Source organism: Ceratotherium simum, chromosome 14 (genome assembly GCF_057802395.1).
Source record: "Ceratotherium simum simum isolate JZ-2026a chromosome 14, ASM5780239v1, whole genome shotgun sequence".
Lineage (NCBI taxonomy): Eukaryota > Metazoa > Chordata > Mammalia > Perissodactyla > Rhinocerotidae > Ceratotherium > Ceratotherium simum.
In genome coordinates, this window is record NC_141913.1 from 8,297,460 (window position 1) to 8,441,638 (window position 144,179).

The 144,179-nt window shown below is 43.4% G+C and overlaps 1 protein-coding gene and 1 non-coding gene across 2 annotated transcripts; one reads left to right on the forward strand and one right to left on the reverse strand.

Moving 5' to 3' along the window:
* Nucleotides 1–3,570: 3,570 nt before the first annotated feature.
* SLC35D4 (solute carrier family 35 member D4) lies at nt 3,571–92,802 on the forward strand. The gene is given in 18 exon segments (XM_087438979.1): nt 3,571–3,713; nt 7,933–7,979; nt 13,995–14,072; nt 29,000–29,081; nt 44,601–44,678; nt 52,030–52,055; nt 55,239–55,290; nt 57,742–57,790; nt 58,556–58,601; nt 59,781–59,816; nt 64,086–64,120; nt 71,628–71,697; nt 74,671–74,764; nt 83,846–83,853; nt 84,841–84,855; nt 92,498–92,529; nt 92,532–92,762; nt 92,765–92,802. Coding segments are annotated over 18 exon segments (1,089 nt in total). The 5' UTR covers nt 3,571–3,641.
* Nucleotides 91,969–92,075, reverse strand: LOC147915254 (U6 spliceosomal RNA). The gene has a single exon (XR_015554354.1). It is a non-coding gene; the product is annotated as a U6 spliceosomal RNA (small nuclear RNA).
* Nucleotides 92,803–144,179: the final 51,377 nt, after the last annotated feature.

Genomic DNA, 144,179 nt, shown 5'->3' on the forward strand with positions numbered 1-144,179 from the left:
GTACGAGGTAGGGATCTACCTTCATTCTTTTGCATGTGGATATCCAGTTGTCCCAGCACCATTTGTTGAAAAGTGCTGTTCTTTGCTCATTGGATTGTCTTGGCATCCTTGTCAAAAATCATTTGGTTGTAAATGTGAGGGTTTACTTCTGGATCTCAATTCTATTCCGTTGATTTATATTTGTATCCTTATGTCAGTACGATACTGTCCTGACTACTGCAGCTTTGTAGTAATCTTTAAATAAGGAACTGTGAGTTCTTTAACTTTGTTCTTCTTTTTCAAGATTGTTTTGGCTATAATGGATCTCTTGAATTTCCATATGAATTTTAGGATCAGCTTGCTAGTTTCCGCAAAGAAAGCTGCTGTAATTTTGATGAGATTTTGCATTGAATTTGTAGATCAAATTGGGGAACATTGCCATCTTAACAACATTAAGTCTTCCAATCCATGAGCATGGGATGTCTTTCCATTTACAGGTATACCTTATTTTTTTTGCTTCACTTCATTGCACTTTGCAGATACTGTGTTTTTTATAAGACCCTCCACCTCCACAAAAAAGATTACGACTCATTGAAGGCTCAGATGATGGTTAGCATTTTTTAGCAATTAAGTATTTTAAAATTAAGGTGTGTACATTGTGTTTTTAGACATAGTGCTATTGCACACTTAATGGGCTACAGTATAGTGCAAACATAACTTTTATATGCACTGGAAAACCAAAATATTCATGTGAATCACTTTATTTCAATATTCACTTTTTTGCGGTGGTCTGGAACTGAATCCACAATATCTCTGAGGTATGCCGGTACTTTGATCTTCTTCGACATCCTTCAATAATTCGTTTTTCAGTGTATAAACTTTGTATTTATTTAGCTACATTTATTCCTAAGTATTTAATTCTTTTTGATGCCATCTTAAATGGAATTGTTTCCTTAATTTCATTTTCAGATTGTTCGTTGCAAGTGTACAGAAATACAATTGATTTTTGTGTATTGATCTTGTATCTTGCAACCTTGTTCAACTCACGTATTGGTTCTAACAGTATTTCTTTTTTTTTTTTTCTTTTTTTTATGAGGAAGATCAGCCCTGAGCTAACATCTGCCAATCCTCCTCTTTTTGCTGAGGAATACTGGCCATGGGCTAACATCCATGCCCATCTTCCTCCACTTTATATGGGACGCCTGCCAGAACATGGCCTGACAAGTGGTGCCTCGGTGTGCACCCGGGATCCGAACTGGTGAACCCTGGGCCGCCGCAGTGGAATGCATGCACTTAACCACTTGCGCCACGGGGCCGGCCCCCTAACAGTATTTCTTTAGTGGATTCTTTAGGATTTTGTATATTTAAAATCTTGTCATCTGTAATAGAGATAGTTGTACTTCTTTTGCAATAGATCTTGCCTTTTAGTTCCCTGCCTTATAGTCCTGGCTAGAACCTCCAATACAATGTTAAATAGAAGTGACAAGAGTGGTCATCATTGTCTTGTTCCTGATCTTAGGAAGGAAAGCATTGTCTTTCATCATTAAGTATGATGCTAGCTGCGTTTTTTGTTTTCTTCTGAGGAAGATTGGCCCTGAGCTAACATCTGTTGGCAATCTTCCTCTTTTTGCTTGAGGAAGATTCGCCCTGAGCTAACATCTGTGCCAATCTTCCTCTATTTTGTATGTGGGTCACTGCCACAACATGGCTGCTGATGAGTGGTGAGGTCCGTGCTGGTGAACTGAACCTGGGCTGCTGAAGCAGAGTACGCTGAACTTAACCACTAGGCCATGGGGGCTGGCCCCTGTGGGGTTTTTATGGATGTCTTTTATTATGTTGAGGAAGTTCCCTTCTATTCCTAGTTTTTTTTATCATGGAGGGGTGTTGAATTTTGTCAAATGCCTTATCTGTTTCTGTTGAGATGATCACGTGGTTTTTGTCCTTTAGTCTATTGATATGGTTTATTACATGAATTGATTTTTAGATGTTAAACCAATCTTGCCTTTTTGGGATAAATCACAGTTGGTCATAATGTATTATCCTTTTTTTTTGTTGCTGGATTCCATTTACTAGTGTTTTGTTTAGGATTTTTGCAACTATATTTATAAGAGTTATTGATATTCTGTCTGTTTTTTAAGGGGAATTTAGGGAGTTTCAAAAAGTATACTGCTGCTTCTGCTGTCTTTTGAGAATTCTCCATGTGTGCTGCCAAAAAAACCCATTATTAAAAAAGCTTTGTGTGTGGGAAACCCCACAGCCATCGTTTTATCCAAGCTCTTCTCTTTTTTTAATTCAACAAACATTTATTGAGCACTTATGGATCCATCATCAAAAAATAAATTAAAAACTATGATCTTTTGGTCTGAAAGATCTCAATTCAATCTCATGTTGTTTATCAATGTAAGACCTGATGATTTTATTTTTATTTGGTCTTAGTTCATTTCGTGGGATAGAATAATGCAGCTTTAGAAAAATCAATAGTTCTGGCAAGCTCCGTCAGCACTTTTGCTAGAAATGTCAACTTCTATTTGCATGGTTCTTTACTATTCTGGCTGTTCTTGTTTGTTCAACAAATTCTGTCAAAGAAAATAAGTTAAGCAATAACTAGGAAATAATAAGGCCTGAATTGAATTCGTTCATCTACTAAAAGAGCTCAGGGAAGCCTCAGGTAAATACCAACCACTGATTTCAAGTAAATTCTATTGGGCAAAAAATGTTCTTTGTAAGGACTGTTTAGCTCTGAAGTAGGTTTCCTAAAATAATGTCAAGGGAAAATAACTTTTTAGTTTGTCTTTTATGTAGAGACAATACATCCGGTGTTTGCTTGGATAACAAGTTTGATACGCAATTTTACAAAGAGTATACAAATAAAAGAGAGTGGAGGTTTCCTGGTGTGTGGGTATTTCAGAAAATCTGTACATTTTTACATGTGGGGAACACTCCCAACTCTAATTCCTGACGAAGTTCATCAATATGTTTTTGTGTATGTTTACTACTATTTGCCAGAAGCCTAACTAAGTCAATTTTCCACCCTAGAGACTAGGAATAGGGGCTGTGCTCAAAACTTTACTTTTGGAAGGATTTCTTATTTTGGAAATTTCAACGTGATCGATTTCTCTTAAAAAAAAAACCACTACACTCTAGTTCCTCCTCCCTCAGCCTTCCTTCTTTTAAAATAACGTTTATTGTTGTTAGCTTTTTTGTGTCGCTTGCAAAAATAATACACATTCAAAGAAGAGAATTGGGAAAATTCAGTAAAGCAGAGGCAACATTTTGGTCCCACCATTTAGGAATAACTATGAACATTTTTCTTTAAACGCTTATGGGGTGTTGCCAACTGTTTTGTCAACTGCTTTGTTTTCTCTTCTACCACTTGCTACTTTTTCACAACGACTACTCTCCGTTCTTTCCCCACAGGTCGTCGCAGCTCAGGCCCACCTTATTTCTCCCCCGCAGTCTCTCGGCCAGCTGAGTCCTGCCCCGCCCACCGCGAGGCTTCCGGGCCTGCGGAGGCGCGGCCCCTTTAAGAGGAAGGCCCGGGGCGGTCCCCGCGCCGATTGGCAGAGCTCAGAGCCACGTGGCTGTCCTGGCAGCGGCGGCCGGGCTCGGGCGGTGGCCGTGGGTCTCCGGAGGGGTCCCCGGGCAGGGGCGCCGGTTGTCAGATGTGCATGAGGAGGTGCCTGGTCGGCCTCACCTTTTGTACCTGCTACCTGGCTTCTTACCTCACGAACAAGGTGAGGGGGGCGGGCGCGGGGAGGCGATGGTGGCACGTGGGAGATTTGAGTCCCCTAATCGTACGTGGAACAAATGCAGCCTCCAGCTTTTTATCTGATTTTTTCCTGATGGTGATGGCGAAGAAACCGACTCTGCGTGGGATGCCCTTTTAGAAATAGGATTTGTTGGGCTGTACTGTCCCCGTTTTCCGTCCTGTAAAGCATCCTGTACATCTCCTGGGAGATCGGATTTTGGGACTGCCAAATTCCCTGGAACTTAATTTGGCGCTGTATGGACTGCTTTTAAGGGAAAGAAAGCAGCTGGCTCCTGTTCCCTCGGGGCAGGAAAAATAGAAGAAATTAGACAAATCCTGCCTTCTTTTCTGAAACACGCCCCTTCCTCAGAACCCCGCAAGGTTCCAGAAGCCTTTGAATAGAAGAGAGCAGTCCGTTTCCATCTCTCCGTCACACCACTGATTTCCAAACCTGTTTTTTATATGTCTCCATCCCAGGCACTTCCAGTATATTCAAGAGTTTTTCGTGGAGTTATTTTAAAAATTAAAATATAAACTTAATTTTGTTTAATGTCATGAAATCCTTTTTATGAAGAGGCAGGAAAGCAGTGGTACCATGCTTTTATTTTGTTGGAGGGGGAAGCTGGCCTTGGATTTGGTGCCATGCAGGGAAATGTTGGACTCTGTGGGCTAGGATGGGGCATCACTTCCTGTCCTGGACTCAGGGCTGGACACCAAGCCAAAGTGGTGATACCGAGCCCAGGACCACCTTCCCCCACTGTAGGGTCTGTACCCTCCTCCCCGCTCCCCAAAAACCTTCTTGCTCTCTGGAAACAACTATTAACAAATAGCATTTCCTTGTACTTTCTCTCTTAGTGTGAGTGGCTGTCTTCAGTATATCCAGAGGATACTCCCAAAGCCCCTTCCCCCTGTCCAGTTGATTTTTAGTTATGGTGATGGGCCTTTGAAGATCCATTAATACCACCTTGCTGGGAAGCAGTGATGGATTTGCATCCTGGCTCCATTTACTTGGTCTTTGGGACTTTAATTTCTCTAAACTTAAGGTTTTAAACCTTAAGATGGGATTAAAAAGTCCTCTTCAAAGAGTTGTGAGGATTATTCGAGATGATGTTTGTAAGGGGGTAAATGCTCCTTAAGGTAAGTGGTAGTGACTCTAGAAGAAAGGAAAGGAGGAAGGAAGGCAAGACAATCTTTTACTTACGGTATGACACAGTAATTGTTGGCTTTTAACAGATTTGTTTTCCTCATGGGACAGGTAGCTAAACTAAAAGATTTTTTTGTAGCACCTACTCAGGAATATGTGAATTTGTGAAATCCTGGCCTTTTCATTTAACTATTCTAATTTGTCTAGCTAATCTGATGGATATATTGATAATGTTTCATTTTAAAACAGAACCCCACAAGGAAATAAAAGGACCTTCCTTTTATTTCTGTGTAATCATCAGAAGGGGCAGAGTAACATGTCTTTCCTGGAAACCCACAAGCTGTGGCATTGGTTAAAAAAAAACACACACATCAAAGCAAAAAAATCCAGCAGGCACATAGCATTTAATTCACAGAAATTTATACCCGCCCTGGATGCACAGTTGTGTTTGTGGCATAATTTTTTTATTTATTGGAGCACCGCACTAGTTTATAATCGATGTAATAAAGACCTTCCATGTGCATCATGCCTCAAGGTGCTAGATAAAAATAAACCAAATTGTCATGTGCCCAGGAGTATCTAAGCTGAGTAATAGAAATCAGATTCCCAAGGGCCCTCTGAATTTAAACAATAAGCCAATGGCACCTGTCTGCATTTTCCACGATGGTTTGGAGTGCTTTGGTTCAGGGCTGTTGGGAAGTGTCAGTGCCACACAGAGAGTTGGAGGATAACAGCCGAAGGCAGAAGAGAAGGGGGAGGCAAGGAGATTTTATAAAGGGAAGGAGGAGGTGGAATCAAGAGTGGTGGAGAGGAGATTCGAGGCCCAGGTAGGGGAGGGAGAGGTGGTCATTCATAACAGAACTCTGGTAGGAACTTTGTAGCTCTTAGATTATGCCATTGTTTCAACCAGGGCCATCTTCCCAACCAGGACAGTCACACTTCCTTCCATCATCCAGGGCGGGTTGGCTTGGACCACACAGAGGCCAAATGGGAAAGGAGCTGTGCAGTGGGCACCCCGTATTCTCTTGCGTCTAGTCTCTGCCAAATGAATTTTCTTTTTGGTTAGGGAAGATTTTTTTGTGTCCGCAGTGGAGGATGCTCTCTTCCAGCTTTTAGAAGACTATGCTAGTTTCTTTATTTTCATATTTCTCAGTGTAGTTTACTCCTTGAACTGTTTCCCTCTCTATTTGTAGAAAGAAAATTCGTTAAAAAAAAAATGTTGTACATCTTAGTTTCACCCCTTCTATTGTTTAATAGAATGGGTGATTTTTGTTTGAAGTTTGAACAGCAAGTGTCCTGGCTTTCCTGGCCCGGCTGGCCCAGCCTGAGTAGTGTGTTCCTCCATCCAGTGGGAGGTTCCAGCAGTAACCGGGCCCAGGGCCCAGGCCACCACCTGTCCTTCCTCTCACAGCTGTTAAGCCTTCAGTGGGAGACAAAGAAAGTCTATGTCTGTTCTCCTTTCAAAGGCTCCCAGATTGCTCTTTCGTTTTCCTTGAGAATTGCCCACTGCTGTTCCACCAAATAGCATTTTGCTCTGAGCAACACTTTTCAGTGACGTGAAGAATTGCTGAGAGGAGACAAGTTTAGGTTCCATTTGTCAGAGGTTTCGTTTTTCACAGTTTTTCTCTATTCTTTAGCAAGGTGAGGTGAGAGCTTCAGCATTTTCTCTCTCCCCCCCGTATCTAGGACAAAGCTCAGCTCACAATAAACTAAATTAAATATTTATCTTCATAAAGGTTGTTAAGGGTAGTTCAAGACATGGCCCAGATTCTCACTTAATCCTTTCTCTGTCTCTATTTTAGAATGAAAATATCAGGGAAAAGTGGGGAGGAGCCTATCAAATTATGCAAGTAAATAGACTTCAGAGAAGAATGAAGGTCCATTTCTGATAAATATAGACCAGAGCACAGCCAGTTAGCTATAATTGTGGCATTTAGGAGCTCACACAGGGGAATTATGTGTAGGCTAATTCATGGGGGAAAATATAGATATGTAAACTTGCCCAACACCAGTCCACTCCTTTTTTTTTTTTTTTTTTTTTTTTTAGTGAAGAAGAGTGGCCCTGAGCTAACATCTGTGCCCATCTTCCTCTATTTTGTATGTGGGATGCCGCCACAGCATGGCTTGATGAGTAGTGTAGGTCCACGCCTGGGATCTGAACCCGTGAACACAGGCCGCTGAAGCAGAGTGCGCTGAACTTAACCACTATACCACTAGGCTGGCCCCTCCATTTTTTAGATTGTGTGAAGAATCAGTAGAGTCTTTGCCTAAAGCTATTTAATGTTTTTAGGCTTTTAAAAAATTCTTAAAGTGTTCAATAGTAGAAAAAATAGAAAAAGATACTCAGAAGGCCAAAATACAATTACCCCATTCACAAAGTGCTGTAAATTTGATTAGAAGACATAATAGAAATACAAGTCAACCTTAGCTAGTTGGCTTAAAAAAAATCCTTAAAAGAATGCTAAAGCACAGCAAAAAGTATAAGACACCTAAGCAGCATTAGTTAGAAGAACAATCCTTAGGATGCAAAAAGCAAAGAAAACCCTAAAAATGGAAGGAAAACAAAGGAAAGAAAGACTACGATGTAGTTCTTACTCGAAGACAACCAGAGAAAGGGGTTGGATTTTTAGATAAACTGGACAGTAGATAAAGTGGATACTCAGAGGAAACAGACTGCATCCAGGGGTTTGTCCAGTTTTCTCTGGAGTTGCTGCAGTTACAACGTGACATTTCTGGGGTCTGGGAGGATGCTGAGTGGTCGGGCATCCGCAGCATCAGACCCCGCTGCTGTGTGTTACACTTTACTCATGATGTCAGCTCCATTCCCCAACCAAGAGATGGTCAGGCTTCTGGTGACACGGGGGGAAAGCAGGCCCACTCTCTTTAGTATGACTTGGAATGTTTTTTTTTTTTTCACACAGTGTGATTTTTGGTGGGAGAATAAAGGCCTTTTTGAAAATTGAGTGTACTTGTGTTTCTTTGGTAGAGATTTCTTTGATTATATTGTCTATCAATTCTCTGTAATTTGAAAATGTCCATTAATCTGGTATTTGTTTTTCAGTATGTCCTGTCTGTCTTGAAATTTACCTACCCTACGTTATTCCAAGGGTGAGTATCTTTTATGCTCTTTATACACATTTGTAGGAAATGTCCAACCAGCATCATTAAATGTTCTTTAAAGTATTTGTAATGCCTGTGTAGATTTTTTATCAAATAGACATACTGTAATTTATTTAGCCATTCTATTAATGGGCATTTGAGTTGTGTCCCATTTTGAGGGTATAAACACAACAATGTTATCACACATTTTTTGTATTCAAATCTGCCAAATTTCCAACTGTCTTTGGAATAGATTCCTACATAAGAAATTTGGGTTAAAGAATATGAACTTCTCTAGTATTCTTCTTGAATATTAACAAATTCTTTTCCAGAAATGTTTTACCAATTTACGTTGTCACCCAGCCTCTATATGAAAGTTTCTATAATATTATATTCAAACCATGACTGCTGTTTTTTCCCTCTCTGCTGATTTCATGAGCCAAATATGGTATCACATTGTTTTGTCTTATCATTTCGTAGCTTAGTCATAAAGTTGGATGGTTTTCTTATGTTTATTATCTACTTGTATCTCTTTTTTTCAGTGACTTGTCTATTAGTGCCTTTTATCCTTTTATTTTTACTGAGGTTTTAGCGTTTTTCTTATCAATTTAATGAATCCTTCATATTTTAAGGATGCTAACCACTTGTCTACCATGTTTATTGGAATTTTTTTTTTTTGCAATTTGTTCTTTGCCTTTTCATTTTGTTTATAATTATTTTGATTATTTAAATGTTTTTTTAAGTGACATCATAGAGAATTTATTGTTTGAACGTAGGAATGAAGCAATAGAGACAACCACAAATGAATCCAATGTGTGGTCTTGTGACTGCCAGGTGCTATTATTAGAAAGAAAATAGAAGGAAAGAATGGTCTAGGGCCAGGTCAATAGTCTGGATATTGTAGAAGCAGCATGGGGTGCTCTGGCACTCATTTCCCTTTTTCACCTCCCTCCCCTCGCCAGGTTTTTTTTTTAAGTGTTTTATTTTTATGTGGGCAAACATATTGATTGTTTCTTTTGTGATTGCTACTATTGCTTTTATGTTTATTCTTCTCTATCACAAGATCATGTAGATATTCACCTGTATTTCATTAAAGCTTTATTCAATTCTTTTTTTTTTTTTAATTAATTAATTTTTTCCCCAAAGCCCCAGTAGATAGTTGTATGTCATAGCTGCACATCCTTCTAGTTGCTGTATATGGGATGTGGCCTCAGCATGGCTGGACAAGCAGTGTGTTGGTGCGTGCCCGGGATCTGAACCCGGGCCGCCAGCAGCGGAGCGCGCGCACTTAACCGCTAAGCCATGGGGCCGGCCCGCTTTATTCAATTCTTAATCATTGTCTGTTTATTTTAGTTTATGGTGCAATCCCCTAATAGGTTCATTTACACTACCCCGATTTATTATATTTTGTTGTATAATCCTTCTGTTGCCTTTGGGTTGTTAATATGGTATATAAAGTTATTTTTCTAGGATCTGTTTTTGAGTACTTATTTGTCAGTTTTTATGGAAAGGGGCTAGTGCTAAATTCTTTTAATTATTATAACATTTACGTATGTGATAGAGCTCATTGTGCCAGCGCTGGTGGTCTAGTGGTTAAGATTCGGTGCTTTCACCACCACAGCCTGGGTTCATTTCCTGGTGAGGGAACCACACCACCCGTCTATCGGTTGTCACACTGTGGTGGCTGCTTCTTGCTGTGAAGCTGAAAGCTGTCACCAGTGTTTCAAATACCAGCAGGGTCACCGGTGGTGGACAGGATTCAGCGGAGCTTCCAGACTAAGACAGACTAGGAAGAAGGACCTTGGCCACCCAATTCTGAAAAAATTGGCCATGAAAACCCTGTGAATAGCAGTGGAGCGTTGTCTGATACAGTGCCGGAAAGTGAGACGATGACCCAAAAGGACTGGGCAGGGCTCTGCTCTGCTGTGCACAGGGTCAGTAGGCGTCGGAATCCGCTCAAGGACACTAACAACAAAGAGCTCATCATCTTTCATTCCTCCTTTTTTTTTTATGTTGCACAAATGCAAACAGAAAAGCAGGGGTCGTGATCTTAATGTCAGACAAGGTTGAATTCAGGACAAAAAGCATTACACAAGTGAAGAAAGATGTGTTATAATGCTAAAGCATGAAGTTCAAAATGAAAATAAATTGGTGAATATTTATACCAACAAAACAACAGGGCATGATCATCTGTCAAACAAAAGCTGCAGGAATACCAGGGATAAATAGACATATACTAGTAATAGGAGACAAATTTATTACTATTTTTTCCATGACAGTTCAATTGGATAAACAAAAAACTAGTGTGTGTGTGTATGCTAAATAATGCAATTAATAGATAAATATCAAACACTATATCTTGAAAATAGAGATTATGCTCTCTTCTCAAATGCATACGGAGTATTCGCCATGAATAAAACAGCAGTAATTTCCCCAAATTAGCAATTATACAATCCCAGTGCGCTAAAACTAGAGCTTAATATCGAAGACAAAATCCCTACCTACAAATGGCTCTTGAACATATAAAAAGATATTCTTCACTCATAAGAAAAATATAACAAAACAATATTGAGATATCATATTTTACCCATAAGATTTGCAAAATAAAATTTGATAATTCAATAACAGCCTTGATGAGGATGTAGAAAGCAGGAGTTTTCGTCATTGGTCTTGGGATGGCACGTTGGGACAATGTCTGTGAGTGGCACTTTGGCGTATATAACAATTTTTAAATCCTTCAATCTGGCAGTTCTACTTCCAGGAATTTACCTGAGAGGTTTACTTGCGTTTATGTAAATGAAATATATACAAAGATAGACATGTGAAAAAAATTGCACCTCCATTTGTGACAGGAAGCATTTTTAAACAATCTAATTTTCATCTATGCAGAACCAGTTAAATAAATTATATTATATCCCTAATGGAATACTATTCAAACATTAAAAAATGTAAGGAAACTCTCATGTATTGATATGGAAAGGTTTTCAAGATGCATTTAATGGGGAACAAAAGCAGGTCCGTGACAGTATAGTACACTACTGTCGTGTGGAAATGTGAGTATATATGTTTTCCTTATTTAAAAAAAGATAAGGAAGAAACTAGTAAGAGTGGTTACCTATAGGAAAAGTGCAGATAGTGGACAGGGAAGGTCAGAAGACTTTTCACCCTTCCTTTTTTATACTTTCGGATTTTTATTCTTTGTATTATCACCAATATGTTATTTCAGGTGAACTGTAGAATTACTTTGTCAAATTTCTCCCTAATATTTCATAGCAAAACTTTAAAAATATTGTCTATGATTATGTGTCTTTCAGTCAGTGAAGCTGGGATAGTGTTTTCTCTTTGGTGGGAGGGAATCGTGTTTTGGTCTGATGTCCTTTTCACTTCTCTCCAGGTGGAGGGACTTAGGGAACTTACGTGGGAAAGGATGATGTTTTCCCCTGAATTGCCTTTTCCCCTCCATCTCTGTAGATGGATCCGACTGAATGCACCTCCTCTAATAGAATGTAAAGTCTACAAATACAGGAATTAAAAAAAAAAGTCTATTTTGTGACTGGAGTATCCCCAATGCCTAGAACAATGCCTGGCACATAGGAGACACGTAGTAGGGCAGAGTAGCTCATCCTACAATATTTATTGGGTGCATACTGTGTGCCAGTCACTGTTCTAGACACTTAGGATACATCAGTGAAGAAAACAAAGATCTCTGCCTTGTGGAAGCTGGCTTTTCTCTGCTGCCTGTCTCTTAAATTTACCTGCAGTGAACAGTACCCTCTGTCCAGTTGCCTGGCTCAGAAACCTGGGTTATTCTTGATTCTTTTGTCTTCTTCATCCTCGACATCTAATTAACAACCAGGACCTCTAGTCCTCTGTCTTCATTCGGATTGCCTCTTCCCGGGCCGCTGTCATCTCTCAAATTACTTTAACAACTCCTAACTTGCTTCCTGGCCCCTGATCTTGCTTCTCTCAAAAACATTCTCTCCCTTGTAAAGAGAGGGAGCTTTCCTGAATGTAAGTGTAATAGCATCGCTCTTGTGCTTCACACCCTTCGGTGGGTCCCCAGTTTGAAGCTCCAGCTCCTTAACGTGGTTGACATGGCTTTTCATGACCAGCCCCTTCTCTCCAGTGTCAGCTCGTCACCCCCGCTTCGAATGCTCAAATGCTGTAAGGTCCAGGCCAATCGAACTTCTCTGAGAAGCCTTTGAATGAGCCGTCGTCTCTTTCACTTCTGGACCTTTGTCCATTCTGGGCCTCTTGTTTTGAATACACTTAGGTTTTTGCTCACATTTTCTTCCCCTAGGAAGACTTACCCAACTCACTAGACTAGATGAACCGCCCCTGCTAGGTTGGCTTGTAGTACCTGGTACTCTTCCTTTTAGGGTTTTGTCATACTTTATTGTAATTATTGGTTAATTAGCTTACTTCCCAGTAGACCAGGGTTTCTCAACCTTGGCACTGTTGACATTTTGAGCTGGATGATTTTTGTTGTGGGGGCTGTCTTGCACATTGCAGGATGTTTAGCAGCATCTCTGCCTTCTACTTACTAGATGCCAATAGCACACCCTCCCCTTCCTCACTCCCAGTTGTGACAACCAAAAATGTCTCCAGATACTGCCAAACGTCCCCTGGGGGAAAAAACCACATGGCTGAGAACCAGTGCTCTAGACCATGATGTTGGAGGGCATGACCCATATCTGTCTCTTCTGCCTGGCTGGGTCAGTGAAGGCTTCACAAAGGAGACAAAACCAGCATCTTATAGGATGAGCAGGTGTTCATCAACACATAAGGAGATGGGAAGAACTTTATGGGTCAAGAGGACAGTGTGTGCAAACTCTTAGAAGTGTGAAATGGCCTGGCACATTCCCAAGGCTGTGGGCTGTGCAGTATGGCTGGAATGTGGTTGCCCACAGCAGACACACAGGAGCTGATCCTGGAGAGGGGTGGGTGCAATTTTCAGTAGGCTTGTGTGTCACACACAAGTGACTTTATCCTGTAGGCCAGGGGTTCTCAACTGTAGTGTTGCAGCACGTCAGTGTGTTGTAATCGCTTCTGAGATGAAGTGTCTCAAGTCATAACTAAAAATAAAGTTTTGAAATTTGTGAGTGATTCACCTAAAATAAAAAAGCAATTAGAGTGAAACAGGTTAAGGTTATACCTATAGTACCCCTTTCATTTCGTATTTTGCTGTGCTTTCTGCAGTGGGAAAGGGAGGGGTGTCTATTTTACAACCTGTGCTCCCCCTAAACTCTGCATGCTGAGGAAGCTTGTCTCATGTGAGCTTCATGACCCCAAGTGTGTTGTGGTGGAAAAGAGTCTGAGAGCCACTGTCTGCGGCACTGGGAAGAATCACCATTTTTAAAAGAAGCAAGTAGCACAGTTAAGTTTGCATTTTAGAACAAACCCTTAGGCTGCAAGGTAGAGAATGGATGGTGTGGGACAACCGTGGAGAGAGAGGGACCATTGAGGGCACTAATGCTGTGCTCTAGGTGTGAGATGGTGAGTGTCTGAATCAGGCAGGAGGGATGGAGAGGGGAAGTCTTTGGAGTTGAGACCTGCTATGGGGTGGCAAGTAGATGAGGGAGGTGACAGCGGAAGGAGGGCTAGGATGACCTCTGGGTTTCTGGTTTGGTAGGGAAGTTCGAGATAATGTTTTAGGCATGTTATCATTGGGAGCTTGTGGGGTATCAGGGTGGTGGTATCTGGGAGAGTACAGGGATTTGGGAATCATCAGTGCAGAAGCAATGGGAGAAGTGGTGGCTCTGGGTGAGATTGTTCAGGAAAAATCTAGAATAAGAAGAGAAGAATATCAATGTCAGCACTGAATGTTACAGCTGGGCTAAAGGGAATAGCAGAGGTTGGGAAGGACGGGTCTGAGAATTGGGATGATAATTAGGGGAGAGGGGGAGAAAGTTGTCAGAAGGATTGGATGTGTATATTTGTGTCAGTTGACAGATCTGCTGGGGCTGGGTGGTGTTTGAGACCATGGCACTCTATTAAATTCACATTGGCCCTTGTCCTTTTCAGGTGGCAGACATTAATTGGTGGACTTTTGCTTCACGTGTCATGGAAACTGGGCTGGGTGGAGATCAACAGCAGTTCAAGGTAGAACAACGTCTTCTGTGCTTGATTCATGATTCATACTCTGCTTCCTTTTTACATTATTTAATTTGTTATGGTGCTACATTGGATGTTTATTTGAGTTCTTTGATCTCTTAGTTTCCTTCTAATCTTAAGATCCAATGATTTTGTAATCAACTGGATCTCAATTAGTGTTTTCCTGGTTAATAATGCCACTAATGTAATTTTAAAATTGATCGAGATATACAATGTATAATACCATATTAATTTGGCTTTGTTGTGCGTCATACAACCACTATGAATGAGTTATTAAATCAGCTTTAAAATTTCTTTGGGAATTTTTTATTTTCAAATTATTTCCTGCTTACAGAAAAGTTAGAAATTGTACAAAGAGGGCTGGCCCCATGGCTTAGCAGTTAAGTGTGCATGCTCCGCTGCTGGCGGCCCGGGTTCGGATCCTGGGCGCGCACCGACGCACTGCTTCTCCGGCCATGCTGAGGCCGTGTCCCACATACAGCAACTAGAAGGACATGCAGCTATGACATACAACTATCTACTGGGGCTTTGGAGGAAAAAAAAAATAAATTAAAAAAAAAAAAAGAAATTGTACAAAGAATTCCCATATTCTTTACTCATATTCCCCAATTGTTATTTTACCTTGCTTCTCCTATCATTGTCTCTCATTTATACCTATATATTTAATTTTTTTTCTTAACTATTTGAGAGTAAGTTGCAGATTTGAGAGTAAGATGCCCCTTTTCTTTACTTCTAAATTCTTCAGTATGTATTTCCTGAGAGCAAGGACATTCTCATATGACTACAGTAGTTATCAAAATCAGGAAATTAACATTGATACAATACTATGATCTCATTTACAAACCATATTCATATTTTGCCAATTTTCTCAATAATATTTTTTATAATCCTCTCCCTCACCCTAGTTCTGATCCAGGGTCCAATTTAGATCACACATGACATTAGTTGTTAGAATTCTATTAAGACAGCTTTTCAAATAGGTTTAAAAGAAATCTCAAAGACCATGACATTTTTCAGCCAAAATTGTAATCTGAATTGGCCATCCACTCCTGCCTCACCTATGTAAATCCTCATGATTCTTTGAAAACATCATGCCTTGCCTGAAAATGAGGCACAAAATGAAAAGACAATAAAGTCAAGGTTTATATGAATAAGGTAAACATCCCAACTGAATGACCAGGCCAAGTCATTTGCCTTTTGGTTCAAGTTCTCTGCCTAACTTCTCCATTCATCAGATTAACTGCTTAATTACTAAGTCACCCCTTTGCTTGGCACTCTGGAGAAGCTTTGAGAATGTGTCCAGTATAAATATTAATAATTAGTTCAGGCTTCTCCTGAAAATATAAAACTGGAGAGCAAAAAAGTGGTATTAAGAGGTTTTACAAAGGAGAGGCCCTGGGAACGTAGGTGTGGATTAATTTCCCTGACCCGATTCCATTGTAGTCCATATTCTGAAAGAATATTTCACACAAGATGCTTAACTAATCCAAAGGAGTAGTTCATTAAGTCATAATTTTGCATTTCCATGGTATAGTATCCTCAACTTGATAAAATAAAGCTACTTTTGGGATTTTATATGTGGTATTAAGCACACGTCTTACTTTGTACTCCATTATCTTGGTGAATAGTTCAGTAAAAACTGGGTCTTCATTTAAACAAATATGGGCCCTGACTTCATAAGGTCTGTGATAGTGCTAATATTTAGTTAAATAATGAAGCATCCTGACTCCAAATGGTTGAATTTTTTCCTCCACAGAAGCAAGAGATTGGACTAGAATGAGGGAATTGACTGTCAGATTTTGGACTGGAGTCCACTGCTGCTGACCACCATGGGTCTTCCACTCTTACGGTGTTCCTGACTATAATTATCTTATAATTTATAATGTAAATTACTTATTAAGAATAGTCTTTTAAACATTATCTTAGGCATGTTTCCCTAAAAGCAATGCCATTGTTCATACTTAAAATTTTTTTCTGTGTAAAATATACATATCATAAAATTTACCATTTATTAACAATTTTTAAGTGCATAATTCAGTGGCACTAGTACATTCACAATGTTTTGCAACTGTTACCACCATCCATTTCCAGAACTTTTTCATCATCCCAAACAGAAATTCTGTACCCATTAAACAGTAACTCCCCATTCTCCCTTCCCCCAGCTCTTGGTAAACCACTATTTTACTTTCCGTCTGTATGAATTTACATATTCTAGGTGCCTCACTTAAGTGGAATCATACAGTATTTGTCCTTTTGCGACCAGCTTATTTCGCTTAGCGTAATGTCTCCAAGATTCCTCCATGTTGTAGCATGTGTCAGAATTTCCTTCCTTTTTAAGGCTGAATAACATTCCATCGTATGTATATACCACATTTTGTATGTATACCACGTTGTGTTTATCCATTCATCTGTTGATGGAATTCTTCATACTTTTATTGCCTTTTTGGAGGGGGAAGGGGGAATGACTAGTAGAACTGGGTGAAGTCAAATATTCTCAAGATTCTTTCCCTGGAGGAAGTGGTCCTCCGGTAGTAGAAGCTTGAGACCCACTAGACACTGTTGTCCCCTTGAACTCGAGTGTTGCTAGGTTCCACCCATCTCAGAAGATCTGTGATCAAATCCCCTTTCAGTCCCCTTGCTAAACTTCTTAGAGGCCTTTTCACTTCTATCTGCTGGACTTCCTTAGAAGGTTTCACTGCCAAACACGTGATGTTAGCTCAGTTAAGCTTCTTGTCAAAGATCCCATTGTCTTAGTTCTGAGTGGCGCTTGTGGTTAATAACTGCTGGCACAGATCGGGGTTTCCAGTTACCATGGGCCCTTGGCAAAGGGGTGTTACCAGATGGCTAACAGCAAGGACCAGCACCAGTGTTCCTTTGTGTGTGCCCGTGCTGGGTTTGTGTTTGCTGTGGCCGATGTTTCCTCCTGAGCTTGGCTTTCCGATTATGTCATGAGAGAACCGACACCCAGCTTTGCCGCGTGACTGTGTACTTGTGCAGAGATAGCATAGGCTGGGCTCTACTGAGAATGGAAACAACAGCAGGAAGACAGTCTGGAGTCCCTGAGGTCATCGTGGAGTAGGGGTTATAATGGTGGGGCTGGAGAGTGGGCACCAAATTGGTACTAATAGCATATGCCACAGAGAGCTCATTTAGTCTGTCCTTATAGCCTGGAGCACAGCAGAATCCCAGATTCCTTCTCAAACAAGTGCAGAACTTGGCACCACATTTTTTACATTGTAAAGAAGCCATGTCTGCTGTGTCAGTCAGTCTCTGGCCATGTCACGTATTGACTCCACTGAGTGACCCGATGGAATCATTCTCCTCCCAGGGTGTTTGCCCGGCAACCGGTTGTTATCACCGAGTGTTGGACGATGCCCTGGAAGCCTTCTGTCTTGGGAAAGATAGCGCTGGTTTTCAGCCACAAGCTTGTCATTATATGGCAGCTGCTGCTGTTGCCAAGCCATTGCAGAATGCTGAAGTGATTTTTCTAGCAGATGTTGAAGTCCTGTGCTGAAGGCTTTCTGTATTTCTAAAACGTGATCCTAAAAGAACACTGTGACCTGTTTCATCTGACCGGACGTCTGGTAGCACAGCAAGACCACAGCGCTCTTTATTAGATTCTTGAACCATCGCTGAGGACAGACTCGGGTGTGATTTCATTGGAGACTTTAGACCCCATTCTCTGGTTCCTGTGCTACCAGGCACATGTTTAAATAAAAAACATTTTGAAAGTAATTTTTAACCTACTTACCACTTTTTGTCCACTATACATGAGAGCAAATTTTTAATTCTCAGGTTTTCAAGTATAAGAAGTTTTAAGTTAAAAATTCTATGCCACAATACCTTTGTGACCAGAGATTTCTAACAGATGAAGGAGAAACCCCACCCCTTAATTTTCCATTGAGAGCCTTTGCTGGAGAAGCATAACAAATATCTTTGATAAAACCTCCAAATTAACTCAGTCTTGTCCCTAAAAAATGAACAGTAAGCCAGTCAATTAGGGTCCAGATTGTACTTCTTTTTAATATTTGACTAATTATTTATTTATTTATTGCTGAGGAAGATTTGCTCTGAGCTAACATCAGGGCGAATCTTCCTCTATTTTTCTTTTTTTTTTGTATGTGGGTCATTGCCACAGGATGGCCGATGAGTGGTGTAGGTCCTCACCTGGGATCCGAAACTGCGAACCTGGGCCACCGAAGCGGAGCACGCCGAACTTAACCACCACACCATGGGGCCAGGCCTCTGTTTATTTGTTTTTAAGTGAGCTAGCCCACCTTCATCAAAGCTTACTGGTGGTTGGAATTTCCCAAATATGTTTTAATGTGTTGATATTTCATTTTGAGTGACTCATAGTTTTATAAAAATCATCTTTGCTCACAAAGGAAAGTTAGCACTCAAATTCATGTGTTTTTGATATTTTTCTCTGTTGTTTTCTCTTCAGAGGAATGCTTTACGTATATACATAGAAATTACTTTTGGGGGAGAATAAAACCAACTTTCAAAGCTTCCTCAGGAAACATACTGAGAGCCACTGAAGGGACCTAATATTGAATAAAATCTGATTGGAGTTGGTGTGGTGATGGTAGTTCCCAGGAGAAGAATCCATGAGACCAGGGATGGTAAAAGGACAGGATTGGTTTTTTTTTTAGCTTTTTTGAGTTATAGTTGACAAATAAAATTTTAAGATATTTGAAGGTACATTGTGGTGATTTGATATATGTAGACATTGTGGAAGGATTTCCTGGTTAATTAACACATCCATCACCTCACATATTTATCTTTTTTTTTTAAATGAGAACATTTAAGTTCTACTCTCGTAGCAAATTTCAACTATACAATACAGTGTTATCAGCTATAGTCACCCCGTTTTACATTAGATCCTCAGATCTTATTCATCCTGTAGCTGAAAGTTTGTACTCTACCAACCTCTCCCCATTTCCCCCACTCCACAGCCCCTGGCAACCACTTTTCTACTCTCTGTTTCTATGAGTTTGACTTTTTTTTTTTTTTCCAATTTCATGTGTAAGTGATACCATGCAGTACCTGCCTCTCTCAGGAAAGGATTTTTAGACCTTGGACCTTTATTAGTGCCTGCAGGTCATGCCTGTACCACGCAGTGCACAGGAATCTACTGAACTCACCCTTTATTGTGGACCACACCTTCCGTCGCTGTTACTCTGTTGTACGGCCCCTTTCTGGCCTCTTTACAAGCTAAGCCAACAGTATTAATTGTAAACCCCAAGACCTGAGATCAGGGGCATCATGTCTTGCACATTAGCTTGGATTTTCAGTCACTCGTGGTCTGTGTCCTGGCCAGAAAGGCCAGAAAGGGGTTGTAGGGGATTTCTTTCTTTCTCATACTTGTTAGAAACAAGGTATGTGTCTTCTAGCCTGCCTCATTTATTATTCGGGGACCTGGGTGACCTATATTTCTTTTTCTTTTTGGACTCTATTTCCTAGTATTAATGTCTCTTCTGTTCTGTGCTGTCTTACAGTCCACTTCCTAAGGCTCACGTAGCTGGATGTCCAGCTTTGGTCCTCCGAGGGGTGGAGTGAGGTGGCTGAGGGGCGGGGCGGGGTGACTGCTCTGACAGTGGAAGCTGCAGGTGGCACCCCAAAGACTGCAGCAGGGATGGAGAGTCGTGGTCCTTCAAACATGGCAGCGTGGGGCCTGGAAACTGGTTTCTGTGAGGCTCTCGTTGGCCTTCAGGGATTGTCAGAACCTCACTGAAGGTGACGAGATTTCCATTTCACCATGAACTGGGGTTACATGTTGAGAAACTTGGGCTGGTGAATGAAATGTGAAGTGGGAAGAAGTGATGATTCCACATGGGAAGAACCAGTTATGAAAGTGCCCTGAAAAATGGAGCTTTAAAGAAACCCAATGGTAACAGGGATGTTTGTGTCTAGTCAGGGGCACTGCCTCATGTCTGAAGCCTTGGGTACAACAGCTCTTAAGTTCCAGAGGTTGGGACCCAAGCTGCCTTATTCTAAATCAGGGGTCAGGAAACAAGAGCCCAAGAGTAGACGTTTTAGGCTTTGTGGGCCATACAGTCTCTGTGACAACTGCTCAACTCTGCCTTGTCACATGAAAGCAGCCATAGACTATGTAAATGGACAGGTATGGTTGTGTGCCTATAAAATGCTATTTTCCGAACAGGCAGCAGGTGGAATTTGGCCCGTGAGCTATAGTTTGCTGACTCCTGCTCTGAATTATGCTCTGTGAGAAACAGTATCATCACAGGGTTCTTGGGTTCAAGTAGGATTAGAGCTTAACCCTGTCAAGGGAATGTGACCCCATGTGAGTCAGAGGAAGAGTCAAGAGTGGAGAAAGGTCTAGGAAAAGTAGGAAGGAGGGAGAAAATGGAGTACGTCTCTTTGAAAACCATATTCACCAGTAATGGACCAAAAAAATGAAATCTAGCATCTTTAAGAAGTGAGTTAATATATGCAGAAGTCCTTGTAAACTGTAAAGCAAATACTGAGTTTACAATTGTAAGGTGTTAGTGTTTTAGGCAATGCCAGTAGTCAACACATGAACCCTGGTATCTTGGTTGCTTGTTATTTTCATGTTTGGAAACTGCTTTTAGGTCCACTAGGTGTCAGTATAACGCAGAGAATTTTCGAGAACTCAGCTCAAGGAGCCCTTCAGGCGCCCATAAACAAATAAACTTCTGAGTATTTTCAGGGAGCAGATGTTCCCTTAATAATGCTTGCTCTATTTAAAAACCAAGTGATTTAATTTAATTAGCCTTCATCTCAATAACAACAGTTTTGTAATTCATGCCAACAGACTATTGTTAGCTTCTTATAAAATGCTTTATTCATCAGGGTTCTTAGCGACAGTAGAATGTGTACAAACGAAAAAAAAAAAAACAAGCCCATGACTCAAACGAGATGCAATATTTGTGCTTATAAATCATGTAAGAAAAATTATGTATCACCACAATTTTCAAACCAGACCTTGTGGCAAATAGCCCTTCAACAGAGTATGGTCTGCAATCTCTCCCGATAGGAGTTGCTGTGAGACCCCTTCCTACACACACACACACACACACACACACACACTCACACACATTCTGTGGCTCAGCTGCTCCTCAGAGGCCCCCACACCCGAGATTCCGATTCTGCCAGGACCACCTCAGGATCTGATTCCATCTTGCCTCCTGTGTTGACACATAGGACAATGAAAGAATAAACCAGCACGGGAGGCTCAGATGGTGCCAACTGATGAATTAAAGGTGGAGAAAGGGTCCTTCCAGTACGTGCCTTATTTATTCCTAACCTGCAGGCCTTTGGCTATCTTGGAACCATACGGTGTTAGAGCCATAAAGGAAGGGGTCTTAGTCAGTTTGGGCTGCTATGACAAAAACACCATAGACTGGGCATCTTAAACAACAGAAATTTATTTCTCACAGTTCTGAAGGCTGGAAGTCTACGACCAGGGTACCACATGGTAGGGTTCTGGTGAAGCCTCCTACTGGTTTACAGATAGCTGCTTTCTTGTGTGTCCTCACGTGGAGGAGAGCAGAGTGAGGAAGCAGGCTCTCATGTCTCCTCTTATAAGGGCACTAATTGCATCATGAGGGCTCCACCCTCAAGACCTTATTACCTCCCAAAGGCCCCACCTCCAAATACCAGCACATCGGGGGTTAGAGTTTCAACATATGAATTTTGGGGGACACAAACCTCAATCTATAGCAAAGGATGAGTCAGTATAACCTCTCTGGAAGGCAGTTTTGTAAACAGTTACAGCCGTTAATGTGTGTATCTTTGAACAGCAATTCCACTTCAGACAGTTTATCCTGAATGGTGCTAAAATATCATGAATGTGAGAAGAGAATATATTCAAGCCTAATCATTACAGCATTAGAATAGTAAAAACCCAGGAGTAACTTAAATGTCTATCAGTAGCCTAGTATTCAATTATTAATAAATTGTGGATGATTTTGTGACAAGGAAAGATGTTAAGTTAGGCTGGTTATAAAACACCGTAGGATCCCATTTTTGTGGAAGTGTTCATATTTGTGTATGTGGGCACTGTTGGAAGGAGCTGTAGCAAGAGATGATCAGTGGTTATCTTTGGGTGCTGGGATTGTAATTGTAATGTTTTTCTTGATTATCTGTATTTTCAAAATTTTGTAGCATGGGTAGGTACTACTTTTTAATAAGACAGAGATAAATTACTATAGAAAATAAAGTAAGTTCCTCCACTCCAAGTTTCTAAGTTCATGTCTATTGACGAAAAACGTGTTTGTTTTTTAATTCAGTTAGTTTTTTATTGTCACAGTAATAGGTGAGAACACGGTTGTTAGAAATGTTTGTTGAATTTGAAATGGTTTGAATTCCCCATTAGGGCCATTTCAGAGAGGCAGATGGCAGGATGTAGGTATTATTTGCTCTCATCCCTGCCTTCAAATCCGAGTCGCTGTAAGCACCAGCAGTTCTGTTCAGAGTAAAGTCTCTGAAGGGCTTGAGAAAAGCAGAGGAAGAAATGTGAATTAGGGTCATGACTGGAGTTTCCTGATAGATTTTGTCACTGTTATTTTCCCTTTGTACCGATCTAGAGAGAGAAGGGAAAAATTTTTTTAAGTTACAAAATAATGCATGGTTCCTTCAGCAAATACTTGAGCGTCCACTGTATCTTCCAGGCATTGTTGGAGGTGTGGGGGGTGCACAATGACAGAACAGACAAAAATCCTTGCCCTCACGGAGTGGACATTCTGGTTGAGGTAGACAGACAAGAAACAAATGAAAAGGGAAGTGTGTGAGATGTCAGATGGCAATAAGTGTAGAGAAAAATAGAGCCAGGTAAGGGGATGGATGTGTATGTGAGTGTGCCTGAGTGTGTTCCAGTGGGTGGGGGGAGGGTTGTTATTTTATACAGGGTGGGTAAGCAGGCTTCACCAATAAGACGACTTTTGAACAGAGGTCTGAATACGTGAGAGTGGGCCTTGCAGGTGTCTGGAGGGAGAGGGTTCCAGGTGGAGGAAATAGTAGCAAGCCCTCAGGTGCTTGGCGTGTTTGGTGACCGACAGGGAGGCCAGAATGCAGTCTTATTCCACATGTAAGTGAACACATCGTTGTAGACACCTATAAGTGCCTCAAAGAGCGTGCGCATTTTTAAGGCTTTTGGTAAGTGTAGCCAAGTAGTACATACATACCCTCGAGAAAGATACCAGTTTATATCTCACAGCAGTATGTGAAAGCATTGATTTCATGACCCTCTATCTTAGATACTAACTTTAAAAAATCGCTAGTTTCTAACCTGGTATATCATTGTTTTTTGTGTTTTTTTTGTGAGGAAGATCAGCCCTGAGCTAACATCTGTTACCAATCCTCCTCTTTTTGGTGAGGAAGATTAACCCTGGGCTAACATCCGTGCCCATCTTCCTCTACTTTATATGGGATGCTGCCACAGCATGGCTTGACAAGTGGTGCGTCATTCTGCGCCCGGGATCCGAACCTGTGAACCCTGGGCTGCCGAAGCGGAGGGTGCGAATTTAACTACTATGCCACTGGGCTGGCCCATATATCATTGTTTTAATTTAAAGTTCTGTTATTATTAGAGAGGTTGAATAGCTTTTCATATGTTTATTGGCCATTTGTATTTTGTGTGTGTGTATGAGAGAGAGAGAGAGACGTGCATACACACACACTCACACACACACACACACACACACACACAGAAAGGAGAGAGAAAATTACCTGTTTTTGTCCACTGACTGTTTTGGGGAGTTGATTTTTTTCTTATTGATTTGTAAACGTTCATTATACATTAAAGATATTAAACTCCAGCCTGTTTTTATATGTTGCCAGTATCTTTTCCTAGTTTGTTCATCATCTCTTGATTTTCTTTATGGTGTTTTTGGCTAGTGCATTTTATGTAGGTTGATCTATCAGTCTTCCCTAATGGCTTCTGTCCTTGGAGTTATATGTAGAAAAGCCAGAAGGAGAACATTTATTGAGCATCGTTGTGCCATGCGTGCACTGCCCCAAGTACTGCATGTTCATTCTCTTAGCTAGTCTTCTCAGTAGCTTTCTGAGCATTATTATCCCATTTTATAAATGGAAAAACTGAGTTCTCCTTGCAAACTAGCTTTATTTTTTATTTTTTTAATTTTTTGTTTATTGCAGTAACATTGGTTTATAACATTGTATAAATTTCAGGTGTACATCATTATACTTCTATTTCTTAAGCTATCTTTAGAGTTGGGATATGAATCCAGGTTTGCCTGACCACCAAAGCACATTCTTTCCACTGCACAAACCCCCCTGCTCTGTACTTGTGCATCCTTCCTGCCCCCACCCCTAGATGACCTAGAGGACGCCCAGATGACCCCAGGCCTAGATGACCTGACCTAGAAGAAAACGCACAGCCCAGGGACATGTGTGAAGTTTGTCCATCCCTTAGAGCTATTGGCTAAAGTTAGTCAGCTAACTGCTGGAACATTCCTTAGAAATGAAGAGAGCTAATTATAATTTCCAAAGATTTGGGTAACCATGTGAATGTTATAAGATTATACTCTCCAGTGCCCAGAACCAGGTATGATTTCCATCACTTATTGCTATATTTCCATAGAAGTAATCCTCAGTTATAGCAGAGCTAACTAGGATTTTTTAATCATAGTTTCATCTCTTACTGAAGAAATAATTTTTAAAAAATATTTCAAGAGATGGCAAAAGCGCAAAGCAGCACCACCCTTGTAGCTCATGTCTTCACTGTCCCCACACTATCTGGGAAATTATGGAAGACCCAGTTGTCTTAGATTTTATCTGCCCCAGATAACTGTTGAAAGTTCTGACCCCTCGTGTTGTGATAGCACATGAATAGTCGTGGAAATCCTGTAAATCAGAGATCTGAAAATTCTAATTCCCGAAGCAGCACATGTAAACAATTCTTCCACTTATGTCAGTGCAGCTGTCCACTGTCTACACTCTTTGTGGCATGTTCTGTCTTGGAGGGAGACCCGAGTGTGCACCCCCACGACTGCTGCCGTCTGTTTGCTGACCTTCTCTCCCACTAGCATGTAAATTTTGTGAGATCAGTGTTGCCTAGAACTTAAGAATAAATAATTAATGAAGGATAAGTTTGTGCCAAAGTCTTAAGACTCTTATTGTTGTGAATAATGGACCAAGGAGGGAAATTTTGTTGAAGAAAATGTATTTGAATTTAATGCTTAAAACTGAGAGATGAGGGCATACAGGAAAATCCAACGTAAGACGTATTTAATAGTGCGTTCTTGCTCCCTAGAGAACAGGTGACGGTCCCCAGACCCATATATCCAGGTCCCTACTTGACATTTCTGGTTGGGTGTTCCAAAAGCATCTTAAGTTCATAATTTTCAAGACTGAGTTTGTGATTCTCCCAATCAAACTTCTTCCAGTTTGTTGTATCTTAGTACACCACCATCCATCCCACTATTCAAATTGGAAACCTGGGAGTCATCCTTGGTGTCTTCTATCCCTCACCTCTCCAGTAGAAATTATCACGAAGTCTTATTGCTTTCTCAAATTGTTCCATTCTCTCCATTTCCATCATCTCTTGTCTGGATGGACCACTGCAATGTTCACATAACTGATCTCCTGCCCGCACATCCCTAACCCCATTCCAGTCTAGTCTTCATACTGTAGCCAGAGCAATCTTTTCAAAATGCAAATCAGATCATATTACACCCTCTCTACCTCTGGGTACTCTCCATCTAGCTACACTTGCCTTCCTCTAATTTCCTCCTGCCACAGGACCTTTGCATATGCTGTATTTGTGTCTGGAATGTTATGTCCCTTCTACTTCTCTACCCCACCCCCTGTACCCAGTTTAACTTTCAGTTTTATCTCAAACATCACTTATTTGAGGAAGGTTTCCCTGTAGATGCTCTTATGATATAGCATAGTCTTTTAATTTCCTTTGTAACATTTATCAATGTAATATTTTACATTTATTTATCTGAGCAAAATACACATGGCTCTCACCTGTATGAAAGTTACAGTTTATTTGAGGGGTGGGGGATACATTAATAATATATGCAGAAGTTCCCTTATATGACTCTATTAGACAGTGAGTTAATTGAAATTCAGATAGATCAAAGAGTCATTTTTTGATGAAACAATCTATTTTTTGTGTGTGTGAGGAAGATCAGCCCTGAGCTAACATCCGTGCTAATCCTCCTCTTTTTTTTTGCTGAGGAAGACTGGCTCTGAGCTAACATCTATTGCCAATCCTCCTCCTTGTTTTTTTACCCCCAAAGCCCCAGTAGATAGTTGTATGTCATAGTTGCACATCCTTCTAGTTGCTGTATGTGGGACGCGGCCTCAGCATGGCTGGAGAAGCAGTGTGTCGGTGCGCGCCCAGGATCCGAACCCGGGCCGCCAGTAGCGGAGCGCACGCACTCAACCGCTAAGCCACGGGGCCGGCCTGAAACAATCTATTTTAAGTTAAGGTGTATAAATATGCATTCATTTGCTAATCTTTTGGTAAGGCTTTTCCTTTGCATTTGGATTGTCAACTAGTGTTCCCTCAAGCCTTTTCTTGCATAAACACTTAACATATACTCTGTGCAGTAGAATGAGAACTTGGCTGCTTTGAAACAATATGAATGGAGAACCCTTCTGGATTTTTAATGATTTTTCCTTTTCCCCCATCATTTCACACTTGCCTTGCCCACACCTGTTTTGGCAGCAGTTTTTCCAGTGGTTCGTATTTACTACTCTTACTAGCAGCTGCAGCTTCATGTTGGTGTGTGGGGGAGGAGGGCAGCTGTCTCACGGGTAGGAGGTTGGGGGGCCAAGAGAGGGCTCTGCAACCAGCCCTTCCGCCGGCGTCCACAGTTCCGCCATCAGTGCGTGTTGCTTGGCTGCATCCACCTTGAAGGTGGGTGCTGAGTGAGGTGACTGTGGAGGACACAAGCACCGGCGCCACTGTGCCTGGGTCACGGTCCCATGTGTGGAACCAAATGCGTGCACAGCTGCCCTGTAACATTTCCCAGAAGTCTCTTTGGTCCAACCAGACCTGTGTATATTTTTTCTAGTTGAAGTTACTTCTTTGTATTTTAGGGTAGAAGGGTTAAAATACAAGATGTTCCCTAGCCATGTTTTGTTTTTCATGTCCGTGGCCACTCAGATGTCCTGATGTCTCGTGGAGTGTGTGACCCGGCGGTTTTCTTTGTGTAGGAGGGAATGTCTGGGGCCTCTCTGACCTGACATTCCAAAGTTCCACCCAGCGCTCTCCTTCCTCCTCAGTGCTCCGACAGTGTGTGCTCTGGGCTTCCCTCTGGTGCCCAGCAGGCCATGGGCCTGGATCCTGCCTCCCTTGACCCTTACTGTCTAACGGGAAAGCCTTTTCCTGGAAGAGTAGCAGTGGGCTGACGTTACGCCTGACGCATGAGGATGGAGGATGGCATCTTCCTTTCTCTGTTCACCTTTTGGTTGGAAGTGCAGACATCTATTATTGCAGCAAGACTAGTAATAACAGAGAATATTCCTCAGATCATTAGCTGCTTGGTCTGCTACCAGAGCAAAATCCTGTTGTGTTTGCAGCTTATCTATTTATATGTGAGTGTCTCCCATTAGATTGTGAGGTCCTTGAGGGTAAAGTATGAGAGGGAGGTTAAAAACTAGGCTTTAGAGTCAGACAGACTTGAATTCAAATTCTGGCTTTGCCATTACCAGCTCTTCTGACCACAGGCAAATTACTTAAACTCTTTGTGCTTCAGTTTCCTCATATGCACAATGGGGATAATAATATTTTCCTCATAAGATTGTCATGCAGATTTTTAAAAGATTCAGCATAGAAAACATTTAGCACAGTGCATGGCTTGTAGCAAGTACTCAACAAATGTCACCTGAGATGCCGCTGTTAATACTGACTCTGGTGCTGTCAGTACCGTGCACATTGCTATAAGTATTTGCTGAGTGAATGTATATAGGAAGTAGGTTTTGAGGGCCTTATTAGAGACTGGAAACATTTTAATGCCAGGTTCCCTGGGAAGTTGTACAAAAGCAGGTCTGATCATGGGTAGAGTGCCTGTCCATGCTAATAACATTAACAAAGATCATTTCTTGAGCAGGCACTGTCCTAGGAGAGCAGTTCATGGAGTTAGTTGGGATTATTATGTTATATTCTGCTGGAATGGTTTTGTTTATTTATAGCTATTGTTAGAATTACTCTGGGAACTTTAATTAGTGGGCCAGTGCATTTGTAACTGATGGGGAAAGCAGGTTGCAACCTTACTGATATGCACTCTATGTAAAAACTGGGATTTTGCTTTTCTTGGGGAGAGCGAGATTCTAAACTGTAATGAGAAAGCAGTTCTTGGTGTGGCCACAATTGAATCACAGAAATGCGCCCTTCCAAGTCCCGAGAGATTCCCTGAACCGGCCTTCCAGGTTCATGGTTGAGGAAGTCGCACATGGCCACCCAGCTCAAGTTCTAGCACTCTTTTATTTTTAAATTCTGTCCTTTGACACTGTGGTTCCCTTTGTTGTGATTCCATGGAGCTGTTTGATAAATTGCCTCGATAAATAGCCTTTTAAAATTCTTAATAATTTGGCATAGGTTCAAAGCCTTTGGTTACTTAAAATCCAAAGAATAATGTTCACTGCTCCTTAAAAAAAATCAAGTCTGTTCTCTCTGCCAACCTGCAGGAAGGGTTTTTCTCTCTCCAGCTTGTCTCTGCCCCGTTGTGGGGTCAGTAATGCTGGGTAGTTGGCAGAGTGACAGGCTGTAGGCAGATGGCTTTGTCAGCCTCCATCACTCTCAACGGATACAGACCACGTCACACTTCACAAATCACTCAGAGATGTTTAGACAGCCACTATCGCTGTGTTTGGTGCATCAGAAGGGTCATACCTTCCAGCTAGGTCTTTTGGACATAAAGTGACAGAACTATTGTGGTGTCTTTCCCTCTTTCCAGATCTGATGTTTTGACGTGGCTTCCTGCTTCAGTGCTGTTTGTGGGTATAATCTATGCTGGTTCCAGAGCATTGTCCAGACTGGTAAGTGTTAGAGGTTTTGGGGGGACAGTCCCTCTCTCCTCTTCCCCTCTGCCTTTTAACTTATTGTGCCTCAGATCAATAGGGGACAAAGCATCAGCTTTAATGCTGGTACAGCTACGTTGGAGAATAAGTCTTGGACCTGAGGCCAACATGGAGCCTTTCCCCCCACTCCCTGAGCTGAAGATAACCCGATAACAAGGAAGGGCCAACTTGTTTTATAAGATGGAGAGGCCCAGACGGAGACACAGGGAGACAGAGTGGTGACATGTATGGAGCCAGCCGCACACAGGGCCAGCCTGCTCTGCGTGATCACAGCCCATCCTTGGGAGAAAGGAGGGAGGGCTCAGTCTGCTCCTTGCTTCCGGGGAGCCAAAATCCTGCCCACCAGTAACATGGCCTGGGCCATGCTGGGCTTAGTCATGGATGTACATGCTTGGCACAGAGTTGATACCCAGTACACGGGGCCCTAGGAAAACAAGTGTCCATTCCGTCCCCCGCCCTCTCCCCCCAGGACTGAGCTCCTCAAAGGAGGGCACTGTGAAGAACAAACTTCATCCAGTTACGTTATATATGGAACTCCAAAAATTTATTTTGCCGTCAAAAGAGAATCCATTAATACCACCATTGACCAGAGACTCAGAACGTGGCTTAAAAATCAGGACCGGTAATAATGACTCTTCCCGTTTTGTACGCTAATTGCTAACTGTTTTTATCTATCAGAAAATGATTGTGTTCTGACTTTTGGAAAAATGTGAAATTTGCAAACAATCTAGTGTTTTTCTGTAAAGTTTGTTGTTATGTCGGTCCCTTAGATCTCGGATATGAAAACAGTAAAAACAAACAAACAAAATCTGCCTCACCGGATGATAATATTATTGTTAGGACCACTCCAAAGTTGCAGAATAGTGGTTGGGAATGAATAGCGGTAATTTCTAAATTAAATCATCATTTTTCTTTCATGATTCGTAAGCTTGAGTAGATGGGATGATGTGTGCAATGGGGGAGAAACATCCTGGGTGGGCCTAAGAAATGACCCTCAGTGCAGGTTGGTGCTCAGCCCAGAACAGGAGGCCAGCACTGGCTTCCGGCTGCCTCTCGGTTCTGTCAGGCTCCTGGGAGTCTGCTGCCTCACCTTACACCCTCTGGCTGCAGAGGGAGCATCCTCTCCTATAGCAGAGTGTAGGACTTGATGAAAAAACAATGTGGTGTTGTTCAAAGGCTTTTACAGATTTTATAGGATCTGGAGAGTTACGGATGCCAGAATTTGGAAGTTTGAATAAGTAAGGTGTTGTACTACTACTACTACTACTGCCTTTTGTTTGTACAGTGCTTTTTCACACATTTCCCCAGTGACTTCCTCTGTATCTTGTTGTTTGATTCTCACAGTCACCTGACAGGTGATGGGTGAGGCAGATGTTAATCACCTGACAGAGGAAGGAACTCAGCTGTGGAAAGTGGGGGAACCTGCCTCTAGTCCCAGACTGTAGCAACTCTTCTGACTCCCCACATTTTGCCTTCTCAGATTTGTCTCTTTAGGACGAATATGTATGGGTTTTAGAATGAGCCCAGGGTATAGTAGTCGTGCATAACTTCAGACTCTTTTGGTTGCAAGTGGTAGAAAGCTCACAAGCTGCTCTAAACAAAAGGGAAATCTACTGATTCGCGTTAGTGAAAAGTTATAAAGTAGAAGTCTGCTTCAGGCGTGGCTTGATCCAGAAGTTCCAATGACATACTCAGAATCCAGTTTCTGTCTCTCTGTCTCTCAGTTCTGGTGTCTTGTCTTTGCTCCATTTCACAGCCAGGCTCTCCCTTCATGGTTGTTGACTCCCGGATCATATCCTCACAACTTTAAGTCTAGTGGAAAGAGACTGTCTTCCTTGTAGCTCCTGCAAGAGTCCCAGGATTCATTCTGATTGCATCAGTCAGGGCCACTGCCCATCCCAAGTCTGAAAGCTAACCAGGAGGGTGGAATTATGCTGATTGGCCAGCCCTGGATCATGGCCTCCCTGAACCATTCACAGAACACTGTTTGGCCTGCCCCAGTCATACAGGATCCCCACCTGGATCCCATAGACTGAGAGAGGGTGTGGCAGATCCTCATATTGGAGTGATTTACCAAAAGAAGGGGCAAGGATACTAGGTGGCCAGAACATCCTCCAAAGTCCATCGTAAATGTCAGTCTAGTATGTGTCAGGCAGATGAGGAGTTCTGTAACCTAGAACAGTGCTTCTCGAAGTGTGATGCACAGGCGGTGCCAGTCTCTGAGCTCTTTGTTACCTGTCTATAAGGAGATTGTACCAGAATGTACATCAGCTTCAGCACTAAACACCCTGTTTAGTTGAGCTGACATTTTTTTTATAGCAAGACTTTCTGAAGAAGGAAGCAATGCACTAATTTACATTCTGGTGCGAGCTCCTTGTCTTCTCGAGGCCCAGCACGCGGAGTGGTGTTGGCCCGAGCACGGTCTTCTTTAAGGGGGAAGAAGAAGCTGCTGCAATTGACTCTTTGAGCAAAGGGAAGCCACCAAAACCCAAATATACCCAATTAGAGTGGGCAGAGGACAGAAAGGAGACACTTATTGTTTTTTAGTGAAGTAATGCAACCCAGCATCTTTTCTTTGTTTTCTGGGTTTTTTTGTTTTTACATAATTGTTTAAAAATTTATAGAGTGGATTTACATGAGGCACTTGTACAGCTTGTGTTAGAGAGAAAACAGGCATCAATATGCTGGTGCCGAGCTGTCAGTTTAATGAATCCACAAGGAATTGGGGGAAGAGTGCTCAGTTAAAATCTGTGGGTGTATTGTTATGCAAAACACTTTCGAGGTGGCTCTGCTCCATGAAGGCCTCCTTTATCTGACAAGACTGAAACTGTTCTGATGTGCAGCTCCTGAGAGGAGGCTGGTTTAGTGCTGCAGAGGCTCAGTAGGGACAGTTCTTTATGATTTTTCCACCTCAAACTCACAACTGAATGAAATACAGAGTTAGGGGAAGGAGATTATTCTCGTGGCCTTCCATTCAGCAAATATTTATGGGGAATCTATTATGTGTTGGGGGCTTGAAGACACATAAGACATGGTTCCTGACCTTGAGGAACTTCCAGGGGAGTCAGTGAGAGATACACAGCTCACCATGGGAACAGACAGTGTGGCTTTTCAGTGTTATAATGTGGCGGGCGCTTCCCATTGCCAGCCTTTGTGACCTACAAAGTCGGACTTAATTACTCCCATTTACAGATGAGGAAACTGAGATGCAAATTATTTAGCCAAGGTCAACCACTAGTAAATCTTAAAGCAAAGGTGCAAACCCAAGCCTTTCCAGCCATAACAGTTCTTTTCCAGATCTTACCCTGTTTCCTCCCTAAATCACAACAACCTGAGGAGATCAGCCCATCAGGATTGAGCGAGGAGCTGGGGAGAAGGAACCATGTGGTTGTTCTCTCTTCTGCTCGGGCTAACCCGGGACTGCTTCTCCAGCTTTCCTACACTGAATAAGGTCACAGTGATGATGGCTCTGATGGCACGAGCGTCAGTCTGTGGAGGGACAGTACAACTCTGACCAGTCGTTATTACTCTTGTTATAATTTCCCATTCAGAAGGCTTCTCAGCTAGACAGGATTGCCTCAAAGCCCGTGCTGGTGAGCGTTTAGAACAGATGTGCAAATTCATACATTAGTGAGCTTGCCGGGGAGAGGCCATCCCGGTGTTAGTGATTTGGCGGCTCAAACCATGCTGTTTTCTTTCTTAGGGGAAGCCAGGGTCAGCAGTTGAAGACTCTAGAAATCTAAATTAAGGCATCTTGACAGGACTGGACTTGGTTTCTTACCCGGCACTTTGATCTCGGTCCTTCCCTAACTGTTTGTTAGGGTTTCTGTCTTCCATGAACACAACATTCACTCAACACATTGGGAGGGAGATTGGATGGGGGTGTTGGTGAGGAAACACACATGGATAATTAGACCCATGTGGAGTAAGTTACTCAGTTAAGCAAACTGGAGCCCGTGGGTCTCCTCCCCCTCTGTTTGGCGCCAATATTATGTAAAGGGGCTTGGATCTACAAAGGAAAAGAATGTACATGTTGGTGTGGAATGGAGACTTTCCCCCTAATGTTCCCTGTTACTGCTGATCAGAGGCAGCTCTCCCCTCTTTCTCGTTGTTTTCTTGTCAGAGGTGATCAGAGTCTAGTTGCAAGGATTACTTAAGATGTGGGCTCCACGGCAAAGTAGTAACCCCCTCCTCTGGATTTTAGTTTTCTTGCTCCATCTAAAGATGTTCTCTATAACTCTTATAAAATGACTTATTAATACTGGGCTCCAAGGGGAAAACTTCACGACATTGGATTTGGCAGTGATTTCTTGGATATGACACCAAAGACACATCGAACAAAAGAAAAAATACACAAAATTGGACTTCATCAAAATGAAAAGCTTTGCTGCATCAAAGCACATTATCAACAGAGTAAAAACACAACCCACAGAATGGGAGAAAATATTTGCAAATCATTAATCTGATAAGGAATTAACATCCAAAATGTTTAGAAAACTCCGAAAACTCAACAACAAAAACCAGACAATCCAATTCAAAAATGGGCAAAGAACTTGAATAAACATTTCTCCAAAGGAGATATATGAATGACCAATAAGCCCATGAAAAGATACGCAACATCATTAATCATTAGGGAAATGCAAATCAAAATCATAATGAGATACCACTTCATGCCCATTAGGATGGTTATTATCAAAAAAACAGAAAAATACAACTGTTGGGGAGGATGTGGAGAAATTGGAACCCTCATGTACTGCTGTTGGGAATGTAAAATGGTACAGCTGCCGTGGAAAACAATATGGTGATTCCTCAAAAAGTTAAAAATAGAGTTACCATATGATCTAGCAATTCAACTTCTGGGTATACATCCAAAAAAATTGAAAGCAAGGACTTGAACAGATATTTATACCCTCATGTTCCTAGCAGCATTATTCACAATAGCCAAAAGGTGGAAGCAACCCAAGTGTCCATTGATGGATGAATGGATAAACAAAATGGTATATCAGCACAATGGAATGTTATTCGGCCTTAAAAAGGAAAGAAATTCTGACACATGCTACAACATAGATGAACCTTGAAGACATTATGTTAAATGAAATAAGCCAGTCACAAAAGAACAAAAAGTATATGATTCTACTCATATGAGGTGCTCAGAGTAGTCAAATTCACAGAGACAGAAAGTAGAAGGGTGGTTGCCAGGGGCTGGGGGAGGGGAGAATGTAGTTATTGTTTAATGAGTATAGAGTTTCAGTTTTGCAAGATGAAAAAGTTCTGTGGATGGATGGTGGTGATGGTTGCACAACATTGTGAATGTACTTAATGCCAGTGAATGGTACACTTAAAAATGGTTAAAATGGTAAATTTTCTATGTCTTTTTTTTAAGCATAGTGCTTTCTTTTTTTTTTTTTTTTCTGGGAAAGATTTGCTCTGAGCTAATATCTCTTTTATTTTTCCTGCCCAAAGCCCCAGTACATACTTGTATATTCTAGTTATAAGTCCTTCTAGTTCTTCTATGTGAGCCACTGCCACAGCATGGCTACTGACAGACAAGTAGTGTGGTTCTGTGCCCGGGAACCAAACCCAGGCTGCCAAAGCGGTGAGAGCACCGAACTTTAACTGCTAGGCCCTCAGGGCTGGCTTTTGTATGTCTATTTTACCACAATTAAAATATGTATTTATACAAACCCACCTTAACAAACAAGAAAAAGCCCAAATAAGCAACCTTAAAGTACACCTAACAGAACTAGAAAAAGAAGAACAAACAAAGCCCAAGGTGAGCACAAGGAGAGAAATAATAAAAATCAGAGCAGAAATAAATGAAATTGAGACCAAAAAAACAGTAGAAAGGATTAGTGAAACAAAGAGTTGGTTCTTTGAGAAGATAAACAAAATTGACAAACCCTTAGCCAGACTTACTAAGAAAAAAAGAAAAAAGGCTCAAATAAATAAAATTAGAAATGAAAGAGGAGAAATTACAGTGGGTACCACAGAAATACAAAAGATTATAAGAGAATACTATGAGAAATTATATGCCAACAAATTGGACAATCTAGAAGAAATGGATAAATTCTTAGACTCATACAACCTTCCAAAACTGAACCAAGAAGAAATGGAGAATCTGAATAGACCAATCACAGGTAAAGAGATTGAAATAGTAATCAAAAACCTCCCAAAAACAAAAGTCCAGGACCAGATGGCTTTTCCGGTGAATTTTACCAAACCTTCAAAAAAGATTTAATACCCATTCTTCTCAAACTATTCCAAAAAAGAGAGGAAGATGGAACGCTTCCTAACTCATTCTGCGAGGCCAACATCACCCTGATACCAAAGCCAGACAAAAAAACACAAAGAAGGAAAATTACAGGTCAATATCGCTGATGAACATTGATGCAAAAATCCTCAACAAAATATTGGCAAATCGAATACAGCAATACGTTAAAAAGATCATACACCATGATCAAGTGGGATTTATACCAGGGACACAGGGATGGTTCAACGTTCACAAATCAATCGACGTGATACACCACATCAACAAAACAAAGAATAAAAACCACATGGTCATCTCAATAGACACAGAGAAGGCATTTGACAAGATGCAACATTCATTTATGATAAAAACTCTCAACAAAAGGGTATAGAAGGAAAGTACCTCAACATAACAAAGGCTATTTATGACAAACCCACAGCCAACATCATACTCAACAGGGAAAGGCTGAAAGCCGTTCCTCTGAGAACAGGAACGAGACAAGGCTACCCACTCTCACCACTCTTATTCAACATAGTACTGGAGGTTTTGGCCAGAGCAACTAGGCAAGAAAAAGGAATAAAAGGAATCCAAATTGGCAACACAGAAGTGAAACTCTCACTGTTTGCAGATGACATGATTTTATATATAGAAAACCCTAAAGAATCCATTGGAAAACTATTAGAAATAATCAACAACTCCAGCAAAGTCGCAGGGTACAAAATCAATCTACAAAAATCAGTTGCATTTCTGTATGCTAATAACAAACTAACAGAAAGATAGCTCAAAAAGATAATACCATTTACAATTGCATCAAAAAGAATAAAATATCTAGGAATAAATCTTACCAAGGAGGTCAAAGACCTATACAATGAAAACTACAAGACATTATTGAAAGAAATCGATGATGACATAAAGAAATGGAAAGACATCTCATGCACATGGATTGGAAGAATAAACATAGTTAAAATGTCTATATCACCTAAAGCGATCTACAGATTCAACACAATTCCAATCAGAATCCCAATGACATTCTTCATGGAAATAGAAAAAAGAATACTAAAATTCATATGGGGCAACAAAAGACCCCCAATAGCTAAAGCAATCCTAAGAAAAAAGAACAAAGCTGGAGGCATCACAATCCCTAACTTCAAAACATACTACAAAGCAATAGTAATCAAAACGGCATGGTACTGGTACAAAGACAGACACACAGATCAATGGAACAGAATTGAAAGCCCAGAAATAAAACCACACATATACGGACAGCTAATTTTCGACAAAGGAGCTAAAAACATACAATGGAGAAAGGAAAGTCTCTTCAATAAATGGTGTTGGGAAAACTGGACAGCCACATGCAAAAGAATGAAAGTGGACCCTCTGCTTTCGCCATTCACAAAAATTAACTCAAAATGGATCAAAGACCTGAAGGTGAGACCTGAAACTATAAAACTCATAGAAGAAAATATAGGCAACACACTATTTGACATTGGTCATAAAGGAATCTTTTCGGATGACGTGCCTACTCAGACTAGGGAAACTAAAGAAAAAATAAGCAAGTGGGACTTTATTAGATTAAATAGCTTCTACAAGGCAAATGAAACCAGGATCAAAATTAATAGACAACCCACCAGCTGGGAGAAAATATTTGCGAAACATATATCTGACAAGGGGTTAATCTCCATAATATATAAAGAACTCACACAACTGAACAACAAAAAAACAAAGAACCTGGTCAAAAAATGGGCAGAGGAAATGAACAGACACTTCTCCAAAGAAGATATACAGATGGCCAATAGGCACATGAAAAGATGTTCAACATCACTAATCATCAGGGAAATGCAAATCACAACAACACTAAGATACCACCTCACGCCCATTAGAATAGCTATAATCACCAAGACAAAAAACAACAAATGTTGGAGAAACAGGAACCCTCATACACAGCTGGTGGGAATGCAAACTGGTGCAGCCTCTATGGAAAACGGTATGGAGATTCCCCAAAGAATTAAAAATAGAAATACCCTATGATCTAGCTATCCCACTACTAAGAATCTATCCAACAAACCTGAAATCAACAATCCAAAGAGGGTTATGCACCCCTATGTTCATCACAGCATTATTCACTATAGCCAAGAAGTGGAAGCAACCCAAGTGTCCCTCGACTGACGACTGGATCAAGAAAATGTGGTATATATATATACAATGGAATACTACTCAGCCATAAAAAAAAAGACAAAATCGTCCCATTTGCAACAACATGGATGGGCCTGGAGGGTATTATGTTAAGTGAAATAAGCCAGAAAGAGAAAGGCAAACACTGTATGATCTCACTCATATGTGGAATATAAACCAACACATGGACAGAGAAAACTGTATTGTGGTTACCAGGGGCAGTGGGGGTAGGGGATGGGCACAAGGGGTGAAGGGAGACATATATATGGTGAGGGACAAACAAAAATGTACAACCCAAAATTTCACAATGTTATAAACTATTAAAACATCAATAAAAACAAAACAAAACAAAATATGTATTTATAAAACCCTCTGGGCCTTGATAGAGGTTTTCTTGAGGATTATATGAAAAGGAGGGGGTGATATTATTTTTATTATTATTATTATTTTTTTTTTGTGAGGAAGATCAGCCCTGAGCTAACATCCATGCTAATCCTCCTCTTTTTGCTGAGGAAGACCGGCTCTGAGCTAACATCTATTGCCAATCCTCCTCCTTTTTTCCCGCAAAGCCCCAGTAGATAGTTGTATGTCATAGTTGCACATCCTTCTAGTTGCATGTGGGACACGGCCTCAGCATGGCCGGAGAAGCGGTGCGTCGGTGCGCGCCCGCAGAGCGCGCACACTTAACTGCTAAGCCACGGGGCCGGCCGCTAGGAGGGGATGATAATGTGCTCTCACTTGTCTCACTCAGAACTCCTTTGGGTGCTGTAGGATACACATATTTAGTTTAACTGAATTCATTTCTATGCACTTGGGTAAAAAGTGTGATAAAAATAGCAATTCCCTGAGAGCAGGCCAGGCTGTCCTTTGTTTTAGCCCCTGCATTTGTGCCCCCAAGCCAGCAAGCAGGAGGACGGGTGCCGCCCCTTAGCCCTTTTCCTATTCCTGTGCATCTCGTTAAGCAGGAGGACCTCCTGGTGTTTTAAGTGTCTGTTTTTCATACAAGGCCCCTTACACACAGGTCAGCTACTTAATGTGATGCACAAATGAAGGTCAGAGGTGGCCTCCAAGCGTGTACTGGAGATACCCTGGCAGAGGAGAGTCTGCTGCTCAGCCCTCCAGGAGTTTGCTATCTAATGACAGAATAATGAAATTAATGTAAATAAACACTTAAATTTAATTCATGCAAATCAACTTATGAATGTATTCATTTATACGTACACATGCATATTCAAGTATCTCACCATCTTCCATAAAGGTGTGTGATGACTTAAAAGGATAATTATGATTAAAATAAGATAAACATTTCTTATCAATAGCATTTTAAAAGAAATCCAGTCTAGCCTGCTTTATTTACTTTACAGACTGGTTAGGAGTAAAAGAAACTGCTTGATATTAAAAAAAAAAAAAAAGAAATCTAGCTTAAGGGTAGTAGAAGAGCTAGATAAGGTCACAGAGAAACTTAGCATGTAGAAATTTATGCTGTAGTATCTTACAAAATAAATACAGTTGGGCTTTGATTTCAGCTCTCAGCTTTCTGTAGCCAAATAAAAATGTTACACGACTCGCAGTGCTTGTAGGATAAGAGCAGGGCTATTGCTGAAGAAAACTGAAGCTATTCTTTGCTCTCAGGTCCTGAATCCTCATAAAGGGTCGACAGGGCCCCTCAGTGAGGCGAGGGCTTCAGTAACGTCCTTATAACAAACACAACGGTAACCCAGTTTCTAGGATTCTTAGTGCATTTTGAAGGCACGATGACATAGCACAGTTCAGTAGGAGCTGTTCTCTGGGGCTGACACCACTGCTCTCTGATTATGTGGCTACCTTCACGGTGGGCAGGCTGCCTTTAGGTGGTCCGCTAGGAACGTTATTTCTGGCATGCACGATTTTGATAAAAATTGGGCAGCCAACGGTTCAAAGTTACATTCTTTGGCGAGGGTCTGGAGTGCAGTTATTCTGTATTGTAGATTAAGGTCACACCCATATAGTTAAAAATCACCCAAAGAGAAGGTAGGATTGAGAATCTTTTACAAAAATTAAGAAGCCAAGGGGGCCAGCCCAGTGGCATAGCGGTTAAGTTCACGTGCTCCACTTTGGCAGCCCGGGTTCGCAGGTTCTGATCCTGGGCACGGACCTACTTACTGCTCATCAAACCATGCTGAGGCGGCATCCCACACAGAGGAACTAGAAAGACCTACAACTAGGATGTACAACTATGTACTGGGGCTTTGGGGAGAAAAAAGAAAAAGAGGAAGATTGGCCACAGATGTTAGCGCAGGGCCAATCTTCCTCAAAACAAAAAAAAACAACAAAAAAATTAAGAAGCTGACCCAAGACCTGCTTGAATAAGGGAGTCATTCACACCCCTGCGGAGTGACCCAAGACCGGGCCTGTGGGCAGGACGAGGATTTTCCATAGAAAACTGTTCTAAGTTCCAACACCTGAACAAATAACAATCGAGGCTTCAAAATTCCACTCTGGGAAGCATGGAAATAATAAAAAATTTTAAGTAATAGTTATGAATTTCTTTTCACAACCAGAGAAGAATTTCCGATGGTACATGGATGAAATGTTGAATTTTAAGCTAATGGACTCTAAGAATAAATTAGTTGCAAATTGTGCTCCTAAGTAACTAAATAAATCGGCCTGTAGTGTAGGTGAATTTGATCAATTGCATTTTGTGTCAAAAATGATGATTTGGGCTTTATGGCAGTTGATCTTGGGCCATTTTTCCTGATGAAAGATGGTGGGACCTTTTGTTGTTGAGGCCATTCCTAGAGTCTTGCCAATGTGGAAGAACGTGCTTATATTTCTGTTCTCTTCAGCAGCAAGCACATATCTAGATCATGTAATTATTAAGAGGCAGGTTATAAAAAAGAGACCCAGATTATACTCCTCTGTTTTCTCATCTGTATAATGGGGATGTTAATAGTATCTACTTCTTAGGGCTATTATGATGATTAAATATGTAAAAGCAGTTAGAACAGTGTCTGACACACAGTAAGCATTCACTATATCTTAACTATTATCACTATTGATATTATCATTTCACAGAACTTTTGTCTAATTTGACAAAAGTAAGTCCTGCTGAACCTCTCTTCATAAAGATAATAAAGGGCAGGTTTTCTCCAAGCTAATAGCGTAGTTCAGACCGGGACTTGTGCACAGAGTTAGAGGGCAAGGGAAAATCAGTAATTAAAGTTGCAGACTCCCATAATATTGTTTGTGATAGATCTCTAAGGCGGCTGATATAGTCAATTGTAGAATTACTGTTTCTAAAGCCTGCTAGCTTCTCAGTAGGAAAAATGGCTTGAGAAATTCAGATTTAAATTTTTTTTAAGTAGAAATGGAAGATATAAATCCCTTTTTTTTTTTTTTTTAAAACTTACCTACGTTCCAATAGCACATTGAGTTATCTTTTATTTTAAAGATTTTATTTATTTATTTTTTCCCCCCAAAGCCCCAGTAGATAGTTGTATGTCATAGCTGCACATCCTTCTAGTTGCTGTATGTGGGACGCGGCCTCAGCATGGCGGGAGAAGCGGCGCATCAGTGCGCGCCCGGGATCCGAACCCGGGCCGCCAGCAGCGGAGCGCGCGCACCCAACCGCTAAGCCACGGGGCCAGCCCTATAAATCCCTTTTAAAAAGGGCATAGAGTTTTCTTTGAGTTCAACCATTTTAGATCATTCCAGTTTTATTCCTGGAGGAAGCAAACGGGCAGGATTTGAAACACACCAGTCATGCTGGACTTTGGACGGTTGTAGATCCAGGAAGTCCACCCTGGGGCTGACGTGATTGGGTATTATAACATCGAGGCTGGGAGTGTGGGCTCAGTTAGACAGGCCTGGATTGGAGTTATGGCTCCGCCCTGAACTAGGTGAGTTGCCTGACCCAGCCAGTTGCCTGATGTTTTAAGCTTCGATTTCCTTGTCTATAAATTAAGGTAATAGCATCCACTAATAGAGTTGTTGGGAGGGGGTTTAAATAAGAGAATGCAATTGAAATGATTAGCACTGTGCTTAACACATTGTGGTAGCTGTTATTAGTGCACTTTAAAATCAGTTCTGTAGGGGCTGGCTCGTGGCTTCGTGGTTAAGTGCGCGTGCTCTGCTGCTGGTGGCCCGGGTTTGGATCCCGGGCGTGCACCAACGCACTGCTTGTCCCGCCATGCTGAGGCGGCGTCCCACATACAGCAACTAGAAGGATGTGCAACTATGACATACAACTATCTATTGGGGCCTTGGGGAGAAAAAGGGAAAAAAAAGGAGGAGGATTGGCAATAGATGTTAGCTCAGGGCCAGTCTTCCTCAGCAAAAAGAGGAGGATTGGCATGGATGTTAGGTCAGGGCTGATCTTCCTCACACACACACAAAAAAAATCAGTTCTGTATGTATAGATAGGTCCTTTTCCAGAGTCTGATCAGAGTAGGTTCTAGGGAGATTGAGAAACCTGTCTACAGTTTATAAAATAGAAAAAAGTCAGCCTCCTTGAGGTCTACAGTTAGCGTCTAGAGTTCTGTAATCTCAGTCCTAAGTCTGGTCTCCTTAGTGATTTTATAGTCAAGGAGGCAAAAGCATTTTAAATAAGGTCTTAATTTTAAATAAGTAAGATCTAGGTCACCCTTTCAGATTTACTTGCATGTACCACACGATTGACCTGTCCAAGATTTTCTTTACTATCTTTTCCTGCCAAGAACTAAAAGGCCAGGGCCCAAGTTTGCCAAACACGGGCCTAATGGATAAAGCCAGTTAAAAAAAAAACCTCTTTAATAATTTTAAAACACATACAAAATAATTCACAATATAAAATTTCAAGATGAATAAAAAGAAGTGCAAAAGACAAATGAAAAAGTAGAACATAAAGTATGATTTTAAAAGGGAAAAACTGTTGAGTAGGACTTTTTTTTTATTTTCTTCATCATTGCTTTAATAAGTTGAACTTTTTTGTGTGTGTGTGTGTGAGGAAGATCAGCCCTGAGCTAACATCCATGCCAATCTTCCTCTTTTTGCTGAGGAAGATTGGCCCTGGGCTAACATCCGTGCCCATCTTCCTCCACTTTATATGGGATGCCGCCACAGCATGGCTTGCCACGTGGTGCGTTGGTGTGCGCTCGGGATCCAAACCCGGGCCGCCAGCAGCGGCTCGTGTGCACTTAACCGCTACGCCACGGGGCCGGCCCCTAATGAGTTGAACTTTTAATGAAAGATAAAATAAGAGTAGAAAAAGTTAAAAAGGCAAGAAAACTGTAAGGCAAGAACTCAAAAGGAAATAAAGCAGTGCAAGCTCTAACAAAATACTAAAATAGGGAAGAGCTATGAAGTTATAAAAGTTTTAAAAACAAGGTAAAAATATATCTTCCAAAACGATGAAGAATTAATCCATCTGGAAGGAAGAGAGCAGGATGACCTTTAAGCAGGTCCACTAAGCTGGAGCAGCGCCCCAGCTGAGGGCCTCTGTCAGGGCCACTGAGGGTGGGCTACCAGTTACATGGACCACCTTCATGCAGTGCTCCTGCACCATTCATCTAGGTCTTTTACCTGCGTTGTTTCCCGCATTCCTCCCAATGGCTCCAGGTCTTAGGTATGGTTATCCCCATTCTACAGAGGAGCAAACTAAGGTTTGGATAAGCAGATGGTGGAGCTGGGCCTGAAGCCCAGGCTGGTGCCAAAACCCACGCATGTTCTTGATCTTTCTCTGCTTTGCAGGGAACATCAGCATCAACAAAATCTCACACTCCATTTTTTTTTTTTTTTTGGTGCGAAGTTGATCCCAGTTATTCAAATGTTTGCCTCAGTTCAGTCTCCTAAATATTTCCTTAATGTGGGCACTTTTCTCCGTCTTCACTGCCACTGCCAAGTTCAGGCCACCATCTTGTCATTCCGTGTATTAGTTTCCTGTGGCTGCTGTAATAAATTACCACATATTTGGGTGGCTTAAAACAACAGAAATTTATTCTTTCCCGGGTCTGGATGCCAGAAGTCCAAAATCAGTATTATAGGTCCAAAGTCAAGGTGTGTCGGCAGGGCCTGCTCCCTCCAGAGGCTCTGGGGGAGAATCTGTTCCTCGCCTCTTTCTGTTTCTGGCGGCTGCTGGCGTTCCTTGGCTTGTAGTCACAGCCTCTGTGTGTGTCAGATCTCTGCCTTTCTCTTATAAATACTATGTTTGCATTTAGGGCCTACTCAGATAGTTCGGGGTAAACTCCCCATCTCAAGATTCTCAACTTAGTCACGTTTGAAAAGACCCCTTTTTGCCGTGCAAGGTAACATTCACCGGTTCCAGGCAACAGGAGGTGGCTTTTTGGAGGACCAGTTTTCAGTCTACCATACCCCTAGACTTTTGCGACCGTCTCTGCCTCCTGTCCCCTACCGAGTGGCCCAAGTTCCCTTTAACGCGAAGATCAAATCATGTCGCTGTCTGCTTTAAAACCCTTCAGCGACTCTTATGGTGGTCCTGACTTCCTGATATGGTTCGTGATGACCTCTCCGCCTTCTTTTCCCCGACTTGTCCCTTCCACGTTATGTTCCAGCGTGCCTGACTTCCCCCAGTTCCCGGTGGAGCGGGGTCACTCTCATCTGCCTGGAGCACTCTCCGCCTCCTCTCTTTGTTTGGCTCCCTCTGGTTCATCATTCAGTTCTCTTTCAGGCCTTGGACTTCACTTCCTCCAAGAAGGCTTGCTCTCCCCACGCTGGGTAAGATGCGCCTTTCTGCACACTCCGTCAGAGCTCTTACCTCAATAGGGCTAGTCTCCCTGTCACGTGTCCACCTTGTTCACGGGATGTGTACCCTGCACCTGGCACAGTGCCTGACACATAGTAGGTGCTTAATAAATGTGTGTTGATGAGAATACTCGTAGCAGGGGAGCCTCTATGACCATCTTACCAAGAATAATACTACGAGAGAGAGCACTAATCCATGGAGAAGAGTTTTTGCTGCAGAGGATTATATATGCAAATACCAGCAGTTCCCCCAGGTCTTTATTTTTAAGCAGAAATCGAGAATTATGTAATTATGAGATCAAAGAAAATATTTTCATGCTTATTGTTCTGTTTTCTTTCAGGCCATTCCTGTGTTTCTCACTTTACATAATGTAGCTGAAGTCATTGTCTGTGGGCACCAGAAGTGTTTTCGGAAAGAGGTAAATGATAATGCAAAATGCTAGTTTCACTTCCCTTGCTTTAAATTTCAAAGACACACCTTTGTTTATGGCCCAAATTAGTTTCTACCTTTTCCTGCCATCTGTTTCCAGTCAAGACTACCCGACAGTGGTCACTAATTTCAGGGATCACAGTTTTTTTTTTTTTTTAAAGATTTTATTTATTTTATTTTTTCCCCCCAAAGCCCCAGTGGATAGTTGTGTGTCGTAGCTGCACATCCTTCTAGTTGCTGTATGTGGGACTCGGCCTCAGGATGAACGGAGAAGTGGTGCCTCGATGCGCACCCGGGATCCGAACCCGGGCCGCCAGCATCGCAGCGCGCGCACTTAACCACCAAGCCACAGGGCCGGCCCTCAGGGATCACAGTTTTGACGTCCCTTCAGTTCACCAGACATACGTGGGAACGCTTGTTGATCTGAAGGAACTCAGCTCCAGGCCAGTGCCCGGCCAGGGCGTCGGGATTCAAGGAAGCATTTGCTGTGCCTGGTGGGGGAGGCGTTCCCACCCACAGCTAATCCCAGCGCCTCATGGAAACATAAGGTAGAGCTTCACGTCGGGTGCTGGGAGCTTCAGCCCACCCTGAGGAAATTCCCTTTTAGCCCCAGCCCCAGCTCTGCCTCACACCAGCTACATCAAGTTCCTTCATCTTCTGTGCCTCCATCTGTCAAAACGGGTTAGTAACATCACCCAACTCATAGAGTTGTTGGGAGGGCATAGTGCGGCACACGTGTTAAGTGCTTCCAGCAGTTTCTGGCACATGTGGGCGCTCTGTACATGTTAGCTATGATTATTAACGTTATTAGTGGTGGGTTTAATTTGGTCCCTCTTTCAGACGTTCCTTTTTTCTAACATCTGCCCGTTTGAAATGATTTCATATCAAAATTTTGGAACTTTTAAACTAGAGAGAGGGTAATCAGCCATCTGGGCAGTGCACTTCTTACAGGTGTGCAGGGGAGAGAGGCGTCCTTCCCATGGCCAAGGCCACTGCGCACACCTGGGTGCCCTCCGTGACCCCCGCCTGCTCCTCGGAGGGGAGGCAGTTCCGTGGGTTACCCTCCTCTTTCCTGGATAGTTGACCTCTCTGCCTCTGCTGGCTTATTTCCCTTGGCCTGCAGACATGCCCAGTTTTCTCCATCCACCAGAAAAGGAGCAGGCCCTGGGAGACCCACTCACAGGAACCCAGCTCTGGAAGGCTGTGTTGATAAAACCAACACTCGACAGGAGAGCCAGCAGCTGCCTTCCTCGTGCTCGCCCTCCACCTCCGCTCACCTCATCCTTGCCCTTCCCGCCACAGCGCCTAAGAGAGGGTCCGGCTCGGTGCTGTCCACGCCCTCATGTCCTCGTGTCCTTGTGTCCCTCTCACCTTCAGCCTGCTCCTGCCCCCACCATTACCCTGAAGTCGCTCTGGCTGAAGTCACCGATGGCTTCATTTATGCAACTCTGTTGGCCTTTTACACCATCCGTCACCCCCTCCCTTTTCCTGAATCTCTTAGCCCCTTGACCTTCATTTCCCGCTCCCTGCTGCTTCTTATCCCAGAGTCTCTGGCTCTCCCTTCACAGCCACCTGTCTTCCTCTTTGTCCTTTGTCTCTCCTTCAGGGTCTCCTCGGGCTCTGTCTCAGGCGCCTTTTGTTCCCATGCAACACGCTTTCTGGACAATCGCATCCACACCCATGGCACCAGCCCCCCTCAGTTCACTGGGGACTCCAGCCCAGACCTCTCTCTTGAGCTCAGATCCCTATGGCCTGCAGGCCTCTGGTTCTCCGCCTGGCTGTTTCCCGGGTTTGTGAAATGCAGAGGGATCCAAATGGAACTGATCTGTTTCTTCAACCTGCTTCTCACTTAGTGATCCCAATCCTGGTCATCCTCTCCCAAGTCGGAAATGCAGGGGTCCCCTCAGACTCCTCGGTCTCCCTTCCCCCCACACCCAGTCTAGTTCTGAATCTGTCCCCTCCTCTCCATTCCTACTGCTGCTGCCGCCTTAGTTCAGGTCCTTATCTGTTTCTCAGGGCTGCCCAGCTAGGGGCTGAGAAATGAGATCTTGAGCCCTCAGGGCAGCCAGGTAGGGCCTGGAGTGAGCAGTCCCGGCCTAGATGGTTGTCGTTATCTGTGTGTGCCCTTGCCTGGTGAAGGCTGGTGGGCACCGAGCTGCCCGAGAGACGTGGGGTGGTGCCCTGGCTGGTTTCCCTGCCTCTGTCTCTCCCCACACTCACCTTCCTCCACACTGCACCAGAGTGATCTTTCTGAAACACAGATCCAATCGTGTCCCTCACGTACAGCCCTTTGGGGACTGCCCATGACCCACACGGAGGCGTGCAAAGCCCTTCTCCACCTGGGCGCCATCCACCTCTCAGGTTTTAGAAATTCCAACCACAAGCAAACTTCTCACTTTTCCTAGACCATATCATGATATTTCTTTCCTCTGATCTGTCAGCAAAAGTACCCCCTCATTCACTCTATGGATATTTCTTATATACCTGCGTACACTCCCATGGTGCCAGCCCCTGGGTCTACAGCAGTGAGCAAGAGCATGGTCGCTGCTTTGTGGAGCATCAGCCAAGCACAGGAGACAGACACTAAACAAATCATGAGCCCCACGTGCTGGATTGTGTGGCCAGAGTGGCCGCTCTGGGGACGTGACATTTAAACATGGACAGAGGCTGAGCAGGGGTTGGACAAGTAGAAGCGGAAGGAGGGAAGAGGAAGAGAAAGAGGAAGCAGCAGGCGCAGGGGGCCAGTCCCGCAAGAGGGACTTGGCGGAAGCCTGTGTGCGCCAGTGTGGCTGGAGGTTGATAAGAAAGAGAGGAGGCTGAGGACGAGGCTAGAGACAGGCGCCTTTGAGGCTGAGCTGGGAATTTATGCCGAGTGCAATGGGAGGTCACGGTTGGGTTTTGAAGCCCAGAGAGACGGATCAGATTCACCGTGTGAGCTGCTCATCCAGCCGTCTGTGGAGGAGAAAGGATTGCAGGAGGTGAGAGGGGACCCTGCGGTGCCTCCAGTGAGGCTCCCGGCACCTCAGGCTGATCCACGTGCAGTGGAGGCTTCCCTGACACCTCCAGGAGCAGGGGCACATTTCTCTGACATTCTGTTTATCGCACCATCTTGTGATTTCCATATGTCATCAATTCTCACATGTGCTCCTTTTTTTCACATTAAAAATTTTTCACTATCTGAAATCAGGATGCTTTTACAATCAATGGTGTGCCCTGGTCTAATTTTTTCTTTCTTAGTATATATAGTATAGATATATATATATTTTTCTTTCTTAGTAGTGTATAAAATAATAGGGAATTTTACAATCAGTGGCATCTTAGGTTCAGTGAAATGCAGTATGATTTTCCTTGTGTCTCCGCCTGCCTCCTCCAAGCCCTCTCATTGCAGGGCCCATGGAGCTGTTCTCTGTGTAGCCCCAGGGCGCAGCCCCAGAACTGGTGCCGAGTGAATATTCGCTGACTGGTCACTGAGGTTTCAGGTTCAGAAACCAAGAGCTGCTTAGGTTCTGGGAGGCTGACTCAAATTCCAAAAAGGCTTCTTATTCATGAAATGGATAGTGTTTTGTGAATTTAAAATGAAGATTCACCTGGTCTAGGTGCTGGATCCAGGCGTCTCCATAGAATATTGCTTCCTGATGAAAAAATTGGATCAGATAGATGATCTGATCGTCCCCCAACACGGGGCTGGAGGGTCCTCAGGGATGTTTCCATCAAGCAGAGACCAGGGGCCAGACTTCCAGGCTGAGAGGACCTGTCCTTGGAAGGAGTTGGATGAACACCAAGATATTTTGAATCTTTAATTCCATTTCATCACTAACACAAAACATCATTTCTTGTCAGGGCAAATATCTATTTAGTTATTTAAAAAAATCTTTCTTTCCTTTATGAATGTAATAAGAAATAATAAGTTGTAGTAAATGCAGAGGAAAAAAGCAGAAATCAACTGTGATCCTGCTTCCCAGAGGAAACCATCTATTCTTTCAGACTTTTTTTCTATGCACATGTATAGGTGTATTTACACAAATCATAAAATACGTCCTATTTTTCCATTGAACAATTTGTCAGGAACCTCTATGTGTGTCCTCATTCCACTCCACGGGAAACACAGTGTGTCGGCCAGCCCCTCTTTGTAGTAGTTTCTAGTTTCTGGTAGTTTAGCATTAAAATCTGCTCTGTGATGAAGATTGCCATGAGATGTTCTTGATATGATTTACATCCCTGATCACTCAGCCCTGAGCGGTGACGGATGACAGGATATCGTGAGGAACACAGCTTCGAGCCTCCTCTCAGACTTGACCTGTGACTCACAGCGAGGGCTCTATTGTCTGTTATGTGTCAGGTTTTACTAGAATCGACTTTGGAGAGTAAACTTGACCTCCTCATAACCTCATTCCCAGGTTATGAGAATAAACTGTATCTGGAGCTGTAGTTCGTTGTCACCATTCATAACTAGTTCTTTGTATACACACACTCATACACACACAGTGTTTGACTCTAAGGTAATGTGTGGCTTGTGGAATTAGTCTTACTACCTTGCAGATATATTCATCACAGTTTAACATTAGAATACTGCTTCTCACTCATTTGTTCGTTTGTTCAACATTTATATACATTACATATCGAACATCACGCTAGGCTACAGCTACAGAGACGTAGAGGACACGCTTATCACCTCACAGAACTCAGGTTGAATGGAGGAGCCGACATGTAAACATGACTGTGATGCCCATGCAGTGTCGTATGAGCCAGAAAAGGGGTGCAGGTGGACGAGGGGTAGCCACGGTAAGTCCTGCTTGGAAGGGTTGAATGGGGGTCTTCCCCAGGGGCTAGATTTGAACTCAGTCACACGGGATGGGTAGGAATTTCCCAGGTGGACAAGGAGAAAGCACTCCAGGCAGGCAGAGGAAGCGGCAAATGAAAGCTAGTGGCCGGAAAGGGCCAACAGGTGTCACTGTGGCAGAATAGCATTGTAATGGGTCAGGCTCTGGAGCGAGTCTCCTGGCCCCAAACCTGCGACCTTAGGCAGCTTACCTCATTTCTCGGTGCCTCAGTGTCCCCCTCTGTAGCTTATAACCCAAGGTTATTAATTAACCCATAACGAATGAGTCCATACTTGTAGAGCACCTAGAACAGCACCCAGCACAGAATAGCCTTCAGGGTAAGTCAGCTAACCAAGAGTAACGGGAGCTCCTTATTGTTAGTTTTGGCGGTGGAACTATTGAGGAGTTATCCTGCCCCATTCAGAATGCTGAGACGTCATTAGGACTTGTTGCTGGGGGAGTTTTGGACTGAAGGGCCTATAAAGGTGAACGCCCTGACATTAGCCCTTCACTTGTCTTCCGAGCCCTCGGGGAATAGAGCTCAGTAATGAATTTATTGCCTGTTTTTGCTCTTCATATTTCAGGTTCTGGGCTCCTTTAGACAGAGGAGTTTAGAATAAAAAAGCCTCTCTCCTCTGTGGAATGGGGGAACGCTTTCAGGCTCTGGGTTGGTTTGCTGCCCTGTAGTGGAAGCCCCCAGACAGTTGCTGGGCGAACATGTTCTCATGGAAGAGGTGGGGCATCCCCTTCGTCTCTGTCCTCTCCATTCCTGCTTCTCCACCGAACTGTTGAGATGTTGGTGATATTTAGCTCAGAATCTTTTAGTAATGCATTTTTCCCATGATGCAGGTGTTGTGAGCCAGGTCACCTTCGTGTGTGTCATCCTTTCTGTACTGAAGGGATAAGTCTCCCCACCAGGTGGCAGTGGGGTCAAGGTTGGCATTGCCTCTGTGCTCTGCTGAGGCAGGTTCCACAAAGATAGATTAAAGGATCTAAAGATGCAAGCCACTGCTTTGTTCACAGAGTCTGTTTATGAAAACGATGCAAACTGGATTGTTTAGTAATGCATGAAAACTTAACATAGTCTTCATAGCAAACGACATGTTTCTCTTGTCAGCACTTCACTTTTAAACAGTATGTTCATACTTCACACTATCTGAACTCGAGTCAAAAAATTGCAGTTTGGGGCTTGGCCCCGTGGCGTAGCAGTTAAGTTCTGGAGCTCCGGGGGCCCGGGGTTCTCAGGTTCGGATCCCAGGCGTGGATTGACGCACCGCTTATCAAGCCATGCTGTGGCAGTGTCCCATATAAAGAAGAGGAAGATGGGCACAGATGTGAGCCCAGGGCCAATCTTCCTCAGCAAAAAAGAGGAGGATTGGCAACAGATGTTAGCTCAGGGCTAATTTTCCTCAAAAAAAAAAAAAATTGCAGTTTAGGGGCCGGCCTAGTGGCATAGCGGTTAAGTTCGTGTGTTCCACTTTGGCGGCCCAGGGTTCCCGGGTTCAGATCCTGGGGGCCTACATACTCACCGCTCATCAAGCCATGCTGAGGCGGCACCCCACATAGAAGAACTAGAAGGACCTACAACTGGGATATACAACTATGTGCTGGGGCTTGGGGGAGAAAAAAGAAAAAGAGGAAGATTGACAACAGATGTTAGCTCAGGGTCACTCTTCCTCAAAAAAAAAAAAAATCCTCTGTGGTCTGCCTGTTCATCCCTCCTCCTACCCTTTAAAAAAATATATTAAAATTGCACTGTGTCCTCAACTAGCAAAATAAGCCTTCCGAAATGTTCGTAATTAATCTGTTATTTTACCTGACCATTTCCCCTATCAAATATAGAACAAGCTATGCTTCTCCCTGGCAGAACTTTCTTCCTGAGTGCAAAGGACTGATTCCCTTAAACTGACTAATAAAAAGGAGCCGATAAAGGTAGAGTCTGCATTGGAATTTCTTTATTTCAGGGAGCTTTACGTGCCAAGTTTAGATTTCCTCAATCTGCCCTTTTTTCCTTCTCTGTGAAGGTGGAGTCAAATGTCCCTTCTCCTGTTTCTTAATTTACACATCATTCCAGAGAATTTATAGCACTGCTCAGAGTCAGAGCTGGATTCATGGAAGGAAGATTTAAAGAGACAGACTGGAATAGAAGTTGAACAAGAGCTTAATTTCTTGTCTTGCACAGGTTACATTGATTTCTCTCTGTCCCCCTTGCGTGGTGTGTAAGCTATGGGAAGGCTTGGCCCCGGCATCACTTTTGTTTTTTTGTGAGTAAACAGGATTCGGATGGTGAGAGAGGTAACCGGCACATGCAGAGGGCCCTGCCCGAGTGACTCACCCCTGGGCCTCTGAGTCACCCTTCATTTTGTCCAAGAAGAAAAAGCCACAACAAGCCCTCAAGTGCAGCAAGCTGTTAAGCCCCCAATAAACTTACTCATAATTTATTTGCCTCTTGACCTAAATATTTTCTTTTAAGGGAAAAACAATTTTTAAAGACTACTTATGTCTCTTTATTTCCTACAGAAAACTTCTCCTGCAAAGATCTGTAGGTAAGTTTTAAAAAAAACCCACAAACTTCTAAAATAGAAGATTTAACCTGATTTTAAACTTGGATGTTAAACTGTTTGTTGAAGATTCGAACTTGAGAATTGACAAAGGAATTTCTTATAAACACTCGTATCCCTATTTTGTGCCTTATTCTAAAATTTACTATCTCTCTTGCTCTTTTTTTTTCTGAAATATTTTATTCCTAAGGGAAAAACAACCCATGCTAGATTTCAGTCATTGATGCCCAAAACTTCGCTGAAAGTTGTGCAATACTGATGGGGAATGAAAATGGAAAACGTGGAAAGGACTTAAAACTTAAAACATAACGTTTGCAGTTTATTGGTTTTTAAGGTTTCCCGTGGTGAAGAGCACTGGCCTGTGAGTCCAGGGATCTGAATTGTGGTCTTGGGCAACAGCAAAGTGACCGTGGGCAGGTTTCATAATCCTTTGTGCCTCAGTTTCCTGGGCTGGACTCTCAGGCGGGTCCCTGTACCCCGTGTGCTAATTCTAACCTGGGTGCCTTGTTCTGTGCTTCCTGCTCCTCTGCAGTAGCTACGAAGCCTAGTCCTGTAGACAGAAAACCAACAGAGACACTTTGACACGTGGATTTAGGACTCTTTGTTTCAAATATTTCTGGGCTTTCATCCAATCTCCTTTTTGCCTTTATTACAGGCTGCTACTTGAAAAAATAAAACAAAACCACCATCAGGACTCATCCCCTTGTTTAAAAGATTAGCAGGTGTTAAAAAGAGGCATTAAACCCTACTAATACCTGATATAATCAGGTATTGCTCAAGGCCACGTTTGGTGGGAAACCAGGGCCTATCTCACACCCGGCTGTCCCCTATCTCCCCCTCAACTCCGAGGGGTTGTCTGTTTTGGGAGGATCGATAACGCTCATTGCCTGTAGCTGGGGAAGCGTCCTATATCCTGTAAAGCCTTCCATTGTAGGTAGACACCAAGCCCATTAGGGCTCTCCTCTCCTCCCACCTAAAACCTGCCTGTTGGTGTGCTGTCCCAGAAGCCCTTCCTGACAACCTCCCTCCACTCACCCCACCCTGCCTCTGAGTCTCTCTGCCATCTGGTGCCTTGGAGTCTTCTCGAGGCCATTTGTGTGTGTGCCTTGAAAGTGGGTGTGGCTGTAGGGTAGGGCTGGGGTGGAGAACCTTCCTGTGCCATCCAGCACAGGATGTTCTGTGTTGTCCTGATCTTTCCATGGCTGTGAGGCCCCAGCTCCGAGGATTCCTCTGAACCAGGCCTCCTGCCTCGGGCTCAGCCGTGTGCTCGTCTGTTGGGTACACAACTCCATGTGATGACAACAGCGAGGACTGTCAGGGGTGTGGGGTTGTGGGCAGAATTGGTTAGCATCCTATCGTCAGTGTACTTAGGTTATAAATATCAGGTTGTTATGTATTACGTATGTATGTGAATAATATAGAATTCTATGTGTATAAAATATATATGAGATGTCATATGACAAAGTCCTCTGAAAAGGAAAATGCTATATTCACTGCTTCCCTTCGTGCCTTTGATCCTTTGTTTGCCAGCTAACGGAATGGCCAGTAGTGAAGGGGCTCAACACTATATATGCTGTTGCATTACAGAATGGAAAGAGGGAGAAAGAGTATGTGATAGTTTGGGTTTTCTGTTTTCCGGTGCCGCCTTTTAGGAGGAGAGAATGATTGGAGAAAGCTAGAGGGCAAGATCTTTTGGTGTATGAAACCCAGAAGAGATATGCTAAAAACTGTGGATTCCTGAACCACAGATAGTTCCAAATCGACTTTCTAATGAATGTGAAAATATCTGTGATTGGCAGTGTTACTTTTTTGTGCAAGAATTAAAAAAAAAAAGTTTATTATGGACATTTATAAACATTTATAAAAGTAGACAGAATAGTGTAATGAAGCCCTGTGTGCCCATCACCCGGCGTCAACATTGTCAGCCTGTGGCTCCGCCCGGCGCCTCGCTTCAGCAAATCCCAGGCATCATAGCATTGCATCTATAAATATTTCAGTATGTGTAAGAGATTGTTCTAATAAATCTTTATTTGGGAAAAAATTGAAACCTACAGAAAAGTTGCAAGAATATTACAAGGAACTCTCATATACCTTTCACCTAGATTCACCCATTGCTAACATTTTTTGCATTTGCTTTCTCTCTCTCTTCATATATATATATTTACATATATATCACATAAAATATATAAGAAAATATATATAATTATTCTTACTCTTATTTTTTTCTGAACCATTTGAGAATAAGTTGCAGAGATCATGACCTTGCCCCTAAATACTTGAAAGTGTGTCTCCTAAAAATAACAATCTCTTGTATAGCCACAGTGCAATTAATACATTTAGAAAATTAACATCTGATTCAATACTATCATCTAATATTGAATCCATGTTCAAATTTGGCCAATTATCCCAATATTGTCTTTTATAGTAATCTCTTCCCCCAAAGATGTCATGTCTCTTGCATATCCTTTAATCTGGAACAGTTCCTCAGCCTTTCGTTGGCTTTCATTGCCTTCACCTTTTTGGATAGTGTAAACCCGTTGTTTTGTGGACAGTCCCTAAATTTGTGTTTCTCTTGGTGTTTCTTCCTGATTCAGTTTAGTTATGCATATTTGGCAGGAATACCACACGAGTGACATTGTGCTCTTCTCAGTACCTCCTATCAGGAAGCACATGATGTATTTCTGTCCCATTATTGGAGATATGAAATCTGATCATTTTGTTAAGGTGGTGTACAGAAGATTTTAGTATTCTTTCCATGGTGTTTTCTTTCTGGTAAGCAGCATGATTGTAGTGTGATTGCCCAATTTTCCACTAGTGTATTTTTTGGTATCTGTAGTTAAAAAAAATCTCCTTTTATTATACGTTTCACAAGCACTCTGTTTTTCTTGAGTGAGCGAGCTGTGGTTTTACAAATGTCCTGCAAATGCCTGTCTCTGGGAAAATGGCTGGCTGAGCACCAGAGAAGGAACCATCTGGTTATCAGTAGAGCACATAATTGAAAACTATGTCGATGGTGGGGTTCTCACAAGATAAGCAGGGAACTGGGCTTGTTCTCCCAGGATCTTTGCCTCATCCAAGCTCCAACTGATGTATTTCATCCTCCACACTCTCTGGGAAATGCTTTGATGTTGAGAAGTGAAGCTGTGTGTTTTGTCTCCCCCTCCACAGTGTCCTCTTCCTCCTGGCCGCTGCAGGATGCCTTCCCTTCAGCGACTCCCAGGTAAGTTCAGGTAAACTCATTTTTGCCTTCCAAGTTTCTTTTACTCTCTGAAGCCTGTGTGTATGAGCAGAACTTCCTAGTCCTTCCCTTAGAAACAGGCTAACCCTGGCCTATGCAGAGGCATTTGAAAGTTTCAGGCTGGGTACCTTTTGGCCAGGCCAACACCTTTTCCTCAGGCCTTTGCCTTCTCCCCAGGGCTGCAGCAGTGTGCAGAGTGCTGGCCTCTGGGTGCTGTGCTGGGTGCGGTCTGTCCTCTTTACGTGCTTGGAGAACCTGTAAGCCAACACTCAAGTTGCCTCTGCCTCACGTATTGAGGTGAAGTTGATTTTTCCTCTCATCTCAAGGGCCTCCTCTGCAGAGTGATTTTCACTTTGTAATCCTGAGTTTCTCTTTATGAGGCACTGAGGACCCACCTCCACCTCCAGTAGTCATCTCATTGCTGGGTCTTTTCTCTTTCTTTTCTCCCCCGGCATTTATTAAGTCCCCGTCAAGCGTCAGGCACTGAGCCAGGCTCTGGGGCCACAAAGAGGAATTGTCCTCGTCCAGGCAGAAGTCGGAGTCTAGTCAGAGCGAAGGGGAGGAGAGCAGACAGTAAACAGATGATTATAACACGGGGAGGCCAGGCTGTGTCCAGGGAGGTACGCGGGGCTGTGAGGCACCTGAGAAGATCTGGCAACTCAGGAAGAAGGAATAGCAACAATTACAGGGAACCTGCTTTGGGCCAGGCTCCATGCCAACGCTTTATGTGCCATAGTTTATTTAAAATATCACAATAATTCTGTAAGGGCAGGGACTATTATTATCTCCATTTCATAGCTAAAGAATAATGAGGCCCAAAAGGTCACCTGCTGACGAATAAGTGGGGATTTTAGAATTTAACCCAGATCTTTCTGGTGCTACAGCCAGACTCTGTGTACTGGACCTAAATCTTGAAGTGTGAAGAGGAGTGAGCCAGGAGAAAGCAGGTGTGGGCAGAGTCCTGCAGGTGTCCTGAGTATTCTGTGATTCAGCTGTAGGGGAGGAAGAACTATTCCTCTACCTTCTAGGTTCTTCTGGCTGGTCTAAGAATTAAATTGACATGAGACAGAATAACAGGAGAAAATCAAACAGAGTTTAGTAACATGTATACTTGGGAGAAACCCAGGAAAACTGAATAACTTGTGAAAATGGCTGAAGCCACCACATTAAACACCTTCTTCAGTTAAAGACAAAGGAGGATGTTGGGGGTAGTGGTTTGGGACTTCAAAGGGAAGAAGGCAATTTATGTGGAGATGGAAAAGCACATGTTTGATAAACAAATGTTAACTATGCCTTGCAAAGACAATGAGAGATGGAGAGGACTTGGATTAAATGGCCCTTGCTAGGTTCTTCCTCATCTATCACACCTAGTTTATATCATACTATAGTTATCTTATGGTATTAGCTCCTTCTTGAAACAGGCCTTCTATCTTAAATTCTTTTAGGCAGTTAGAGGGAAGGTCAAAGTTTCTTTCTGAGTCTTTTGTTCTTAAAAATAATTAAGCCAGAGCCAGCCTTGATGGCCTAGTGGTTCAAGTTCCGTGCTCTCACCGCTTTGGCAGCCTGGGTTCCTTTCTCGGTTGCGGAACCACACCACTCGTCTGTCAGTTGCCATGCTGTGGTGGCGGCTCACGTTGAAGAACTAGAAGGATTTACAACTAGGATATACAACCATGCACTGAGGCTTTGGGGAGGAGGGAAAAAAAAGAGGAAGATTGGCAGCAGTTGTTAGCTCAGGGCGAATCTTTCCCTGCCAAAGAAAATAATAATAATTAAGCCGGAGAGACACATTTGGGGTGGCAAATTCTGATCCCCCACACAACTTTATTGAGCACCTGCTATGTATGCCCCAGTGCTAATTCCTGCCCTCCTGGAATTTACCATCTAGTGGGGGGTGGAGATATAGACAGATAATAAGTAAAATAGAGTGTGTTTGATGAGGTAAACTCCTATGGAAACAGAGAGGGATGGGAAGAAGAGGAGGGAATGCCCCTCGGCTGAGTCGGTGGGGGAAGCATTCGTGCTCGGGGAAGTGCACGTTCTCTCCCTGGAGAGGAGGGCAGTAGATGGGACTGGACGACTTGAGGGGCTTGTCAGAGATCCTTGGGTGTCATGAGTTTGGATTTTATCTTGAAGTCACTGGGGGACTGCTGAATGATTTTAAGCAATAGGTGACACCATCTGATTTGCCTTTTAGAGATGCCTTGTGGGGCAGTGTGGAGAACAGGGAAGGGGGCGCTGGAGGCAGGGAGCCTTGTTAGGAGGATGTCACAAGCAAAGGGGTGAGATGAGGAGGGACAGGCCCAAGGCCCCAAGAGTCCTGTCTTGGCACCCTTGTTTGGCACTGTGCATTGACATTTAGGGTTTTTGATGGCTGCACTGGATCCTGTTTGTCTGTACTTATAGCCATTTTTTTTTAATCCTGTGTTACAGTTTGATCCAGATGGATATTTCTGGGCTGTAATTCACTTATTCTGCATAGGTAAGTTTTAAAAGCATGCTCACTTAAATAATTGAGGCTTATTATTTAGAACTTAGTGTATATCCACTTTTTAGTGACCCTGGACAATAGGAAGCTTAAATACGAGATGTCAGGTTAAACTTAAATGGGCATTTTCTGGTTTGATTTTCCTGTTTTGGAGTTTTCCTCAAATGTTTCCAGTTCCCATATAGTCTCCTCTTGTCATGACAAACATTAATTAATGCACACAGCTCAGGCTCTGCTTGCTCAAGTCCACTTGTGGAATGCTGGTTGGTCTTCTCTAAAAATGGTGGGAAGAGATCCAGAAGTTTGTGTCAAAAACACTCTCTTTTCACAGTATACCAAAAAAAAATTTAAGTGGGTGAAATAAAAGGACCATCTGACTTTATTTCAAATCATATGTTCAGTGTTTCCTATCTGTAGTGTTGGGGGGAAAAAATGGTCCCCTGACTTTGTTACACACAGTTGGAAGTCCCGTGGTGTCTCTCTTTCTCATGCGCACCATGCAAAGGAAACCAACAGCTTCCTGTTAATTGTGCCCTTCTGTTGATCACAAGCCTTCCCTGCCTGCACCCTCCACAGAACTGCATAATCACAGGGGATTATCGAATTCGCATCTTTGAAATCTCCCAAAGTGGTGTTGGTCCTCCTGCTGACTGTGGGTGACCCTCGCGGGGCAGAGGATGTGGATTTTGTGCATGGAAGTGCAGGCAGCCCTTTTCACAGCATGCCGTGTGCCAGTGACTTATGTTGCTTCATTTTCAGGGGCTTATAAGATACTACAGAAGTCCCAGAAACCCCACGCGTTAAGGTAAACTTTTAGTTTGGTGAGTTGTCCTTTGGTTAAAGGAAAGGGGTAAGACCCACCATATTGTGAGCTTCTTCCATTCAGCCAGAGACTCTGCAGGTCTAGGTGGCGGTGAGGGCAGCAGACTCAGCCCCAGAGCCATTTCTCTTGCTGTTGGGCTGTTCCAGGCCGGGTCCACCAGCACCTGAAACATGCCAGCCGTCAGCAACCTATGAAAAGCGTGGAAATCTCTCTCTTCTTCCTTCAGGGGCAGCCATTTAGATGACATTTTGACAAAAATTATGTGCCCAGCTACCTTGGGCCCTGGTTTACCTCCTCCAGCTTGGAGGCATAACTCTTCTCTCTTTGTTTCTCCGGCCCCTTCTGACTTGACTCAGTTTAGACCTAGAAGTCTCCCCAGTCACTAGCTCTGTTCTGAGGTAAAATGAGGCCTTTGTGATGGACAGTCAATGGAGCAGAGTTGGTGACTGTAAATGAACAACATGAGAATTCATGTCTTGGTTGGGCTGGAGCTGCCAGGTCAGAGCCCTCGACTGGGCAGCTGGCCTCTGGGTCTCAAGGCTGCATGAGGGCCTGAGGAGAACTCTGAAGGGCCTGACTCCTGGGAGAAGGTTGTACACTCTGAACATGTGTGACTTTGGGTCCCTAGAGTGCCTTTCATTCTTTTAATAAAGAGTTTTTGCAGCAAGAAGCCAGTAGATTTAGAGAAAATACAGGATGCCCAGTTAAATTTGAATTTCAGATAAGCCATGGATAATGTTTTCAGTGTGAGTATGTCCCATACGCTATTTGGCACACACTTACACTAAAACATTGTTCTGTAGCTGACATTCAGCTTTATTTGGGGTCCTGTATTTTTATTTGTCAGATATGGGGTCCTAGAAGCCAGTCCAGTGGCTTGGGAGAGTTGACACTGCTTTTAAAGTGGTACATGTACACACGGGAAATAATCGGCCCCCAGTGAAAATGTGTGTGATAGAACTAAATGAGGAAAGGCTTTTACAAACGGACCAGGGTCTGGTTTTGAGTGTAAAGTACTCTTCATACTATTTATTGATAATTTATAAATGTAGTAACTTATACCTAGACATAATTTGTTAATAGAAGATAACGACTATTTTTGTGTGTAAAACACTTCTATTATTTCACATGTTTTATCTTTTTTTTTTCCTCATTCTTTAGTGACATTGACCAGCAGTACTTAAACTATATATTCAGGTAAAATATAATTTACATTTTCAAAGAATAACTCATATCCTTCTAGAGCTAATGGATTTTTATTTTTCAATAATATTTTGATTAAGGAGTTCTGAGCCAATGTGCCTGCCAGGAAGGCAAGCTAAGTAATCTGTGAGATGATCAGATTTGAGGAAACCAAATAGTTATCCTGCCCTTAGGCCAGGTAAAGGGGTCTCTGTCTGGCCCCACACTTCAGAAGGCCATGCCTCTCCCCGTGGGATATGGAGTCTTTAAGGCTAAGGGGACATATCTTCCCAGAGTCCTCACCCTTCCTTCTAGACTGGGCCCTGGAATTCCCTACTCCAGTGGTTCTGAGCTCGGTTCCAAGGCTCCCTGGGTCAGTCTTCCTAACTCATTCCTAGACCCAAAGGGTATCCACAGAAAGGCTGTTAGTTGGGGGGACGTGGATGGAAGGTGGACTTGCAGGCTGAGGTGTCCGCACACTTGTGTGTCAGGTCCTTGGGGTGCAGGATGGACCCTGGGGTGGAAAGTGAAGGGGGTGCATTGGGAGCGGGGAGCCAGAGGCTGGATCCCCCCACACTGCCACATTCTGACGTGAAGCTCCAAGGACTCCAAGAATTCTGACTTTTAATCTGGACTTCCAGGTTGTTTTGTAGGTATATTTATTAAGGTGGGATGAAGTTTGAGGCTTGATTCATAACATTTATTTTTTTTTTAATTTTAATTTATTTATTTTCCCCCCAAAGCCCCAGTAGATAGTTGAACGTCATAGTTGCACATCCTTCTAGTTGCTGTATGTAGGACACGGCCTCAGCATGGCCAGAGAAGCGGTGCGTCGGTGCGCGCCCAGGATCCGAACCCGGGCTGCCAGCAGCAGAGCGCACGCACTTAACCGCTAAACCACGGGGCCGGCCCTTGATGCATAACATTTAAATACGGTATATGGACTTCCGTTTGTACCCTAGCCCCAAGCCAAGCAAAGAATGGGGGTCAGCCCGCTAAATAGAATAGCTGGGGAGCGTACTTTTATTTTAGTAGTCTCAGACTGTGCGTTGTGGGACCTCACTGAGAAAGAGAGATGTGCTGTTGGGAACCCAAGTTTGCATATTGCAACCACGTTCAGTACAGAGGACCGACGTCAGAGAGGTGCTTCTTAGAGTCTGGTCACGCTCCTTTCTGGAGGAAGTTACTCAGCCTAAAATGTTCAACATAAGCTGTATTCTCCATTTGCAGATAGAGCTCATAAATATCTTAGTATTTATTAAAACACCTTTTTGAAAGCAGGATTCACCCCAAGCATGGCTGTGGGCCTCTTTTGTACTCAGCTGAAAACAATCATTAGTTCCACTCTGCCCAGACCCACCAGCTGCCTTTTCAAGAGACTTTTCTGAAAATGTGGAAGGCTCTTGGTATTTAAAATGCTTCCATGATATCAGGCCACTTTAGGTGGTTCTTTTTCTCCACAGAACTTATAGCCAAGTCGAGCAGCAGAGGAATAAGGGGATGGAAACATGCGCCTCTGTGCCCCCCGCTAGTTCTCCTGTCCTTACTCCCTGCCCACCTCCCAGCTCCTTCATCCGTGAGGATGTTCACTGCTGGTGGGCCTGGCGCTCCAGGCTTCCTGGCTGAGCCCTCCACCCACCCTGCTACAGCCGCGATTCTATTTCCAAGTCCTCTTTCAGTACAAGTGACGAAGATGCGTGAATCAGAGCGAGGGCCGCTATTCGGTTTCCCTCAGGCACTGGACGCTAAGGGCGTGCATCCAGAGAGCTGCAGTCACTCAGGTCTGTGGGCAGCTGTGCTTGTCTGCGCCAGCCCAGCTCTGCCAGCCAGGGCCAAGCACTGGCTTCATCCCTCCATTTTTTGAGAGACCCAAGTATTTGGATGGTTCTCTACTTTGGCACATACTCTTTATTTTCTTGAGGATGTGTATGCCCCCTGACCCTGACTTTTTGACGTTCCTCATATAGAGAGAGGTCTAGGGCCAGGGTAGAGAGGAAGGGATGAAGGAAGGAATAAAGGAGGAAGTTGTGTATGGGGCTGAAAATAAATGGAATGGCTAAAAATGGCATGGCTTTAATCGCATTTTCAGAAATTCAGGCAATTTATAAGGAATGAATATTATGGGATGTACGCCTAGGACCATCTCTTTTTAATGTGAGCAGACAGCAGTCTCTCCTTATCTATTCCATAGAAAATTACCATAATGTTCCCTGTTCATACTCCACCTCCTGATTTTACAGATGAAATTGTATGTGTATATGTCAAAGGGAAATAGGTATTCTCTCTGGGGTGTGACTTTGTGGAACAGAAAAAATCTAGTGGAGTTTAGCCTGGGGGGATTATATTTTCCTTGTATTTTCCCATTTTATTTCCCACGTGCATAGGAATGTTTTCTATTTTGTTTGCTGCTGTATCCCCATATTAGACAGTACCTGGCACTTACGAAGCACTCAATAAATGTTTGTTGTGTGAATGAATTTAAAAAATCTGTTTATCTGGCATAATATACCTTTTATATTAGCATAATTTCTTCATTAGAGTTTACATGTAATATATAATCTTAGAGCTCTAGAGGGCTTCAAGTTATATTTCTCTTCAAACATATTCCCACCACAAATACACCTAGAGGTGATTAATTGCAATTCAGAAAACATATGGCGCACCTGCTCTCTGTCTGGCCCTGCTAAGCACTTGGGATCCAAAGATGAATCAAATGTGGTTCCTGCCCCCAAGGAGGTCACAGTGTAGGAGTGAGGAGTGGTATAACACAGTTTGCAAAATTCAGACAGGGATTAGAGAACCAACTCTTTTATTTAATTATTTCTTCTTATTTTTACTCCCTAATATTTTCTTTTAGAGTCACCCTCAGGCGTGATTCTAATGATGGCATTTGGGATACATGGCAGGCCCTGGGAGATATTTTGGGATGGAAAGGTGCCCCTTGTGTCCTGCCATAGGAGCAATAACTTCTACCTCTGAAGTTATAACCAAAAGGGGATTCAGGGAGATAAAATAATGGAGTATGTGTTTTCCAAAGAAAGGAGATGGTAAGCAGACAGCCCATGGAAAGGACAGAAAGTCTCCAGTCTTGTTTGTAGTGTGTGTATTTTTTACAGCTCCATATCTTACAAACCTCCAACTTCTGAGCGACTAGACATGTGGTGCATTGCCTTTCCCCCAACCCTCCTCTCCTCCTGTCACTCTCTGTGGCTCCTCTGGGAGCCATCAGAGAACCTGTGTTTTAGAAACATAGCAGAGGAGGAGCCTGAGGAAAACAGAAATGGTGCTGGGAGATAACCCAGGATGAGGGCAGGGCAGAGCTGATGAGCTAACACTGGTTTCTCTGCTCAAAACTGTCTTCTACACTGCCTATAAGGTCACCAACTAGGGATTTGTTGCACTGGGTCTCAATCCTGGTGCACTTTAGAGCCACCAGGGGGCCATAACAAAGTAACAACTGGCCTGGACCACACCCTCAGAGATTCTAACTTAAGCCAGGATGTTGGGCTATTCTGATGTGCAGCCAGGGTTAAGAACCGGAGTAGGCCATCCAGCACTTAAAAAAAAAAGTCCTTCCTGTACTTGGGTAAAAGGTTTTATTCCTAACCTCTAACTAGATCAGCTGCCTGGATGGCATAGAGTTGTGATGGAAGAGGGTGTAGAGGTGGGTGTAGGGCAGCATGAAGGTGCTGTAGATGGGCACTGGGAGATGGGACAGGCTTCCAGAGAGGAAGATGGGAGGGTGCCAGGGGTGAATATGACCTGCATCAGGGGACTCTTCTCCTTTTCATCCTCTTTGGCATCAATTGCAAATGGGTGCAGGTAGTTTTCAGGCCATGGTAGAAGAGATGGATCATTTTGTGGGCTAGCTTCTTGGAAATTTAACTACCTTCTACACAGTTAATTTTGTGGCAAAAATGGATTTAGCTCATGCTCAACAGCTAGCTTTTAGATTGCAGCCTATTTGTAATTTAGAGTTTGCTTTGTTTAGCTTACAAATACTGTTTGTTGATGGGATGAGTATGATAACAATTTGTGGCGTGGCCGAACCTCAGAGTGGGGTGTCCCAGGGCAGACTCAACCCTCTTAACCAAAACCTGCGGCATTTTAGGAGATTCTCACTTTCTTGCTGAGGAGTTGGATTTAGGCAGAATGAGACTATTCAGGGCAGATAATTTGCCTTTAGGCAAATCTCACCATTTCCAAGTAGAATGGGTGGAAACGTGTGGTGGTGTTTGCTCGTGCAGGGAAGTGTTCCTCACTGCTATGCTGTTTCTTTTTCAGCGTGGTGCTCCTGGCATTTGCGTCTCATCCCACAGGTAACCGTCTGTTTGTTTGTTTATTTTACAAGGCCCATTCAAGCCAGTGCTCTGACTCTGGTTATGTGTCTGAGGGACATTTTGTAAGAGAATGTGGTTCCCTTCAGAATGTCAAACCCAGAGGTTAGCAATGGCCCACATACTTGAAACTGTTCGTAATAACCCACTGTGGGTTTATTGCCCATGAGTTTATTCTTATTCCTTCTTGACTTTTATTATCTATGTTTTCATCTGGTACTATCTCAGTAAACTAGTACTTGCTTTGTCCTCTTCTAGAATTCCTTCTTCGAGCATCCAGAATTAGTCTTCAATTCTAATGCTAAAGATTTGGTGAAAAAGTTCAAATTCACCCTATTTCTAACTTTTTAATAATTTTTATAATTTTTATCATATGTTATCATCCCATTTTCATAATTCCAGATTAAAGAAGTCGGGTTTTAAAACTTACCTTCACCCTGTTGCTGCCTCTGTTATTCTATGGTTATTTTTCAGCTTCAGGAATTGTCCACAATACTCTGTTCCATTTGTGGTTTTTTCCCTTTGGAAGGTTTTGAAGTTGATGCCAAAGATAAAGCAATAATAGCTCTGTGTGGTACAGCTGCAAATACACGTTTTATTGGTCATGCTCCTTAAACTAGTGTTTATTGACTATTTGCTATGCAGAAGGCATTTCCCAAGCCCTCGGGGTCTTGGTTTTCTTATCTGTAAAGTGAGAAAGGTGGACTGAATTATTTCTAAAGCCCCTTCTAGCTCTCAAACTGTGCACCAAACAATCTCAGCTTTCTGTTGCTTCAGACTATTTGAAATAGTATCCTCAGAGAACTGTCAATAGTGACTTGCATAATGTTTCTAGATTGTATGTGACATATCCAAACCCCTGTCTCGTAAGGATAATTTGAATTACTTTATTCTCAATGTGTTAGTCTACCCTTACCCACACTGAAGCACCTCTGCTCTATTCTGCCCACTCCCACAGCCTCGTGTTATCTCACAACCATGAGGTTTGCTGTTGAGTGACCTCTTCCCTATCATTTGTTGAAATCCTATCCTTTATAAATAGATATTTAAGAGCCTATGAAGCGTCAGCCCCCTTGAAATGTGTTTTGGTCAAAGGCCTTTGGAAAGTGATTGTTTGCTGGTTCTCCTTGGTTTACATGTTCATTTACTGCTGAGTGATTTCTAGTGGATTTGGGTGAGTAATTTTCACCTAAAGAAATCACTCTGCCTTTCAACTAAGAAGTTACGCTTGTTCATTTGTTACACTGGTGATTATCAGAGCTGGAAGGAGTCTTAGTAATTTTCCAAGATGCCACCCATTTTACTAATGAGGAAATTGATGCCCAAAGGAGCTAAGTGAGGTGACCAAGGTGAGCAGAGGAGGTGAGTAGCAGAGGGGGACTGGAGCTTAGGTCTCCTGACCCTCTTTCCAGGTTTTTCTTTTGAAATGCTTCTTTTTTTCAGTGATCTCACACTTCATTATGAAGTCTCCCGAGTGAGTGAATGCTTTTGTATGATGTTCCTAAACTTCTTTCTGGAGCTTCTCTTGGTTTGGAGGGCGGTTTTTTTGTCTCCCAGTTTCTGAGCACGGTGACTGCTGGTAATGGTTTATGCCTTTTGGGCAACATTCCCACATTTCCCTTGAGTTATTGCTAAACTTTTAGGTTAACACAAGAAGGCCTTGGACGTTTAGTTACTCTCTGGGAACACAGAGTGGTCAGCAGCCTGAGGCTGTAGAATGGCCTGGCAAGGGAGTAATTTAAAATAGGCTTTAGCTTCTTTTTGAGGTGATAAAAATGTTCTGGATTTAGGTAGTAGTTGTGGTAGTGGTCGTACAACTCTGTGAATATACTGAAAGAAACCACTGAATTGTACACTCTAAAAGGGTGAATTTTATAGTATGTGAATTATATCTCAAAAAAATATGTTGGGGCATAAAAAAGCAAATCTCTCTTATTTGAGAAACTGGAGCTTCGTTATGCCAGAGAAGGATATTGGCAAGGATTAATCTTCCTTCAAATTATATTTTAAGTTAAAAACATGGACGTCAGATGCCACTCCATTCCCTCCCCTGCAGGCTCGGATCCCATTGTGCGGTGACTGATTGGGGTAGGTCTGTGCTGGGCAGCTCAGGGGGTCCTCAGAGAGACACTGGGTGCAGCCCCTGGGAGGACTCCTGCCTGCAGTGTTGCTCCGTTGCAGTTTTCAGGTAGCTGAGGTGTGTATTTGAAGAGGCCAGGGATAGAGAGTTGGGCTTCTGAGAAGGATTTTGCTGGGCTGATGACTCTGGCTGTGACTACCCAGTAGCAGGGGTGCCCTTGGCCTCCCTTGCTGTAAGTAGCTCAGGCTCCCCAGGGACCCCCAAAGCTGTAGGGTCAGGAGTCCTGTGGGCCTCAGTAGCTATCATAGCAGGGCTCCGGCAAAGGCCCTGGTAAGGGTGAGTGTGGGGTTGTGTACAAACTGGGGGCAGCTTTCTGGAAGAAGCTGGAGATTTCCATCTATGCCAGCACCACGTCCAGTATCTAACCCATGTGTATCTCAGGGAACTACTGTAAAACCACACCTACTTCTGTGTGTATTAAGTAACATAAAGACACTCTTTTTATAAAGGTGCTCTCTGTGTGTGGTCACCATGATTGTGTTTGTTGCTTTCTTAAAACCTTACAAATGTTGAGTCAAGGTGCCTTAAAGATGTGTGTGTCTGTTTTTCCTTTCACTTCCTGTCAGCGGAGTGCCATTGAGTTGAACCCTTGGTAGACATGGCGCGGTCCTTCAGTGCCTGGCTGGAGGAGGACTGTTGAGTAGCAAAACAATCTTGACTAGAGGGGGGAAGCTGCTGGTGAAATCCAAATGAAAAGAGACTGTCTAGGTTTTGATCAGCTTTACCTTTTAGGAACTCTCAGGACCACCACATACAGTTGTGGTCTATCTAAACACGCCCTACCCACTGTAAGCAGCAGCCCCTTGCTTCAAAAAGCACTCAGGTATAGTAAAGCACTTATATTTGTTTGTGAGAGTAGAGAACTAAGGCAGATAGATATTAAGGTAGGAATTAGGTAAGAGAGATGGCGGAAGCTCAAAATCTAGAGGACTTCATGGGGATCAGTTTTTCTCAGCTTTATATAAACCCATGTCAATTGCCCTAAACTCTTTGATGGGCGCTGGTGATGTTTTCTAATAGTGATATGTAGTTGATTACGAAGTTTAAGCAAATAAAACAACTGAGGAAAATCTGTCTCCTCCAGAAGTATTCAAGGACTGCTCTGGTTGAGCAGCTTCCATATCTTCCAAATTTTTGGCTTTCTCATTGGATTCATGGGTGGTCTAGCCCATTTTAAAGAGACAGCAACACTTTATTCTTTCCCGCTTGCTTATTACACTGTCCATCTGGAAGTCCACTGCGCGGCCTGAGTGTAGGTCAGGGAGAGTGTCTTCCGGATTCCCACACCTGCGCCAGGTAAGACACAGTAGGAGACAGGACCCATGGGTGCAGTCTTTTTTTGAAGGATCTGTTAATCATTTCTGACTTTTTAAAACAGGGTTTTATTCTTTCTGGTTTCTTTTCACCTCTTCTTTTTTTACTTGTATCTTAATTATTTGGTAGTACTTTTAAAATATTTTAAAATTGAGGTATAATTTACATATATGAAATGCACATATCTTAAATGTACAGCTTGATCAATTTTGACAAATGTATACACCCATGTAACTCACACGCCTGTCAAAATATAGAACATTTCTGTCACTACCAAAAGTTTCCTCACGTTCCTTCTTAGTCACTCCCTTCTCACCCACCACCAAAAGCCACTACTGACCTGATTTCTGTCACCACAGATAAGTTCTGTCTATTCTAGAGTCTCACGTAAATGGAATCACACAAGAAGTATCCTTTTGTGTCTGGCTCTTTCACTGTAGTGTTTAGAGGTTATCCAGGTTGTTGTGTGTATCACTAGTTTACTCCCTTTTATTGCTGAGTAGTGTGCAATTGTGTGAACGCACCACCTTTTGTTTATCCATTCATCTGTTGACGCTCACCTGGACTGTTCCCAGTGAATAAAGCTCTATGCACATTCTTATACAAGACTTTTTGTGGACTTACGTTTTCATGTCTCTTGGATAAATATCTAGGAAGAGAATTTCTGGGTCTTAGAGTAGATGTATGTTTAACTTTTAAAGAAAATGCCAGTTTTCTAAAGTGTCTGTACCATTTACACTCCCACCCAGCAATGCGTGAGAGTTCCGGTTGCTCCACATCTTCAGCAACATGGGGTGTTGTCAATCTTACTTTAGTTATTCTAGCGGGTGGGTGATGGTCTCTCAATAGTGCTTTTGACTGAGCTGCCCTTCTCACTCACTCTTGAGTGACTAGAAAGATGAACTTTCTTGTAGATGCAGACGATGTGGCTTTGGGTCACAACCTTTGGGGTGCCTTGGGACGTGGTGGTAGGGATAAGGTAGATAGTTCTCTGTGTCCTAGATGCTGGCCCTGCCACTTTTTCCCGTTCAGGCACTGGGTTTGCTTCTTGGTGGGTGGAATCTCCCTCTTCTAATCAAAAGTCATGATTCATGCAGAGGCTCCAAGAATCCTGGAACCTTGCTTCCCCTCGGACTGTTTTAAGCAGTAGTAGAGAGGAGCAGTTCTCCCCGTTTGAAAGTCTGGGTTTCATGTTAGTATGGGGCCCCTCTGTTGTGGTGTTCAAGAGAGAGAATTTCAAGGAGCCAGCAGAGCAGGGAGACCCACAGGAATCGGACCAGAAATGGCCTTGTTGCCTGGTGTGTCCGTTGCTCGTGTGTGAGATAAAGCAGGCAGCGCTAATTACTGACCTTCCATTTTCCTGCCAGTGCTGAAGGCTGCAATGTGGTGAGAGGAAATTTTCTTGATATTCAAATATCGATTAGTTTTGAATGTGGTAAGATTGTGCCACACTTTTCACCATGGCAATTTCATGCTCTGTAATCTTCAGAGAAATGGGCTTCACTCCCTCACTCAAAGAGTCAGCAGAATTTTGACTGTGGAGCACAAAAAGGAGGGCGCAACTCAGACTTTGTTGCATAAACTGCATGTTGATGCTACAAACATGTTTATAACTCTCAAACCACTCAATTTGTGGTTAAATTGTGCATTCTGCACTAGATGGTGTAGGAGTGTTGTCTTTTGAGCATCTTTACACATTTTTTAGGCTCCTGGATCTAATTCTCATGTGGTTGGGGCCAGCCAGCTGCACGCTGCAACAGCTTGAGGGCTATTTGTAGCACAGTCATTAACTCCTGCCGTTTAGAGGTTGGTGTGCACCCTCTAAGAGCGCTGCGTTAGTAAAAGAGGAGGCAGGCTGACGGCATCAGAGGGGAAGCATTTGGGGTCAGTTTAAGATTGAGGACCAGCATAGCCAACCGGAAAGTGGGACCTTTTCTCCAGGGACAGCAAGAGGAGTTTAGGTGTTTCAGATACTTGCAGTTCAGTAGTGCTCATTGTATGTCAGGGATGGTCCTAACACAGCAGATACAAGTGTTGAGTAAGATGGAGTCCCTGCTCTCAAGGACATGCTAGTTCTAGAACGAGAGGCAGGCATGGAGTCAGCTACATGTGTGTAAGACATGTATGGCGGTTTTAGAAATGGCTCAAAGGTAAGAGTGAGCTATTCTCTCTCTCTGCCTCTCAGTAATTTATGAGATCAACCTTCAGGATTTGGGTGAAGGTTATTATCTAACTGGTAAATTCCCTAGGATCATGATATTTTCTTCATCCTCCTCCCTCCCAGTTTACCTCTGACCACTCCACTGTGCTTTAGACCCCTCCACAACCTGGGCTGGGCTGTAAAGGTTGCCAATGCACCGTGAGTCCAGTTCACCTCCCTGGAGCATTTCCGATGAAAGATTGGGTGCTGAGAGGAGGCAGCGTCTGAGGAATCTTGAGGTCCTGCCTTAAGATTTAATTTGTTCCCTCTCTGCCCATTCCTGATTATCCCTCTGATTGCGCTACAGTTTCTCTCATGCTGAGAGGGAAGTTGGGAAAGGGCCAAGAACCAATAGCTGCCAAAGAGAGAGAGCCCTTCATCCGCCTAAATGAGGGCTCTGGCGCCCTCTAGGACTAGGGTGCCCAGGGTGACCTCTGCTGTCACATCTGTGGGGAAAGGGGCTTCAGACGGTGTTCTTCATGCACTAGACCTCTGAGCCTGATGATGTCATTTACAAAGTCCCTCCACTAGCAGAGGTCCCGAGTAGTCGATAGGGGTATGCAGTGGAATCGTGGCAGAAAGAGAACAAGAGCTCTCAACCTCTTGTTGGGCTGCATGAAAACCAGATCCCAAGAGACCCTCTTTTTTTAGTTAAACACACACACGTGCACAAACAAAACAAAACAAAATAACAATAGTCACGATAAAAAACAACTCTCCAGAGAAATGGAATTCAGAACTTTCCTTCCCAATAGATGGTTGACTCATCTGAAATCATTTAGATCTCTGAGGAAGTGTGGCAGCCTATTGTGTCTCTTGTTCTGAAACTCTTGATTAATAACTGTAGTGATGAAGGAGATACTGCCTGTGTGTTCCTGCACACCCAATATACTGTGAATTCTCAGAAAAATCAGCTCTTCTTGCTCCTGTCCATTCAGAACTTAGGGACAGACCAAGGCCAAGCATGGAAGGCCTGGCTCCTCTGGAGTCTCAGAAATTCCAGATTTGGAAGGATTAAGCTATCTGCTATGGAAATGCTTAATTCCTTTTCTCTGGACATTTTTGGAAGGCTTTCTGCTTTTTTAATCTCCTGACTTCTTGTTTGTGACCAAGTTCAAATTCCAGAGAGGGAAGCAGCCAATATGTGTGATTATTTCCTCTTGCACCAAGTGGAACTAAAAGAATGAACTTACTTCACTAGAAATAAATGTACCCTTTGGACTTTAAACTAAAATGAGTATGCACGGTCAGTCTGTCCCCTGTGCCGTCTGTGCAGTAATTAAACACAAACGTGAAAAAATATGTCAGAGGCATGCATTCGCAATCTTTATTTAGACACAGGGAGAAAAGAATAGAAGAATCTTTAAAAAAAAAGATTGTTTTTTTCCTACACTCTGCCTTGGGCAGGGATGGCTGCCTGGTGAAGAGGAAAGATCCTAGGGTTCGGAGTGACTGGGGTTCACATTCTGGCTCCACAGTTCAAGAGTTGTGCAATCTTAGGTAAATCTCTTAACTTCTCTGAGCTCCGGTTAAAAATGGGGATAATAAAACTTTGCACAGTTGTTACAAGGATTGAAAGAGATCATGTACATAAAGCTTCAGCATGGGGCCCTCCCTGCATAGGTCACTAAATGGGCGTTATTATTATCATACAATTATTATTATTATAAGACAATGCCAATAGCATAGAAACCTTGGAATGCCAGGGTGAATTCAGTGCTGGGCAGGCCGGTACTCAGAGGCCTGCTGTGCTGAAGGCTGTTGCCTTGTGTTTCTGGGGCAGCTGGGGGCAGGGGGCGTGTGGGCTGTGGTTTCACCCATGCTGTGCCCCTCAGGTGATCTCCTCAGCGTCCTGGACTTTCCGTTCCTGTATTTCTACAGATTCCATGGCAGCTGCTGTGCCAGGTAATCTTACCTCATAAAACCCCTCGCACTGTTAATTTGTGTTTCTGTACTATCAGCTGTGTCTTTGTAAAGCCAGGGTCACTGCTGGTTATCTGAATGAGTGGCCGAAGAGAGTGGTGGGGGGTGCAGGCACGGAGACAGCTCCCTCGGCCATCGGAGGGTTGTTATGGACACCCCCAGGCACTCAGGGCCTGCCAGGGGCTTGCAAAGACCCCTGTCCTGTAGAAGTTCCTCAGCCAGGGCAGTGGTTTTCAAACTTGTGGAAGAGCTAGGATTCCCCCTTTTTTTTCCCTCCACAAGCAATTCTTAAACAGAACCTCACTATATAAAACTGATGAAACTGATTCAGTTCAAGGGAAGATTTGGGTCCAGAATTGCACCCTCTTGGCTTTCACCTTGGCCTCCCTCTTGTTCCTGAAGGGCAACCTCCAAAAAACCTCGACTGAACCCCAAGACTATGAGAAACAGAGTTTGGAAACCAATGACTAGGCGATGTCTAGACAACAGGGTGATCGTTAATACTTGGCCTCGGGAAGTACTCAGGGATGTAGACCAATTAAATGGATACAATTGGATACACAGAAGTTCATAGCCATCTTATCCCCCTTTTCCTGACACGATCCCCACTTCTCTTGACTTTATTATGCTGAGAAGTGGAAAGGCTTCTGTGGACAGTCTCAAAGCATGCATTCTGATATGATGGAAAGACCAGCTTGGGTTGAAGTCCAGCCTTGCTGCTTGCTAATTGTGTGGTCTTTGGGCAAGTTTTCCTAGTTCTCCCAAGCCTTGGTTTAGTTTTCTCATCTGTAAAATGGAAAAATAATGCCAATACAGGACGATTGTGTGAATTATATAAGATATGTAAAGCCCTAAGCATCGTGACTGGCCCAAGAAAAGATGGTCATTATTATTATCTGCTTGGGCTGACTGTAAATAAAATATAAACAAACCATGAACAATTCCTACATAAAGGTCAGACCACCTATTCCCACACATATAAGATTGTACCTTGTGAAACAGTGGTTCTTTGTACAGAGAGTCAAAAAGCTTATATGTAGCTAGGTACTGTTTCTGGTGGGGGTGTATTAGGACAAAAAAAATCAACATTATAGAGTTTGTTTCAGCATTTGAGCCTGAGATGACTTATTTATCATCCTCAGAAAAGCTTCTGGAAAACCCTAACAGAATCCATCTTCCCAGTTCCCGTCCATTTGCTCAGGCCTTGTGACTTGCCAGTTAGCGAGGATTGCGTGGCGTGAGTGTTAGTGCTGCTCCGGTGCTGGTGGGCTTGCCTCCCTTCGGTTATTTGGCAGCACGGGCAAAGAGGGTGCAGGGAGAGGGCCACCATTGTTTGGTTGTTTGGAACAGAGCAACACAGTTCACAGCCCGTTGTGTTGGCTTTGTGGGGTGACATTCTGGCTCCATTTCTGCCCCTTTTAATCTGCAACTTTGTCATAACCCAACTTGAAAAATCAGGGTTTTTTTATTTAAAAAATTTGGAAATCCTTATTTGAATTGATTTAACTCTCTATTACGTTTTACTCCCCGGCTTCAGTACAAAGTTTAACTTCTTTTAAGAATGTGTCAGTTTTCCCCATGTCGTCTGTGGCTCCTCCATGACCATATCTCAGACTAAGAGTTGTCACTTTAAGGACACCTCCGTGACTGCAGATGCAAATCTGAATGAACTGTGCAGGTCATCAGGGCCAGACAGGCTGAAATATACACAAGGGAGACCTGTCTCTTGTCCTGCCCCAAGAATGTCAGTGCAAACTAATCGAATAATGAAGTGAAAGCACACGTTTTTGTGAAATTTGGCCTTAGGTGTGTTTACTTCAATTTAGGTTGCTTCCAAGCAAACCTGACAAATCTTTATGTAATAGCCACCATGACCAAGGGACCATGTTTGGCTCTGTTGGGGAAAATCAAAGAAATGCCCAAGATTGGGCCCCTCCCTCTCAGAGCTCACGAACTGGGTTGGAGCCACACACCAGTGCCTCTAACAAAGGTCAGATGGCAATGTAGCACCCGAGGCCCTGGAGGTACAAGTGAGGGACAGCCCATACGACCTGCCTTTCTGGCTTGGTGTACAATCACGGTCGTATCTCTTGCTTTTCAATATTCAATTTCAAATAAAAATCATATTCAAGCCCCAGTAGCATATGTTAGCAGGAAGTCAGCCTGTCTCTTGGGGTCTGTCTGCCACACCCTCTTTCCCAATTGCCCTGCTTCTAAATGCCAGGAAGAGTGACCGTTCTGTTTGGAGTTCCTTTTGCTTTGGCCTTGGCTACACAGTGACACTTTTGAAAATGGGTCCAGCTCAGGCCACTATTTCTCTGTCTGCTGCTGTGCCAAGGCCTTGCTGGTCCAGATCTTGGAATACCCCCCGAGATGCTGCCCCTGCCGCGGGCTTCCGTGGTGGGGGCTCTTTCAGGTCACATGCATGGGCTTAGGCATGATTCCCAAAGCATAGCTTCTGTGAGGGTCAGCCTGGTTTGGAGGACTTCTGTTCCTGAGCTAGCCCTCCCCTTCAGGTTCTTACCTTGATCCCAGGGCCCAGTCCAGACCCTCGGTCCTCATATGGTGAGTTTCACTTTGAAATTCTTTTCCTGGCAGTTTGTTCTGCTTGCAAAAAAATGAAGCTCTACCTGGACAAGCACCAAACTCCAGAAATAATATGGGAAGGGGGCAGGAGGTATCGTCCTCCACATTTTTTTTCTTTTGTGTTTTAGCCAGAGACCTCCCAGATTTCTACACCCTCTCCCCACCTCCAGTGAAATGCTCTCATCTTAGCTCCTTTGTACAGTTGAGCTGAATGAGTTTTTGTTTTCATCTAGAGATCACTAGAAAACATAGATGAGATAGAGGTGGTGTAATAATTAGAAGTTGACTGGTAAAATGTAACAGAAAATAGTTAGCTATTGGCTAATGGAAGACAAGCCTCACTAACAAAAGAATATTTTCTCCCTCCAGTGGATTTTTAGGATTCTTTCTCATGTTCAGCACAGTGAAGCTAAAAAGCCTTATGGCCCCAGGGCAGTGTGCAGCCTGGATTTTATTTGCTAAGGTAAGAGAGAAGGGAGGGTTGGTGTTCTCAGAGCCTGTGGAATGTCAGGGTTGATCTTCATGAACTCATTTCTAGTCACTGGCCCCGAGCCTGATCCTGCACTCATTCAGGTTCTGAATTTCTGAGGCCTTCCACCTATTTTATCAGCATGACATAATCTTTATCACACTCCTGGAATGTGATCTGGGTAAGCCTCTGAACTTCCCTGAGCCTTAATTTCCCCATCTGGAAATGAGAATTTTTGCCAAAAAAATCTCTAAGACTTCTCCAGTTATGAGATACTGGACTCCTGGATGCATGGGGCTGTTCTTATTTTCCTTCCTTGGGGTTTTGAGGAAGTCAGAGCTCAAGGGACTTGCCCAAGAGGTGTCAGCCTGTACGAGGTAACAGAGAAAGGAAAATAGATAAATGGCCAGGTTGAGGGACTTTGTTGAAGCCTTCAAAAAAGGGACTATTATAAGAATTCCCAATGTGTATCTGATTGACCGTGGTCGAAGCATAAAATAGAGAGGTGGGCAACTAAGAGGCAACAGAAGAAGCACAAAAGCGGCTGTGGGTTGCACAGTCTTAACTGAAATGCTCTGGGACTTGCTTCGTTCTAGTGGAGCATTTCATTTCTCTAATGTCTGTGAAGGAGTCAAGTTGCAGGGCCCTAGGTGCTGCTTCTGAGGAGTAAGATTTCTTAATTAATTTAATCTGATGATTAATTAATGAGATTAATTTAATCTCATTTAAACTTGTGCCTTTAGTCATTGCTCTGTTTGTTGATTGATTTTTTCCCCCAGAAAACAAAAGCAAACATTTTTCTTTGAAAATAAGATTTCACAGTGATACTTTCACCTGCATGGTCTACTTTTTAATAGCTTTAATAATTCTAATTCCAGCAGAATGTAAAGAGTGGCTGAGATACTGACTTCCAGCATGATAGAATGAGGAGGTTGGCAAATCCTCTCCCCAAAAAGCAACTAGAAAACTGGAAAAAAACTATTGGAAATATCCATTTCAGCATTCTAAAAATTGACCGAAGGCATACAACAAATTGAGAAGCATTTGTTCATGAAAACTACTAAACTTTGGGTAGGAACAGCATGAGTTTGTGGTGTTCTTGCCTAGGGTTGCTCCTGTACCCTTCTCTCTAGCTCTGTCAGTGTGATATTCCAACCAGAGCAGGACAGATTGTGACAACCAGCAGCTTTGCTGCTGCTTCCAGAAGGGGCTCACTCTATGTGGAGAACCGTCAGTTGCCATCTCAGTGGTAAATGAACAAGAAGAGCCAGTAGCTCCATTACCTTGGGTTTACAGGCCTTTTTGGGCCAAGCAATGGACCAGTGGTCTAGCTGGGGACTTAATAGGTAGTTTTGGGAGGTGAGACAGACATCAGGGGCTTGATAGCTCTCCGTATATCCCAGATTGACCTTAATCTGTGTGCCTGTGCAACAGAGATAGAGTGTGCCCAAGGAACTCACACATCCCTGGCCAACAGAGCCTGTTGTGTACACACAGAGGAGATGTGAGAGAACCAGCAGAAAGTAAAAGCTTGGGGAGACATGAAAACAGCCTGAAGTTTGAGTGTGCTCCCCAGCCCACTACAGAGTCAGAAGCAGAGAGAAGAAGCCTTTCTGGCTCAAGATGTTTAAGCAAAACCTCTGACTGGTCTTTGCCAGAACACTAAGCTATGTAGACATGGGAATGACACCTAGGAAGTCAGGCTTAAAAATATAAACAAGAAAAAAAATTTAGTAAAGACATCAGCAACTGTACCTTATGTGGAAGACAGATTTCACAGAGGTAGTCCAGGCAAATTACTGAACAAGCAAAAAAACAATACAAACAAAAATTTTCTGGGAAAAAGTCAGAATCCAGAGTTGCTACCATATATAATTTAAAATGTCCAGTATTCAACAAAAGAGTTAGAGGCATTCAGAGAAACAAGAAAGTGTGATCCATGCACAGGAAAAAAGCAGTCAATAGGAACTATGTCTGAGTATCTGTCCTCAGATGTAGAAATTAGCAGAAAAAGACTGTAAAGCAGCTACTTGAATCTAAAGGAAAGACTCAATGAATACAGAATCTCAGTAAATAATAGAAATGATTAAAAAAATGGAAATTCTGGAGTTGAAAGTACCATAACTGAAATAAAATGAAAAATTCTCTAGAGATACTCAACAACAGATTTGAGAAGGCAGAAGAAAGGATAAGTAAACTGGAAGGTAGAACAAAAGAAATTATTCAATCTAAAGAACAAAGATTTTTTAAAAATTGAAGAAATATGAACAGAGCCTCAGAGACCTGTGGGACAACATCAGGCATATCAACATATGTATAATAATTCCAGAAGAAGAGGAGAAAGGGATAGAAAAAAATATCTAAAGAATAATGGCTGAAAACTTCCCAAATTTGATGAAAAACAAAATAAATTTACAGATCCAAGAAGCTCAATGAATTCTAAGGAAGATAAACACAAAGAGATCTATACCTAGACACATAATAACCAAACTGTTGAAAGACATAGAGAAAATCTTGAAAGCAGCAAGAGAAAAATGATTCAAAACATATGAGAGAACAACAATACAATTAATGGCTAAGTTCTCATCAAAAACAATGGATGCCAGAAGGCAGAAGATAACACATTTAACATGCTGAAAGAAAAACCTGTTAACCAAGAATTTGATATACAGCATAGCTATCCTTCAAGTATAAACAAGAAATAAAGACATTCCCAGATAAAGATTGAGAGATTTGTTGCTTGCAACCATATCAATAATTACATTAAATATAAATGGACCAAATACTCTACTCAAAAGGCAGAGATTGTCAAACTGGATAAAAAAGCAAGATTCAACTATATGCTGTCTACCAGAGACACACCATAGATTGAAAGACACAAATAGACTAAAAGTAAAAGGATGGAAAAACATAAACCGTGCAAACAGGAGCCATAAGAGAGCCAGGTTAATGACTTTATTAAAATCACACAAAATAGACTTTTTGACAGGAATATTACTAGAGAAAAACAAGGACATTTAATGATTATAAAAGAGTTAATACGTTAGGAAGATATAAGTTATAAATGTATACACACCTAACAACAGCACTCCAAAATATATGAAGCAAAAAGTGACAATAGAAAGGAGACATAGACTATTCAACACTAATAATTGGAGGTTCCACTACTGTACTCTCAACAGTTAGTAGAATAACTAGATAGAAAAGTTAAGATGCAGAAGGATATAGATGACTTGAACAACACTATCAACCAACTTGACCTACTGACATTTATATGACACTCCACCCACTGATTGCAGAATACATTCTTCTCAAGCACACATGGAATATTCTCCAGGATAGATGTTATCCTGGGTCACAAAACAAGTCTCAGTAAATTTAAAATGTTTGAAGTCATATAAAGTATGTGCTCTGACCACAGCAGAATTAAATTTGAAATTCACAACAGAAAAAAATCTAAGAAAATCTCATTTATTTGGAAATTAAATAACATACTTGTAAATAGCCCATGGGGCAAGGAAGAAATCACAGAGGAAATTTAAAAGATTTTGAATCAAATAAAAACAAAAATATAACATCTCAATTTATTGGATGCAGCTAAAATAGTGCTTAGAGGGAAATTTATAGCTGTAAACACCCATATCAGAAAAGAAGAAAGGTCTCATATCAATAACCTAAGTTCCACCTTAAGAAACTAAAAAAAGAAGAGCAAACTAAACCCAAAGCCAGCAAAAGGAAGGATACGATAAAGTTTAGAGTGGAAATTAATGAAGTAGGAAACAGAAAAACAATAGATAAAATCAATTTTGGTTCTTTGAAAACATCAACAAAATTGACAAACCTCTAGCTAGACAGACCAATAAAATAAGAAAGAAAATACAAATTATCAAAAAGAAATGGGGGGCTGGCCAGGTGGCATAGTAGTTAAGTTTGCATGCTCTGCTTCAGTGGCCCAGGGTTCACAGGGTTGGATCCTGGGTGCAGACCTACGCATCACACATCAAGCCATGCTGTGGTGGCATCCCATATACAAAATAGAGGAAGATGGGCAGAGATGTTAGCTCAGGGCCAATCTTCCTCAGCAAAAAGAAAAAACAAATTAGGGGCCAGCCCAGTGGTGTAGCGGTTCGAATCCTGGGCGCGCACCGATGCACCGCTTGTCAGGCCATGCTGTGGGCGGCGTCCCATATAAAGTGGAGGAAGATGGGCACACATGTTAGCCCAGGGCCAGTCTTCCTCAGCAAAAAGAGGAGGATTGGCATGGATGTTAGCTCAGGGCTGATCTTCCTCACAAAAAAAAAAAAGAAAAGAAAAACAAATTAGAAATGAAAGAAGGTACATGGCTAATGATCCTATAGAAACTAAAAGGATTGTATATTATGAATAACTTTATTCCAGCAGATTAGACAATTTAGATGAAATGGACAAATTCCCAGAAAGGCACAAATTGACTCAAAAAGAAATGGAAAATCTTAATACATCCATAACAAGTAAATAAATGTAAGCAGTAATTAAAGATCTTTCCACAAAGAAAAGCTCAGGCCCAATTGGCTTTACTGATGAATTCTATCAAACATTTAAAGAAGAAATATTTTTCTTTGCATATTCTTTTAGAAAGTAGAGGAAGAGGGAATAACTCCCAGTTTATTTTATAAGGTAAGTTACACTGATGCTAAAGCCAGACAAAAAATCGTAAGAAAACTACAGACCAGTATCCCTCGTTGACATAGATCCCTCATGAACACAGATCTTTAACAAAATACTAGCAAACCAAATTGGCAACATATAAGGATTATATACCATGATCAAGTGAGATTTATCCCAGGAATGCAAAGTTGGTTTAACATATGAAAATTAATGTAGTACATTATATTAATAAAGTAAAGAACAAAAATGTATAGCCATGTCAATAGGTACAGAAAAATTGTATGACAATATCCAACATCCATTCATGATTTAAAACTCTCAACAAACTAGTAATAGAAGGGGACCTCCTCAACTTGATAAAGAGGATCTGTGAAAAACCTATAGCTAACATTATACTTAATGGTGAAAGACTGAATACTTTCCCCCTAAGATTGGGAGCAACACAAGAATGTTCACTCTCACCACTTCTGTCAACATTGTATGGAGGTTTTGGGCAGTGCAATAGAACAACAAAAATGTATTCACAGATGACATTATCCTATATGTAGAAAACCCTAAGGAATCTGCAAAATATTAATTGAGCTAATAAACAATTTCTCAAGGTCTCAGGATGCAAGATCAATGTACAAAAATCAATTATAGTTTTATATATTAGTAATGAACAGTTGTTCATAAAAATGAAGTTAAGAAAACAATTCCATTCACAATAGCATCAAAAAGAAAAAACTACTTTGGAATTTAACAAAGAAGTGCCAGATTTCTACACAGAAAACTACAAAACCTTTCTGAGAGAAATTAAAGATCTCAATAAAGGGAGAGACTCAATATTGTTAAGATGGTAATTCTTCCTAAATTGATCAGTAGATTGAATGCAGTCCCTATCAAAATCTCAGTAGGCTTTTTTGTACAAATTCACAAACTGATCCTAAAATGTATTTGGAAATGCAATAGCCAAAACAATTTTGAAAAAGAAAAACAAAGTTGGAGGACTTAAACTACACAATTTGGAAACTTGCTATAAGGCTAGAATAATCAAGACGTTGTGGTATTGGCGTAAGGATAGGCATTCATGGTCTGTTGATTTTCAACAAAGGTTCCAAGGCAATTCAGTGGGAAAGGATTTTCTTTTCAACAAATGGTGCTGAAACAGTCAGATATCCATATGCCAAAAAAAAAAAGTACTTAGACCCTTGCCTCACATCATTAACTCAAAATGGATCGTAGACCTAAATGTAAGAGCTAAAACTAGAAAACTCTTAGAAGAAAACATGGAAAAAATCTTGATGACCTTGGATTAGGCAAAGAGTTCTTAGATTTGACACTAAAAACATGAGCCATAAAATAATTGATAAATTGGATTTCATTTCAATTAAAATCTCTTGGAATTTAAAAAACATCATTAAGAAAATGAAAAGATAAGCCACAGCCTGGGATAAAATATTTGCAAATTGTATATCTGATAAAGGATTTGTATCCAGAATATATAAAGAATTCTTACAGTTTAATGAGACTACATACAACCCAATTTGAAAGTGGTCAAAAGAATTGAATAGATATTTCACTAAAGAAGATGTATGGATGGTTCACGAATGCACAAAAAGGACCTCGACATCATTAGTCATTAGGAAAATGCAAATTAAAACCATGATGAGATACCACTACACACTCACTAGGATGGCTATAATAAAAAAATGTAGGTAATGTTAAGTGCTGATGAGGATGTGGAGAAACTGGAACCCTCATAAATTACTGATGGGAATGCAAAATGGTATAGCCACTTCGGAAGACTGTTGGGTAATTTCTTAAAAGGTGAAGCATAAACTGACTATACAACCCAGAAATTCTATTCCTAGGAATCTACTCAAGAGAAATGAAAAGATGTGTAGCAAAAAGACTTAAACATGAATGCTCATAGCAGCATTATTCATAATAGCCAAAAACTGGAAACAATCTAAATGTCCATCAACTGGTGAATGTATAAACAAGATGTAGTATATACATTCAGTGGGATACTATTCAGCAATAAAAATGAATGCATTGCTACAATATAAGTGAATCTCAAAAACATTATGCTTGGGGGCTGGCCCTGTGGCTTAGCGGTTAAGTGCGTGCGCTCCGATGCAGGCGGCCTGGGTTCGGATCCTGGGCGCGCACAGACGCACTGCTTCTCCGGCCATGCTGAGGCCGTGTCCCACATACAGCAACTCGAAGAATGTGCAACTATGACATACAACTATCGCCTGGGGCTTTAGGGGAAAAATAAATAAATAAAAAATTAAAAAAAAAAAAAAAAACATTATGCTCGGGCTGGCCCTGTGGCTTGGCGGTTAAGTGCGCGCGCTCCACTGCTGGCAGCCCGGGTTCGGATCCCGGGCGCGCACCTACGCACCGCTTCTCCAGCCATGCTGGGGCCGAGTCCCATATACAGCAACTAGAAGGATGTGCGGCTATGACATACGACTATCTACTGGGGCTTTGGGGGGAAGAAAATAAATAAATAAAATTATTAAAAAAAAAAAATTATGCTAAGTGAAAGAAGCCAATCAAAAAAGCATACATATAGTAGGATTCCATTTATGTGAAAGTCCAAAACAATTTATAGAGACAGAAAGCATACTGATGGTTTCTTGGAGCAGAGATTGACTGCAAAAAGGTTTGAGGGACCTTTTTTTAGGTAATGGAAAAGTTCTAAAACTGGGTTGTGGCGATGGTTGCACCATCATTTAAATTAATTTATTAAATGTGTTTACTAAAAGTCATTGAATTTTACATGTACAATAGGTGATTTTTTTTTTTTTTTGCGAGGCAGAGTAGCCCTGAGCTAACATCTATTGCCAACCCTCCTCTTTTTGCTGAGGAAGATTGGCCCTGGGCTAACATCAGTGCCCATCTTCTTCTACTTCATATGTGGGACACCTGCCACAGTATGGCTTGATAAGCAGTGCGTAGGTCTGCACCCGGGATCCGAACCTGCGAACCCCGGGCCACTGAAGCTGAGCCCATGAACTTAACCACTACACCCCCAGGCCAGCCCCTACAATGGGTGAATTTTATGGCGTGTAAATCATCCCTGAAAGCTGTAAAGCAGTAGTGCTCAAAGAATCGTGCTTAGATCTTGTCTTTTAGGATTAGGAAGGACGTTTTTACTTTCTGTACAGTCATGCATCACTTAACTCATTAGGTGATTTCATCATTGTGCAAACATCATAGTGTGTACTGAAGGGGAACAAAATTGGCCACACCAAAATGTGTCTCTTTAACACGAGGATTATTTTAGGCTGATTATTTTTAAGAAGCAAAAGACTCAGAGAGTTTTTCTTGTTACCTCCCCCTTAACTGCCTAAAAGAATTCAGAAAAAAAAAAAGAAACCTGTCTCAGGAAGTGAGCTATCACTTTAGCATAACATGAACTAGATGGTAGTTCTATATAGGGAGGAACCTACAAAAGCCTGTTTGCTGGGCTCCTCTCTGTGTTCTTCTGTTTCTCTGTGGCCAACAAACACTCATTTTCCAAACATTTGCTCCTTTTCACCTACCTGTGAATTGCCTTCCTTTCCTTTGAAGTCCCTGACTCTCCTCACTCCCAACATCTTTTTTTTCTTTAGCTGAGGATAGTATTTAAGGTAGTGGCTTCAGCCATTTTGGCCGGTCACGTGGTTTTCCTGGGTTTCTCCCCTGTGTACATGTTATTAAACTTTTGTTTGTTTTTTTCCTGTTAATCTGTCTCATGTCAATTTAGTTCTTTTTAGACCAGCCGGAAAAACTTAGAAGGGTAGAGGAAAATTCCTTCCTCCCCCACAGCACTTATAGAAACCTGGATGGCATAGCCTGCTACGCACCTGGGCTGTATGGTACTAATCTCTTGGGAGCACCGCCATAGACGCAGTCCGTTGTTGACTGCAAGGTCGTTATGCGGCGCATGACTCTATGTGGTTTTGCCTATTTGGCTACTACTTTCATGAGTCTCCTTTTTATTTGTCTTGTTTTTTCTTTTCTTCTTAAACTCTGAGGGAGGTTTATAATTTCCTCCTCTGTAGTTAATTCAAAAGTGGAAGGATTTTTAATTGGCTGCTGTGGTTTAAGGCTAATCCTTCTTAAATGTGGAGGATTGGATTAGATGAGCCATTAAGGTCTCGTCGAGCCTCAGTACATCAAACAATCTCTCTCCTTTTCTCTCTCCTTTTTCTTTTATATTTGAAAACAAACTCTGTTATCCTCAGTAGCAGAATATTTCCCGTTCTTTGGGCCACCTACACATCAAAATGTGCTGACATTTTAAATACATAATTGTATTTAGCAATACAGCATTTCCCCATGATGTCATTGTGACTCTACTGGGTGCCAGCATATTCAGAAAGTGACTCAGAAAGATATTCCATTGGCCCCAGAGGAGAATTTGGAATCTGTGAAAAACTCAAAGATACACAGGCAAAGAGGTCATTCGGGGACTGAGAGTGCCTTTTTCCTTGCTCCGAAAGGACTCATTCTCTGCCATTTTGTAAGGAGTTGTCACATCAACTTCATCACTTCCAAGTTCTGAGGGAGGGCATCCATGCTTCTCTCTGGTCCTCATCTTTCTCAGTATCTTCCTTGGGTTGAGAATGCTCACCATGGAAAAGAAGTGCATTCTAAGTCGCTTTATATTGTTATCACTATTATTATCGTTTTTCTCTTTGGGAATTGGAGAAACAGTCTAAGAAGCTAAAAATAACAATATTTAGCAACTTGAAAAAAAATTCTTCCTTTCGTTTTGGCAAATTCAGCCATGCGAAATCTAACTGCATCTTCGTAAAGTCTTGGGATATCTCCCCACTTGTAATGTAAAGCATAGATTCTGGAAAAAGTGAATAAATTTAAGAGAAAAGCAATGAAAAACATATAAAGAAGATGTGGTATGAGTTTTCATTTTTCTCCTAGTGGGTTTCTCCAGCAGATTTAAGTTCTCAGATGAGAATTTGTCCTGGATTGAGTAGTGCCTTGTCTCATCCTTGTTAACTTCAAACCAGCTGGAGTTCTCAGCATCCATTGGGAAGAAGCAGCTGAGGCCAGAGTGAGTTTATGTTGAGGATGAGCCCAGGAGAGGAGAGGCATTCCCAGAGAGCAGCACAGCACCCCCCCCCCCCGCCCCCACACTAGAGTCCTGAGTGTTTCCTCCACATTTCAAAGCTCTTTCCATAAGAATGCTTTCTTCCTTTAAGCTAATACCAGAGATGCTGCCACAATTTAGTACCCTGAAGGCAGAGGTAGACCAGAAAACCAAGTCTGTTCTTGGTTTTCTGATCTGTTCTTTTTATAGCTCTAAGAAAAGAACTTTTCTGTAGTTTACCTAGAATGTGTCTCTTGATTTGGTTTAGTTTGTTTTTTGATTGTTAGAGTTTCATCTTTAAGGTGCACAAGGCAGGGACTAGGGTGGCTCTCACGAGGCTCAGGGCCATGCAGTGGAGGGTCGCACCTGAGAATGAATGAGTGCTTCCTTAAATGTCACACCCTAGGTGCCTCGCTCGCCTCCCCTAGTCCCTTCCCCAACAGTGTCATAATTTACTGCCTGCCTGAAACAGCTATTATTCCATGGGATTTTAAGACATACTAGATTCTTATCGTTTTGGTGGTATTAGAAATGTCTTATATCAAGGTTGTATGGTCTCTCTTTGAATGGCTTTCTTTTTGGACATGATTCTTCCAATCAGTCAACATTTGTTCAGAAGCCTTTGGAATGTGGGGTGGAGGAATGCGTTAGTATATGAGTAGTGCTTGCCTAGGGCATTTTATAATCTAGAAGAGAAGGTAGAAGTGACAAGAGTAAGACTGTTAAAGGACATTGCTGAGCCGGGTGGTACTGACTTCAGGAGTTGGGAAAAGGGAGAGGTCTGTGAGTAGCTGAGGCCACGGAGTGACTAAACTGGCCCCTACAAGTGCTGGTTGCCTGGGAAAGGTGGAAGGCTGGAAGGAGGGCCTGCAGGATGAGTGGCAGGGGCTCTGAGGCAAGATATGCAGTGGGGAAGCATGAGGAAATAAATTTGACTAAAGGAGGAGGAGAGTGTGGAGGTGTGAGAGGAAAAGCCTCCACAGAGACCACTGTGAGCCTCTGAATGGGACTGACCACAGGTAAATAATGTTTTAAGCAGGTTAATATGGCAGTGGTGCTTTTTTTTTTTTAATTTTTAAAAAATTTTTTGTTTATTGCAGTAACATTGGTTTATAACATTGTATAAATTTCAGGTGTACATCATGATACTTCTATTTCTGCATAGATTACATCATGTTCACCACCCAAATACTAATTACAACCCATCACCACACACATGTGCCGAATTATCCCTTTTGCCCTCCTCCCTCCTCCCTTCCCCTCTGGTAACCACCAATCCGATGTCTGTCTCTATGTGTTTGTTTATTGTTGTTATTATCTACTACTTAATGAAGGAAATCACACGGTATTTGACCTTCTCCCTCTGACTTATTTCACTTTGCATAATACCCTCAATGTCCATCCATGTTGTCACAAATGGCTGGATTTCATCATTTCTTATGGCTGAGTAGTATTCCATTGTGTATATATACCACATCTTCTTTATCCATTCGTCCCTTGATGGGCACGTAGGTTGCTTCCAAGTCTGGGCTATTGTGAATAACGCTGCAATGAACACAGGGGTGCATGTATCTTTACGCATTGGTGTTTTCAAGTTCTTTGGATAAATACCCAGCAGTGGAATAACTGGATCATATGGTAGTTCTATCCTTGATTTTTTGAGGAATCTCCATACTGTTTTCCATAGTGGCTGCACCAGTTTGCACTCCCACCAGCAGTGTATGAGAGTTCCGTTCTCTCCACATCATCTCCAACACATGTTGTTTCCTGTCTTGTCAATTATAGCCATTCTGACGGGCGTGAGGTGATATCTCATTGTAGTTTTGATTTGCATTTCCCTGATAGTTAATGATTTTGAACATCTTTTCATGTGTCTGTTGGCTATCTGTATATCTTCTTTGGAGAAATGTCTGTTCAGGTCTTTTGCCCATTTTTTAATTGGGTTGGTAGTTTTTTTGTTGTTGAGGTGCATGAGTTCTTTATATATTGGAGATTAAGCCCTTATCAGGTGTATGGTTTGCAAATATCGTCTCCCAGTTGTTAGATTATCTTTTCATTTTGTTGATGGTTTCCTTTGCTGTGCAGAAGCTTTTTAGTTTGATGTAGTCCCATTTGTTTATTTTTTCTATTGTTTCTCTTGCCCGGTCAGACATGGTGCTTGAAAATATGTTGCTAAGACCAATGTCGAAGAGAGTACTGCCTATGTTTTCTTCTAGAAGTTTCATAGTTTCAGGTCTTAATTCAAGTCTTTAATCCATTTGGAGTTAATTTTTGTGTATGGTGTAAGGTAAGGATCTACTTTCATTTTTTTGCACGTGGCTATCCAGTTTTCCCAACACCATTTGTTGAAGAGACTTTCTTTTCTCCATTGTATGTTCTTGGCTCCTTTGTCAAAGATTAGCTGTCCATAGATGTGTGGGTTTATTTCTGGGCTTTCGATTCTATTCCATTGATCTGTGTGTCTATTTTTGTGCCAGTACCATGCTGTTTTGGTTACTATAGCTTTGTATTATATTTTGAAATCAGGGAGTGTGATACCTCCAGCTTTGTTCTTTTTTCTCAGGATTCCTTTAGCTATTCGGGGTCTTTTGTTGTTCCATATAAATTTTAGGATTCTTTGTTCTATTTCTGTGAAAAATGTTGTTGGAACTTTGATAGGGATTGCACTGAATCTATAGATGGCTTTAGGAAGTATGGACATCTTAACTATGTTAATTCTTCCAATCCAAGAGCATGGAATACCTTTCCATTTCTTTGTGTCGTCTTCAATTTCTTTCAGCAATGTTTTATAGTTTTCCGTGTACAGCTCTTGCACCTCTTGGTTAAGTTCATTCCTAGGTATTTTATTCTTTTTGTTGTAATTGTAAATGGGATTGTATTCTTAATTTCTCTTTCTGCTACTTCGTTGTTAGTGTATAGAAATGCAACTGATTTTTGTATGTTGATTTTGTATCCTGCAACTTTACCGTATTCGTTTATTACTTCTAAAAGTTTTCTGGTGGATTCTTTAGGGTTTTCTATATATAAAATCATGTCATCTGCAAATAGTGAGAATTTCACTTCTTCCTTTCCAATTTGGATCCCTTTTATTTCTTTTTCTTTCCTGATTGCTCTGGCTAGGACTTCCAGTACTATGTTAAATAGGAGTGGTGAGAGTGGGCATCCTTGTCTGGTTCCTGTTCTTAGAGGGATAGGTTTCAGTTTTTCACCATTGAGGATGATATTAGCTGTGGGTTTCTCATATATGGTCTTTATTATGTTGAGGTACTTTCCTTCTATACCCATTTTATTCAGAGTTTTTATCATAAATGGATGCAGTATCTTGTCAAATGCTTTCTCTGCATCTATTGAGATGATCATGTGATTTTTATTCTTCATTTTATTAATGTGGTGTATCACGTTGATTGATTTGCGAATGTTAAACCATCCCTGCATACCTGGAATAAATCCCACTTGATTATGGTGTATAATCTTTTTAACGTATGCGATTTGCTAGTATTTTGTTGAGGATTTTTGCATCGATGTTCATCAGTGATATTGGCCTGTAATTTTCTTTTTTTATGTTGTCCTTGTCTGGTTTTGGTCCCAGGGTAATGTCGGCTTCGTAGAATGAGTTAGGGACCTTCCCCTCCTCCTCAATTTTTTGGAAGAGTTTGAAAAGGGTATGTATTAAGTCTTCTTGGAATGTTTGGTAGAATTCACCAGGGAAGCCATCTGGTCCTGAACTTTTATTTTTGGGGAGGTTTTTGATTACTGTTTCGATCTCCTTACTGGTGATTGGAGCAGTGGTGCTTTAAACAGATTGGAAATGTGTTCCAAGCATTTAGAAGGAACGTAAATCAAGGTAGTGATGGCAAGAATAAAGATGAAAGGTCAGGGCCGGCTCCGTGGCTTAGCGGTTAAGTGCGCGCTCTCTGATGCTGGCGGCCCGGGTTCGGATCCCGGGCGTGCCCCAAGGCACCACTTCTCCGTCCAGCGCGAGGCCGAGTCCCACGTACAGCGACTAGAAGGATGTGAACCTATGACATACAACTATCTGCTGGGGCTTTGGGGGGAAAAAAATGAATAAATAAAATCTTTAAAAAAAAAAAAAAGATGAAAGGTCAACTTGCCTGACAATTTGAAGAAAAATAAATATTAATTATTTATCATATAATTGTGTGATATGATAAAAGACTTAGATGACAAAGACTCAGATCATTTTAGAACAGGAGGGAGCGTGTGGTGAGAGTTTGTAGACAAGGAGTGATGGATGAGCACACAAATGCCTCCCAGGTTTGTAGCTAGAGACATGGGAAATCCATGGCAGTACAGCCAGAACGGGTGTGCTTGTGAAAGAACATCTTTGGGAAAGAAACCTGGTGAAATAGATTTTAGACGAATGTGTATGGTGCAAAACATCTAAAAGGAGCTGCTTTGTGTTGGAAACATGGAGTGAAATGTAGGTGAGAGATCAGGGCTTTGCATGTCTATTTGGGCCTCGCCTATAGAGATGGAGTTGAAATCAAGAAAATGAATAAATCTGTGAGCTCACTGAGAGAGGGAAAGGATTTGGGCAGAGCAGAGCAGAGGCCTAGGACTTACCTTGGGAGATGCGTGGATGCCAGGGACCAATAAAGAGAGGAGAGAGAAAAACTAGCGGGGAGGTAAAAGGGGGAACCGGGAAAGTTCAGTTTGGTGATGTCTAAGGAAGCATTTTAAAGAGTAAAGCAAAATGGCACCAGATTGAGAAAAGACTAGAGCAAGGACATTGCTAGCCTTTGAGGAAACAGTTTTGGTAAAGGGTAGGGATGGGAGTGGGGCAGAAGATGGATCATAAATACCCAAGAATGCATAAGAAGTGGATAGAAGATTGTGATTGGGGGTGGGCAGGGGGAGAGCCAGATCTAGTGAAGACAACTTCTTTTCTAGGAAAAGAAGGACTTGGGCAGGCTTGAAACTAGAAAAGAAGACACCCTTATACAGAGAGATTTAAAGATGCTAGGGAGTGAGGGGAAATTGGGAGAACAAGGTTCAATGGGAGGTGGAAGGAGGATGGGGGGCTCGCTTTAGAGAAAATGGAAAGCCTTTTTGCTGAAGGGCAGTGATAGATAGGAGGGGGGCTTTCCCATGAGACGCGTGGTAGAGGGACAGAGGTTTCATGGGGAAAAGAAAAGGAAAGAGTATTCACTATTTGGTTTTGATGGCTCTGTACTGAGCCCCTCTAGTCCTCAGCTGTTTTGTCCATAAGGCGAGGAGTCTGGACTAGTATCTAAAGATAGCTCAAAAATGTTATGATTCTAATGAGCTCTGATAGTGCTGACTGTCTCTGATATTGAAGACTAAATGCTGATACATGTACATTCAACTGTAGGATTATATATAATGATGATCTGCTGGGAGCCATATCATTAACTATCAGTGCCTACTTAATAAAGCATTTGCCAGATTTAAAGTCTGTAATAGAACCGATCAGAATAAAATAGGAAACCACTCAGCAATCTGGCCTTCTTCCATCCCTATTACTAAATTCCACCTTCTCTCATGGAAGATTATGTGTAAATGCTATAAGTGGTTAAGTGGAATGTTTGTTCCTGTTTTTATTTAGAGTTTGAACAGTTAAAATTCATGCTAATGGAATGGAGTTTGCCTTCCCATTGCTGCTTAGGATAGAATGCTGTTCTCACAGTCCGGGTGCAAGATGGGGAAGCCTTCTTAGACATGGTCCCATGTGAGTCTTCAAACCTGGAATGTGTGGTGAATGCAGAAGTGGAGCAAGGAGGCAAGGAAAAAGGGGTAAAATATTGCAAAATTAGAAGATTCTAGAACTCGGACTCCTCTATGTTTCAAGATAAAAGCAGAATATATGAGATAATGTATGTGAAGATAGCTGGGGAGTGACAAAGTGCTGTGTAAACACAGAGCATTATGTAAAGTCATAGAAACCCAGACCAAGACTTAATTTTGACCTAGGTTTGAGTCCCAGGTCTGCCACTTTCTAGGTGTGTGCTTCGTTTTCTCCTCTGTAAACACATATAATAATAATGTCTACCATACTGAGAGGGTTGAATAATATTTAGACAGCCCTAGAATAGTGAGTGCCAACAGTTGGCAGACCCTCCTTGACTCTGTCAACCACTGGTTTAATTCTTTCACCAAATTAACCAGTGATTTCCTGAGTCTGAATTTACCATTTGTATTCACTAGTTCTAGGTAGTAAATTTAGTGGTGGACTGCCCACTCTAGACACTGTTCAGAATTCAGCATGCATGAGAACAAGGTCTCTCTCAGCTTTTTAAATCAGATGTTATCTAACAAGAGGCAATTGATGCACCGTTGACAATGTTTTTAAACCTATATAAAGAGTCATTGATTCAGAACAGTTGCTGTGCCTGTGAAAATGTATGTTTGATGGTTTCCATGGAGACCACCCTGCTGGCTGTTCCGTGATCACTAGCCTTAATTATACCCTGGGATTGCCAGGGAGCCTTCAAAGCTGTCTCCATAACAACACCTCCTTGTATAGTAACACGACCACACTCCTGAACTGTGCTTCCCATATAGGAGTTGCTCCTAAAAGAGTTGAGAGGATTCTGCTGGTAAGTTCAACCTCCATTGATTTATCCTTCCGAAGAACTCTTAACTGGATAGAGATTTTCCTGAGTTTTGACTGCCTGTCTCACAGGCTGTTTAGCCAGGTCTCCGCAGCAAGGCCTAATGTCTTGCTTTTTTCAGTGACATGTTGACATTTCTGTTGACCTGTTGCCAAGATATTAACTAAGAAGCAGTCTTGGCTATGTGGTTTACTAGATAAAATTAAACCTGTTTTAAATATAGGATGAACTTGTAAAATTGTCAACAGATGCTGTTAGAGTTCGATGTTTGGAATTTTAAAATGTCTCGAAGACCATTGGTAAAACTCTTGCTGTTTCCAGTAGAATTAAAAAAAAAAAAGGAGGAGCAGCTTAATGTTTTTTTAATATGGAATCACACAGATTTCATTACTTCTAAATAACATAATTTTTTACTCTCCACTTAATTTTTTTAGATATATTTGAAAGGAAGTTCCCAGGCTTAGCATTGAATCATCCCTTGAACTTCTGAGGAGGTGACAAGTAAACAAATCTTTCAGGTTCTGGAATCAGACTTCTTTGGTTCAATTTCTGGCATGCACGTGTATACACACATATGCACACACACACAAACACATGAACAGACCACAGAAAAACCCTAGGAGTGTAGTTACGACACCCATCACGTTGTGCTTTCATTAGGTCAAGTCTCTGTTGAACAGTGTTAGCTGTCTTCCTCCTTCTACTTCCTCCCCTATTACTACTATTCTTTTCCCCCCAGTTTTGTTGAGGTATAATGGATGTATGACATTGTATTAGTTTTGGGTATACAACGTAATGATTTGATATTTCTATATGTTGTGAAATGATCAACACAATAAGTTTAGTTAACATCCATCACCACACATCGCTACAAAAAATGTGGACACTTCACGAATTTGCGCGTCATCCTCCCTCAGGGGCCATACTAATCTTCTCAGTATCATCCTAATTTTAGTACATGGGCTGCTGAAGTGAGCACGATTACTTCTTTATCGTCGTCATTCTCATCCTCATCATCACTGTCTGTCAGATGGAGAGAGCCTGTTGTGTCTCTCCGTGCTTCCTGGATGGGAAAGGGAATCACAAAAGGGGAGGCTGCTCCCCTACATCCACTATCTGAATTTCTTCCCTCTTCTCAGCTTCTTAAGACTCCTCCTCGCTCTTTGGAATAGATAACTTTCTGTGTAGCAGCTTAGTATTCCTTTTTTTTCTTGCTTCAGTTGTTATTCAGCACCTTAATGTGTTTTGGAATGGTCTGATGAAAATAAATCATGAAACCCGGTGAAGCTGTGCTGTAATGTAACTTTTATGTTGAAAGAGTGTGCTTAAAAAATCTAATTATGGCTGTTTCCTAATTAAATCATTTTTCTTTTTTACAGTCTAAGCAGCTATGGCAATGAGAATAATTTTTCATGGAAAATTAAAACCTAGAGGCAGAGCATAATTTCCTTTACAGTCTCTCACTGGGCAATAATAACAGCATGTCGATGTCTTTCCATGACATCATTGTGGAAGCGACAGGAGCATACAGTGGCAAGTGGGGGAGGTGCTCTGCTCTGGGTGAGCTGTGTGGAAGCAGTCAGCAGAAAAGTTATCTGGGAATTTTTTGTTTATGAACAAGGTTTTCCCAGAGAGCACATGGGAAGGGAAATACAGTTTGGGATTAAATAAAAAAATTTAAATTCCATTTCCTATTGTCAAAATAATTCATAGGGAAGCGAGTGATGTTAATGGACATTTTGCTATTTTGGATAAGGTTGTTGTTTTTGTTTCCGATTATGAACTTCTAATTTTTTCTGGGCTATTTTTAGTGCCATTGATCATCACAATGTTCTGTGCTGCAAAAATATGATAACAATTCTGGGTTTCACAACTTTTGACCTGAATGAATTTGCTTTAGTTCATTTACTAAGGAAATACCCTGAATTTCTGTAAATTTCCTGACTGCAAGGTTTAGATGGGCACTGTTAGTATCCAAGATAATTTAAAATCACTAAAATTAAAGTGATTTTTGCAACACAAAGGCCAGTTAATTGGGGAAGTTTATAAGGCCTCCGTTGGGGCATGAATTGATGAGTACTTGGTTCATGGTAGGATAGCATCGAATAGATGAGTGCCAAGTGAATGCTTGAAGACACTGGTCTTATTTCACACACCTTTGCAGGTTTGTGCACTCCCATCACAAATAATGGTGCAATTCTGCATGTAGCTCGTGAAGTCCCTTTGACTGCCCCCAGTAATGCTCTTGTGATGCACATGCTCTTTTCTTTAATTGTGCCCTTCATTCTGTTTGAGTTTGCTTTTCCTTGTAAAGACCCTCTATCCGTATCCCTAGAACCAAGCTCCCTGAGGTGTGGCCGTAGGGTAATCAGCAAAGAGCTCTTGAGGCCTTGTCCACACCCAAACCAGAGGGCAGACCATGGGCAGAACTGGTGCCTGTGTCAGAAGATAATGAGCTGTGGCAGTCAAAGCTAATAAAATGAAATAGTTCTTGGGAAATCTGAATGAGCAGACTTTTGTCATGGGAAAGATAGGTTTTGACGCATGATAGAAAGGAATGTTGTGGATTTGAAAGACTTTTAGTAGATATTTACTTGGTGCGATTTTGTGAAATTATTCCATCCTATTGTGCCTTAGAGACATCTTGGTGGCCTGGCACCGCAGGGCCTCAGGTACCCCACCGGGGGCCACCCCACACTTGTTCCCCTGATTTATCCCCCAAAGTGGAATTTGTCTGAAGTATAAATAGTCATTTTCTCATTTTTTCCTGTTTAAAGTTTCTCTCTTTCTTACAAAAAGTAATCCAAACTTGCTTTTTCTCCTCTTGATGCTACATCAGCACTTTGCTCTTTAGGTTAAGATTTTTGGTGTTGTTTTGTTTTGTTTTTGTTTAAATATACGTAGACTGTGTCTGACCATAAGTCCAGACAGTTAAGTACAAGCAGGTTGTGCTTGTTTATATGACTCCAAAATAGCCAGTTAGTCAAATATGTGGTGAGAAAAGTGTTTTCAGTCAACAATGAATTGCATGGTACCATGTAAACCCAACTAGCTGTTAGACTGTGATTTTATTTGATTGTTTCTGTACACTTGTGGGGGCACTGTCGGGGGATTGTGTGGGGAACAGGCTCTCCCTGGCTACATTTCCACATCTGCCTTGTAGTGTGACTTCTGGGGCGTGGGGTGCCCAGGGGAACAGGCCCCCGGTTGCCTCTGTCCCCAAGAAGAATTCTATCTCGTTTCTCTCCTGCCTCACCTCAGGCCATTAGGCCCTGGTTGGGGCTTCGTGTCTTTCTGCACTATTTGCCAGGCGTGTGCTTGTGTTTGGCCCAGAATATGGTAGGTGATCAGTCAAGATTTGATAAATAAACATGCCCACTTTCTCTCCCGGTCACTGTACTTCCCGGCACCCTCGTGGATGTCAGCCTGAGGAAGGCGAGGATATCTGACTCCAGGTTATATGCCTAACCTGGCTGAGGCCCCGGCCCTCCACACATATTGGCCAAAGAAAGTGTAAAGGGTCAATTTTTCCCAGATGCATAATTTGGATAGCAAAGTATTTGGTGACTGTTAAAGTACCTCTTATGTTTTTTAGTGAAAATGGAATCAGCAGCCATTGTTTTTAGTCTCCAGTTAGTCGTTTGTATGATGACTACCCTTCTCCCTCCAAAGAAAGAAAACAGATTGTATTTTTTCTCACACTGTGTTAGCTTTATCTTCTTGGAATAGAAATCTTCAGTTTCAGTGATCCAGTCACCTGTTGTTACCTGTGCCTTGCCCCTTGCTACCCCAAAAGGAGGATTTTCGTCTGTGAAAACATATTTTTTTCCTTCAAGTGAGAGCAACAGGTGTTCTAACTTCAGGCCCTGCATTCCCACCTTAGAAGTCCTACTGTAAGCCACGTTGGCACTATTAGTCCAATTTGCCAGCGTTTGCTGCCATTCGGCCACACCATCCAGAGCTCTTTGCTTTCTTCTGTGTGCCCTGAAAACGTTAGGATTTGGGAGCTTCAAATGTTTGAAACGCTGATTGCCCTTTGGGATCGGCTACAGTTTGAGAGCCGCTGATCTGTGTCGATAGAGAGCCTTCGTCTGCTGTGTTCCGTTTTGCCGTTCTGATATCAAGAGACATTTAAATATATCGATTCAAGTACCACCATATGTTTTAAAGTACTTGTTTCAATTTTTAAAGTAACTCAGGGAACCTAATTTATCATTTTATCTAACATTTTGGAAGTCCTACCCAGGTGTTTATTAAAAAAAAAAAAAGAAGAAGAAGGATGCGCCTTAAAGATTGTTGGATGAGTCTTCAGTAGGGAAATTGCGGCTTTCGGTCTGTACTAGGTTAGTTATAAGAGAATGGAGAATTGAGACAGAAGTGGTATTAAATCTGATGTGCAACTGCATACCCACCAGAATGCTAAAATTAGAGAGACTGACAATACCAAGTGTTGATGAGGATGTGGAATAACATTTCTGCTTTAGAAAACACTAAAGCTAAACAAGGTCTGTATTATGAGCCAGCAATGCCACTCTGAGGTATATTCCCAAGAGAAATGAAGACATATGTCCACAACAAGACACGTTCAATGTTACGGAGTTAGAGGTGATGGTTGCATAACTCTGTGAATATACTAAAAACTATAGAATTGTATGCTTTAACAGGGCAAATTTTATAGTATGTGTCTTATATCTCAGTAAGACTGTTATTTTTTAAAAAGACATGTTCAAGAATATCCATAGTAGTTTTATTCATAATAGGCCCAAACTGGAGGAAATAGTCCGTACATCAGTCAAGGAGAAATAAATTGTGATCTATGCATGCAATAGAATAGTACACAGCAATAAAAAAAAGCCTGCGGCCACATAGGTGACACAGGATGGAGGTGTATTGATTGGGAAGGAGCGTGAGGGAGCCTTGTGAGATGCTGGGAAGGTTCTGTATTTCTATCTAGTGATGGTTACATGGGGGTTTACAGGTGTAAACATTCAATGAGCTGTACACTTAAGATTCAAGCTCTTCGTGCACTTTACTGTATTTATATTATACTTCAATAAAAAGACAAGTCTGATGTGGGTGCGGGAATGGTGCCATCCTCGGAAAGCACAGCCCACAGTCCTCCACCTCTTTTCCTGTCGGCACTGGGAAGGCCCGGGTGTCAGCACAGCACCGTCCACCAGACCCCTCCTCCTCTGGCTTCGACACTGTCTTTGTGCTGCAGATGGCCTGGGGTTTCACTTACTGGGGAAAGGGAAGAACCCCCAGGCTGATGCCTTGCTATTCTGGGCAGTGGCCACCAGTTCTCTTGAATGTCATGGTTGGAGAGAGTTTCTAATAAATATTCAGCTCAGTGCCAAGGTAAAGAAAGTGAGCTCAGGCTTCCTGGTAGCATTGCAGAAGTATTTATTGTTCCGCTTATGCTCGACAGGTGAGGACCCTGCCCTGTCAGCTACACTCTTCCTTTAGGGGCTGGACTAATTAAGGAAAACGGCAGACCTGCCGTGCTCTCAGACCCTGTGGTTTGAATAAATGAACACTCTGCTTCTCACTGGGCCCTCCTGCTGGGCCGGGCTGGTGGCCTCCCTGGTGGATGTTTGCTCACAGGCTTGCCATGTTGATTTGCATTCCTCATGCCTCTCAGGCTCCCCTTGGCCTTATGGCTTTGGACCTGGAGGTTGGTCACCTTTTGAACATGCTCACCAAGATGGTGACTCCTGAGGCCTGGCATGTCGGGAGGTGTGTGTGTGTTGTGTGGGCTGTGGGTGCAGTGACAGTGTCAGCTTTATGTGAGGGTGGATGGAGGGGTCAGAACCCTGAGGGCCTAGGGGTGGTGACCAACCCAGGCAGGCCTGCAAACTACCTCATTCTCCCTCGTCGGGCTGCATCCCCCAGGCTATTGGCTCCTGCTGTAGAAAGAAGGCGAGGGGCTCTGCGCAGGGTGAGGGCACCTTCATGTTCCTAGCAAACAGAAAGCTCTGCCTGCCCTCCTCGTGCTATTGGCAGAACATAATATGGTTTTTACTCCATGGATAGCAGCTCATTAACCAATCAGATTTTAGATTCAGATCTACTTAACACTCACTGAATACCTGATATAATGAAGTACCAATAGCGGTCACAGCCAACATTGATTGCTCACTATGTGCCAGGCCATGTGGTAGGTACGTGGACACACATTTCTTATTTCATTCTCATCACGATCTCGTGTGGCTCGAACTGTGTGCTCCTCTTCCCCTTTTAGCCACGAGGAAACAAAGATGTTACATAACTTAAGCTAGAACAAAGGAGCTCAGACTTGAACCCAGGCCTTGACTGTATAGCCTGTGCCCTCCTGGTGGCCTCTTCTGAGACACTCTGTCATGGAGGTTCTCCTTTGCAGTGCGGGTGGTATTGAGGGATGGAGTCTGAACGTGAGTGTGATGGGCATGATCTCCTGGCAGAGGCTCTATTATAATTCGCCTCCCCGCTCTCTTGTTGCGGTTTTCCTTAGTGGGTAACCGCACCATATAGAAAACACCTCCAGGAAACTGGGAGGCTGATGGAGACTAATGGGAAACAGATGAGAGGAAAGAAACTCAACCTGCCGCCCAGGCAGAGCTGAACTACAGTGTCAGGAGGTGTCTTAGGGACACCCACAGCCAACCATCAAGGCAGCTACGTCCAGATGTGAGCTGGACCCGCCGGGCTGTGGGAATGCGAATGGCACGGTTCCTTGGTTAGGTGTTGAATTTTCTGGTAGATGTTTAACTGTAGGGTGTGTTCTCCATTATTGAAGCAAATAACTTTTTCCTTAATTTGTGACTTTAATTTTGATCCGTGACACCTCTAGAGAAAAACCTTAGAAACCATTTAGTCCAACTCCCTTCATTAAAAAAAAAAAATGCAAAAGGCTATTATAGAAAATTGAGAAAGTTAAGTTAAATGAAAAGAAGAAAAAGCTTCTGTGAACCCACCACGGTGGGCATTTCGGAGTATCCTTTGGGACTTTTCTCTGCGCACACGTAACTGGGTGTGTTTGTGTGTTTTTACAGAAATGGGCTCATTCTTTACCTGTTGGTTTTTATGTAACAATGTTGGGAATATTTCTCCTTTCTTGGGGTGGATGAGGAAGCTGAGGCCCAGAGAGGTGAAGGACTGGAGGGCATTCTCTCCCAGGCTGGCTGGGAGAAGCAGCCCCTACAGCTGCCTCGTCCAGAGCTCTCTTGACCTGATAGAGGCCTGAGGCCTGTGGGTCCAGGGCTCCGGGCCTGCCAGGGGCGTGGGCATTTAGCACAGTGTCTGACTCCTGATAGGCCCTTGATAAAGGAAAGAGCGAAAGAAAGCAACTGGACCCTGTGGCTGCAGCCTCTCTCCCACCTGCCTATCCTCATGCCTGGGCCGCCCAGGAGTTTGCTCTTAGCCTTGCTCCCCTGCCCAGCCCCCTTCCAGAGCCTCGTGCAGGAGCTGCCTTTGTGGTGAACTCAGAAGTCTCCAGTGTTAAGTTGGAAGAAAAGGCTGTGTCTTCCCTCTAGCAGCTGTATAATGACTACAGTACATACATTCTAGCAGTTAAGATCCCGGTCGTAGGGGCGAGTTCCTCTGATTTCATAAACCTGCCACAAAGTCCCAGAGAGCCTTGGCAGGTGGAGGTGGTGGCTGAGGGGCAGACCACGGTTTTATAAGTGGTTAACAGGGAGCTCTTGGCCAAGATACTGAGCAAGCCAGAGTTCATCCAGTGCACTTTTTTGGTAATGTGGCTCAAAAGTCCTTTACTACAAGTGTTTGTTGGAGTGACCCACCTCTGCATCCAGTCTGGGTACCTGGACGCCACAGGTTGACCCAGCCTCATATTGTGAGAAGGTCAACAGACGGCAGATGGTGGCCCTGCTCTCTCTAGATCCCAGCAGTCCCCTGCTGGACCTCTTCCCAGGGGAAATCTGCGTAAAAGCTAGCTGCTCATTTTAATTTTCCCATTTAACTGCCTGTGGAATTGATATTTCTTGGCTGAAACTGAAAAGGCATCCAGGATGTCAGAAGAAGACATCCTGAACCTCTCAGTGCACTTCAAGGTTAACGTGACAGGGACTGTTTGCAGTGTCTTCCTTGGAACAGATAAATGAGCACCTTCTTCTCTCATCACTTCCTTCAGTCCTGTCCAAACACACAAGAAAGGAGGTGATGTCACATGTGTCCCAAAACTAAATCCATTGACAAAATTCCTCCCCCTTGTGTCTTAGGAGTGCATTTCCCAGAACCTCAGGGAAGAGCCCCATCTCTGAGTCTCTTTTATGCCCCAGCACGTGCCTTTTGGTGGCTGAGGAGGAGAAGCTCCTGCCCTCTCTGCTGGGCCCCACTAGCCATCTGCGTCCATTTGTTCATTCAGCAGACATTTACTGAGCACTTGTGGGTTCTGGGCCCTGCAGGCCCTGGGGATTGAGTAGTGCTTCAGACAGTCACAGCCCTGCTCCTGTGACACTCACGGCGTGTGTTGTCATGGCCCCCCATAGCTGTGAGCCTGTGTGGAGGAGAGCCTGCCCCAAGGCCCACAGAGACCTTCCCCTGTTTCGCCTTTGCTGTTTGGGCCTTCAGCAGCCAGCACTGAGCCACAGTACTACCCTGCCACCTCCGGCCTGGCTGCATTTACACAGTCCTGAGCCTTTGTCTGGAGGGCTGATTCTGAGTCTAAAAAGCCAACATACTTGGCTGACAGGCTGTGGAGAGAGCAGGCCCTCCATTCCTTACTGGTGGGAATGTCAGCTGTCTCAGTGCAGTGGAGGGCTGCTGGCAGTGATCAGCACACTTAAATGTGTATACCTGTTGACGCTCAACTTCCCCTCTGGGAACAATTTATCCTTTAGGTGTGTTTCCACCAGTCTAGGATGGCATATGTGCAGGGTTATTGACCAGCATTGTTTATAGGAGCAAAATCAGAAACCAGTCCCAATGTCTGTCAACAGGGAACTGGGACCCATCTGGCCAATGGAATACAAAAATCGATGATGCTTTCTATGGCCAGGGGAAGATCTCCTAGATATATTCCTAAGGGAAATAATGCAAGGAGTAAAACTGTATAACATGCTGGCTTTTGTGTAAAAAAGAGGAAAAAAAAACAGAATCTGCATTTGTATTCACTTACATAAGCATAAAGAAACGTTAATACATAAGAAACACGGTGGCCTTTGGCGGGAAGTGACAACTGAGCAGATAGGGGACTAGAGGTGCAGGGAGACGCTTCACTGGGTGTATTTTCACAGTTTTTGGTTTTGGAATCATGGTTGTATTATTTAAAAATGAAATTTGAAAAATAAAATAGGCTACAATATGCCCCCACCATGTTATGAAAATAGTTGCACCTTTATTTATACAGTGCTTAAACCTGGGTATGAGAATTCTGAACCAGAAAGAGTTGATTGGTCACTAGAAACCTGTATCTGAAAGAAACAAGATAGAAGTAGCGATGAGGTGGTCTCATTAGGAGAGAGAACAGGGTCACAGGTAAGGTGACCTCTTGAGTTGAAGGGATGTGACCTCTGAGACGGCTAGGGAAGAGGGCTGGTACCTGCAGATGGCATTGTTTGAAGCACTGAAGGTTGTCTGGTCTGTCCAAAAGGCGGTCAGGAGTACTTTCTGAATATGAGTTTTTCTGTGGCAGGGACTACACAGCCTGTGTCTTGGTATCACATGGAGCAGATGCTCAGGAGATGACCAACTGAAGCGGGGCTGGGCCATCCAGGTTTATTGCTGGTGCCCTGACACAATAAGGCAATCAACAGGTCTTTACTGTGTAGACGAATAAACCAAGTTCCTCTGGGCACTGCAAGGGAATTCGGAAGCACGTGCTTATCACCTTCAGAATCTTTGTGTGGGCCTGGGGCCACAGGCTTAATGTTTCCTCAATGAAAAGGAACCACTGGGGAGTGCTGTCTTCTGGATGGAGGAGGGCACTTGATGGGCTCGTGGCTGCACCCAGAGGAGGGGTGGGCCCATACCCGCACCCTGGGCTTGGGCTTTCTGGTTCCTGTCATGGAACCCAGGCAAAGACCACGGTTCAGATTTCTCTGTTCTTAGCTTTTCATATTTTATGAGGGGTGTACCTCATAAATTGAATGGGCACAAGACGAGACACTTCTTCACTCTGGGTCATTACACTGGGCCTCGTGGCAGTTGACAGGGTTCCTAAGTTAACTGCTCTCTGTTTTTTTGAAACACATATTTGAATGTCTGTAACTACGTTTTCACTTTAAACTTAGGACACAGACTAACATTAAGTGGCTTCTTCCAAGCCATTGGTTTGCTTGTGTCTTAGGGACACCCGCTCTGTGACCCATCATGGACCTTCTTGGCTTTGTCTGCTAGAAAGCATGCAGCCAAACCTGTGAGCCCTCTCCTCCCTGCTCTGTGCGGCCCCCTCCCCACCACGTAGGTAGACATCACTACCTCAAATTTGGGGTGATTGCCTCATCTCTGCCTCTCTATCCTTGTTTTCCCCTGTCCTTCATCTCTATTATCTACTTCTAATTGATATATTCTATCTACCACAACTGTCTTTTTAAGCTTCTTGAAAATTCTCACTGGAACAAGTCACAGAATATATAAAATTCCCCCTGTCCCCTTCAAAAACAGTTTTAAGTGAAAGAATAAAATTCACTCCCTGAGAAATACTTTATAGATGATTCCTTTGTTTTATAGAGGGGGAAGCAAATCTAGAGAGGGGAATTGGCCTGCCTGAGGTTACGCAGCGAGTTTGTGACACAGCAAGGGAACTCCCAGGACTCTCTGGCTGCTGGCCTGCTGCCCTCCCCCAGGCACAGGCACAAGAACAGATGCCCGCAGACTGGGATAAGCTCTCTTGAAGTCCAAGTCCAGGATTACCTCTGGCATGCTGATAAAACTACACGCCCAATTGTGCTGGAACCAGCTGCCCATCATCTTTAAATGACTAGGATTCTCCATGGGATTTTTTCAATGCCTTGCTAGGAAAAAGGGGTGTCCAGCTATTGGTTTTTGCTCTCTCAAGGTTTCCTTCGGCTTTAACGGTGGCCGCGCCTCACCTCACACTTGACACTCCAGGTGACACCCAATGGCTTAGACTTTGCTGAGCTTGTTCATGCTGTTCCTTCCCTGTAGAAAGCCCTTCGCACCCTTCCTCACCAGGTAATTCTTATTTGTCCTTGGAGATTAGCACAGGCATCATCTTGATGTGGGGCTTGTTCCCATAACGTGCAGAGTATACCCGTATCTTAGCACTGAGCATAGCGTGAAATTATTTGCTTAGTAACCTTTACAAGTGGCTGACCTAGAAGAGGGGTGCTGTGAGGGCAGGGTCTTGCCTTTCATTTTTGCCTCTCTACTGCCTAGTGAGGGGCTCAGGGAACGTAATTTGGCCTCAGTTTCATTCCAGCAATAACTCAAAGCCCTTTTCCTTTTTCACTTCTAATTCAGTGAAAGCTTCTTCTGAAACAGTCATTGGTTTTTTAACTTTCATTTTTTTTAACTCTCCAGAAGAGCAAGGAATAATGTCTTAGCTCAGGCTGCCATAATAAAATGCCACAGACTGAGTGGCTTAAACAACAGACATTTATTTCTCACAGTTCTGGAGGCTGGGAAGTCCAAGAACAAGGTGCCAGCAGGGTGGGTGTCTGGTGGGAGCTCTCTCCTCGGGTTGCACAAGACTGCCTCCTAGCTGTGTCTTCACATGGCAGAGAGAGAGAGAGATCGAGCAAGCTCTTTGGTTTCTTCTTATAGGATCACTAATCCCATCATGGGGACCCCACCCTCATGATCTCATCTAACCCTAATTACCCTCCCAAGGCCCCATCTCCAAATACCATCACATTGGAGGTTAGGGCTTCAACATATGAATTTGGGGAGGGGACACAATTCAGTCCATAGCAGAAGAGTTCACAGGTGACCATTGATATTTTGCAGTGGGTGGCAAGAGTTGGGTGGCAAGAGCTAGAAAGTCTTCTTCATGGTTTGTATAAATCCCTCAAATGGAATTGAGCTGGTGGAGTGAGTCTTGTGCAAGCCTCGTACATTTCTAAGGAGTTCTCACCCTCTGGTCATGTGAAACTGAGTGTGACCAGACCTGGAGCCAGGGTACAGCCCTTGACATGGGCTCACTTTTCCCAACTGATATTTCTTCAGAAATTGTTGGGATTAAGGAAGGAGGCAGGTTAAAAGTAGCAAAAGGGTTTTTACCAAATGGGCACCACATTTCCTATCTGTAAACCTTGCAAGGAGGTCTTGATGTACATCTTTTGGCAAATCTATTCTTTCACCTCCTTTATTACTAAGTATAACAATAGCGTGAATTGAAGTTATTGTTATATCAAAAGGAGATGAAAAAAATATTCATGGCCTTGAAGCAAGTATAATTATGGTGCTTTTATTTAAAGCTCCTTGAGCTTACATTCATTTCATTTCTAAAAATAGACTGCAGAGATTAGATCTATCCTTTGAGCGAATCAAAACAACTTAGAAAATAAAAACACCTTAGCCACATGCCCTTCCTTTCCAGAAGCACAGAGTGTTGCTTAGCTTGGGAGACTGATAGAACTTTTTAATCAACAGGACAAAAGTTTGAAAAATAACTTTGGCAGAAACCCATTATTCTAACAGTAAGTCTATAAGTAGATGAGTACACATTGAACAAAATGAAACTGAGAAAGTTGAGAAAAAGCACTAGAATGAAGAATCTATTGACTCCATACCAGGCTGTCACTGAATTGAATTTAAGGGAAAATTAGGGTAGTTTCAAATTCTCCATTTGTCTGCAACAATTGGATGTTCTAAGTATATCTACATTATTTTGCTCTTTATAGTGCTTGGCAAAGAAGCAATACTTGACAAATTCATAGCCCCTTTATTTAAAGAAAATTATAGTATATTATAGAAAATAAACAAAAAAACAACCAAATTAGGTATTTTAGGATGAGCTGAAGTAGAACACCCATAGAGATAGATAGAAGGAAGAAGCCCTCCAAAGGTACCTGGAAACACCACTTCAGTAAACTTGATATTGAATATGGCCTCTTGAGAAATGTGAGTACTAAAGAGAAAAGTCTGATGCCCAGCCCGGGGAAGAGCTAACACCTTCTGCACAGCTGTACAGGAAGATAGCAAGTCCAAGATAAAAAAAGTCCAAACGTCCACAGATTTCCTGAAGTTATAACCAAAGGACCAGTGTCAGATGGTATGAAAGACACACTGGTCTTTTCAGCACACGGCATGTGTTAGAGTTCAGAGTTTGGGTACTTGAACTCTACTACCCACTCTCCCTTCCTTCTTGGGATATAGACTTGAGAACATATGGACAAGAAATAGTAGGCAAGTGGGAAACAAAGTTGAGCTGAAAAACTCAACCTTGATTTGGAGACTTAAGGCTTTCTGGTCCCTGTAGGAGCATGGCTTCCTCCCCATCCTCCACTCCCACCCCCAACAGGTGGAAACAGAGTTAAGAGAACTTTATTGCATGGATTCAAGAGAAGAAAGAAATCATGTGGAGTCTGGGTTCTTGCCTTTAAAACACTGGAATCCCACTAACTAGTATAATAAGCCCTAGTAAATGTACAATCAGATGAATAATTCCTCCCATCAGTGTGAACTTGGAAGAGAGTGAAAGCATAGAAGGCAGCAGAGTTTCCTGCCCCATGGGTACAGAGAATCATGAGGAGAAGAAGCTGAATGTTCTCCTCACCTCCAGCCTGCCTTACTAATCACCATCAGTTGCATCATATCTGAAACTCTGTGTCCAAAGAGAAAGAGACTGTGCCCTTGAGAAAGTACTGTTGCCCCAGGCTGGTATCTACAAGATCCTAGACTATGATTAAGAAAAACAACAAAGCAGGCCAGCCCCGTGGCATAGCGGTTAAGTGTGCGCGCTCCACTGGAGGCCTGGATTCAGATCCCGGGCGCACATCGATGCACCACTTGTCAGGCCATACTGTGGCGGCGTCGCATATAAAGTAGAGGAAGATGGGCCCGGATATTAGCCCAGGGCCAGTCTTCCTCAGCAAAAAGGAGGAGGATTGGCATGGATGTTAGCTCAGAGCTGATCTTCCTCGCAAAAAATAAAGAAAGACCACAAAGCTAATTAAAATTGTAATGATGAATTTATGATTGTCACTGATCAGGAAGATGTTCAGAACAAATCAAATAAAGCCTCCCTACCTTGCCTCACCATGACATCCAAGGTGGCTCTAGGGAAGTAGTGGTCAGTCAAGGCTGGTTTGAAAATCAGTGGCTTACCATCTCTCTGGGTTTGAGTTTTCTTATCTATATAATAAAGAGAAACCTTCCACTTCGGAATAGAATGTTATATATTGTGATAGGCCAGCATGGAACTAAAACAACTAGGGGAAAAGACAAATTCTAAAAATCATATTTTTAAAAAAATCAGAGATCTGTGAAAGCGTGAGAACTAAATTAAATAAATTTCCGGAGAAGAAAGTTTACCCCTTCCTAGGTAAACTGAGTAACACAGGCTATTTTCTTCATGGGGGTAGGGGAAGGGGGAGGATATTTGCTGATTCTGGGTGTGGGCTAAGGATCTGGCTTGATCTAAGAAGAGGAAATATTCTGTGGGAAAGAGAAACTAGCAGAGATTTTGGCAGTCATGTGGAACTGGCCTGATTGATTAGAAACTAGAGGAGCTCCAAAGACAAGTCCAATATTCTCATGAGACATTTGCTGAGTTCCGGGTCAGTTCAGGAGGCTGCAGGCTGGCCCAGGAAGGCAAAGTGGAAACTCTCATAGTCCTGGGGTGCTTAGGAGACAAAATTTTGCGAGAAGGAAGGGCCTGCAGCAAATATACTATGAGTCTTCCCCTAAAGACAATTGCCAGATTTTGAACCTTCGTGGAACGGGAAGCTAGAAAAAGCTTAGGTCAAAATTTCTGAATGGCAGAACTTTCAGGGACGAGGAGACAGAGATCCATTAAGCTCTTAAACACAAATATGGGAGTGCCATACCTGAAGGACTAGATGAAGTAGAGGTGAACTGAGTCTCACTAGAGCTGCAGCCCATCTCTGATTCACTCAATCCCTGATTGGATTGAGCCCATCATCCTGTTAGAGGAAAAGAGCAACACTTCCTGGTGGAAGCTATCATCAGAGCCTCTAGTTCTTTTAGACACAGCGTCCAACATACAGAGTTATAGACGTGAAGAGGCAGGAAAATGTAACTGATAGTCAAGTGGAAAAAATAATAGGAGCAGAACTAAAAAAGATCCAGATGTTGGAGCTAGGGATAACTTAAAAATGACTGAATAATATGTTAAAAAAATAGAGGAAAAGATGAAGTAAATGATGGGAGAATTTCAGTGCAAAATTGGAATCTGTAAAAAAAATCAGTTATTATTGAACTGAAAAAAATATATGTGAAATTAATAATTTATTGTATGGGTCTAAGAGCAAACTGGACACGGTGTAGCAAGATTGGTGAAGCATAAAGAGGAAAAAAGAGTGGAAAGAACAGAACAAAGCATAAGAGACATGGGGGAAATTGACAAAAAGTCTAATATGCATGTAATTGAAGTTTTAGAAGCTAAGGAGAGAGATTGGGCAGGAGCAATATTTGAAGGGATAATGGCTGAGAATTTTCCAAAACTGCTGAAAAACATCAACCCATAGCTTCAACAAGCTCACCAAACCCCAGACAAAAAATAAAAAGAAAACCATACTTAGGCATATCCTAGTCAAACTGTTGAAAACTAAAGATAAAGAGAAAATCTTAAAATCAACCAGAGAAAAAGACGTTACATTTAAGGTAACCTTAAATTAAAGAAGTAACTGACATTTCAACTGAAACTATGAGTACCAATAGACAATGGAATGACATCTTTAAAGTGCTGAAATGTAGAGGAGAGATTAGATAATCTCAACAGTCCATTCTTCTATGCCTACTTTAAAGAACTGGTCACTAACCTCTTCAAAATTACTATAAATATATCGAGAATTACTATGTGAGGTTTGCTAGACTCTATTAAATACAGGCATACCTCATTTTATTGCGCTTTCCTTTATTGTACTTTGCAGATATTGCATTTTTTATAAGACCCTCCACCAGCAAAAAGATTATAACTGGCTGAAGGCTCAGATGATGGTTAGGGTTTTTTTTTTTTAGCAATGAAATATTTTTTAATTAAGGTATGTACATTGTTTTTTAGACATAATGCTATTATTACACACTTAATAATGTGTAAACATAACTTTTATATACACTGAGCAACCAAAAATTTTGTGTGAGTCACTTTATTGCAATATTAGCTTTAGTGTGGTGGTTTGGAACTGAACCTATGATATCTCCAAGGTATGCCTGCGTATTTGCTTATTTGATCTCCTAATCCTCAGATTTCTTTTGAATCACAAATCCTTGGATTCACATCACATAACATGATATTGACTTCTTTCCTAAAATCATGTTGGAAACTCATTACAAATCAAGTAAAGCAGTATATAATTTGGATAGACAGATCATGTTCCAAAGTAGAATATAAATGTTTGAAGGTAGAATGAATGAATGGCCCCCAAAAAAGGAAACCATGATATAGTAGTACGATACACGTATAGTGTTAGTTAAGCTTGGTTGGAATAGTGACTTAGAATTCCTTGCTACTCAAAATGTGGCCTTGACACCAAAAGCAGAGGTAACAAAAGACAAAATAGATAGATTGGACTTCATCAAAATTACAAACTTTTGGGCCAGCCCTGTGGCTTAGCGGTTAAGTGCGTGCGCCCCGCTGCTGGCGGCCCAGGTTCGGATCCCGGGTGGGCACCGACGCACTGCTTCTCCGGCCATGCTGAGGCCGCGTCCCACATACAGCAACTAGAAGGGTGTGCAACTATGACATACAACTATCTACTGGGGCTTTGGGGAAAAAAAATAAATAAATAAAAATTATAAAAAAAAAAAATTACAAACTTTTGTGCTGCAAAGGACACCATCTAGAAAGTGAAAAGACAACCCACAGACAAATCATATACCTGATAAGGGACTTGTATCTAGAATATATAAAGAACTCTTATAACTCAATAGTAAAAAGACAACTCAATTTAAAAATGGGCAAAGAATCTATATAGACAATTCTCCAAAGATAAAAAAAATGGCCAATAAGCACATGAAAACATGCTCAAGATCACTAGCCATCAGGGAAATGCAAATCCAAACCACAATGACATACCACTTCACCCCACTAGGGTGGCTATAATAAAAAGACACATAAGAGGGCCAGCCCTGTGGCGTAGCAGTTAAGTGCTCGCGCTCCGCTTTGGCGGCCCGAGGGTTTGCAAATTCAGAACCCCAGGCGTGTACAGATGCACTGTTTGTCAAGCCTTGCTGTGGCAGCGTCCCATATAAAGTAGAGGAAGATGGGCATGGATGTTGGCCCAGGGCCAATCTTCCTCGGCAAAAAAAGAGGAGGATTGGCATCGAATGTTAGCTCAGGGCTGATCTTCCTCACCAAAAAAAACAAAAAAGACAAATAAGAATAAGGATATGAAGAAACTGGGACCCTCATACACTGCTGGTGGGAGTGTAAAATGGGCAATAAATGTTACCTGAGGCAATGATGGTGATAATGGTGATAGTAATGATGTCTTGTTTCCCAGGTTCTGGCCTATTCATCACTGTTATAAAATGATTCTATGAATTTTGGCAGTTTTATGGATACTTTTACTCAAACTAATAATACATCAATAATCAGAGATTCAACTCTACCTTCATATGACAATTTAATTAGGGGATCCTTTAAAAAATGATAACTGGGCCTCATTATAAGATCTTGCAATTTGATTGATATGGGACAGGACTTTTGTTTTTTGTTTTTTTTAACTTCTCAGGAGATTCTGATGTGCAGCTGGAGTTGACAGCTACTGAGTCAAGTTGACATCTCCAGGGTTAAGCAAAGCCACCCCTGAGGGGTAGCTTGGAGTTGGAAAGGGAGGATTGGCACAGCAATCAGGAGAGCTGGGCTTTAGTCCCAGCTCTTGCCTTGTTGTGACTGTGTGCTTTGAGCAAGGTATTTAACCTCGAGGAGCTTCAGTCTCTTCATCTGTAGAATGGGACTGAGCCCCTCCTGTGCAGGGATGCTGTGAGGAGACATGAGCTCGTACATGTGACACTGCAGAGCCCTGTGTCTGGACATTTTTTGCCCTCTTTAAATTGTGGTTACCTTCCTCCTTTACCTTCCATGTGCTAGACAGTCATGTCACATTTTTTTCTAATTTTGTTCTATTATTTCTTCTTCTGTAAAATGTAGAAGTTTGTTAAAAGTCACCCAAGGTTTCTTTAGGTTTAAAATTTATCCTTCCTTCACATGACCTAATTTCTTTTTGTTCCTCATCTGTGTTCTCAATCCCATTGTGCATTGTGTATAAATGTTGTTTTTCTGATATCTGATAAAATTAATCGCTTATTGTGTATTTGAATGAGGTGATACCAAATACTATTAATAGCCATGCCCAGAGTTTAGCATGAGTTGTCTATCCTTAATAATTACACTGATCATGGTAATAAATCATAGGATTGGTAATAAGGGTTAATCGAATATTTTTAAAACGCCAAATAGAGTTCTCAGCCTTGGCTCTGGTTTCTGTCTGGTGGACTTAGAATAGTCCCTTGGGTCCTAGGAGGAAAAGAGAGCCTGCTCTCAGATTCTAAGTTTTTATTAAATTTACTTTTTAACCTAAAAGGAAGGTCGGGTTAGTAACATTCATATGTGAGTCTGCGACACAGATGGACTCCAGGACAGTCTGACATATGCCTCCAGCTCTGCAGCCTGTGAGAGAGCTCGAGTCTGCCCTTCCTTGGAGATGTGACAGTGCTGAGCGGTCACATACCAGCTGGACAGAGTGGTTCTTGAGACAGTGCTGGAGTTGGAGGGTGTAGAGCAGAACTCCTCACATTTTAATGTGCATGCATATCACCTGGGGATCTGTTCCAATATAGATGTTGTTCAGTAGGTCTGGGGTGGGACCTGAGATTCTGCATTTCCTACAAGCTCCCAGGTCATGTTGATGGCGAGGGTATAGAAGACATCTGTTGTTTTGTTTGCTCGGCACTTTCCCTACCTTCCTCCAGGGAATGTTCCTTCCTCCATTCTAACCATGAGCTTCTATGTTCTTACATTACTCTCCCTCCCAGACCACAGTCAATTGTTCTAGGAGCCAATCAGAATCTTCCCTGACATTTTTGGACTTGGAACCAGAGAGAGCATATCTCATATCCTCTCTGTGAAGCTCTTCTAGCCCCATGGAGGTAACTGGTCAAAGTAGCAGAGATGAGGGGCAGAGAGTATCCCTGTGGTTCTCAAGTCTGAATTCCAGCTGTCCCTTATATATGAAAAGGGATTTAAAAATAAACAATATTGTGACCTTTGGAGTTACATTACCAGCTCTGATGACCTAGTGCAGTTTCGTAAAATGTGTCAGGCACTTAACCATATGTGGGTCTCTGTTGCTAGGTCCCAAACATACAAAGATGAATAGAGCACACCCTGGGTGGGGAGACCACACATTTCAGTAGAGTTTGGCATGTGCAATGGCAAAGAGTTATGGAAGCTTCTAGAAGAGGTGCCTGATCCACTCAGATGTATGGATTGGAGCCAGGTTCAGGAAAAGTTTTCTAGAAATGTATTTTCAGAAGGTGAGTAGGAATTGTGTGGGGAGGCCTGTGAAATTATTCTAGGTAGAGAGAATTTGCTGAGCAAAGGCAAGATGATAGTATGAAACTGTGTTTAAAAAACTACAGCCAGTTTAAGTGGGAGGTACATGGTTGTAACTGAGGCAGTTACAGTGAAGAGCTTTGTATGCATGCTGCAATAGGCCACTCTTTTCTTAAGTCACGTGGAATTTACAACAACAACAACAACAACAACAAAACAATAACAAACAACAAGCCTAAATCTCTGAGCCTCCCCCAAATACATGACTATCTGGCAGGTTCCCACTAACAACAACTCCTCTTTACTTTCCCTTAAACAAACAGAAAATTTGTCTTAGGATCGAAATGAATGTTTAAAAAACAAACCTGATCTGCTTTAAATACCAAAATCTGTTTAAATAACACAGAGGTTGTGACAGCCGTGGACGAAGCCAGGAAGTTCAAAGCCGTGCTGCCGACACAATGTATTGAGTTCTGCTGTTGTTGGCACCCTGTGGCCCATGGCAGGTCCTGGTGTTTGTTATTCAGATCTGTGTGTGAGAAGGAGACATTCCTTAGACCACAAGACTTTTCTTCTTTCGGGAAAAATTTATATTTTTAAAAATGCTTTTTGAAAGCAAGAACAACAATTGGCAGTCATGGCTGCTACTTATGTCTCTTGAATGGTAAGTTCCAAGAGTAACTTCAAGTCTTTTTCATGAGCAGATTTTAGCCATTTTAAAGGCTTAAAAAAAAAAAAAAAAAGTTTATGCTTTTACTGACATCCATCTCCAGAACTTTTTCATCATCCCAAACGAAAACTCTGTATCCATTAAACACTTAACTCCCCATTCCCCAGTCCTCCCAGGCCCTCATAACCCCCATTCTACTTTCTGTCTCTATGAGTTTGATTACTCTACTTCATATAAGTGGGAATCATACAATATTTGTCCTTCTGTGACTCGCTTATTTCACTTAGCATGATGTATTCAAGGTTCATCCATGTTGTAGCATATTGTGGAATTTCCTTCCTTTTTAAGGTTAATATTCCATTGTATGTATATACCACATTTTGCTTCTCCACTTATCCATCAATGGACACTTGGGTTGCTTCCAACTTTTGACTGTTGTGAGTAAGGCTGTTATAAACATGGGTTTGCAAATATCTATTCAAGTCCTCACTTGCAGTGTATTCTTTGTTTCAAAAAAGCTGTGACGCTCCTGTGGGCCCTTTCTTGAGTTTCTGGCTGTGAGAGAAGGCTGACCTGGGAGTCAGGGCCTTGGTTCTACTCCTCACTGCCATGAAGTAGCCGGGCTCCTGGAGCAAGTCACACCCCGGCTCTGGGTCCCAGCTTTCCCACCTGTGATCTTAGGGAGTCCCTTCCACCTCTCAAGTTCTGCCCCTAGGTGACTACGCCTGGGACATTCTCTGCTCAGACTGGCACACTCAGCCACTCCTGGCTTCCGTTTGTTCCTCGGTGGTATTAGAAGTGGAGTGGACCCTTGGCATGAGCAGATTCATCATTCACACTTTCAAGTGTTCTTGAGCAGCACTGAAGGCCCGTGGCATATAGAAATCCATCACTTGCTGAGGCATGAGTGTGAACCTCACACATGGTGAGGTTGATGTGTGGGCGCAAGTCATTCCGTGGGTGTCGGGCTGGCCAACCACCCAGTGTCTGCCCCTCAGCGAGGTGTTGTCAGCTGCTACTTGTCCCTTCTTATGCAATGACTTCTGTGAAGTGGTAAAACTTGATGACTCTGTGTGTTTGTGTGTGGGTATGTGAAGATGCCTCCAAAAAGAGCTGACTGCTAGGACTAGTGATGGAAGTAAGAGTGGATAAGCCGAAGAAACTGATGGTTCTTACTGAATAGATCAAAAGGTGGCCCATCAAACTCCACGGTAGCTGTATCTACAGTGCAAACAACTTCACTATACATTCACTCCAAAAAGAAGACAAATGTAGTTGTGAAATTCCAGTGAATGTGTCAGCCAGCAGAAAATTGCTCATTGAGAGATAAAACTTGAGAGAAGTTTGAAAAAGTGGCTCGGGAGACAGGCAGGAGACTATACAAACATTTCCAGGAAGCAGCAGATGGCAGAGGCACCAGCGTGGCTCCTAAACCAACCTTAGTTTCAAGGAAGGGCTGGTTTAAAAATTTTAAGATGTGTTTTTCTTGGCAAAAGTTACAATTAATAGGAATAAGCGGGCCAGCTGTCTATCACGGCAGACAGGATTCCTCCTGAGCTAAATAAGCTCACGGAGGAACAACGGCACAAGTCCCAGGCCGTGGCTGTTGCAGATCCTGTGGGAGGTGACAGCTTCACGGGGTAGACTGAAAGTCATGTGGAAGAGGCAGTCAGAGACTAAGGAGAGAAGCTGCTCAAAGAAAGCCGTGAAGATATACGTATATCCAATCATCATGTTGTATACTTTATTTTATTTATTTTTTATTGAGGTAACATTGGTTTATAACATTATATAAATTTCAGGTGTACATCATTATATTTCGATTTCTGTGTAGATTACATCTTGTTCACCACCCAAAGGCTAATTACCATCCATCACCACACACATGTGTGAATCACCCCTTTTGCCCTCCTCCCTCTCCCCTTCCCCTCTGGTAACATCTCTGCCTCGATGTGTTTATTTGTTGTTGTTTTAATCCTCTACTTATGAGTGAGATCATATGGTATTTAACTTTCTCCCTCTGACTTATTTCGCTTAGCATAGTACCCTGAAGGTCCATCCATGTTGTTGCAAATGGCAAGATTTCATCTTCTTTGTGGCTGAGTAGTATTCCATTGTATATATATACCACATCTTCTTTATCCATTTTTCCCTTGATGGGCACCTAGGTTGCTTCCAAGTCTTGGCTATTGTGAAGAATGCTGCAATGAACATAGGGGTGCATATATCTTTATGCATTCGTGTTTTCACGTTCTTTGGATAAATACCCAGCAGTGGAATAGCTGGATCATATGGTAGTTCTATTCTTAATTTTTTGAGGAATCTCCATACTGTTTACCATAGTGGCTGCACCAGTTTGCACTCCCACCAGCAGTGTATGAGAGTTCCCTTCTCTCCACATCCTCTCCAACACTTGTTATTTCTTGTCTTGTTAATTATAGACATTCTGACGGGTGTAAGGTGATACCTCATTGTAGTTTTTATTTGCATTTCCCTAATAATTAGTGATGTTGAACATCTTTTCATGTGGCTATTGGCCATCTGTATATCTTCTTTGGAAAAATGTTCAGATCTTTTGCCCATTTTTTAATTGGGTTGTTAGTTTTTTTGTTGTTGAGATGTATGAGTTCTTTATACATTTTGGATATTATCCCCTTATCAGATATACGGTTTGCAAATATCTTCTCCCAATTGTTAGGTTGTCTTTTTGTCTTGTTGATAGTTTCCTTTGCTGTGCAGAAGCTTTTTAGTTTGATGTAGTCTCATTTGGTTATTTTTTCTGTTGTTTCCCTTGCCTAGTCAGACATGGTGCTTGAAAATATGCTGCTAAGACCAATGTCGGAGAGCATACTGCCTATGTTTTCTTCTAAAAGTTTCATGGAGGGCCAGCCCGGTGGTGAAAGTGGTTAAGTGCGCGCGCTCTGCTGCGGCAGCCCGGGGTTTGCGGGTTCAGATCCCGGGCACACACCGACGCACTGCTTGTCAAGCCATGCTGTGGCAGCATCCCACATAAAGTGGAGGAAGATGGGCATGGATGTTAGCCCAGGGCCAATCTTCCTCAGCAAAAAGAGGAGGATTGGCAGATGTTAGCTCAGGGCCGATCTTCCTCACAAAAAAAAAAAAGAAAAAAGAAAAGTTTCATGGTTTCAGGTCTTACATTCAAGTCTTTAATCCATTTTGAGTTAATTTTTGCTTATGGTGTAAGATAATGGTCTACTTTCATTCTTTTGCATGTGGCTGTCCAGTTTTCCCAGCACCATTTATTGAAGAGACTTTCCTTTCTCTATTGTATGTTCTTGGCTCCCTTGTCGAAAACTAGCTGTCCATAGATGTGTGGGTTTATTTCTGAGCTCTCAATTCTGTTCCATTGATCTGTGTGTCTGTTTTTGTGCCAGTACCATGCTGTTTTGGTTACTATAGCTTTGTAGTATATTTTAAAATCAGGGAGTGTGATGCCTCCAGCTTTGTTCTTTTTTATCAGGATTCCTTTGGCTATTTGTGGTCTTTTGTTGTTCTGTATAAATTTTAGGATTCTTTGTTCTATTTCTGTGAAAAATGTCACTGGGATTTTGATAGGGATTGCATTGAATCTATAGGTTGCTTTAGGAAGTATGAACATTTTAACTATGTTAATTCTTCTAGTCGAAGAGCATGGACTATCTTTCCATTTCTTTGTATCTTTTTCAGTTTCTTTCAACATTCTTTTATAGTTTTCAGTGTACAGGTCTTTCACCTCTTTGGTTAAGTTTATTCCTAGGTATTTTATTCTTTTTGTTGCAATTGTAAATGGAGTTGTATTCTTAATTTCTCTTTCTGCTACTTTGTTGTTAGTGTATAGAAACGCAACTGATTTTTGTATGTTGATTTTGTGTCCTGCAACTTTACTGTATTCATTTATTATTTATAAAAGTTTTTTGGTGGATTCTTTAGGGTTTTCTTTTCTTTTTTTTTGTGAGGAAGATCAGCCCTGAGCTAACATCCGTGCTAATCCTCCTCTTTTTGCTGAGGAAGACCGGCTCTGAGCTAACATCTATTGCCAATCCTCCTCCTTCCCCCTGCCCCCAAAGCCCCAATAGATAGTTGTATGTCATAGTTGCACATCCTTCTAGTTGCTGTATGTGGGACGCGGCCTCAGCATGGCGGGAGAAGCGGTGCGTTGGTGTGCGCCCGGGATCCTAACTCGGGCTGCCAGTAGTGGAGTGCACGCACTTAACCGCTAAGCCACGGGGCCGGCCCTCTTTAGGGTTTTCTATGTTTACTTTATATATATACAATTATATTTGGCAAGTAATTCCTCAGTAAAGTTGGAAAAAAAGTAAAAAGAAGAGCTGGTAAAAAGGGGCAAAGGAGATGATGACAATGGTGATTAAGAAAAGTTAGTTGCGCCCTTCATAAATTCAGTGAGGTGTTCCATTACTCCAGGCTGCCAACATTGTTAACATCCATCAGTAGAATGGAACCTTTTCAGTGATTCCAAGAAATACATCTCCATTGGCACCATCCCAGGAAACATCCAAGGAGTTGCAAAAGGAAAGAGGGATTAACAAGATAGTTAACTTTGGTCAAGAGTAAGGAAGGAAAAAAAAGGAAGTGAAAAGTAAGAATAAAAGGGAAGGTGATAAAAACAGGCATAAATGAAATAAAATGATATTTTCCAAACAGCTAAATGCTAATGAGTTGGAAGACCAAGATGAAATACAATAGATGCAAAAGTCCTAAATAAAACAAAAAGTGGGGTGGGGGGGACAGATGCCATTCATCCTGCTCTTTAGGATGAAACCCTCCGCTCAGCACTCGGACCACTCGCTTTCCCCTTGTCCTTGGTTCTGCTTTGCAGCTGTCTCTCTGACCCTGTTCCCACTTCTTCTTTGTTCCTGAAGACAACACAGGTCTTTTTTGTTGTCAAGGTTTTTGCTGCAAATCAAAGGGAAGCAAACAGAAAGTGACCCCAAATGGGTAAACTACAGAAGTTCCAAAATTCCACAAAGTTTATATACTGAAGGCTCCCGGTTTATATTTCCAGACTTTTTGAGATGGTAAATGAATGAAGACGAGACTCATTAAACATGTGCCTTCCTTCTGACCATCTCTTGCTGCCTTGGTCCCAGCGTGGAGACCCGAAGAGGCCTCCAAGGCAGCATGTGAAGTCCCCTTGAGTGAGATGGTAGTTGACATTTCTGAGAGCGTCCAGCCTGTGTGACCGATCCTAAGACAGCCTGCTTCTTACTTCTCATTGCAAGACAGCAAGTCCTTAGGGTGAGAACTGGTTTGCACTCCATAATGCAGAATTCTGGAAACAAAAACTTTTCCTGAGCAGACATTCCATGTGTTGACAACGTTGGGTCTTTGGTTCACACACATTCTTTGTGCCAGCTGTTTAGAGGCGCCGTGGGAGTCTGAGTCCCTTTAATGCCCTTCCTAAGAGACTTTTCTGTAATTTCTAGTTCTGAGAGATGTGGAGGTAACCTCTTCCCCCTCCTTGGGCTTCTAGATCTTTGCAAATAATTAGTTAATGATTTAATTGCTCCCTTCCCCAGGAAGCACCTGGTTTCTTGGAATGTGTGACATGGGCCAGAAAGACGGAGGCTTGGGACAAGAGGGAGAGACAGTGCTACAGGCAACAGCAGGTTTCCAGATAAGTTTTAATCTGGAGGATCTGGGCACAGGTTAATGAGCACAGCTAACCTTGGGGATTAATTCTGCACAGCTGAGACAAGATGGAAATGTGTGGTCTTACTATGCCCCTGCCTTGCAGAGTGACATGTTGGCTGTGTGCCTCCTCTTTTGAAGAGTTTGGAAGTTAAATGCTTCTTTGAACATTCCAACCTCCAAAATAGACTAGGACCTAGCATTTTCCACACCAAATGCTTTACTCAGAGGCAGCACTAAATGCAGGGGTGTAGGAAGTGTGTGGGGAAAAGAACACAAAGTGGACAGAAATGTTAATATCAGGGATCTGAACTAACATGATCTAAGCTTGTGAAGAATAACTTTGGAGAAGGTTACCAAAGTCCTACCGCTCTGACGACCTTTTGTTGAAATTATTTCTGCAGGTAATCACAGCTGGTTTATCGATATTGCTGTTTGATACGACTCTGACCAGAGCAACCGTGGGATGGTAAGTCTTTTGCATAGAGAGAGGAAAAGCAAAGTGGTTGTCTGGGTTTCATCAGGATACTAATTTTGCTCTCAAATGTTGAAGAAAGGGTGTATGTGTTGGGTATATATTTTATTGACATATAAATACACATTCAGAAGAGTGCATATATCATGAATATGCAACTTGATGAATTTTAACAAACTGAATATACTATACCTAGTATAGCTAGCATCCAGATTAAGAAACAGAACATCACCAGTACACCTCTCAGCCACTCATCCACACAAGAGTAACCACTCTTAGTGAACCACTTTTTAAAAAAATGTATATATATAGCTATGTTCGGGGTTTTTTCTTTGATCCTTCAGTTCATCTCTTAGTCAAGCTCCAGATCGTCCTTGTTTAGAAGGATGATCCATTTGCTTAAAGATAGCACTGCCTCTCCCTACGATATTTGAGCAGAAACCTGAAGAAAGTGAGGGAGTGAGCCATGGCGTACTGGGGGGAACAGCAAGTGCAAAGGCCCTGAGGTGGGAGAGTGCTTGGTCTGCTTGAGCAGCAATGTGACTAGGGCAGCATGACAAGGGGGAGAGTAGTAGGAGATGAGGCTAGAGAGGTAGTTGGTCGCTGACCATGTGGAGTCTTAAAGGCCATTGTAAGGGCTTAGCTTTACCCTGAGTGAGGTGGGAAGCGATTAGAGGATTTTGAGCCACATGCTCCTATGTTAAAAACACATCCCTCTGTCTGTTCTATGGGGGATAGGCTGTAGAGGGGGTGGGGAGGGGGCAGAAAGACCAGATAGGGGCTCTGGCAGTGATCTAGGTGCATTGGCTGAGACCGGGCTGCAGCAATGGAGTGCTAGGAAGTGGTCGGATGCTGCCGTGTCCTGAGGGTAAAGGCAGGAGGATTTGAGAGAAAGAGGAGGCTAGGATGACTTCTAGGTGCTTGGCCGGCGCCATTGAAAGAGTGCACTTGCCTCTCGCCGAGATGGGGAACGTGTGAGGATCAGGGCTCCGCAAGGTGGGGGTGGAGGGTTCTCGGGAGTTGGGTGGATATAGTATATTAAGGCTGAACTGCCCGTTACAACTCAGGGTCGAGATATCAGTCGGCAGTTGACTAAATCAGTCTGGGGGTCAGGGAGTGCCTTTCTGTGCCTTGACCATGGCGAGCGCATTCCCACCGCAGAGCCTTTGGGCTCATTGCCCGCCCTGGAATGCTTTCCACCCAGCTCTGCAGTTTCGTCCTCCAGGTCTCCACGTCCAGGCGGCCTCAGAGAGGCCGTCCCTGACCACACCCTGTCTCAATCCCCCAGCTGCTTCCTGGCGCCTTGCTTCTTTCCTTCCTCGCAGTTCTGACAGTCTTCTTGTTCGTGGTTCTGCTGGTTAGGGTCTGCCACCTTCGTAGAAGGTAGAGCCCCCTGCAAGGCATGTGGGCTCCATGGTGCATGCAGGAGAGGGCTAGTGGAGGGTGTTAAGTGGGGGGTGACTTCAGCAGGCAGCTACTTTGGAAGGATGGCTGAGGCAGCCACGTGGGAGGGTGGCCGTGGAAAGGGTACCCAGGACGCTGTAGCTCAGGTCTTGGTGACCTACCATCTGCAGGGGACCCAGGAGGTAAATGGGACGGTTGTGACGGTAACTTTAGGGCACACGTCCTAGAAAAGGCCACACAGCCCTGCTCCGGAGCCCTCAGAGCTTGTGATTCTCAAAGGGGGTTCGGCCTACTAGTGACTAGGACCTGTGGAGGCTGCTTGAATGTATGGTGCTGCAGCACGACTCAGCCCGACTGGCACGCCTCGGCTTTTCCTTCAGACACAGCCCATGGGACTCTCCGTCTGCGACAGACGGAGCAGGCCCTTGGGCTTGTTAGGGCCCACATGCCTCTTGTAGTTCTGCTCGAGGGCCACCTAGGGCATCGTGACCACACTGGAAACAGAAGAAAGCCATCGCGTGGATTCCACCGCTGAACTTGCTACACAGACTCTGCCCATTTAAGAGTTGACCAGGTGAAGACTCTGATCCACTCCAGATCATTAAATGCAAAGCAGCCCATGTGCTTATTAGCAAGAGTTCTGTCTGTCATCTGCAGGGAAGGCGAAGGCGAGGGGGGTGAAGGTGAGATTAAACTGTTAAAACTGCTTGTTGCTCCCCTTATCAATGGGTGTGCTTTATTTGGGGGGTATGTACTTCTGTATTTTTAAGCCATACTGTAATACATGCTATTTGTCAGGCATTTAAAACAATCCAGAAATGTATGGAGTGAAAATAAAGGTCTGTTATCCTCCGCTCCCACTGTCGCACTGCCAGAAGTCACAACAATTTGGTTTCAGGGTGAGAACCAGTGATGTCTGGTCGGGGATGTATATGCCAGATGAGGTGGGCTCTGTTGTCTCCAAAATGAAACCACAGCAAGTGGTGCTTGCCAAGATGAGCTTCTCTTGGGCCGGCCCCGGGGCTTAGCGGTTAAGTGCGTGCGCTCTGCTGCTGGCGGCCCGGGTTCGGATCCCGGGCGTGCACTGACGCACCGCTTCTCCGGCCATGCTGAGGCCGCGTCCCACATACAGCAACTAGAAGGATGGGCAACTATGACATACAACTATCTACTGGGGCTTTGGGGCGGGGGGGAAGAAAAAAAGGATGAGCTTCTCATCACCCAGGACGAGTTTAGTCCTTGCTAGTCTTCGCCCGGCCTGCAGACTGCCAGCCTGGTGACATACGGCTTTCCCTCCCTATGCCATGGCTGCAGCTGCCTGGCCTGAATCACTAATGCAGCACATTGTGGAGGGTAATTCATATTTGTTGTTGCTGCTTACTGGTCTCCTAACCTTTGTTTTAAAAAGAACAACAAGCCTAGGGCCACTTGAAGATAACGCTTATTTCCATTCCAGTTTTGATACGTTGTTTGGCAGATTCCTCCACCCCACCCCCTGGGATGGCACTCCAAAACTGAAGTGCAGATAAGTTTTAGAAGAGGTTTTTACATTTCTTTACCAATATCATGGAAAGTAGAAAAAGGGATTTTACTGCCCTTCTCAGGAGCCCCTACTGGGGGCATTTCCTACCCCAACAAGAAAAATGGAAGGAAAAGAAAAATTAGGGAATACTCCTACACCCTCCTCTTCTCCTTCCTCCTCCTGGTCTCTCCTGCTATTCCTTTTAATAATAACTAACCATTTATTGAGCAACTACTGTGTTTCAGACATTTTTATATTAATATTATCTCTTTGGCTTTCACAATAATCTTCCAGGTTATCCCCATTTTAAAGATGAAAAAGCTAAGGTTCAGACACGTTTAAGTGATTTTCCCCAAGATTTTATAGCTACTAGGTGATTGGACCAGGACTCACACCCAGGTCTGTGTGTGTCCAAGGCCCCATAACCTTCATGGACCTCCTAGAACTGATTTGGGAAATACCAAGGATTTACCAACAGTGTAGAAAGTGTCTGGTAGAAGCAGGTCAAAAGGGAGGTGGAAAAGAAGTTGGCCTAAATGTTCCTCTTCCTATCAGTATGATCATCTATGAAGAGCATCTGGATGATTCAACAGAATGCAAATGGAACGTTACCCAGAAGACAGCTCTCCTTCTTGTTCAGGGGCTGACAGGGTGAACTAAGAATGTCCAGTGGAACATTTTTAGGAAAAAGATCTCATTGTCTTAGATTTTTAATACTATAAGCTATAATTATATCAATCAGCTAAAAATATTTGTTGAGTGACTACTATATGCAAAGTATGTGGAAGCCATTAAGAAGTAGAAGACATCGTTGAACCCTCAAGAGTTTTCAGGGGAAGGGGAAGCCATAAAGGTCATTTATGGGACAGGATAGTAACTGTTTGGATGCCCAATGAATGTGAAGACTGAAGGTGGAAGAGAGGAAGGGGTGATCAGAAGGTTCTTGGAACTCGCTTGAAACTGGACCTTATGCAGAAGGGAGAGGCTAGGCTATGGGTAGAAGAGGATGTGGCCCTTCTCGCCCCAGGAAGACAGGGAAGGTTGGAGGGGCAGGAGGTACTAACAGTGAGACTTAACCATTTATAACTAGAGCTGGGGCTGAGGGACAGGGAGCTAGTCCTGTGCTCCCTCCTTCTTCCTCTGCACCTGTCCTTCTGGGAAGGCATGACACAAATGGTAGGCAGGTTGACGTCCAAAAACCCAACTGCCAAGATATCCTGGTATATTCTTGAGACTCTTCTCCAGATTTCTGTATCTTAACCTTCACAGTGATAGTCTAAATTCTTGATAGTATTTTTCTTTCTTGCAAATAAGCCTTCATCAATTGTATTTTGTACAGAATTTCAGAATGAACTACAAAAACCCAGGTGTTGAACTGAGTATGAGAAATCAGAGTGAGATCGCTCTCCACTGGGGAGGAAATGCTAAGTCTGAATGTTGCAGCAGCAGTCTGTAAGAGGCCATGCCTCCAGGCTGTTTCACATCCTGTGAATGTTATGGTATGCCCTGAACAAAATGGAAAGAAAGGCTGTGTGTACCCAAATCAAGGAAACAGCGTGTGTGATTATTGCAAAAGGAACCTTGACTTTGGAATTTCCTGATTTTTGAGAACTCTTGAGTTTAAGGATGGTGTGTTTTCAGCCTCAAAGAATTTTCCAACCACAAAGTGAACCACCAGAAGAGGAGTGTCAGACTGTGTTTCAGATTTTCTGTCTTTTGCACAGAGCTGGTCTGCACTGTTCATATACTGGGTGTGTTCAAGCCATGACTGGGTGACCAGCTCTCAGATCCTGGGCAGGGCTGGGACTGGTCTCTGTCTTGTGGGAGCTTAGACTGATCAGAAGTCACAAAGGGCAGGGATTGCAGGCCTGTTTTATTTGGACCTACTGTTTGCCTGTATAGTTATCGTTTCTTCTTTTTTGCTTTTCAAATTTTAGATTAGTCAACATTTAGAAATCAGGTGATTTCTCCATCAAAGTCCGGATTTCCAGATTTTTTGAAAATGCGGAACAGCTGTTATGTTGGGCCCGCACTTCCACACGGCAGCAGTTGCTGGAATGGGTAGAAGCTCCCCCTCACATAGGGATAGGATCTCCAAGTCAGCATGGCCTCCACCACTGCAGGCTGGCTGGGACCAGAGGACCCTGTATCAGCTGACATCCTCGCATCCATTTGCTTGTATAGCCATTCATTCCACAAAAAGTGCTTGCTGGGCTCTGAGGCTACAGACACAGCCCATGACCCCAGCAGGTCACCATCTAGAAGATGAGTGCACATGTGATTAGCCTTCTTCCTGGGTGGGCAGCAGCTTAGCTGCACGTCATCTCAAGTAGGGTTTCTCACCCTCAGCACTGTTGACATTTTGGGCCAGATAATTCTTTATTGTGGGGGGCTGTCCTGTGCCTTGTAGGATTTTTAGCAGCAAACCTGAGCCCCACCCCACTAGATGCCAGTAGTACCCCCTCAGTTTTAACAACTAAAAATGTCACCATACATTGCCAAACATCCCCTTGGGGGCAAAACTGTCCCTGCTGGGAATCACAGATCTAAAGGTTTGTAGTGGTTAGTGGAGAAAACGCCATTTGAAATTTCAGCAAGATCTTCGGGAACTTGCTTTATCTCCTAATCAGAGATTTGGATCAGCTCAAGTGTCAGGTCCTCAGCAGCCCTGCCCACCCCCCTCTGTGTACAGCCCTGTCACCACCACCCCCACTGAGTAACAGTGAGGTGTACACACCCCGTCTACCTGCTGGCTGTGAGCTCCTCCAGGAGAGGAACCACATTTCATTCACTTCTGCATCTCTCTGCCTAGCACCCAGAGCTTGCTGAATACATGAGGAGCCAGCCTTCTAAATACTGAACCCAAGAAAAATTATAAACCTAAGTACCCAATGTTGGTCAACTTCTAAAGTCTTTAATTAGGGCCGGCCCCGTGGCTTAGCGGTGAAGTGCACGTGCTCCGCTGCTGGCGGCCCAGGTTCGGATCCCGGGCGCGCACTGATGCATCGCTTCTCCAGCCATGCTGAGGCCACGTCCCACATACAGCAACTAGAAGGATGTGCAGCTATGACATACAACTATCTACTGGGGCTTTGGGGGAAAAAATAAATAAATAAATAAATAAATAAAATTATAAAAATAAATAAAGTCTTTAATTAAAAGCAACTACTCTTGTCCAGCTAATTATCTTGTTTTTAATTATAAAAACAATCTATTGCAAGCCCAGTAATTTAAATATCCATATTAATATTTAATTATTCACTTTTTTAATTAACAGAGTTTTATGGTATATATCAATATGAATTCCCTCTATTCCAAAATTTTAGCAAAAGGGATTTAACACGTACAAAAGAAAAAAATTCTGAACTGTGAGCAGTGTCCTTGTCAAATAGAATTAGTTGTGGGTGCCTCCTCTTGGAATCCTTTTTACTAGAGAGTCACTGTTCTCTTTGGAATAGTTTAGGTACAAGGAGAAAAAGGAATACCCAAAACACAACCTCTTTGTTCTTAGGATTCCATGATCAACTGCTTGCCTTTGCCAGTCATTCACTGAGCCTGCCATTGATCGTGGGTACCAGCATGAGGATTGCTTGAATGTGATTCTCACACTAATCTCAGTAACACCAAGAGTCTCTAGAAAATGATCTTATATCATCTTTGAGTAAAGATATCTAATGCCTTTAATTTTAGGGACCTTCAAGGAGACTGCCCAAGTCTATTTATAGGACGAATGAGTTTGGAGTGAAGAAAGAACTTCCCCCAACACACCCCAAAATGCCTCTAGGATCACACTGTGAAATTTATCAGTCTTCCATTCAAATTAAAAATTTGAAACCTCCTCTTTCAAATGCTAAGATGGGCTTTCTAAATAACTGTTGCTCATTTCCTCTCAGCATAGAGTAATTTATCATATTGTGAACTGTCACTCAGCAATCCCCAAGGGAATGGTACTTGAGGCAGATATGTTTTGATGAGGAAAAGAGAAAAAAACAAAAATAGTTTGGAATAAAGATGGGAGCAAGGATAAGAATTCCATCATCCATCAAGTAAATATTTATTGGGTGCTGCATGAAGTGCTGGGCCTCTAGCTGGGAAAAGGATACTGTCTCTGTCCTCCGTCTAATAAGTTCAATAGGAATTCATTGGATAATCACAATAATAGATGTAAAATTGAGATGAGATGGGAGAAAAGGGAAGGACTGGAGAGACGCTGAAAATAACCCCCTGGAAGAGAAGCTAGTGATGAATATTTCTGGCTGGGTCTGCTTTGCAATCTGATGTTTATGTGTTAGTTACGTGAAGTTTGTTCATTTCAAGAATGATGGGGATTACGAGATTCGCAAACAGTTCAGTAAAGCTCTGCCTTAAATAGTTGTAATGCTATTAAGATTCCTGCACCCCATGTCAGCTTCCCCTGCTGTTTAGAAAACAGCATCAAAGCTCACCTCCCTGGCTCTCTTAACGGTGAGCTGAGCTGAGGTCTGTTTTCATGTTAGCGTTCACTAAGCTGCTTTGGTGTTTCATCAAATAGCTAAGCCAAAGGGATGAAATGCCAGGTTATTACACTTCAGTGTTGTTCTAAGGCTGTGGGAGTAAAGGTGGCACAGAGACACCCTGTTCTCCCTGTGATTAAGGAGGATTAGTGGCAACTGTAGACATGACGGAGCCCCCAGTTACATTTGCAGAAATAAAACCCTCCCAAACCCGAAGCTCTGGGCAGCCCTTGCATCAGGTCACGGTGACTCTGCACTCGGCCAGCGGTTTAAGAAGACAGTGTATGCGTTCTTTAAGGGCTATTGAAGGGAACAGCAGATCTGCTTAAAAGGAAAAGCAGGTCTTTAGAGGTGAGCCTGTGTATGAAAAGAATGGCTTCCCCTTCAAAGTCAGTTCTTCATCCAAACAGAAGAGGCAGTAGAACCTTCTAGCATCTAGGTCCTGAACTAGACCAGGGATAAGCACAAATGGGTTTTGTTCCAAAATATGGTCTTTGGAACTTGGACCCCAGTTTCTCACAGAAATAATCCTATAAACGATGATTACAGATCTAGGAAAGTCCTCAGAAATTTATTTGGTTTATCACATAGACACTAACTTCAGCTATACTCTTATAAGAGTTAAACATGTGTTAAAGAGAATCCATTGACTTATTGTCACTATTTATAATATTTCTGTAAGAAAGAGGAAAGTACATTCCAACTTGGAGCTTAAGATATTAGGCATACATCTCCCTCATGCCCTTCTCCTTTCCATCCCTGTTGTTAGCCCTGAGGGGGGACATCCTCCCAGCCCACTCCCACAGTGACTGGCCACTTGACTAGTGCCTCTCTCTGCCTGCACCCAGAGGCCTTTAGTCACCAGGGAGAGGAGATGATGATGGTTCAGGGGATTTTCCCACTGTCTAGCGTTGACAGGTGGGTAATGAAGAAGAAGATTTGTTCTCTGTTGCTCTAGAAAGCAGAACTTGGACTCACAGGTGAGGTTGTAAGAAGCAGCTGTTGGGTCAGTATGAGGACGGGCTTCCTTCCGGAGGGAGGAACGTGTACCCAGGGCCTTCCACAAGTAAGATGCCTATCGATGCTTGAACTCCATGGCAGAGCTGCTCAATGGTGGGACAGGCTTGCTTTGCACAACAGGATGTGCCCCTCACTAGAAGTCTTCAAGCAGAGGTTGGGTAGGCAGCCAGCTGTGAAGGCCACTAAGGAAGGGATTGCTGCTCTGGGAGGGCAGTCGACTAGAAAATAATGTTTTATTGATTGTCCATTTCAGGTATATTCTTCTAAGCCTCACAGAGACTGTTAGACTGATCGTCTCCCATGGTACAGATGAGGAGACTAACGTGGAATAACGTGCATGGGATTACGTAGCTGATAAATGCCTGAGCCACAATCTGAACTCAGTTTATTGTTTTTATATTCTCACACTTAGTCAATTCATTCCTATACTAAAAGTGGTAAATGGTACAAATTACCATTATGGCAGAGTCACCCACATAAGTGGCATTTCTCACTGGGAATATAATGTGCGTAGTCTATGTGTGTTTCATATATGTTAGAAACATGCTAGATATGTGTTAGAAATATAAAGGTGTCTTCGCCTGAATCTCTGTGTGTTGTGTATTGGTATATAGGAGGATTGGGATATTGGGTGGGGAGATGAGAGAAGAAAGGAAGAAAAGGGTAGAATTGAGAGGGCTGTTGGCACCTCTGAACAAGAGCATTTCATCATCAGAACCCCCCCGCCCCCATCATAATCCTTTACGATGGCTCAGCCCAGTCCCCCAAAGTGTTTTTTGGGAAGAATGACAGGGGATTCAGACAGACACCAGATTGTCTACTGAGAAGTTTAACATAGAAAATGTGCAGACCTTTGGATGTATTAAATTTTAGGCTGTTAAAATATTCAACTCCCTTTTTTTTTTTTTTTGCTGAGGAAGACTGGCTCTGAGCCAATGTCTACTGCCAATCCTCCTCCTTTTTTTTTTTTTTTTTGCCCCCCAAAGCCCCAGTAGATAGTTGTATGTCATAGTTGCACATCCTTCTAGTTGCTGTATGTGGGACGTGGCCTCAGCATGGCCGGAGAAGCGGTGTGCCAGTGCACGCCCAGGATCTGAACCCCGGGAAGCCAGTAGCAGAGCGCACGCGCTTAACCACTAAGCCACGGGCCGGCCCCTCAACTCCCTTTTTCTCACAGTCATCAGTTCTCCCACTACTACATTTTCAAATCACTGACCATATTTCTTTCTGCTTGTGTGGGAAATTCATGATTCCCCATTTGTGTTTTCATCTTTAAATGTTTGATTGGTCTAAGTGAAATAAAAGGATTCAGAGATTGTCACCTTAATAGCTGTAAGATTGTGGATACCTGCATGGTTTCATATCCATCAACCCTCTTGAGCAAAAATCACCAGATTACTCTGTGGAAGCCCTCCTCCTGTATTCTACCAGAGAGCATTAGCTGGAGGGCAGACACCTCCACCTGGTCAGGATGAGTGGGACACATCACCTTCTTCCCAGAGTGAAGGTGTCAAAGCCCCCCTTGCAGCCCACTCCCCTCCCACCACATAGCTGAGGCTGACTCCGGAGCCACTGGAGGTTCCTGGGCCTGACCTTGAAGCATGGCTGCCTGGGCGGGGAATGCAAGTCCCACTCGCAGAACGAGGGGGCATCCCTTGCCCTGCTGTATGTGGGCACCAGGCAGCTCCGTGGGGCCTCCTGGCTCGAGGGAGTGGAAAGCTGACCTCTTGTCGTTTTTTGCAGCCTCCTGGTCGGCGGACTTGGAGAGGCCTTGCTGATTTTCTCAGAGCGGAAGGGCTCCTAAAGACGACGCGACGCGCACGGAAGGGGGCTCCCAGGGTGCCAGCTGGGGAACAGCCCCTGCGCTTGGAGCTCCCTGTGGGGTGTTAGGAGAGCACGCACGGTGAGACCAGCACTTCTCACTGTGACAGAGAGAAATTCCTGGGCTCCCCGGGCTGCTGCAGAGAACCGACTGTGTTGCGTCTTCCCACTTTGAGAGGCTCACTCGAGTCGTGTTGACCGTGCTGCTAGCTGTGCAGAAACAGATGCAGGATTTCTCCGGGATGGGGGTGGCTCCGCCCACCTTGATGACAAGCAGCCCTCCTTATTGAACGCCCTTCACCGTGTGGTAGTGGGCCCAAGGTAGTCTGTTGCATTTTTGTTTTGTTTTGTGTTTTTACATCTTTGGAAACTCGTTGGGGACGTCCTTTCCTTGCTCGAATGCTGGCTGGCCTAGAGCCCACACTCCCCCACTGAGGAGTGCCAGAAGAATTCCCGTGAGGGCTTGCACTGGGGGCAGGGGTGGAGTGGCTGTTGAGTGGGAGTTCTGGACCAAGTAAGAAGCCAGCAAGGACACTATTACTCCAGAGTGAGTGCTGAAGGTTTTTTGTGGTTGAGTGTTGTGTTGTGTTGAATTCTGCACACTCTGTGCCCACCAGTAGGTTAACTTGGTACCAAAGATCCCCAGGAGGACTAGAGTTTATGAGCACTGATGGATGTGCTCCCTGGGCAGGGGAAGAAGCATGTAATATATGTACACACACAAGCACACACATATATATTCATATGCCATCAAGCTTTTAATCCATTTAATTCCCTGATATCTCAGAGGAGGTTTCAAAGCATTGAACACTGAAGTATATTTTTTAGGCCAGATTAAAAACTCGATTAAAAGTCTAAACCTTGCCTCTATGGGAGTCAAAAGAAATGAATTTGTATGAAATGGTCATTTGCTTCTGAACCCACAGTGAGGATTTAAGAAAATACTGTCTAACACCAAATATTTCTGCTCGTAATAGGTTTTTTGAATACCTTACCATGCTGCCAGGTGTCAGCCTTGGTCATTTTGCGATGCAGGAGGTAATGAAGTCCGGCAGTCTTCTCCAGGCAGGAGCCCAGGCCCTGCGGTGCTGGACACTCACGTCTCGGATGGAGAGCCATCTGCAGCATCTGGGAAGTGAGCCCCGAGCATTCTCAGCCCTGTGAAGAATGAGGTCAGCTGTCAGTGGCCGTTCTTGCTGCATGTTTTCTCCAACTTGTTGAAAAGAGAAACAGCAAATGAACAAATAGGAATGGGCTAGGATATCTGGAACTTAAGTACCTGAAGTTCATTTCCTTGTCTTCTCGTGGTCTCTGCTTGTCGTTTAAGGTCAAGATGTTCAGAGTGACCTTTACACATGTATAGTTTCAATTTGCTTTTGTTCTTCAGCTGGGATGTGAAACTTTCTATAGACTGAGGATCAAATAGAAAATTGGGGTTTAGAATTTTCCATGTTCTTTTGCTCCCACCCAACTCTCTGTACAACTGAGGCCAGTTCTTTTTCATTTGCAAAAGTGGCATCTCTCCCAATGTCATCTTATGCCTGTCTTTCCAAGTGCTGTTTACGCAAATGGTGATTCCTAAGGCTGGAAAGAACCACGCGCAGTTAACAAGCCCAGTCCCCTGTTTCCAGCAAGACTGACCTGAAAAACCTTTGCTGAAAAGTTACAGACGACTTTTTTTTAAAGAATCTGTAGCCAGGGTTTTTTGGTTTTATATGTTTTGTTTTCTATGTTTGAGTTTTTTAATTGTATTCCAGAGTTCTGTTGTTTCTTAAATCTCAGGGCCTTCAGCTTCCATTTGTTCTTGGTCTTTTTTCTTCCAGCTTCACCCACCACCTTTTACGCCCAAGTTCCCACGCTCGCCTCTGAATGCAGGGTGAGCCCAGAGGTCTGCAAATCAAGGGTCTTGCCCAGATCACGGTGGTCCCCTTAGCTCCCACTTTCTGTGGTTCTCTGGGCCCCGGGCGGGAACCTGCAGGAACCCCAGCGTTCCCTTTTGCCCAGAATGATCCGTTTGGTTGTGTCCTGTGTGGGGCCTGATTACCTTAGGCTTTGCCGGCCCCACATCAAAGCCAGAGTGTTTTGTTTTTTTTATTTTACAGATAAAGAATACACCTCAAGAGAGGCATGGTTCTGTATGATTGTGTGTTATTACTAGTCTGCTACAATACAAAGAAAAATAAACCATTAATTTTCTTGGTGATTTGCCTTTCTTTCTCTTCAGCCCCAGCTGGAGAGTATGGCAGAAGAGGTTGCTGTCCTTGGGGAGGGAATTCTTGCATCTTAAACACAGGCCCAGACTTCTGCCAACATCCAGGCCCCTTAGCTCTGAACAGAGAAGGGCCACCCATCTCCTTCTAGACCTGCACTGTCCAGGAGGGTAGCCATAGCCACATGTGGCTCCTGAGCACTGAAATGGGGTGGGTCCAGATCCAGATGTGCTGTAAGTGTAAGTACACACTGATTTTGAAGACGTAGTATAACCAAAATAATGTAAAATATCTCATAATAATTTTTTATTGATTTCAGATTGAAATAATATTTTTGATACATTGGATTAAATAAAATTTTATCAAAATTAATACCTCCTGTCTCTTTATACCTTTTTTAATGAGGCTACTAGAAAATCTTAATTTCTATATTTGGCTCACCGGTGTTTCTGTTGGTCATCGCTAATCTAGAGCAGTTCATCTACACTGGACCCAGGGAAGTGGCAGAGGAGAGGGGTGTTGGCAGCAGCTGCTGGGGTGACCAACCCAGTTATAATATCTAAGACCATAAGTTACTGAGTGCTTATTATACACCACTCCCTGTGCTAGACACTTTCTATGTGTCATGTCATTTAGTCTTCCCAATGGTGGGGCAGACAACAATCTCCCCCATTTTAAGATTTTATTTATTTTATTTTTCCCCCCAAAGCCCCAGTGGATAGTTGTGTGTCGTAGCTGCACATCCTTCTAGTTGCTGTATGTGGGACTCGGCCTCAGGATGAACGGAGAAGTGGTGCCTCGATGCGCACCCGGGATCCGAACCCGGGCCACCAGCATCGCAGCGCGCGCACTTAACCACCAAGCCACAGGGCCGGCCCTCCCCCATTTTAACAACGAGTTTCAGAGAGATTCAATAACTTTTACAGGGCCACCCAGCTAGGACTAAAACCCACATCTTTCTGACTAAGCCGGTTCTTTTCATCTTCACCTTAGAGAGTTCTATTGAGAAGGAGATATGGAACCCATTTTACAGGGGGTTGTCAGAAGTGCTTAGATGTGGATTCCTAACATCTGTGAGGTGGTTTGTGACTTTATCCCTGGAGGCCACGTTCCCTCCCTTTGCCAAAGGGCATGGTCTGTGGCCTGAGTCCCAGCTGCCTTCCCAGAGTGTCCCAATCCCTCCCACCGCCTCCTCCCTCGGTTGTGTCTGAGATCCACCCTGCGTACAGTTGGAGCAACCAGGAGCACTTTGGGAACGGTGCTGCTCTCACCTGAAGGATGACTTTAAATGTTTCCAGAACAACCAGCCAGTGTGGAATTCTCAGGCCTGGTTTCTCAAGGATTGGCATGTGCATGGCTGAGGGGTTTGAAGGTTGAAGAAACCTGGGTGACGGTGCCAGGAGAGGACACCCTTCTCTTCACCAGGTCTGCAGGCCCAAAAAGGGGAGTACAGTCAGAGAGCTGGATGAAAAAATAAGCATGTAAGAATACGATATGTGGTTAGTAATGCTTGGAACATGATATCTTTCTTGAGCAGTTGCCTTGGACAAAGTATTGAAAGAGAATATGGAATCAGCCGGAAGTTCAAGTGGTAGGGACTCTTCTGGGGTCAATGGTCCTTTGTTTCTTGTTCTGGGGAAAGCCAGTCAAAGGTATGACGCTCTTGGGCTTCTGGCCCCACCCAGCATCCCTGGCTGCAGGCTCTGTCCCTCAGCCCAGCCCAGAGGTAGGCTGCGGTGGCTTGTTCCCAAAGATGCCCCCACCGCTACCCCAATGGTATTCATGCACCTGTGTAGTTCCTGTCCCTTTCTCTTGAGTCTGGGCTGGCTCTGTGACTTGCTTGTTGCCAATAGAATGTGGTAGAAGTGATGCTACATGACTTCCAAGGCCAGGTCAAAAGCAGCCTTGTAGTGTCTGCCTTGGTCTTTTGGAACAGCCTCTGGGAGCCCTGGGCTGCCGTGTAGAAGTCTGACTACCCTGAGCTGCCATGCTGGAGAGACCAGCTGCCGGTGCTCCAGCAGACAGTCCCCGCTGAGCCCAGCCTTCTAGCCGTCCCACCAGGCCACCAGACAGTGAGGGAAGCTGTTCTGGGCCCTCTAGGCCAGCCCATCTGCCAGCTGAATGCCGTCAAGTGACCTCAGTCGAGGTCACATGGGGCAGAAGAATCACCCAGCCGAGCAGTGCCTACATGAATTCATGACCACAAAATCATGAGACACGGTAAGTGTTTTAAGCCACTAAGTTTTGGGGAAATTTGTCACACAGTAATAGATAGTACAGTAGAGGCTCGCGAGTTCTGTTCTCAGGTGGATCCAATCTGAGCTCTTGCTCCAGGAGAACCAGTCTCTGCTCCAGCTGACCTCCAGCCCCGGAGATGCCCTGAGGAGGAGGGCCCCGGCTGACTGTCCAGGGCTTGCCCAGACCCCTATTACAGGGCAGGATCTGTGCCTTTGGGTCAACGTATCTCATTTACTCATTCATTCATTCATTTGAAAGATATTGAGAGCCCCTACGTGCCAGGCTCTGTTTTGGGCTCTGTGGATATAACCATAAACAAGACAAGTCCCCCTGAAGCTTACTTTCTAGTGATGGAGATGATAGATAATAAAAAAGTAGACAATAGAATTTCAGAAAGAGAGTTAAGTGCTTTTAAGAAAATAAAGCCGAGAAGGGAAACACAGACTCTTCTGAGCATCTGATGAAAAGTAAGGAATTTCTCTTCCAAAATGTACAGTATCTCACATGCACATGCGCACACACAATTTAGCATGTAGTTGGGGGCATTTATTCTCCCCAAAGTCCGTCTGTGGACCTCTGGGGGCTGTGGATTCCAGGTTAAGAACAACTGAGTGAGAACCGCTTTGGGGGACACAGGGTGAAGTCAGGGATCCCCACAGGCGGCATGTGCCCCCCGCCCTTCCCCACTGGTTCTGAGAGGAGTCGGGGTCGACCAGGTAACAAACTGGCCCTGTGCAGACATGGACTGGCCATAGGAGGCCTGGCCCTGCCTAAGGGACGCTCTCAGTCTAGTGTGGGAGAGGAGATATGCAGACTTGAAATGGACCTCGTGGTTAATTTCAAGGTCATGGCACACAAGACGGGCCTGAGGAAATGCAGGAGGGAGAGTCCCTTCCAGCTGCGTGGTGGCCCAGCACTGAGGCTCACTGGCAGCCGTGCAGCGTGTTGTTTCATGCAGCATTTCGTCTAATCCTCACAAGGGGCCTCTGGTGGAGGACTCGCGTCGGCCTCGTTTTCGGAGAAGCCAGACACAGAGAAGGTAAGTAACTTCCCTGTTGGAGGGCTGGAGGCCAGGAGGTAGGTTGGGCCAGCCTAGGGTGTGATTTGAGCACGGGGATGGGAAATAACGTTTGTGGATACCTGTGATGCTCCAGACAGGGTGCAGGTGGCTCCCATGCGTTATGTCATCTCCTCTTCACAGCCCTGAATGACTTAGAGATGAGGCCTCCGAGGCCCTGACGGGACAGGAAACCTACTCACCACTGCTAAGCCAAGATTCCTAAGTCGTTTTCACAACCAGTCGGCCCCGGCCCCTCCTTGAGTTATGGGTTGTCTATGGGCACTGCCCACCCACCGCACGCCCCCCGGATCACTGGGTCCGAACAAACCAGAGGAGCCAAGCCCCGCACTGGCGACCCTCCCGCCGGGCATCGGCCACCTGGGCCCCACACAGGCCACCTGCAGGGCAGCTCCCGGGCCCTCGGAACTGGGCAGCAAACCTCTGGGAAGGCTGAGCCCATTCTGGAGCTTGCACAAGTCTCCCTCTGTTCTGGAAACATTGGGCAGACATCCTGTGCTCCCCAGTGAGAGGAAGGCTTCTTGGCTCCTGCTGTGAGCTGATTTTCGGTGGCCTGACCGGCAGCGGCTTGCCCTTAGTAGAACAAACAGTGGCGTGTAAACCCTCATCCAGTTTCATCCAGGATCAGCTGGGGAGGGGTCTGAAGGTACCGCTGCTGAGGGTGGAATCCCATTTAAACAATTGCCTGAGCCAGAAGGAACATTTGAGTCATTTATTTCCTGCTCGCTGTGAGAGAAGGCCCACGGAGCTGGCGCAGGCAAGGCCTTTGTGCCCACATGTCCTCACACCGTCACACTGGGTGAGACTCAGGGAGAGCGGTGGAGCCCTTGGAAATACGGGGACTTATTCCAGGCACCATTCCGGGGCCAGCAGATGTGCATGACAAATAGAAGTTAAGGGGAGCTGTTGAGTGAGAAGGGCTCTAAGTCAGAGATAGAACTCGAGGTTCCGTCCCAGGCTCTCCCGCCTCCCTGCCCAGTGATTTCCCGTCATTCCTTCATTTATCTCCTCCTCCCTCCATTCATCGCATACGTATGGAATGCCCGCTCGGGGCTAGTCTTTGTTACAGATGTCTCCGTTTTCCCCAGCAGAGCTACCCTGCTGGAGGTGAGGCCCGCTCTTCAATTAGGTGAGGCTGTGGGCAGCTTATCCCGCAGAGGAAGCTGGAAGCTGTCCTTGAGGCAGAATCTCCCCTGTTCTGGCAGAAGCAGCTCTGGTGACTTTCTGTGTGATTGTAGACCCAAAGCAAATCCACACTCCCTGTTCTCAGGGAGGGCCTGAGCCTACAAGAAGACACACAGACTGAGATTTAAAAAAAAAAAAAACAGCAGCTTTATTGAGATATAATTCACGTACTCTAAAGTGCACCCATTTAAAGTGTACAGTTTGGTGACTTTTAGTGTATTCACAGAATTCTACAACCATCACCATGATCTAATTTTAGAACATTTTCGTCACCCCAAAAAGAAACCCCACACTCATTGTCGTCCCTCCCTCCCAGACTTCAGCTGACCTGGGCAGTCCACCTTCTGTCGCTACAGATTTGCCTGTTCGGGAGATTTCATGTGAACAGGATCATGCAACATGTGGCCTTTGTGTCAGACTCAGGTTTTTAAGTAGTTCATGTACTTCTCTCAGAGGCCGCCTTCCCAAGATATCATCTCTGTCTGGGGGGGAGGGGGGCGTGGCGTGGGAGTTCTGAATCTGGGTCGTGGAAAAATTGGGGGTGGGAATAAGGGTCCAGCAGCACCTGGAGGTAGGTGAGGGAGCTCCAGGGAGAGGCAGTGCGAGGGGCGTGGCTAACACCCTTCCAGAGCCCTGGTGGCCAGGTGTAAGCTTTATTTTTCAGCCAATGCCCCATATGATCCTCAGCCCTTCAGTCAAGTGTGTTATGCATGACAGCCTGGTGTCGGCTGTGCTGTGGGGAATAAAGGGTCCGGATGCCCCATTTGTGGTGAAGTTGGATGGCGGGAGGAGGAGTGGTCACCACTACCAGGCCAGGCAGCACCACTTTAAGCTTTCAGCTCCCAGCAACTGTCCTCTTCTCACTGGGGGTCTTGAGGGTGTGACTGAGTCAAACCTGTGCATTATATTTGTGTGTATTGTTACATCTACTCTAAGTAAAGCACTCTCTCCTGGGCCAAAGGAGAAAATAAACATGGCAGTTAGAGGAGTCTGCGCTCCAACAGAACAGATTTCATGCACACGTGACGTGAGGATGTGGACCAGAGCTGGACCACTGTGAGCTGCTGTCTCAGGTTCCCAGCCACAGCCTTGGTCTCACAGTGGAGGCCATTTGTAACCTCACCCCTGGGTGTGGGGAACAGACCCAATGGTTGGAGGGTCTAGAAAAGCCGTCTGCCTGTGCTGGGCGTGGGTCCCACCTCTGCAGCCCACCGCACACCCATCCCACATTCGGCCATTTGTCATGTCCCGCAGGCTCAAGCTCACCATGGTCCGCCTCCCCCCAGTGGAGCGTTGGAGCTCTGAGGCACATCTCCAGGGCCCCGGGGCAGAGACAGCTAATTGCTTACCCAATATGTGTTTCCTCTTCTTCCTCGGTGTTTTTGTTTGCTAGGGCTGCAGTAACAAAGGACCACAGAGAGAGTGTCTTAGACAACAGAAGTATATTGTCTCACGGTTCTGGAGGCTAGAAGTCCGAGATCAAGGTGAGGGCCAGGTTGGTTCTTTCTGAGAGCTGAGAGGGCGGGATCTGTTACAGGCCTCTTTTCCCTGTCTCTGCACATGGTCTCCCCTGTTTTGCTGTCTCTGTGTCCAAATTCCCCATTTTTTAAAAGACACCAGACATATTGGGTTAGGGTCCACCCTGATAACCTCATTTTAACTTGATTACCTCTGTAAAAACTGTATCTCCAAATAAGGTCACATTCTAAGGTACTAGGGGTGAGGACTCCAACATATCTTTTTGGAGGGACACAACTCAATCCATAACACTTAATAATAGAAATCAGTTTTATTTGAGTGGCTGTGTATACAGCTAATAGATACATTCCCAGCCTCCCTTGTAGCCCACACAGCTTATTTGACTAGGTTCCAACCCAGGAAAGGTAAGCAGAAGTCAATGGGTGAGACTTCAGGGAGAAGTTCCTTAAAAGAGCTCAGATAGGTAGATGCTCCGCCTTCCTCCTGCTTCTTGCCTGGATTGAGGACATGATAGCTGGAGTTTAGCATCTGTCTTGAGCCTTGAGACAACCTTGAAGTTGGAGGCTGTGGTCTTAGGATAGTGGAGCAGAAGGTAGAAGGAGCCTGGGTCTCTGATGAGACAGTAGAGTCACCATGCCAGCCGTGGGCTGCCCACCTCCAAGTATTTTAAGTGAGGGAAAATAATAAAGTTCTCCTTTGTTATTTCTAGTATCTATTAGTAGCAGCCAAAGGCAACCCTACAGGAAACAGCCTCCCAGGAGCCAATATGGTGCAGTGGGAGAGGCATATATTAATACTTTGGCACCAGAGAGACCTGACTGAATGCCTCTCCTGTGTTCTGTTTATACACACAGTTGTCCCACAGCATGGAAATGACCTCTCCGCTTGTCTGCCCTCCCCCCTACATCGTAAGTTCCTTAAAGGCAAGGTCCGTGTCTGTTTAGCTTCGTTTTCTCGGTGCCTTGCACAGAGCCTGCACATAGAAGGTGCTCAGTGAGTGTTGACCTGAACCGATTTTAAATCCCCTACCCTGACCAGCTCTGTGGTCTTGGACTCTGAGTCTTAATTTCCTTAACAATAAACACGGAGGTTATAAATACCAGGGCTGTTTTAAAGACAAAACATGATGAAATGTACAGCATTTAGCACAGTGCCTAGCACATGTTGGATGTCCAAGGAATGGTGGCCATTATTAGTATTATGACCACATTTTCTACAAAATTCCTGTTCTAGTCCTGGTGTGATGCTCCATTTACTTCTGACAACCAGACTTTTGCTGTTTTCTAAGACCAAGTCTCGGACTTACATACATTGTGTTCATTAGGTTCCCATCTTATTCTCTTTGTCTTCTTTTAGTCTTGAGAACCTCGTCAGTACGTGAGTCCCTAGGTTGCCTGGGTTCCAATTCTGGCACCTTCCAGTCTGTCCCTTCCAGTGCAGTCAAGCCTCCCATGCTCAGCCAGGTTACCAGCTAAGTCAGGATACAGGGAGTGTGGGGGTCTTTACATTCTGCACTAGGGTCTTGGTGAGTGTAAGAGGGTCTTCCCATGAAGAGAGCAGGGATCAGTTACAAAGATGGTCCCAGTGTTCCACACTTCCTGGGCCCATGCCATTTGCAATGTGATGGAGCCATTTCCTTACTGCTTGGATCTGGGCCAACCCTATATTTTGTTTTGGCTAATAAATGCAGTGGAAGTGACACTGCCAATTTTGAGCTAAGGCCTTAAGAAGCCCTGTACGCATCTCCTTGCTTTCTTGGACTTCTCCTCTGAGCCCTCTTCTTGACTAGGCCTTGTCCTTGGCCTGCTCAGCAAGAATCCTGCCAAGCCAGTTTAGCAAGAATCCCCCCAACTCTTGATACCCAACCAAGTTCCTCTTGGTATTTTTCCATCCACTGACTCCCTCACCCTGCCCATTGGCTGTAAATTCTCAGCTTTCTCTGTTGTATTCAGAGTTGAGTTCAATCTCTGTCACCTATTACAATAGTCTTGCCCTCTATTGCAATAGTCTTGAGTAAAGTTTTCTTTGCCTGTTTAACTATGTCTGGTGCGTGTTTTCTTTGACAGCTTCCATCATGGGAACAAGCCTGGACTAGCCTGCTGGAGGATGAGAGACCACATGGAGCAGAGCTAAGTCCTCTCAGCCGAGGCCGTCCTAGCCCAGCCCACCCTCAGCTGACCGCAGACACATAAATGAGCCTGATCAAGATAAACTGAGCTCGGCTTAGGTCAGCAGAACTGCCCAGCCAACCCGGAGGCTCATGAGAAATAATAAATGTCTGTTAGTTGACACCGCTATGATTTGGGGTGGTTTGATTTGCAGCAGTATTGTGTCAGTAAATGACAACAGAGGAGAAGAAAAGGTAAAAGAAGCAGAGCAGAAGGCCCTTTTGAAAGACCCCCTTGGGTCCTGCAGAGTTGGTATTTGATAGTTCCCATAGCATCGGTGAGGGAGAGCACTATCTCTTTGGCTGCCGCTCCCAGGAAGGAGGAGGCAAGGAAGGGAGCTGCAGCTGACTGTGTGGGTCCCGCAGTCACCAGCCAGCAACCACGAGGCGAGCGAGGATGGAGCATTCGGCAGGAAGGGACTGGCTGGCACTGAAGTTGCCTTAGTGGTAGGTGCCAGCTGGGGAACAATTAAGTCCTATATTCCAAATCACTTCAAGTGAACACACAGGGACCGAGCTATTAATAGCAGCCTGAAGAACTCTGAAATATCAGCACCACAGCACACTGCACACTGGAGTCCCCGCCTGGAATGTTCTCCTCCCCAGTCCAGGCCCCACCCTGCCCTAGACCTATTGTTCTCCCACACAGCTTCTCTTGCCTCCTCAGCCCTTTCTTTGTTTATTTAATTGTGGTAAAATACATCTAACATACAATTTACCACTTTAACCATTTTTAAGTGCACAGTTCAGTGGCATTAAGTACATTCACAATGTTGTACAACCATCACCACTATCCATTTCCAGAACTTGTTCATCATCCCAAACGAAAACTCTGTTAAGCAATAACTCCCCATTCCTTCCTCTCTCCAGCCCCTGGTAACCACTATTCTACTTTCTGTCTCTATGGATTTGCTTATTCTAGGCACCTCATATAAGTGAAATCATATATTTGTCCTTTTGTGTCTCTCAGCTTCTTATCAAAAGTTTTGTTTTTGGACATCTGAAAAGCAACCCACCAGAAATGTGCAGTTTCTTTAAAACCCATCCCCCCTCCTTTTACTGCCTGCAGGAGGTGGGCTGCATGACCTTGGCCTTGGGGTATGGTGTCCCTGTTCCCATCAAATCCCCAAACAAAACAAAATGAATCCCTCCTCCTGACCAAGTTCTTGAACAGGGGCTGTGAGGACACCCCACCCTGCATTCTCCTTTCTGCCTTTTGAGTCCAGCTGTTCTCGCTACACACTGCACTACCAGCCTGCTCCTGCTCCTGCTCCAGCTGGACAGGGAGGCCGTGGTGCATGGAGGTCACCATGAGCCCCAGGTCTGTCTCACCAACCCCCAGAGGACAGGGGTCATATTCCTGGAGTAGCCCCAATGTGCCCCACCCAGTTTTAGGTCAAAAGCTTGACAAATAAGTATTGCTTCAACAGCAGAGGCCCTGGTTTGAGGTAAGTTGGAATCAGATCAGTCCTGTGGTGCCAGAACAATCTGGCAGAGCCTGTTTGCACAAGTTGATGAGGTAAAGGAGATGTGAGGAAAATACAGAATCTTGCTAATTTTCCATCCCCTGCTGCCCCTCCCTGTACCCTACACACACTTTCACACACACACACACATACTCGTTCACATACACACTCTCACATACTCACACACTTGCTCTCTTACACACACTCGCTTACACATAGACACACACCTGCCCCAGGGACTCATGTTTTTAAGGCCTGGGGTGAGAGAGCTGCTCCAGGCATGAGTCAAAGAAGGTGTTTTCAAGAGGACCCTGGGGGCCACGCGCAGTGGGATCAAAGGTGAAACAGGGAGAGAGATGTTTTTTCCTCTCACTTCTTTGAGACCACGCCGCTGCTCTGGCCCTTTGGCACACCGGGGATGGCACCTGGGAGCCAGTGGGCAGGGCAGCAGTGGCCCTTGAGGTGGGGAGGCCGCCTCAAAAGGCTTCAGAGACTATGGATACCCAAGCGGGTGAGGGAAGTGGGTGGGGAGAAGGGGAAGTGGCAGAGAGGGGGAAGGACTGACGCTTGTTGTCAGGTGTGGGACGCCCCTGGGGACTCTCCGGTTGCCTTTGATCAACTTTGCCCCCAGTGGGGGGCACCAGACAGTAAATTCCACCTTGTTCTAAGGCATGGAATTTATTTTTATTCTGTGGCAAAGATGATTCTTTATCAAGAATTCCCTACCTTCTTTTCCTCTGTGTCTTTCCCGGCTTCCTCAGGTCAGGCGGGTCTACAGCTGCCTCTCCTGGGGTGGGCAGAGCCTGGACACAGAGTTCTGGGCTGGAGGTAAGGAAACCTGCCAAGCCCCAGTTCTCCTGTCTTTAAAATGGGGAAGGTAGTTTAAGCCTCTCATAGGTGTGTGGAAATAATTAAATGGGAAAAAGTCATGTATATGTGTATGATATGTGTGTGTGTGTGTCTATATATATTCACCATATATGTGCATATGTCTCTGTATTTATACCACATATAGACTACATATAGACATATGTATGTATGGTGCTTAGCACAGGACGCAGCACATAATAAGCCATAAATGTTACTGTTGATATCCTTATCATCATCCAGGATGGCTTTCCACAGCAGCTGGCTTTCTGCAGCAAGAGATTTGGGGTGTCCAAGTAAAGGGAATGTGACAATGAGGTAAAGTGACTTTAAAATCTATTAGCACTTACATACCCAAATGAGTGTGGAACATGCAGTCACCCCAAAAGTCCTCAGTCCTTCGTTCAAGAAGTCACAGAACAGGCCAGATTGCATTCTCTAGATGTTCATAAGCACCAATCTCAAACGGCTCTCTGTATTTATAGAAATGATAAGTGATAAAAGGCAGGTTCACTTTCCCAGTCTCCACAACTCTATGGAAAATAGCAGCTGTCAGGTGAAAACTCCTTCACCTTCCCACTCTCATCCATATAAGCCTGCTCACACTGGCGCTTCTCCCCCGCTCTTTACAGTCGAGGAGTACTTCCTCTCCAACTTAACATGAATCCCTCCACCCATACTTGTTTTGATTCCAGCTCCTCCTCCCTTCTCAGGAACCTGACTGCCTCTCTTTTCTGCTTATTCGACCTTTCCCTCTCAACTGGCTTTAAATACCCTCAACAACCCGAAATACCTTTCCCATTCAACAACAACAACAAAGCAAAAACAAAAAAATTCTGAAGTTGACTTCTTTCTTCATTCATGTTGTCATAAGCTGGCTCAGCAAATATCCCCAACACATGCATTGATAAGACAAAGCCGAGGGCATTGCTGCTCACTGCAGCAGGTGGTGGGGAGAACAGCAGAGCTCGGTTTTCAGAGGGGGGAAGACAAGGTCAGAATTTACTGAGAATGGGAAGTTTGGTTTGAGGTGGGTGTGGGGGATCAGAATTGGCCACCTCAAAATATGTCTCTTTACCTTGATTATTTTCTGAATGACACTTTGACCCCCCCCCCAACTAACTGCCTAAAAGAACTTAAGATAAGAGGCCTGTCCCCAGGACAAGCCATCACCATAGATAACTTGGTATGGATAGACTTGGAGGGTCTTTGCTAAGTCCATTCTTATCAAAATTCTGTTTAACAAATATTTACATTTGTAAAGGAAATCTCCATTTGTAAAGGTGTCTCCCTCTCAGTACCAGGAAGAAGGGGGGATGACCTCATCTCTAGAAACTTACCAACGCAGAAGGCGAGGCCTTAAATCTGCATAATAACCTTACTCTTGTTTACTGTGCTTTTTTGGTAGTCTCCCATAGCTGGCTCTGCCCACCCCCGATATCCTCCTTTGTCTTTAGCTGAAGAGGGTATTTACCTCCGCCATTTTGTCAAGTTACCCAGTGGATCTCTCCCATGTATACATGTTATAAAGTTTTGTTTGATTTTCTCCTGCTATTCGGTCTCATGTCAATTTAATTTGTAGCCCAGCCAGAAAGGACCCCGAGTGGGTAGAGGATAGTCTTCCTCCCCTACATGGGTCTTTTAGTGTGGAGACTGAGGATTAACAATCACAATACCACAGTCCAGGACTGGCAGAGATAGCAAAGTGAGGGATTCAAAGATTCGTCAGGTAAAAACCGTAGATGCTTTTCATTGAAGAGTTGATGGGTCTTTGGGGAAGTTTCTGTAGTAAACAATTGCACTATTTGCTTGGGAGGACAGTCCCAAAAGAGTAAAGAAATGCTAATGTAGACAGTGGGAGAGCAAGGGTGTGCTAATGTGGGCAGTAAGGTGTGGTTTCACTTCTCTATGTCCAGGCTGATTGTGGGGGTAGAAGGTTTTGGTTCTCAGCTTTGAGCTTCTGCCCCAGCTCCTTCCTCCCATTCACAGCTAAACTTCTCCAAAAAATGTCTCTGCTTGCTGACCCCATTTCCTCTCCTCCTACTCATTCCTCAGCCCTCCAACCTGACTTCAGGCGCTTTCTAAAACAGTGTTCATTAAGGTCCTCGATGACGTTCCTGTCTTTAAATCCAGTTGATACCTTTCATGCCTCATCTCATATGGCCTGTCGGGGCATCAGTCTCTGGCTCCTTGGCGTCTGTGACCCTACAGTCTTCCAGTTGTCCCACTACCTGTCTCATCACTCTTTCTCTTTCTTTTCTTTGCAGACTCATTCTATTCTATCCTGTTATTAAATATTATTGTCTCACCAGGCTTGTTCCTAGGTATTCTCCTCTTTTCCCTCCATACTTTCTCCTGTGGCAGTGCCATGCATTCTCATAGCTTTAACTAACACCTATGCTCAGATATTTTATAAATTTATGTCTCCAGCCCAACCCCTCTTTGGAGCTCTGGACCCACATATACAAAAGTCCATGTGACATGTCCTCTTAATGGCTTCACGGCATTTCAAGTCAAGATTTCTGTAGAAGATAAGGCAGTGTTAGCACTGTAAGAAACAAGCCCCCAAATCTCAAGGGCTTAACACAATAAAAGCTTATTTCTCACTGATATAACAGTCCAAAGTGTGAGTTCCTGACCAGCTGGTTGTTTCTCTCCACATGGTGAATCAAAGGCCCAGGTTCCTTCCATCTTGTGGCTCTGCCACCTCCTATGTCTTCAGAGTCCTCTGCATTTATTCAGTGGATAGTATAGGGGAGGAAAGACTTTCCCTCTCCCTCTGTGAGTCCAATAGCTGGGTCTATGAAATAAACTGACAACAGGCAGATTAACAGGAGAAAAGGTATACAAATTTATTAATTTTTAATATTATGTACATGAGGCATCACAGTAAAAAAAAGTGAATACCCCCCCCAAAAAATGGTGAGAATTGAGAGCTTATATACTGTCTTAATAGGGGAAGGGGAGGGGAGATGTAGGCAATTTAGGAGACAGTTAATGATTTTTAGGAAAAGAATAGGTGGGCGGTATGATAGTTTGTGACAGTTGTCTGGGTGTGGAGTTGGTTTCTAGTCTCCTCTTCTGTGATAAGAGTCAATCTTCCCTGATTGATGAAACTCCTGGGAGGGGATTAATGACAATTGAGTTCCTTTTGGAGGATCTGTCTTTAGGCAGAGAAGAGGAATTCAGAGAAAGCCTTTCCCTGCATTTGCTGTTTTTCAAGTGCCTTCAGCTCAAAATAATCAATATACCAAAGTGGCATGTTTTGGGGTGGCATGTCCTGAAATCTTTCAATAAGAAAAAGGAGAATATGTAGAAGCTGCACCTGATTTATAAAAGCTTTGGCCTGGGAAATGGCACATATCACTTCTACTCATGTTCCATTGATTAAAAGAAAACCCAAACAAACCAGTTGTATGGTGTTATGGGTTGAATGGCCCCTACCACCACCAAAAAAAACCCACCAGATATGTTCAAGTCCTAACCACAAGTATCCGTGAATGTGACCTTATTTGGAAATAGGGTCTTTGTAGATGTGATCAGGTTAAGATGAGATCATATTGGATTAGGGTGGGCCCTAATCACATGATTGGTGTCCTTATAAGATTACAGAAATTTGGTCACACAGATAACCCCAGAGAGAAGATGACCATGTGAAGACACAGAGACACAGGGAGAATGCTATGTGAAGATAGAG